This window comes from Nipponia nippon, unplaced genomic scaffold, assembly GCF_047370975.1.
Source record: "Nipponia nippon isolate SJK-2023a ecotype South Korea unplaced genomic scaffold, ASM4737097v1 scaffold_33, whole genome shotgun sequence".
NCBI classification, from domain to species: Eukaryota; Metazoa; Chordata; class Aves; order Pelecaniformes; family Threskiornithidae; genus Nipponia; species Nipponia nippon.
The window spans coordinates 2091279-2225081 of record NW_028262351.1 but is presented as its reverse complement, the minus strand read 5'-3'; the positions used below and the strand labels follow the sequence as shown (position 1 = coordinate 2225081).

Here is a 133803-nt window from a genome sequence, read left to right as displayed (position 1 = left end):
TCCTGCTCCATGATGCTATGCACCAAGTGCAGCTGGTCAGCAGCAAGACATGAGACACATGCACAGTTGTTGGGATGCATGGAAGAGGAGTCAGTTGCGTGAGTCTCACAGTAAGTGCATTAGCCTCAGCAGGCCTGGATGTGTGTGTCTGAGATGTCCGGGTGTGGGCAGTGCTGTATATGTAAATGTTTTTTCATTCTCCGTAACTAAACTCAGAAACATTACCTAAATTTCCTTTGTAATTTCCATCCCCCTCTTTGTAGTGTGTCCTTGAAACACTGAGACTTCATTAATTCAAAACAATTCAGACATTAGGCCTCCTAATGGACCATAAAACAATCATTAATAATTGTAATCATGAACTCGCTTTTAAGTTTAGAGAGTTTGGAAGTAGAGAAGAAAAATGAGTGGGATACCAGCTCCAAGCCCAGATCCTGCACACATGGCATGTAAAGTGAGAATTCTCACTGAAATCAATGGCATAGCAGTAGTTTTTGGCTCGATATGTGTTTGCATAAATGCTTGTCAATATCCTGGACCTGTAACCTGATTTCAGTGAGGCTTATAAAGATGATGGGCTCCTTCTGCCTGGAACAGCTTGCAAGACCAAGGCTTGTGTTAACAGTTCACTCCTGCACCGAGCTTTATGTTTTTCTAATAGCTTGTTCAGATGCAGTTCTGTGCCCTTGTGTCTGGATGTAGTGGTAGCTAGAAAACTAAAAGTCCTTTAGTGACAGGCCATGGTTTCAGACTGGATGAATGTGAGATTTCCATGGAGTGAGGCTAAAACTGCCCCTTTATCTTAGGCTTTACATTTTTGAAGTAACAGTTATAACTGGAACAAAGCCTGTAAATCCCTTGAAAAGCCTCGATTAATGTTTTGTGACAGAAAACTGCAGTTGGAAGTGAAAAATCTGCTCATTGTTGATAAGGAAAAAATGCTTCAACTTCAAGGATAAGTGCTTGGTGAGTTTTAGACTGTAGAAAGCTGCTGTTGAAAGTAAGTAAACAGCCTGTTCTGCTCTGCAAAATAGAGGCAAGCATTTGTGAAGTGGCAGAAATTACTAATGCACATCACTGATCCTCCCCACTCTCCCTAATCCTGCACCAGGTCCCTGCCACCCTTCCCCATCCCATCTCCAGGTTTCTTTCCACCTTCTCACAATCTGTTACCCCACACTACTTCCTATGAACCAGGATTGCCTCCACATTGTATTACTAATATCAAGAACATCCTTTCAGGGCCTGGCAAAATCTCAGTCACTTTGTGCTTTTTGAGTGTAAACCAGAAAAATCTGTCTCTGCCTCATATATTCAGGATTGAATGTTTCTGAACAATTGTGTTCTTTAACAGGCCTTTTAAAATAAAAGCATTTGTGGTGGTGTTAATCCTGCTAAGGTGGCCCTTGGAGCTGGAGGAGCCTGAAGCTATGGCCCAACTCTGGTTTGGGATTCCTGAAGAGAAGCAGCAGAGTTTTCTATACTTGTATAGTTCTGGGCCCTTTTCATTGTGAAGACCACCTTTAGCTGGTAGAAAAAAAGAGAAATCGTGTCCAGGGCTTAAAAATTTTGCTCAATTTTTTGCTAGAGAACACAGATAATAAATGCCTTCCACTGAAGACATGTAGGAATGGCAGAAAACATGGTTTTCTCAAGAGGATGCTTGATCCTGTCATGGTACTGGCAGGGATGTGAAAGAGAGGAAAGCATCTAGCTGCCACTGATGGCTGCTTCAAACTGCCTCCAGAGATCTGCAACTAAACCTGCTGCTTCTCTGTGAAGCTAGTTTAACTCCTAGATGTGTGAGAAGCCCAAGAGGCAGCATGGGGCCAACAAAAAGTTGTTCCTGCTCTTTCTGTGGCTCTTATCAATTCACTTAACCTTCAAGCCAAAGGCAGGAGACTGCTCTTCCTGGGGAAAGGAAGGAGAAAGACTAACAATCAAGTAGATGGTGTTAATAAAATGCTCTGTACGTGCTAAAGTTCACTAGGATGCATTGAAAAATTCTAGCCAATTTCAATAACTCCATCTTCCTTCCCTTGAAGTCCTTTATTTGGAAAATTTATTTTTACACAAGAACGTTTAAGTGCTGGTGGCACAAGAATTTACCTGGAGTGCTGTGTCCAGTTCTGAGCTCCCCAGTTCAAGGGAGAGATAGAGCTACTGGAGAGAGTCCAGCAAAGGGCCACTAAGATGATTAAGGGATTGGAACATCTCTCCTATGAGGAAAGAGCTGGGACTGCTCAGCCTAGAGAAGAGAAGGCTCAGGGGGGGATCTCATCAATATATATAAATACCTGAAGGGAGGGTGCAAAGATGTTGCCAAGCTCTTTTCAGTGGTGTCCAATGACAGGACAAGAGGCAACGAGCACAAACTGAAACGCAGGCAGTTTCATCTGAACATCAAGAAAACTTTTTTTACTGTGGGGGTGACTGAGCACTACCACAGTGTATTGGGTTTGCATGGCAAGGTTTTGGTAGCGGGGGAGCTACAGGGATGCCTTCTGTGAGAAGATGCCAGAAACTTCCCCTATGTCTAATAGAGCCAATGCCAGCCAGCTCCAAGACGGACCTGCTGCTGGCCAAGGCTGAGCCAATCAGTGATGGTGGTAGCACCTCTGTGATAACATATTTAAGAAGGGGAAAAAAAAAAAACAAACCTGCTGTGGAACAACAGCAGCCAGAAGAGAGGAGTGAGAATATGTGAGAGAAGCAACTCTGCAGACACCAAGGTCAGTGAAGAAGGAGAAAGAGGAGGTGCTCCAGGCGCCAGAGCAGAGATTCCCCTGCAGCCTGTGGTGAAGACCATGGTGAGGCAGGTTGTCCCCCTGCAGCCCATGAAGGTTAACGGTGGAGCAGATACCCACCTGCAGCTTGTGGAGGACCCCATGCCAGAGCAGGTGGATGTGCCCAAAGGAGACTGTGACCCCCATGGAAAGCCCGCGCTGGAACAAGCTCCTGGCAGGACCTGTGATCCCATGGAGAGAGGAGCCCATGCTGGAGCAGGTTTTCTGGCAGGACCTGTGACCCTGTGAGGGACCCACGCTGGAGCAGTCCATTCCTGAAGGACTGCCCCCCGTGGAAAGGACCCATGCTGGAGCATGGGAAGAGTGTGAGGAGGAAGGAGCTGCAGAGACAACATGTGATGATCTGACCGCAACCCCCATTCCCTGTCGTCCCCTGCACCGCTTGGGAGGAGGAGGTAGAGAATTTGGGAGTGAAACTGAGACCAGGAAGAAGGGAGGGGTGGGGGAAAGGTGTTTTTAGATTTAGTTTTTATTTCTCATTATCCTACTCTGATTTTGATTGATAATAAATTAAATTAATTTCCCCAAGTTGAGTCTGTTTTGCCTGTGAAGGTAAATGCTGTGATCTCCCTGTCCTTATCTTGACCCACAAGCCTTTCGTCGTATTTTCTCTCCCCTGTCCAGCTGAGGAGGGGGAATGATAGAGTAGCTTGGTGTGCACCTGGTGTCCAGCCAAGGTCAAACCCACCACACACAGGTTGCCTAGAGAGGTTGTGGAATTTCCATCCTTGGAGATATTCAAAAGCCATCTAGACATGATCCTGGGCAACCAGCTCTAGGTGGCCCTGCCTGAGCAGGGGGTTGGACAAGGTGACCTCCACAGATCCTTTCCAACCTCAACCATTCGGTGATTGTATGAATTTGCCTCAGAGTAAAGGTCAGTCTCTAAATGAGGTTTCATCACCAGTCAACTCACTGAGAGTGACTGCCTGCAGAGCCAGATGCAGCAGACCCCTGAGGAGCAGTGCATTTCTGGGAATGTCTTGGGAAGATGGATTGCACTCATTCACAGTGGTGGTTTTTTTTTCCTCTTTGTCTCAGGCTGGTGGAATGACAGGGTTCATAGTTCTAAAGGTGTTTTTTGAGTATAAGACAGAAAAAAATGTGTCACTGCCTCATAAATTCAGGATTTAATGAAATAAAGCATTTGCTCTGATTATGAACACTGATAAATTAGTTCAGAAAAATGGATTATTCAGTTATGGTATTAAGATGAAAAAGCTCTGTCATACCTAAACAGAGAGGATTATACAGCAGATGAATAAGTACAGAAAAGACCTGTAGATAGAAATATAAATTAGTTTCCATCCTAAATCAATATCCCTTTATGTTCCCAAGTGGCAGTATTTACTTACAAAGTGGCTAAGAAGTTATTCTCAATAACCAATTCAAATCTTCAGATAGCTAGCTCTGGGCATACTGATCTACTGATATCATAAAACTTGTCAAAAAACATTCAGAATCAGGGAGATGCAAAATATTCATGAAGGCTGTTCTGAAATTTGCAGTGACTAAATCTCTTCATTAGGCATTAAAAATAATGAGTCACTAGATGAGTCACTACCAAATTTAAACCACTGACTCAGATGAAGGAAATTACATTTTCTGATAAGTGATAAGCTATCAGCTTGAAGGAATAAAGTGCAAAAATGTATATACAAGCTTTAGCATTTTCTTCTGTTCTTTTTTTCTCATGAATGGCTTGATGTTAACATTTTGTTCCTCTGAGGTTAAGCCTGTATCTAAAACTCTATCAAAGGAACATTATTTCTTAGCTTTCATTAAAAGTTCCCATGGAAGCCAAGAGCCAATTATCATGAAAAATAGTTTTCAGCAGAACTTTCTGCAAAAGCTGATTACTGAAATAGCTGCTCTCCTGGCTCTCTCAGCTGCTGCTTTCCTTTTCAGATGCAGCTGTAAATACATCAAATATTATCTGTGGAAAGGCTACACACATAGAAAACTGTGTTTATTGGAAATTATATGCACCCCAAATGGTGTAGCATCGAACAGGACTCTGACCCATGTGCAGCACAGTGTGCAGACCCCATCTGTAGAAGAGAGGGAGAGAGTGTGTCCCCCCTTTCAGTCATTCAAGCTATTATGGATTCTCTAGCAAGAAAGCAACTCCATCATTTCTACTGTCAAAACAAAAAGACGTTCTCCTGAGAACTCCTTGCTTCACTGTTAGATAAAGGCAAGGCCATGCAGGTGGCTTTATCACCAGTACCAAGTGGGAGCTGCCTGCAGGCTCCTCTGGTACAATGAGCCGGCTGAGTTTATCCTGTAGCCAAAGGATTTGTGCAACACAACACAGGCCTGAAGGCCATGCTGTATGTGCAGCACAGCACAGCACAGGCCTGGGCCTACTCAGGTTAACTGTTATGTGGGCCGCTAACTCCTCAGTGTACAATGGTCTTCTGGTCAGGATCACTGCACTCACTAAAAATGTTTTCTTCCTGAATAAGTTCTGACTTCTGTTTTTTTATTGCCCCTGAAAGGGGTAAATAAACTGGAGGCCAATAAATGTTGTGAAAGAATCTTCTGTTCTGTTGGAACAGTCAGCTCTGAGCTGTGAAACACTGACATTCCTTATGTACTGTATTGATTGTGAGCTAGAGCAAAAGTACACAGTCCAATCAGGGCTATCGGGCAATTGGGGTAGGGTTCATCCCCTATAACTTAGGTATCTAAAACAGAGACATCCTAGTCCAGTCATCTTAGGCTCACTTATCATCAATACAGAAAAATGGACACCTTCAGAAGATGATTAATCTCATCCTAAAATAAGAACTCAAGATTATTCCGAGGAATTATCCACTGGTTTTAGAGACAGACTGTTGAAAGGGTTAAAGCTAAGATAGACAAAGCCACTGCATCAAAATGCCTCCTGAAAAGCCTAGGGGCAAGGAGTATATTTAAATATCTTAGTCACTTAACTAAACAAAAGAAAGGCCTTTGTCATTTAGAGAGTAGTTAGAATGGTTGTAAGATAAGGGGGCTCCAGGATAATCCCATCTCAGACAACTGGGCCTTGGGAGAACAAATGCGTGGAAGATAGGAAGTCACAATAGGATGACGACAGCCTTGAAGGACACAGTTTACGTGATGCTGGGACTGAGTTTGCGCAGAAGTAGAGGTCAATCAGCGAGCACAGTGAAGAAGACTACGAGCCTTCATCTGAAGACCCCCAAAGACCACCTGAAGACCACCACGGGAGACAACTGCGCATGCGGATCGGACATTTGCATATGTTAATGAGTTCCAGGAAACCTCATGTTTATGTAAATGAATTCTCGGAAATCCTGTGAATATGTAGGACTTTATAGTATATAATCTCTGAAAGTCCACCAAATCGGGGGAGCACTTATGGTGGAGAATCCCCAGTGCTGCCCAGCGCTGCAATAAAGAATACCTGCTTAATAGTAACTTCCTTGCTATTGAGTTTCATTTCAGGGACTCTCTGAATACTGTTTCTCCCTTGGGGGATTCGGACTGTGAGGAGAAGCATCCATGAATTTTTGTATCACTGTGTTGACTATAAACAAGGATGATAAGAATAGCAACAGAGGATTATCTTAACAAAGAAGGTTGGAGAAGGGAAAAGTTTAAGGGACTTTCCTGAGGTGAGAAGAATAGGGCAATGTATCATGTGAGCACTCAGCCAGATAATCAACTGGCACAATTTAGATCTATCCTTAAACTTGAAGTTATGGAGCAAAATGGAAGTTAAAGCCAGTTTTTCTCCTTTTCTCTTCAGCTACAGTCAAATGTAAATTGACTGAGGATATAACCGAAGACTTCTATTCAGCAACTGTGCTGAGTCTAATCCTGATTCGTGAGTCCAGATTATCCATTTTCCTATCTGCAAAGCATGATTTCTACACACAGGGCCCTGTATTAGTACTTCAGTACTGACAGAGGCACACAGACTCACAGGTTTCTAATGAATTGATACTGGGATTCTAGCAGAGAGGTCACTGCACGATGCTCCTGCCTGCCCATTTCTCCAGCTTGTCGAGGTCCCTCTGGATGGCAGCGCAACCCTCTGGTGTATCAGCCACTCAGCAAACTTGCTGAGGTTGCACTCTGTCCTATCATCCAGGTCATTAATGAAGAGGTTAAACAGTATTGGACCCAGTATCGACCCTTGGGGTACACCACTAGTGACTGGCCTCCAACTGGACTTTGTGCCACTGATCACAACCCTCTGGGCCCAGCTGTTCAGCCAGTTTTCAGACCACCTCACTATCGACTTCTCTAACCCATACTTTGTCAGCTTGCCTATGAGGATGTTGTGGGAAACAATGTCAAAAAGCTGTACTAAAGTTGAGGTAAACAACATCCGTTGCTCTCCCCTCATCCACCATTTAGTCACCTCATCATTGTAGAAGGCTATCAGGTTGGTCAAGCCTGATTTCCCCTTCATAAATCCATGATGACTACTCCTGATCACCTTCCTGTCCTTCAGGTTTCCAGGATTAGCTGCTCCATCACTTTACCAGGGATCGAGGAGTACAGGCTGACAGGCCTGTAGTTCCCTGGGTCTTCCTTCTTGCCCTTCTTGAAGAGAGGGGTGACATTTGCATTCCTCCAGTCCTCAGGCACCTCTCCCAATCGCCATGATTGATCAAAGATTATCAAGAGCGGCTTCACAATATCTGCCCACTCCCCCAGCGCTCACGCATGCATCCCAGCAGGGCCCGTGGACTTACGTACGTCCGGTTTGCTTAAGTACTCCCTGACCAGATCCTCTTCCACCAAGGGTACATCTTCCTTGCTCCAGACTTTCTCCAGGGTCTCTGGGGCCTGGGCTTTCTGAAGGCTTGTCTTACTACTAAAGACTGGGGTGAAGAATGCATTCAGTACATCAGCCTTTTTCATGTTCTGTGTCACCAGGTCCCCTGCCCCATTCAGCAGTGGGCCCACATTTTCCCTATTCCTCCTTACATGCTTATAGAAGCCCTTCTTGTTACCTTTGCCATCCCTTGCCTGATTCAACTCCAGGTCAGCCTTGGCTTTCCTAACCCTATCCCTGCAAGATCAGACAGCAACTCTATACTCCTGGGTCATCTGCCCCAGCTACATGCCTTTTTAGTATGGCCATGAGATTGAAAGAGTTGGGCACCAATTAGTTTAGTCTATGGCTCTCATTTGGCTGTGGTAGGAGTGAGGCATTGAGCTGTTTGTGCTGAAATAATTCATGACAGACTGGGATGCAGAATTTAAGGCTTTTGAGAACCTTCAGGTCACAGGGAAGCCTTCAGTGAATTCACCGTTGGGCTTTGACAGCTCATGAATCACATGCTGGTACTTGCGGCCTAACTCTTTTTCTAGATACAGATCTGCATCTTGTACTTACGGGTTACATTATTGTTGGCACCCACTGGCACACATCCTCTGAAAGAATGAGTAGTCCAGCATCCCAAGTCATGCACAGCCAGCGTCAAAGACCTCATATTCAGCACAGGATCTGCTATTCACTATCCCAAGCAGCTATACAAAAGAGTTGGATACTAAAGCTCTCTAGGGAATGGAGACTAAAGGGATCAATAGCTCCAGCCTCACATGCACTAATTGCAAAACTGGTTGGCCACAAAGGTTGACTACACCACTGAAAGAGACGAAGACAGCTAGCTACCTCTATGTACCTTGTGAAACACTGGTCTGAAAGCATATAACCCATGCTGTCTTGCCTGTGACAAGGGGTGGGATGGCACATCGTGGTTAGAGGGATAGGGTACTAGCGGGGGATTGGATGCTAGCAGGGGCTCTCAGGCTGTTGATCTGAGGCATGCTGGAGACACTGCAGCACAGTCAAAGTCTTACCGGGATGAGTGGGGCGCTTTTGAGGTAAGAGGAGCCAACAGGGAAATATCAGAGAAATTCCTCAAGGGAACCAAGGGGTGTTCCTCCAAGAAGGTGACACAGACGACAGCCCAGCTGAAGTGCCTCTACACCAATGCACGCAGCATGGGCAACAAACAGGAGGAGCTGGAAGCTACCGTGCTGCTAGAAAGTTATGACGTGAAAACTGAAACTGAAACATCTCTGAAACTTGGTGGGATGAATCCCTTGACTGGAGTGCAGCTATCGAAGGCTACAGGCTGTTCAGAAGGGACAGGCAAGGTAGGAGGGGCGGAGGCATTGCCCTCTACCTCAAGAAATGGATAGTGTGTGAAGAACTGTCCCTGAAGAATAGCCATGAGCAGGTTGAAAGCTTATGGGTAAGAATTAGAGACTGAGGCAACAAAGGGAACCTCGTGGCTGGGGTCTACTACAGGCCGCCTGATCAAGGGGAGCCTATTGATGAAGCCTTTTTTCTTCAGCTACAGGAAGCTTCACACTCACAGGCTCTTGTCCTGTTGGGGGATTTCAACCACCCCGACATCTGCTGGGAAAGTAACATGGCAGGCGGTAGGCAATCTAGGAGACTCCTGGAGTGCATGGAGGACAACTTCTTAAGCCAGGTAATAGATAGCCCTACCAGAGGGGATGCAGTACTGGACCTGGTGGTCACCAATGCAAGTGAGCTCATTGGTGATGTCAGGATTGGAGGCAGCCTCGGCTGCAGTGATCACACACTGGTAGAGTTCACAGTCCTGAGAGGTAAGGGTCAGGTGAAGAGTATAGTCAGGACCCTGAATTTTAGGAAAGCAAATTTCCAGCTCTTCAAGGAGTTAATCAACAGGACCCCCTGGGAAATGGCCCTCAGGGACAACGGAGCAGAACAGAGCTGGCAGGTCTTCAAGGACGCTTTCCATGGGGCACAAGAGCTCTCGATCCCCAGGTGTAGGAAATCGGGCAAGGAAGGGAAGAGGCCGGCATGGCTGAGCCATGACCTGTGGGTCAAACTAAAGGGTAAGAAGAGAATGCACAGGCATTGGAAGAAGGGACTGGTATCTTGGGAAGAGTACAGGGATGCTGCCCAGTTGTGTAAGGACGGGATCAGGAAGGCCAAGGCTCGGCTGGAGCTGAACCTGGCGAGGGATGTGAATAATAATAAGAAGGGCTTCTACAGGTACATTAACCAGAAAAGGAAGGTTAAGGAAAGCATACCCCCTCTGATGAGCAAAAGTGGCAAGCTGGTAACAACAGACGAGGAGAAGGCTGAGGTATTCAACAACTTTTTTGCCTCTGTCTTCACTGGCAATCTCTCTCCTCACACCTCCCGAGTCAATGGACCATTTGATGGGGATCGGGAGGGCAGAGGTCCTCCCACTGTAAGAGAAGATCAGGTTCGCGACCACCTGAGGAACCGGAACATAGATAAGTCTATGGGACCTGATGAGATGCATCCCAGAGTCCTGAGGGAATTGGCTGATGTAGTTGCCAAGCCACTCTCCATGATATTTGAAAAGTCATGGCAGTCAGGTGAAGTCCCTGGGGACTGGAAAAAGGGAAACATTGCACCCATTTTTAAAAAGGGTAGAAAGGAGGACCCTGGGAACTACCGACCTGGCAGCCTCAGCTCTGTGCTTGGGGAGATCATGGAACAGATCCTCCTAGAAGCTATGCTAAGGCACATGGAGGACAGGGAGGGGATTCGGGACAGCCAGCACGGCTTCACCAAGGGCAAGTCCTGCCTGACCAACCTAGTGGCCTTCTATGATGGAGTAACTACATCAGTGGATGAGGGAAGAGCTACAGTTGTCATCTACCTGGACTTCTGTAAGGCCTTTGACACGATTCCCCACAACATGTGGATGTGCACAAGTCCATGGGGCCAGATGGGATCCACCCGAGGATACTGAGGGAGCTGGCAGAGGAGCTGGCCAAGCCATTCTCCATCATTCATCAGCAGTCCTGGTCAACCAGGGAGATCCCGGATGACTGGAAGCTAGCAAATGTGACACCCCTCTACAAGAAGGGTCGGAAGGAGGATCCGGGGAACTACAGGCCTGTCAGCCTGACCTCGGTGCCAGGGACGGTCATGGAACAAATCATCTTGAGTGCCATTATGCAGCAAGTGCGGGACAACCGAGGGATCAGGCCCAGCCATCATGGGTTTATGAAAGGGAGATCCTGCTTGACCAACCTGATCTCCTTCTATGACAAGGTGACCCGCTTAGTGGATGAGAGGAAGGCTGTGGATGTTGTCTACTTGGACTTTAGTAAGGCCTTTGACACTCTCTCCCACAGCATTCTCCTGGAGAAGCTGGCTGCTCACGGCTTGGATAAATGCACTCTGCGCTGGGTTAAAAACTGGCTGGACGGCCGAGCCCAGAGAGTGGTGGTGAATGGAGTCAAATCCAGTTGGCGGCCGGTCACGAGTGGTATTCCCAAGGGCTCAGTACTGGGGCCGGTCCTGTTCACCATCTTCATTGATAATCTGGATGAGGGGATTGAGTGCACCCTCAGTAAGTTTGCAGATGACACCAAGTTAGGAGGGAGTGTTGATCTGCTGGAGGATAGGAAGGCTCTGCAGAGGGACCTGGACAGGCTGGATCGTTGGGCCGAGGCCAACTGCATGAGATTCTACAAGGCTAAGTGCCAGGTCCTGCACTTTGGTCACAACAGCCCCATGCAACGCTACAGGCTGGGGGAGGAGTGGCTGGAGAGCTGTCTGGCGGAAAAGGACCTGGGGGTGTTGGTTGACAGCCACCTGAACATGAGCCAGCAGTGTGCTCAGGTGGCCAAGAGGGCCAAAGGCATCCTGGCTTGTATCAAGAATAGTGTGGCCAGCAGGCCCAGGGAGGTGATAGTGCCCCTGTACTCAGCATTGGTGAGGCCGCACCTCGAGTACTGTGTTCAGTTTTGGGCCCCTCACTACAAGAAAGACATTGAGATGCTGGAGTGTGTCCAAAGAAGGGCAACAAAGCTGGTGAAGGGTCTAGAGAACAAGTCTTATGAGGAGCGGCTGAGGGAACTGGGGTTATTTAGTCTGGAGAAGAGGAGGCTGAGGGGAGACCTTATTGCTCTCCACAACTACCTGAAAGGAGGTTGTAGCAAGGTGGGGGTCGGTCTCTTCTCCCTAGTAACAAGTGATAGGATGAGAGGAAACGGCCTCAAGCTGCTCCAGGGGAAGTTTAGGTTAGATATTAGGAAAAATTTCTTCACCGAAAGGGTTGTCAAGCATTGGAACAGGCTACCCAGGGAAGTGGTTGAGTCTCCATCCCTAGAGGTATGTAAAGAACGGATAGATGTGGTGCTTAGGAACATGGTTTAGTGGTGGACTTGGCAGTGCTAGGTTAACAGTTGGACTTGATGATCTTAAGGGTCTTTTCCAACCTTAACGATTCTATGATTCTATGATTCTATGAACATCCTCCTCTCTAAATTGGAAGGATATGGATTTGATGGGTGGACTGTTCGGTGGATAAGGAATTTGCTGGATGGTTGCATCCAGAGGGTAGTGGTCAACGGCTCAATGTCCAGATGGAGAACAGTGACGAGTGGTGTCCCTCAGGGGTCCGTTCTGGGGCCAGTGCCGTTCAATATCTTCATCAATGACATAGACAGTGGGATCGAGTGCACCCTCAGCAAGTTTGCAGATGACACCAAGCTGAGCAGTGCAGTCGACAGGCCTAAGGGACAGGATGCCATCCAGAGGGACCTGGACAGGCTGAAGAGGTGGGCCTGTGTGAACTTCATGAGGTTCAACAAGGAAAAGTGCAGGGTCCTGCACCTGGGTCGGGGCAATCCCCAGTATCAATACAGGCTGGGGGAAGAAGGGATTGAGAGCAGCCCTACAGAGAAGGACTTGGGGGTACTGATAGATGAAAAGCTGGACATGAGCCAGCAATGTGCTCTCGCAGCCCAGAAAGCCAACCGTATCCTGGGCTGCATCAAAAGAAGCGTGGCCAGCAGGTCAAGGGAGGTGATTCTGCCCCTCTACTCTGCTCTGGTGAGACCCCACCTGGAGTACTGCGTCCAGCTCTGGGGTCCTCAGTACAAGAAGGACATAGACCTGTTGGAGCAGGTCCAGAGGAGGGCCACAAAAACGAGAGGGATGGAACACCTCTGCTGTGAGGAAAGGCTGAAAGAGCTGGGGTTGTTCAGCCTAGAGCAGAGAAGGCTGAGGGGTGACCTTATTGCAGCCTTTCAGTACTTAAAGGGGGCTGTCCTGGTTTCAGCTGGGATAGAGTTAATTTTCTTCTTGGTAGCGGGTATGGGGCTGTGTTTTGGGTTTAGGGTGAGAACAATGTCCACGATACACTGAGGTTTTGGTTCTTGCTAAGTAGTTGCTAAGTGGCGCTCACAGTGGTCAAGGACTTTTCAGCTGCCCATGCTCTGCCGGGTGCACAAGAAGCTGGGAGGGGGCACAGCCAGGACAGCTGACCCGGGCTGGCCAAGGGGCTATTCCATACCATGTGACGTCATGCTCAGTATATAAACTGGGGGAGTTAGCCGGGGGAGGGGCAACGATCGCTGCTTGGGGGACGGGCTGGGCATCGGTCGGCGGGTGGTGAGCCATTGTAGAGTGTATCGCTTGCTTTGTATTACTATTGTACTATTATTACTTCTTGTTGTTGTTGTTGTTGTTGTTGTTGTTATTACTACTGTTCTATTTTTATTTTACTTTAGTTATTAAACTGTTCTTATCTCACCCCACGAGCTTTCCCCTTTTGCTCTTCCGATCCTCTCCCCCGTCCCACCGGTGGGGGAGTGAGCGAGCGGCTGCGTGGTGCTTAGTTGCTGGCTGGGGTTAAACCACGACAGTCCTTTTTGGCGCCCAACGTGGGGCTCAAAGGGTTCGAGATAATAACAGATTAACTAGAGTGTATTAAGGAATTTCATTCTGTTAACGGTTATCAGTTGTAATATTGATTCATCCGTTCTCGGTACTAGTCTACCTGATCTGCACCATGCTCTTGTTTTTGCTGTGCTTTGCCATAATGAGTGATGTGTTGCCTGGAAGATTGGTTATTAAAACACTGGCCTTGAGCGCTATCTGGTATTTGGGTTCTGTAGTGAAGCCATTACTGTACTTCGGGTACCACCTCATGGAGACAATTAGCAATTATACCTCTTCCTCTGAGAGTTTTTTTATGGAGGAAATACAGGGTGGCACCTTTGTTACTTTCTTCTATGATGTTTTCTCCTTCATTGCAACAACTTTTCATTATCTTGAGCATCCTTGGGTAGTTAAGATATATCCATTGATAGTTCTTGGGAATTTTGTTTCAGTTTTATCTAAGGTTAATAAGCAGCTTAAGAATATCATCCAGAGACCTCCTCCAAGGCTGGATAGCTATGAGCGGCAGCGTGTGTGGGAGAGTATGGGCAAGTACCTAGGACAATGGGCACCTCCAGTGTTTTGGAACTTCACCCCCGAACAAGTGCAGAATCCTGAAAAACTAGTAAAGTACTTGGAAAATGTATGTTGTCACCCTGGCAACTCCAGAGAGACACAGATCAGTGCAACGTGCTGGGGCCTGGCCCATGCCTACCGAGCCCTATTCAACAGTATTCAGTACCCTCAAGGGAAAGAGAAGGTCTCTGGATCGGACAACAAAATGACGGCCCCCGTAGCTGCGCCGGCCCCTGCCACAGGCACTGTGGCTGCGCCAGCCCCTGCGCTGGCCCCCGTGGCTGCGCCAGCCCCCCCGATAGGCGCTGCGGCTGGACCAGAGAACCAATCCGTGCCAGTATCACTTGCCCCTATACAGAAGAAAAAATACACAAGGAAATCAGCTCATTTAGTAAGGGCTGATGATGAGCCAGAGCCATCAAGAGAACAGGAGGAGGAAGAGGCGGAACCCATAAATGAGATGGTAACCACCCGATCCCTATCCCTGAGTGAGCTGCGAGATATGCGAAAAGATTTCAGCTGTCGTCCAGGCGAACACATCATCACCTGGCTGCTCCGATGCTGGGATAATGGGGCCAGTAGCCTGGAATTAGAGGGTAGGGAAGCCAAGCAGTTGGGATCCCTTTCTAGGGAAGGGGGCATTGACAAAGCGATTGGAAAAGGGGCACAAGCCCTCAGCCTCTGGAGGCGACTCCTGTCAGGTGTGAAGGAAAGAAGGAAAGGTATCCCTTCAAGGAAGATGTTATATGTCATCCAGGCAAGTGGACCACCATGGAGAGAGGTATCCAGTACCTGAGGGAATTAGCTATGCTGGAAGTGATTTATAATGACCTGGACAATGAGCAGTTATCCAAAGATCCAGACGAAGTCCAATGCACACGACCCATGTGGCAGAAGTTTGTGCGGAGCGCACCATCATCGTATGCAAACTCATTGGCAATAATGACCTGGAAAGATGAAGAGGGACCAACAGTGGACAAAATGGCTGGCCAGCTCCGACAATACGAAGAAAGTCTCTCTTCCTCCCTACAGGCCTGCGTATCGGCTGTGGAGAAACTGTCCCAGAAGGTCCAGCAAATCGAAGAGGCTATATCCTACTCCTTACCTGTACGGACCAGTATCTTAGCCATTAGGAGTAAGCGTCCCTCTGTTCAAGAGAGAAGATATAGTGGATACACACCACGGGCCACCCTGTGGTTTTAACTGCGTGACCACGGAGAGGACATGAGGAAGTGGGATGGAAAATCTACCTCGACCCTAGAGGCACGGGTACGTGAGTTGCAAGGAAAAACAATTACAAAAGGTGGTTCTCCCAGGAGAGTTGCGGCTCCAGTTTCCAGCGAGCAGTTCCCCAGACAGGGTAGAAGGGCTGATTCTGTTTCCGATCCTAATAAAGGGATTTTTGACTCGCATTTACAAGAAGTGAGTAACGAGTGCTATGACCAAGACTAGAGGGGCCCTGCCTCCAGCCAGGTGGAGGAGAGGGACAATCGGGTGTACTGGACTGTGTGGATTCGATGGCCTGGCACATCAGCCCCACAGGAGTATAAGGCTTTAGTAGACACCGGTGCACAGTCTACCCTCATGCCATCAAGCTGTAAAGGGGCAGAACCCATCTGTATTTCTGGAGTGACAGGGGGATCCCAACAGCTGACTGTATTGGAGGCCGAAGTGAGCCTAACCGGGAATGAGTGGCAGAAGCACCCCATTGTGACTGGCCCAGAGGCCCCATGCATCCTTGGCATAGATTACCTCAGGAGAGGGTATTTCAAGGACCCAAAAGGGTACCGGCAGGCTTTTGGCATAGCTGCCTTGGAGACGGAGGAAATTAAACAGCTGTCTACGCTGCCCGGTCTTTCGGAGGACCCGTCTATTGTGGGGTTGCTGAGGGTCAAAGAACAACAGGTACCAATTGCTACCACAACAGTGCACCGGCGGCAATATCGCACCAGCAGAGACGCCCTGATTCCCATCCATAAGTTGATTCGTCAGCTGGAGAGCCAAGGTGTGATCAGCAAGACTCGCTCACCGTTTAACAGTCCCATATGGCCAGTGCGAAAGTCTAATGGAGAGTGGAGACTAACAGTAGACTATCGGGGCCTGAATGAAGTCACGCCACCACTGAGCGCTGCCATGCCAGACATGTTAGAACTTCAATATGAATTGGAGTCAAAGGCAGCCAAGTGGTATGCCACCATTGCCATCGCTAATGCATTTCTCTCAATCCCTTTGGCAGCAGAGTGCAGGCCACAGTTTGCTTTCACTTGGAGGGGGGTCCAGTACACCTGGAATCAACTGCCCCAGGGGTGGAAACACAGCCCCACCATTTGCCATGGACTGATCCAGACTGCACTGGAACAGGGTGGGGCTCCGGAACACCTGCAGTACATTGATGACATCATTGTGTGGGGCAACACAGCAGAAGAGGTTTTTGAGAAAGGGAAGAAAATAGTCCAAATCCTTCTGGAAGCTGGCTTTGCCATAAAACAAAGTAAGGTCAAGGGACCTGCACAGGAGATCCAGTTTTTAGGAATAAAATGGCAAGATGGATGTCGTCAGATCCCAATGGATGTAATCAACAAAATCACAGCCATGTCCCCACCAACCAGCAAAAAGGAAACACAGGCTTTCTTGGGCGTTGTGGCTTTTTGGAGAATGCATATTCCAAATTACAGTCTCATCGTAAGCCCTCTCTATCAAGTGACCCGCAAGAAGAATGATTTCAAATGGGGCCCTGAGCAACGACAGGCCTTTGAACAAATTAAACAGGAGATAGTTCATGCTGTAGCCCTTGGGCCAGTCCGGGCAGGACAAGATGTAAAAAATGTGCTCTACACTGCAGCTGGGGAGAATGGCCCTACCTGGAGCCTCTGGCAGAAAGCACCAGGGGAGACTCGAGGTCGACCCCTGGGGTTTTGGAGTCGGGGATTCAGAGGATCCAAGGCCTGCTATACTCCAACTGAAAAAGTGATATTGGCACCATATGAAGGGGTTCGAGCTGCTTGGGAAGTGGTTGGTACTGAAGCACAGCTCCTCCTGGCACCCCGACTGCCAGTGCTGGGCTGGATGTTCAAAGGCAGAGTCCCTTCTACCCATCATGCAACTGATGCTACGTGGAGTAAGTGGGTTGCATCCATTACACAACGGGCTCGAATAGGAAACCCCAGTCACCCAGGAATCTTGGAAGTGATCATGGATTGGCCAGAAGGCAAAGATTTTGGAATATCACCAGAGGAGGAAGTGACGCGTGCTGAGGAGGCCCCACTGTATAATAAACTACCAGAAAATGAAAAGCAATATGCCCTGTTCACTGATGGATCCTGTCGTCTTGTGAGGAAGCATCGGAGGTGGAAAGCTGCTGTATGGAGTCCTGTACAACAGGTGGCAGAAACTGCTGAAGGAGAAGGTGAATCAAGTCAGTTTGCAGAGGTGAAAGCCATCCAGCTGGCTTTAGATATTGCCGAACGAGAAAAGTGGCCAATGCTCTATCTCTGTACTGACTCATGGATGGTGGCAAATGCCCTGTGGGGATGGTTGCAGCAATGGAAGCAGAGCAACTGGCAGCGCAGAGGCAAACCCATCTGGGCTGCCGCATTGTGGCAAGATATTGCTGCCCAGATGGAGAACCTGGTTGTAAAAGTACATCGCGTAGATGCTCAGGTACCCAAGAGTCAGGCCACTGAAGAACATCAAAACAACCAGCAGGTGGATCAGGCTGCTAAGATTGAAGTGGCTCAGGTGGATCTGGACTGGCAACATAAGGGTGAATTATTTCTAGCTCAGTGGGCCCATGACACCTCAGGCCATCAAGGAAGAGATGCAAAATATAGCTGGGCTTGTGATCGAGGGGTGGACTTAACCATGGACACTATTGCACAGGTTATCCATGAATGCGAAACATGTGCTGCAATCAAGCGAGCCAAGTGGTTCAAGCCCCTCTGGTATGGAGGACGATGGCTGAAATACAAATACGGGGAGGCCTGGCAGATTGATTACATCACACTCCCACAAACCCACCAGGGCAAGTGCCATGTGCTTACAATGGTGGAAGCAACCACCGGATGGCTGGAAACATATCCTGTGCCCCATGCCACCGCCCGGAACACTATCCTGGGTCTTCAAAAGCAAGTCCTATGGCGACATGGCATCCCAGAAAGAATTGAGTCAGATAACGGAACTCATTTCTGAAACAGCCTCATAGACACCTGGGCCAAAGAGCATGGCATTGAGTGGGTATATCACATCGCCTATCATGCACCAGCCTCTGGGAAAATCGAACGATACAATGGACTGTTAAAGACTACACTGAGAGCAATGGGTGGTGGGACATTCAAACATTGGGATACACATTTAGCAAAGGCCACCTGGTTAGTCAACACCAGGGGATCTGCCAGTCGAGCTGGCCCTGCCCAATCAAAACTTTTATGTACTGTGGAAGGGGATAAAGTCCCTGTAGTGCACATAAAAAATATGATGGGGAAGACAGTCTGGGTTACTCCCACCTCGGGCAAAGGTAAACGCGTTCGTGGGTTTGCTTTTGCTCAAGGACCTGGGTGCACTTGGTGGGTGATGCAGGAGGATGGGGAAGTCTGATGTGTACCTCAGGGGGATTTGATTTTGGGTGAAAATAGCCAATGAACTGGATTATATAATGTTTGTTACTATGTAATACTCTATGTCATTACTTCTGCGATTGCTATATGACACATCAACAGTATACAGCAAGAATCACCCAAACTAATGAAGAATGAGCTCTGAGGAAACCAAGCAAAGTGCAGAGATGATCGAACTAGAACTGGCTTCAGCATGCTACAATCCAACACCACGCACTACCTCTCCTGCCCAGAAAAGACCGTTATGATAGATGAATCCCAAAGTCATAAACTAAATGAACTCAACAAATGTTCTAGAGAGATAGCATATAGACTAAGGGAATGATACTCGTGTATTGTATCAAAGGAAAGGAAGGGGGTGGCTGTTAATGAGGATGTGTTGGATAATGTGGGACCTGGGCATGACGTAAATGTTATGGAATAAGGGGTGGATACTGTCCTGGTTTCAGCTGGGATAGAGTTAATTTTCTTCTTGGTAGCCGGTATGGGGCTGTGTTTTGGGTTTAGGGTGAGAACAATGTCCACGATACACTGAGGTTTTGGTTCTTGCTAAGTAGTTGCTAAGTGGCGCTCACAGTGGTCAAGGACTTTTCAGCTGCCCATGCTCTGCCAGGTGCACAAGAAGCTGGGAGGGGGCACAGCCAGGACAGCTGACCCGGGCTGGCCAAGGAGCTATTCCATACCATGTGACGTCATGCTCAGTATATAAACTAGGGGAGTTAGCCGGGGGAGGGGCAACGATCGCTGCTTGGGGGACGGGCTGGGCATCGGTCGGCGGGTGGTGAGCCATTGTAGAGTGTATCGCTTGCTTTGTATTACTATTGTACTATTATTACTTCTTGTTGTTGTTGTTGTTGTTGTTGTTGTTATTACTACTGTTCTATTTTTATTTTACTTTAGTTATTAAACTGTTCTTATCTCACCCCACGAGCTTTCCCCTTTTGCTCTTCCGATCCTCTCCCCCGTCCCACCGGTGGGGGAGTGAGCGAGCGGCTGCGTGGTGCTTAGTTGCTGGCTGGGGTTAAACCATGACAGGGGCTTATAAGAAAGATGGGGACAGACTTTTTAGCAGGGCCAATAGTGATAGGACAAGGGGTAATGGTTTTAAACTAAAAGAGGGTAGATTCAGACTAGATATAAGGAAGAAATTTTTTACAATGAGGGTAGTGAAACACTGGAACAGGTTGCCCAGAGAGGTGGTAGATGTCTCATCCTTGGAAACATTCAAGGCCAGGCTGGATGGGCCTCTGAGCAACCTGATCTAGTTGTAGATGTCCCTGCCAATTGCAGGGGGGATGGACTAGATGACCTTTAAAGGTCCCTTCCATCCCAAAGCATTCTATGGTTCTGTGCTGCCTTGCTGCCTGCAGTATCAGGCCATTCTAGGAAGAAGCTTGCCCCTGGAATACTGACGCTCCATACCACATATTACAAGGTCTGTTTCTTCAGTAGTTATTTACTAGCCTTGTTGTCTGGTACTAGTTTCACCAGCAGAGTAGAATGCCACCTTACATTATGTTATCTTCACTGCAGCTTGAATCTCCAACATCCACTGTTGCACAGACACCAAATGGTTTCCTCCATCAAATCCAGCTGTGTGTGGTTTTTAAACTTAATCATGATCCTCTTGACCCAGAAGAGAACGGAGGGGATACCATTAACTGTGATGTTGATAGGACTGTAGTGGCTGTGGATGAACAGCCTTCCGGATTCTCTTTCCAGCTGTTCTTTCTTGCTCAAGTCATAGCTGACAATGTGATTGACCACATAAAAGATCATCATCAAAAGATGGGTATTTCAGGAGTTACTTTCCATCCTACCAGGATAAATGAGATCAGCACTTAGAGAGCACCTGTGGAGCCAGGTCTCAGCTGCAGTGATACTGAACTGAGGAAGCAGAGAAACCTTCCTACCCTGGGCATGGCAGGGCACCATAAAGACCTCTAACTCCAGCACAACTGGCCGGAGAGCTAATGTAAGTTTTATTTGTTCTACCAGTGTAGTATCACTGGGGCAAATCACATTCTTAACATGCTCCCATCTCACCCCAGCACACTTCAGAGCATCCCAGTATAAAAAGTTGAAGCAAAGCTAGAATACAAGATGCTCACCTCTGCAGGAGACTCCCTAGGACAGTTCTAAGTATGACTGCAACACACTAAAGAGGACTTAGCTTGGGCCAAGGACACAGCCTACCATGCTGAAAGCACATTAGACAGCTGTCCAGGTGAAAGAAACGTTCAAGTCTACATCTACCTGCAAGCAGTTTGGCCCTAGATGGCTTTAAAAATCAGGGCAATGCCTGCTGCACAACAGGATCACTCAAGTATCCTCACCTTTATAGAATCATTAATTTGTAAGTTTAAGGCCTGGAGACTGTGAAAGGCAAGATGCTAACTGCAATACGACTTGCTTAGAAGAATGAACAGACCTGAGACTAAGAGGTTTTACCTCAGGGTCAACGTGACATGAAGACCCAACTTAAACCAGCTCTCACCAGCTGAGAACCCCCCCATACCGATGATAAAACAATAGTAGATTTGCCTTTCAAAAAAACCAGAACAGCAATCGACCAGAATCCAGCATGAAACCACCCCACCTGCACAGGACATGGATTTAGAACAATAAAGATTAACACGCCACTGACTACACACCATGTCTACACCATCTGCATGGGACAAGCACGTACTGATCTTGCATGGGACAAGTACATACCGATTATGCAAGCAATAGTAACTGATTAGCCCACCCCTTGACATGAGTACTTTGATTGGTGTACGCAACTGTATTGTAACATATATAAACCCTACTTTCCTCTGTATCGGGGTCCTCAATGCATTAGGCTGGGGCACTGCTATGTGCATAGCTAATTTGAGAGAATAAATTCCCTTGGTAATTCTATGCTAAGTGTCCTTGTCTCCCTCCTTGGCTGGCAAAGAACTGACTTTTACTACTACAGGTCCCATTTCCTCTGTAGATATTAGAAAAATACTATCCCATCTTATCCAAATTTCATAACTAAACAAGGTTGATTTGACTGTGAGGCAATATAATTTGAGACAGTAAGTTAGGTCTCAGAAAGGACTTAAAAATTTAAGCCTCATTTTCTTATTTCATATTAAGATTCCCAGACACCACAGGCTCTTTTCCATTGTCATATATGCCATATCTGAATATGATAATGCATGTAATATCTGCATGGCTACCTTGCATGTAGTATGATTGAGCAAGTTCAAATCATGTACAAACAAGAGAGGTATCCTGAGTTTCAGTCATAAACAGCATTCTATGAGGGTCCAGAAGTGATGTGGTTAAGCCCCAAAGGTATGTCTTACCTTAGAGAGAGAGATTTTTTTAAATTTTTTTTTTTTTTTTGCTGTTAAGATTAGCAAATCAAGTCTCCCAGCTCACACCCTGAAAGACCCCTTTGATACATGACCTTACATATGGCACAAGACTGCTTTAGGAATTAAAATTAGTAAGTACTCACAGCAACAACCAGAAAGCAAGGTAAGACCATGGTTAGAGAACTTAATGAAACAGCCAATGAGAAACAGCACTGATTATGATTATCTTGGGAGAAATGATAAGGCTGTCTTCTCAGAAATATAGAAGGGAGAAATTTAATCAACAGATTATTTACATTAGATTGCATCATTTGCAAGGTTCTTCCATTCATTTGGCTTGATTTGCAGCCTTTTCCCCCTCATTTTTTCATAAGATCTACAGGCTGGACTTGGGAAAAGCTCCCACTGAATTTAACCAACCAATGGTTTCTCTTCAGCTATTCTTTTACTACCAAGCAATATAAACAAAATACTGGCCACTGCAGTCAAATGGAATTATACAGAATATGGGAATTAGTATTTGGTTCTTTCAATATGACCCTGTGCTCAAACCCATTGCCAGTCAGCACCAGTAATGGCAGTTGAAGTCTTACCTCACTGTTCAGAAAAACAGATGTATTGTACTGCAGGTTGTAAATCAGTACCACACCACAATGGTTTAGACAATTTTGTTGGATATTTCTTGTAAATAATACATTATTCATTTCAATAATACAAATTAAAAGATCTCAACATGTTATGAAAAAAATTACAGATCCAGTTCCTTCATACATTACCTGTGCAATTGCTACTTGATTTGCATTAAATTTTGGCTTCACACCACCATCATCATGTCAACTGCAGAAGAAAGTGTGTTATGAGCCTACAAAGAAAACATCTGATCATTCATCATCCTGCACATTTTGATGTAAACAATAAGTATCACTGCTCACAATGTGTATTTCAGAATACCTGATTGTTTTGAAAAATTGGCTTAGTGCAAATATTGCCTTCAATACATCCATTTTCCTAGTATATTTTACCTTACTTGTACAAAAAGGTTCTTCTACTTTTCATTGATTATCTTGCCATCTTGACTGGAAAGAACTCCAGTGGCCCAAAATTATGGGATTCAGTCTGTACATTTAATTATTCATCCCACACACATTTAATAGAGGCTTCATACATCAGACTCCATTTCCAAAAGGGAGTGTCTGGAATTACATGGCAAAAGCCTTCAAAGGAAGGAGTTATAGGGGGAAGACGGAGAGACTATACAGGATTTAAAAGCAGTGCCTTGTTCAGAATTTTCTCCAGAGCCAGAAGCAATAAAGCCAAGTGTTTCAGAAATTAGTATTGGAATAGCTGAAGCTGATACAAAAATTCACGGATGCTTCTCCTCACAGTCCGAATCCCCCAAGGGAGAAACAGAGTATTCAGAGAGTCCCTGAAATGAAACTCAATAGCAAGGAAGTTACTATTAAGCAGGTATTCTTTATTGCAGCGCTGGGCAGCACTGGGGATTCTCCACCATAAGTGCTCCCCCGATTTGGTGAACTTTCAGAGATTATATACTATAAAATCCTACATATTCACAGGATTTCCGAGAATTCATTTACATAAACATGAGGTTTCCTGGAACTCATTAACATATGCAAATGTCCGATCCGCATGCGCAGTTGTCTCCCGTGGTGGTCTTCAGGTGGTCTTTGGGGGTCTTCAGATGAAGGCTCGTAGTCGTCTTCACTGTGCTCGCTGATTGACCTCTACTTCTGCGCAAACTCAGTCCCAGCATCACGTAAACTGTGTCCTTCAAGGCTGTCGTCATCCTGTTGTGACTTCCTATCTTCCACGCATTTGTTCTCCCAAGGCCCAGTTGTCTGAGATGGGATTATTCCGGAGCCCCCTTATCTTACAACCATTCTAACTACTCTCTAAATGACAAAGGCCTTTCTTTTGTTTAGTTAAGTGACTAAGATATTTAAATATACTCCTTGCCCCTAGGCTTTTCAGGAGGCATTTTGATGCAGTGGCTTTGTCTATCTTGGCTTTAACCCTTTCAAAGCAACTGAAGATTCTCTAAGCAAAGTTCACAAGCTTGTGGAAGAAACAGTAGCTATCACTGCTGCTTCTTTAGCAATGCAAGCTGCTTTGGAAAGAGAAACTCCTGAAAGTCTAGAAAGTGGAAAAATCAATAGTGGAGGTAGAAGATGATCTTGTTGATTTGAAAGAGGAAAGTAGTATATCTTCACCTTCAGAAGAGCTAGCAGAAACAGACAAAGAACATAGCTCTCACGAAAGCCAAATGACTGTCCTGGTTTCAGCTGGGATAGAGTTAATTTTCTTCTTGGTAGCCGGTATGGGGCTGTGTTTTGGGTTTAGGGTGAGAACAATGTCGATGATACACTGATGTTTTGGTTCTTGCTAAGCAGTGCTAAGCTGTTGCTAAATAGGGGCTAAGTGGCGCTCACACCGGTCAAGGACTTTTCAGCTTCCCCTGCTCTGCCGGGTGCACAAGAAGCTGGGAGGGGGCACAGCCGGGAGGGGTGCTGAACCCAGACTGGCCAAGGGGCTATTCCATACCATGTGAAGTCATGCTCAGTATATAAGCTGGGGGAAGAAAAAGGAAGGGGGATGCCGCCGCTGCCGTCATCATCATTGGGTATGATAGCGGTTGTCTTCCCAAGTTACTGTTACGCATGATGGAGCCCTGCTTTCCTGGGGATGGCTGAACACCTGCCTGCCGATGGGAAGTAGTGAATTAATTCCTTGTTTTGCTTTGTTTGCGTGCACGGTTTTTGCTTTGCCTATTTAACTGTTCTATTTTATTTTATTTCAATTATTAAACTGTTCTTATCTCAACCCACGAGTTTTCTCCCTTTTAGCCTTCTGATTCTCTCCCCCATCCCACCGGTGGGGAGTGAGTGAGCGGCTGCGTGGTGCTTAGTTGCTGGCTGGGGTTAAACCACGACAATGACAAAGCAGGAAAAAGCAATAGAGAAGCAACCTGAATCTGTGCTTTTAAAATCCAAAGATACTGGAGGTGTGGATGGGAGAAACAAGAATTGGCTTCTTTATTGGAAACAGTGAGTTCTGTAATTCAAGTAGTGACTCAACTGTATTCAGAAGAGAACAAGAAGCTGGAGGAAGAAAAGATTCTTTTTAGTGAAACCAAAACAGCTGAAGAAGATGCAAGTGCACATGTACCAGAGACTGCTGGAGCCTCTGAGAAAAGAATCGCCAAGCTTGATGTTTCTAGCGTTGCAGCAGATACAGAAAGACTGGAAATGAAAGCCAACACATGTCTAGAAGCACCTCTGCCCCCCAGATCCATAAAGCCTGTATCTATGGGTGGGAATGTCTTTCCCTGCACTGGATACAGATGGGAACCTGTGACTTTTCACTATTAGAAAGTATCAAATATTCAAAGTTTTAAAGACCCTCATTATCTTTTTGCCCAAGGCAGACATCTGTTCTTCTATTACAGTTTCTCTAAAACTAACATAGCTCTTGGGGGTTAATCCAGCTTCCATTGAACTCAGTGGGACTTTTTAAATTGATTTCACTGGGAACAGAAATAGGCCTCTGGTATACATTATCGTGTGGTGGGTTGGCCTCTGCTCACAGCCAAGCACCCACCCAGGCAATCACTCACTCCCCCCCCCCCCTCCAATGGGATTGGGAGTAGAAAATAACAAGAACAAAAGAAAGAAAACTCATGGGTCAAGATAAAGACAGGGAGATCACTTACCAATTACTGTTGTGGGCAAAACATCTACTTGAGGAAATTAATTTATTGCCAATTATTATAAATATTTAGTTACTGATATGAGTTTGGGGGGAAAAAAGAAAAACAAAACAACAACAAAAAAGAAACATTAAAACACTTAGGGAAAACATCTTTCCTCTTTTCCCAGGCTCAACTTCACTCCTTCGCTCCAGACTCCTCTCCTCCCTCCCCTTGTTATCAACTGCAGGTTACACTCAGTCCCTTCATTGAGGAAATTAGCGGCACGGAGGGGGGTGGGGGTGGTGGGGTGCGATCAGAACATAGTAGTTTCTGCTACTCTTTCCTTCTCACTCTTCCTCTGTTCCAATGTGGGTCCTCCATGGGCTGCAGTCCCTTCAAGAATATCTGCTTTGGCATGGAGCACCTCCTGTTCCTCTGACCTTGGTGTTCCCTCTGTTGTTTCTCCCCCCCCCCCCGTGTTTACTTCCCTTTCTTAAGTATGTTTTCACAGAGGTGCCACAAACTTCACTGACTGACTCAGCTTTGGCCTGTAGTGGGGCTGTTGTGTCTGGCACAGGGCAGCCCCTGACCTCCTTCTACAGGGACTACCTCTGAACTCGCCCCCTCCCTCTCACTACCAAAACCTTGCCATATACACCCTGATACAAAAATTCACGGATGCTTCTCCTCACAGTCCGAATCTCCCCAAGGGAGAAATGGAGTATTCAGAGAGTCCCTGAAATGAAACTCAATAGCAACGAAGTTACTATTAAGCAGGTATTCTTTATTGCAGCGCTGGGCAGCACTGGGGATTCTCCACCATAAGTGCTCCCCCGATTTGGTGGACTTTCAGAGATTATATACTATAAAATCCTACATATTCACAGGATTTCCGAGAATTCATTTACATAAACATGAGATTTCCTGGAACTTATTAGTTGTCTCCCATGGTGGTCTTCAGGTGGTCTTTTGGGGGTCTTCAGATGAAGGCTCGTAGTCGTCTTCACTGTGTTCGCTGATTGACCTTTGCTTCTGCGCAAACTCAGTCCCAGCATCAAGTAAACTGTGTCCTTCAAGGCTGTTGTCATCCTATTGTGACTTCCTATCTTCCATGCATTTGTTCTCCCAAGGCCCAGTTGTCTGAGATGGGATTATTCCGGAGCCCCCTTATCTTACAACCATTCTAACTACTCCCTAAATCACAAAGGCCTTTCTTTTGTTTAGTTAAGTGACTAAGATATTTAAAATGTCCTCCTTGCCCCTAGGCTTTAATTCTTTCAGGAGGCATTTTGATGCAGTGGCTTTGTCTATCTTGGCTTTAACCCTTTCAACCCAATACACCTTGCTTTTTTTTTTTTTTTGTCAGATTATGTCATCACAAATGCATCCTGCATTTTTGCAGTGGCATGGGAGATAGTTTCACTTTCCAAGCATGGGAGATATGTAAAAAGTTTCACTTTCCAGGAAACCTCTCCATTTACTCCAGATCTAAAATGGCTCAGGGAAAAAAACCTGAAAGAACAAATCAAAATCTGTCCTCTGACTCAGATGAGTTAGTATATTATTTTTTGTTTAAACCCTGATAGGCATATACCCACATACTAAATCCATTTTGCCACTATAAATATCTTAAAAATAAAGTATCTTACAATGCCAAATTATAAACCTCAGGTAGTAGCTACAAAGAAGAGGTTTTTTATCAAAAATTTCCAGTCATTCCTGAGAGTGGTGGGAATCAGCTGGTGCAACAGTACAGGAAAAGCTCTGACAGCTATGTGGAACAGTTTTGAGCAACAGTGGTTGCCAGCAGCGCGTCTTTGCTGTTATTCCCACTTGTTTTCAACATTAGCGACCTGTTTTGCAGCAGAAGGTGCTGGTTTGTTATGATCCCAGTTAGAAAGACACTTAGACTCTGTAAGGTATCATTTAAAATGCTGTTTATTAGAGCTAACAGTATAAGAAGGGAATAGCATAGATAATTTTACGTCCCTTTAGATGCTGGGAGCCCCGAGCAATGTAGCATTGAACAGGACTCCAGCCCGGGTACAGCATGTCACGCAGACCCTGTTCATAGCAGAGATTCTCCCCTTTCCAGTCATTCAAGCTATTATAGGATCTTCTAGTGATGGATTTCCAGTGAAGTTACCCTAGCATTAGCAAAGTGTAGGTTAAAAGATACCTTTAAACAAAAGCTTAGAAGTTTAGTGGATTTTTAAATGTGATCCCACACTGGATGGGTAAATTCTAGAATGTTGTTCTCAGTCTTCTACACAACGATGCAAGTCTTTTGCTTTTTGTGTCCTACAGACTCTCTTCTACATAATAAAGCTTCCTAAATAAAGCCAATAACAACAGGTTGTGTGATATACTGATGTTATTCCCTTTTTTTGAATTCCTAGCTCCCTGAGTAGAGCAACAGAGTGTATTAACAACCAGGAAGTCTTAGGTGGTTCTGGTTTTGTCATGCAGGTAGTCTGCTTTTGATCTCAGTGAAACAAGTAGTGGTTAACCTGTTTCCAAATGTATCGTTGGACCAACAGGGCTAAAAATACAGAAACCAAAAGAAAAACCATCACATGGTGGACACAAAACACTAAAGTACATCCTGACTTCAAAATCATACATCCTTATATCCTCCAGGGCACAGTCCTATTTATATATCATTGCCATTTAAGGCTCAGCTGTGGATTGTTTGAGGAAAAGGCCCTTTACAGTTTCTATGAGATATTCAGCACAGAAATCCTTGGAATGTTATTCTAAATATATAAATGGATGGGACATTTTATATAGTTGTTACCTGCATTTTCACTATATTTTTTTTATATATGAACACTGTAATCAGTCTCCTTGTCAGGGATTTTTTAAATGGAAAAGGATTCATCAACATTTTGCATGAACTATTTTTGAAATGTTTGAAAAGTAACAGCTATATTATTCAGCAAGGGTTAGCCTGTCAAACTCCTGAACTTGTCTTGCTAGTGTATTTGCTTTGCTTATGAATAGGACCTATACTAGTGTGCTTTGTTTACAGAATGAACTGTTCTGGAATGCATAGCTGAAATCTACTCAGGTACAATAAAAGTCCTATTGCTTTTTAATAAGAGATGTTGCTGAAGTTGCTGTGAATTTCAGTGGGAGTTCCATATCTGGAGCAGCTCCAAGATCTGGCTCTTAATTCGGAAACTAAATCACATTTAGTATCCATTTAAAGCTTAGACTGTTTTTAAGTTTGTCCACCCAGTTTTATCATGTGGTGCATAACTTTTCTTTGCAATTACTGCAGATCCACTGAACTCTACTAAAATTCCAGGACGTGGATATGCCAATCAGCAGCATCTAAATGCCTCTATTTATGGAGGAAAATCAGGAGTGCATTCCTGTGATTTTTCACAGAAACTTACTTGTACGACTTAGTGTGGGTATGTGGGACTTTCACTCCCAATGAAAGCAGTTCAATGAAACCATATGAAACTGCACAGTCCACAGGGTAATCATAGGATCATAGAATCGTCAAGGTTGGAAAAGACCCTTAAGATCATCGAGTCCAACCGTCAACCTAACACTGCCAAGTTCATCTATACCATGTCTTCAAGCACCATATCTATCCGTCCTTTAAATGCCTCCAGGGATGGAGACTCAACCACTTCCCTGGGCAGCCTGTTCCAATGCTTGACCACCCTCTCGGTGAAGAAGTTTTTCCTAATATCTAACCTAAACCTCCCCTGGTGCAGATTGAGGCCGTTTCCTTTTGTTCTATCACTCGTTACTAGGGAGAAGAGACCGACCCCTACCTCGCTATAACCTCCTTTCAGGTAGTTGTAGAGAGCAATAAGGTCTCCCCTCAGCCTCCTCTTCTCCAGACTAAACAACCCCAGCTCCCTCAGCCGCTCCTCATAAGACTTGTGCTCTAGACCCTTCACCAACTTCGTTGCCCTCCTCTGGACACACTCCAGCACCTCGATGTCTTTCTTGTAGTGAGGGGCCCAAAAATGAACACAGTACTCGAGGTGCGGCCTCACCAGTGCCGAGTACAGGGGCACTATCACCTCCCTGGTCCTGCTGGCCACACTATTCTTGATACAGGCCAGGATGCCATTGGCCCTCTTGGCCACCTGGGCACACTGCCAGCTCATGTTCAGGCGGCTGTCAACCAACACCCCCAGGTCCTTTTCCACCAGGCAGCTCTCCAGCCACTCCTCCCCCAGCCTATAGCGTTGCATGGGGTTGTTGTGACCCAAGTGCAGGACCCGGCACTTAGCCTTGTTGAATCTCATGCAGTTGCTACTACCAAAAGGACATAGAGCATGGTTATAGCCATGACCCAAAAATCTGACTAGTACTGCTTTAACTCATCCTACTAAACCAAACAACCAGTTGTTATTGTGATCAGCAAAAAGTTAAAAAAATACATATTTTTTATAATTTAATAATGCTCTTTTACATCAAGCTATTAGACTGGAAATACCTTGGAATAGAAGTTTAACTGCGAATTTCCAGATCTGTGGACAAATTAAGGCATTGTTTAAGGTCTAGTGAAAAGTTAATTTGAGATATTTTAACCTCTCTTTTGTTATAGCAAGACTACATCAGCAAAACAGAATCTAAAGCAGTGGTTCCAGGTGGCTTTTGTAACATCAACCCACCAACCCAGGCTCTGCCACCGTCTCCTTAGCTATTGCTACCCAAAATCTTGCCATATATTGTTGATACGACACCTTGGGCTGTCATTACCACCCCTCTTCCACAGGTGCTCAGAAATTATTGGTGTTATGTACTTTACTGTTGCCCAGAAATTGGGAACTGGTGCATTAGGAAAAAAATTATATTTTTGTTCCTGTTACCAACAGGTTAACTTATGCCTAATTTGCTTCTAGGACTTTTTCCTCCCTCTACAAACAACAACATTTCTGTCACTAAACTTGACCTGCATTTTGTGACAATTTGTAATATTTACTCCCAACATCACTTACTTTTAGGCAAGTATGAGACACCTCTTAGAGAAAAATCTAAGAAAGGATCAACTTCTTAATGAGCCTCGGGTATTCTTTGTAGCATATTTGTCATAGCACTTCTGAAATTATCAGCACTTGTCTACTTTGGGCAAAATCCCCACCTAGGATAACTGTATCCCCCACTGACAGAATATTTCTAGTCGTAGCAATTCTATGGCATTAGTCTTAATTATCTCCTGTAGGAACTGTTCCTCAGCAATCATATGCCACATTTCCTCTGTAAAGATGGCAATTTAAGGTATGCTTTCTCATACATAAACAAATTCTGAGCCTAGATGTACTACACTTTTTCAAAAGCTTTAGTTCATGTGCCCTCATCTAGCAAGTCTCACCCAGGTTTGCATTCAACTTTAAAGTTTCCTTTTTCAACTTACTGACGTTTTGTTTTTAACTATTCTATTTGTCAGTGAATATAAGCAGTTTACAATCAACTTTAATTAAGCAACACGTAAACTTATGGCCTCCAGTTTCAGCCACATTGCTGTAAAAGGATGGCCTGAGGCTCATTAAGAAGTTTCTGAGAAATGTATTTTGTCTCGGTTGAGTTCTGTGCTTACTGAAGTCCTAAGCCAAACTTACCTATTTAGTAATAAATTACCTAGGAGTAATAAATCTAAGTATGCAGAAGTACATCAGTGAACATGGTTCACAGCTGAAAGATTTCATATTACCATAAGAAAGAAGCTAAGTCCATACATTTCAGTCAGCAAGAAGTTATAGAAATCTTTGCCTTCTGTTCATGAAGGTTTGTTTCACTTAGGGCGTGGTGAAATTCCACATCAAGCCACAAAATACCATTGAGTTGTCCACTTACTAACAAAAAATCTCACTTTCCCTTACCAATGTTTTAACACTCATTATTGTGATGGGTTAGCCTTGGCCATCAACCAGACACCCACCCAGCTGCTCACTCCCTCTCCTCAACAGGAAAGGGGGAGAAAATAGGATGAAAAAGCTCATGGGTTGAGATAAAGATGGGGAGGTTGCTTACCAATTACAGTCACAGGCAAAACAGACTCGACTTGGGGAAAAATAATATTCTTTTACATACCTATTGGCTACAACATAAGATCAACTGAACCAATACATACACAGCCACCAAAGTAAATGATCCCAACAATATATACCTCAGTACTGTCTTAAGCAGTTTTTCTTAACCATCCTCCCATGTCTGGGGCCATCCCCATGAGTCAAAAAGTTTTTTCTCCAGGTATTTCATGCAGTATCTGAAGTTTACCTCAAATTTTATGCATGCCTGTTTCTATTCTCTGGTCTTGGTCTGCATATGTACAGCAAGTGATGTTAACCAATACACATATAGATTCCTTGAGCAGCAAGCACATAATATAATGCCATTCTGTTTTGTAGGGCTACCCAAGATGCTTGTTTTACCTCTGATTGTAAGGCTGAAATAGCGTCAACCGTAGCATTACCCATCTCTTCTATTACAGCAGATATATTTACGATATCCCTTTCTAATTCTGCTACTCCTAGCCGGGGTAGGAATGCTCGTACAAACTGATGGAAGCCAGTTTGTCAGAGGACAAGTGGATTTTGAACAGGTTGTTTTGTACTTCTTTTAGTATGCTGAGGTAAGTTGTGCCCATCATTCCAGAAGAGTTCCAGATGAGATGCCAAGAAAAACCCCATCCTAATGTATAAGTGCCAGTCCAATTAATAGGCAATATCTTATAAGTATTAGGGCCACATACCCAGCATAATACTTTATTGACAAAGGTCTTACTGTATAATAATTCTTATAGATTAATATATGACCAGTAATATAAATCCAAATGCAAAAAACAATACAGTTGTCAAAGTCTATTTCCAGGGCCATATATTGTGTTGCAGAGCTATTCAATGTGTTGGTTATAATAATAAATCCACAGATCATCTGAGGTCTTGTCTCACTAGAAGGAGGCCTAATACAAATGTCACTACAGTAGAAGGGAAGCTTTGACCATCTCATCTTTGTTACATCAGTTCTAACCTATTGTGTTGCTCTTGCTGCTGGCTCCTGGGTAAAACTCTAAAGGCACAGCAGCGAGCTACTCCCATTGATGGTTCATATCTCTGAAACTCACTCCTTCTGGCACTCCTCAGAAAGTCTTATTTGACAATCATTTAGTTTGAAACTTTCCAATGAAGTCATATGTATGAACCATTTTTCACAGCAGGTGTTCCAAGGCTTTAAAGCCCCTTATTCTAAAACATTTACTTTTGTCTTTGGATATAGCATGATTGTATTTCATTCAGGTTAGATATCCCAATGCTGTGATGTGTTACATAGCAATGTTGTTACAGATAGCTCAACAATTACATCTGAGGAAAGTTTCCCATGTTTCCCATGGTTTCCTGAGGAAAGGAAATAAATGAAGATTGAATATAGAATGGTGAAGGGTTGAAAATGATTGATTAAATGCTCCTTTCTCAACTTTGCCCCATAGGGGAGAAAAGGCAGTCACTCAAGACTCAGAGGAAATAGACTTTCAGAGAATATTTGGATTTTCAGTGCAATTCACTAGTAGAACTTAATGCCACCATATATTGCTAAAGGCATAAAGCTGGAAAAAAATGTATTCTGCTGGCTATGGCAGCTATGATTTCCGTCATGTCAACTGGGTAATTGGATAGTCCCATTTTCAAGGCTATGATCTCATTCTCCCAAATACATAAATGTAAAAATCTGAAAGTTCTCTATGTTGTAGAAGTCACTTTCTAGCTCAAATAAGAATCCAAAGACCTGTTGAAGCTTTAGACTGCAAGCTGTGAACTTTCACCTAGATACGCTGACTGTATGCTGAACTCTTACTTAGCTACATGAAGGAAGGCCCTGAAACCGGTGCAAACCAGAAAGATAAGGTAGCCAAAACCATCAGCAGAAGCTGCAGCTAATCAAGATAAGAAAAAGAATGTCCTGCCTGGAGACTGGGAAAGGATCCAATAAGGAACAAGAAGACCCCAGACCCAAATATTACTATTGGACCGAACCATCGCATGAGGGGAGGGGAACGTAGACTGTAAGGGTATAATTGCCCAGGGATCTCTTTGTTCAGGGTCCCTCCCTGGAGGCACCCAGTTCGAGCTGCTCTTCACTGCTGTACCACTCAATAAATTTGCCTGTCGTACATCATGTCGGAGACTCTGCTTTGGGAAAACCTAGGGTCAAGCCTGAGGGGAAAGAAAGTGCATGACGGTGAGTGTGTGTGTGTGAGCGAGGAGTCGAAAAGGGGCACCCGTCAGCTCACTGGAGCTGCCTGCTGCGAAGGGACTCCGGTCCTAGCAGTTAAAGTCTTGGGTGGTGTGTGTGCGAGTCCCTGAGTGGTATGCGAATGCTCGGGCAGCTGCTGCTCCCTTAACATCTAAAGCTATTTTCTTGACGTTCTATTTGCTTTCCTTTTCAGTTTTGTGCTAAAGTTTCTCCTTCTTTTTCTGTCTAAGGAAATAAGATTTCTCTTACCATACTTAAACTTGTGCACGCTGTGTATGTCTGTGTGTGACAAAAAGGTAAATGACCCAGATTTGTAAGTTCCTACAAGTTTCATTAAAATAGGTGGCCCAAGAGATGAGAGAAACCCTGCTCAGAAGATGAAAAGCCACAAAATGTTATTTCCTATTGTTAGACTGCAGAGAAATCACACAGTAGACACATTGTCTCCACTGCAAGAAAAGCTTTGTTCATTTGACATTTTACTGGACACCAGGTAATCAACAGGACAGAAACCCTAAGAAACTAGAATTTGTTAGTTCCAGAATTAATGGAATTCCATATTATTCTTTTACATTTAGTGCATCTTATTCATATTTCAACTTATATGCCTAGTTTTGTCCTTTTGTTTTGTAGTTTTGGCACAGATTGAGATCTCACTTCTCTTCCCAAATCTGAGACTAGAAGTCTGAATGGATGATATCATCCATTTCCACTTCAGAAAAACATTCTTGTACCAAATATTATGGGCAACATCCATGTAGCTTGAAAACTAGATTTCATCATACATATAGCATTGCTTATCATACGTGGCTAGAACTTCAGTTATTCACTGAGATTGTTTCCATAAAGAGTTTGTTTTCATTCCCCCAACACCTGTGAATAGCTTTCTGGTGCTATAGAGTACATTCACTTGTACACTATTATCAATGTTATTTGCTACATTGCTTGTTCTGTTTAGACAGGTGTTTGGGCCTAACCCCATGCAGGCAACCATGCCCTATTGTTGCAAACTGTCTATGTCTGGCAGTGCAAATGGACATGCAAAACTGCACTTTCTCCAAGAATGAATCAGTGAGATTCATGGCCTGGTGCGAAAAAGCTGCATAACTCCACACAGGCATTTTCTGTGGGTTGGATGGTGTGGTGGGTTGACTCCAGCTAGCAACAAAGCACCCACCAGCCACTCACTCACTCCCCCTCCCCAGTGTGATGGGGGAGAGACTGGGAAGAGCAAAAGTGAGAAAAAATTGTGGATCAAGATAAAGACAGTATACTAAGTGATGGAAAGAGTGGAAAAAAAGCAAGTGATGCAAAGGCAATCACTCACTACAACCCACAAGCAGAACAATAACCAACAAGTCTTCAAGCAATGGGTACTTCGGAAAAACTACCACCCCCTCTAGTTTTTATTGCTGAGCATGACATTATATGGTATCAAAAATCCCTTCGGTAAGTTTGGGTCAGCTGTCCCAGCTCTGTATCCACCTAACCTCTTACCCACTCTTGGCCTACTCACTGAGGGGGCAGAGTGAGAACCAGAGAAGTCCTTGATGCTATGCAAGCACTGTTCAGCAATAGCTAAAACACTGGTGTGTTATCAAGACTATTTTGGTCACAAATATAAAACACAGCACCATACGGGCTGCTATGAAGAAAATTAACTCCTTCCCAGGTAGACACAGTACAGACGGCATTCAAGTTTAATTTTTGAGGCAACTCTATACCTCAATCCCCAATAGCAATACAGACTGGGGGATTATGTTGCCTGAAGATATAATGGGGGCTTGAACCTGGAGACAAGCTTGGCTTCTGTGGCCGTTTTGTAGTCCGTTACCATCTAGCCTGAAAAAAATTGCGTAGCTCTTTTTTTTTCCCCCTGCAGTGTGCCTGCTTGGTCTTTGTAGCTTTGCTTGGAAAATGTCAGTTGCAGGCGGACAGACAGTCATTTGAAGCGCAATGGTTGAATTGCTAGGAATTGGCGAACTGGTTTCTCTGGGTGGTTCTCTGCGCTCATGCCTTCCCTCCCTGCCCTCTCCCCTCTTTGCGTGTGGCTTTTGATTTTATTTATTTAGGGTTTTGTACTTCCTTCTCCAGCTTCTTGGGCGTTTAGTGATTGTTGGCAAGAAGCGTGCTGCTCACCTGGGCCCGACCGATGGATTCCGGACGGTTGTGGACGAAGGGCCCGAGGGCGGGCAGCCTGTCTGTCACGTACATCTGCGCATTCTGGGTGGCCGTCAGTTGGGCTGGCCGCCTGGCTAAGATTTTTGCACCGCAGGAGTTGCTGCACGTGTACAAATCGCCACTGAATGGATTTCGTCTGTTGCCCGTCAGTCTAGCCACTGTTGATGTCTAATTTTTTGTGAGGTGCGCCTGTGGAAGGTAATAAAAGCTTTGAGCAGCAGTTGCACAATAAAGATTTAGCATGGGGATATCACCTCTGTCTGGCGCATCTTACTGAGGGAAATAGTTCTGCAAGTTAAAATGGTGTCTCCCCGGAGTGTAAGTATGTGGAATGTTTCAGTCTGCTAACAGTGTTCTATAGATAGATAGCGATTTGCCCAGTCACTTGAAGCGTGACGCTGGAACCGCTTAGCAGTCTCCTGCGTCTTGTAGGAAGCAGGCTCTTAGCTTTTTGGAAGTGGTACGCAAATGTACATAAAGCCAGCGTAGGCTGCTGTAGCAAACACTACACATCAAGGTTATTCCCCCCAGATCTCCAGCCAACACGGGCTTTATACCCCCAGCAGTAGGTGTGTCATGTTATAAGGGGCGGAGACAAGGGAGGGTCGACCCTTAACTCTTTCCGTACAGCACGTGATCTTCCGGTCGCCAGCCCTTATCTTTACTACATTTCCCCCTCCCTTAGCTCCAGTAGTTCTGGATCTTGCTGGGGAAGCTGCGTGTAAAATAATCCATATATGGTAAGACTTATACAGACACGCATCCGTTACGTTCATAGATTTTGCCCAGTCCAGCCAGTAGTTCATTGCGGCTCCCTCATTACTCCCCCACACCATCAGGATGCATAGGGAAATGGTAACCTGTCAAGATAAGACTCAATAGATTGATTAATGTCTATACGGTCAAATATTTCGACTGGGTACCCATTCTAGCGTCCCTTTCTCGGTTTGCACACGCGCATACCCGCGTCCCAAGCAACGGAGGGAATAAGGCCCCCCCCCATTCACGGGTTTGCAGGTCCCGTACTTGAACCAAAGGGTAAGGCCCTTCGTTCTCATCGAGCCGGAAATGTGCCTGGGTTGCAGTCTGGGTTTTATAGGTGTTCCCTCGAATGGTATGATTTAAGGTAATTAGTGCCGTCGTCAACAGACGCTGTGCCCGAAATGAGGGAGGGTCAAGGGGAGGGGGAACCCCTGTTCCTGGGCTTATCTTTTCCCCCTCCCTAAGTCGGTCGAGTAACTCTTTTAATGTGCGGTGCGCGCGTTCTACAATGCTTTGGCCCGTACTGTTATAGGGAATGCCATGACTCAACTGAATATCCCAGCGCGCGCAAAAGTCCTTTGTCTTCTTGCTGACATATGCCGCTCCATTATCTGTTTTAATTTTTTGTGGGATGCCAAGTTGCGCCATACAGTCCTGCCAATGTAAAATAACTGCGAGAGCATTTTGTTTAGCATGCATAGTCGCTAAAATAACTCCACTGCAGGTATCAACTGTGACATGCAGATACTTACGTGGATTAAAGGGTTCATAAATCGTAACATCAGACTGCCATATTTGGTTGGGCTGCAACCCTCGAGGGTTTACCCCTGCCTCCCAGAGGGGACCTTTGGAACACACAGGACAAGCAGCAATCACAGAGCGAGCATCTTGCAACGTAATGCCAGCGAGCCTAGCTAAACCGCGAGCTCCACAGTGGAGCAGCTCATGCAGGCGGAAAGCTCGCCTTAGGTTAGAAGTTTCTTCAACCGCCAGTACGCTCTTTGCTAAGCTGTCCGCTACTTCGTTCCCAGCAGAAAGAAAACTCGGTATGGAACTATGACTATTAACACGGATAGGACAGACAGGAGCGGTTCTCATTTGCAGTGCGGTGAGCAACATTCCGGCAATCTCTGACGTTGCCCCAAGTGCCCATCGGCACTTCTTCAGTAACTTATATACATAGCAAGAGTCTGTGATTAGATCCAAGGCCTCTTCGGGCCATTGAGTGAGAGCCATCCATACCGCTTTGGCCTCAAGATACTGCACGGATTGCCCTTGATCTTGATAACTAATGTGGGTCCACTGACCATCCTCCTGCCATGTAACGACAGCTTTCCCAGTAATCGATGACGCGTCGGTAAAAACTGTGCGGCCTCCGGTGGGTTGTTCAACTATGGCACTAGCTGGCAAAAAATGGAGTACCTGGATTATCTCCCCACAGGGGTGTGGTCTTAGACCTTCAATACGACCCGTAAATTCAGCTATCGCCGCTTGCAGGAGCCCCACTTGTGGAAGTACCAACTCCCACTGTGCCAAAGAACAGGGCAATGCGATGACCTCCGGGTCCTTCCCTGTTAAGTGTTGAGTTTGCCTCCGACAGCGGAGAATAAGCTGGGATAATAATGTTGGCCAAGAAATTAAAGCCGTCTTTGGTTTGCCTTGATACAACCAAGCAAAAGGCCAGCCTTTTTCACCATTATTTTGAATTAGTAAACCATGGCCAGCGGTATCGGTCATGTAAATCAGGGCAGTGACCGGTTGTTCAGGTGTAAATCGAGCGAGACCCCAATGCTGGGCTCGCTCCATAATTGTCCTAAGAATCTCCTGATGGTTTCTTGAAAGAGTCCTTGGAGCTAAGGGGGAATCTCCTCCTTTCAGGAGTTGATATAAGGTAGTCATTTCTGCCTCAGATATTGGAATAAAGTTTCTAAGCCACAATAGTTGTCCAATTAATTTTTGTGCCTCATGGAGTGTTGTCACTGTAGTCCGAATTTCAAATGATTGTGCTGTCACGCTTCGTGGCATCAGTTGAGTACCTAAATACTTTACTGCACGCCCTACCTGTGTTTTCCGAGGCTCAATGTGTAACCCATGTCGCTCCAAACTGACTATCAGCTGCACGCGTGCCTTTTCCAGTAACTCCTCTTGGTTGGACGCCAATAACACGTCATCCATGTAATGGAAAATGATGACCGTAGGGAAATTTTCTCGAATAGGGCGTATCGCAGCAGCTACAGCAATTTGACACAAGACTGGTGAGTTTTTCATGCCCTGGGGTAACACCTTCCATTGATATCTGGCGCACGGGTGTTGATTATTAGGCTCAGGAACAGTAAAGGCAAAGCGTACTCTATCTTCTTCATGCAAGGGAACACTAAAAAAGCAATCTCTAATATCTATAACCACTATTTGATAGTCAGGTGGAATCATGGCCGGAGAAGGGAGGCCCGCTTGTAGCGGGCCCATGTCTTGTATACATGCATTAACTGCGCGTAGATCATGTAGCAGTCGCCACGCTCCCGATTTTTTCTTTATCACGAAAATGGGGGTGTTCCAGGGACTTGTAGAGGGTTCGATGTGTCCTGCGTCAAGTTCTCGTTGTACCAATTGTCGAACAGCCGCCCTCTTTTCCTCTGTCTATGGCCACTGCTCTACCCACACTGGCTTATCTGTCAACCAGGTGAGTTTTAATGGGCGGACACAGGCAGTGGCCATTATGATAAATTTGTACGCAGCACTATATTCATCTTCTGCAAGCAACATCGTCCCAAGATGACAATGGGTAACTCAGCAATGACGGGGTTACACCATGCTACCCTAGCTTGTCCGGATTCCGGATCCTTCAACATAATTTGCATTGGGTTCCTGCTTTGATGCGAGGTCTGCATGCCTCCCACGCCTTGCAGCGAACCTCTCGGTTCGAGTGGCCAATCATCTGGCCATAAATGTGATGGAATTACTGTAACATCCGCTCCTGTATCTAAAAGGGCTCTTAACACGAGGCGTGGTGTTCCCCCCAACTCTGGGAGCCATGGGGTAACTATAATATCTACTTCTGGTCGTGTGGTCATGTTTAGGGTGAGTGCCACATACGGCGAGGCTCTATCCCCAGCCTCCTCTATTGCGTGCTCCCATCTCCCCAAGGCAGCTGAGTTGGCTATTGCATCATTGGGACCGCAGGCGACTGTGCTGGTCCCGGGGAAGGAGAGACTCCCTGTGCCATACATTGCGCTGCTGTCGTCGGGCCTGTTGAGCTGATCACTGGGGCAGGTGGGGATGGCACGGCCCTCAGCCATCCCCTCTTCTCGTTTCCCCAGCCCGGTCTCCTTTGCTGACTCCCCGCTTTGCACTGTCGAGCTCTGTGGCCTAGTCGCCCACAGCGCCAGCATCGTAGGTCTCTCTCTCCTTCCCCTGTTCCGGGGGTGTTTATTTTTGAAGGGCATTGTCGCGCCATGTGTCCTTGCCCCCCACACTTATGGCACACAAGTCGTGTGCCGCGGCAGGCCGCGTGGACCACAGCCACTACCGGTTGCATACTTTGCGCCTGTTCCTGTTCCAGCACGTAACGAATCATCTGTGAAAGCGTGGTCCCTATGGGTAACTGTCTTAGCAACACTGCAGTTTGTGGGTTTGCTTGCGTACGTGCACAGTCAAGCAATATCGCCTCCTTAGCCTGCTCAGGAAGTCGAGCAACCTGGAGCGCCGCTTGCAGCCGGTCTAAAAACTTTGTGAAGGGCTCACTTAACGATTGCCGTATTTGGACCCATGGAGGCTCCCTTTCCAGACATTGTTGCAACTCGCCCCAGGGGTATTGAGGAAGTGGCAGATCCGCCGGTGCAGGAGGTGCCGAAGGTTCCGTGGGCGGCCGCTCTGAACTCCCCACTCGTATCGGGAACACCTTCCCCGACTCCTTTGTTCCCGCTGCACCATAGTCTCCCTGCACCTCCCCTTCCTCCGTTGGCTCAGCCCCCAGTAACAACGGTTCCGTCTGTGACCCACAGGCCACTCCTTCCCAGCCAGCCTGTGTCCCCTCCGAAACTAAACTTGTTGGCTTTTCGTTCCCAGGAGATTCATGCCCCATCAGCACACCACGTGCAGCAGGTCGGCGCCGCCTTGCCGCAAACCCCCTCTTGAGCACCCTTGTCGTTACCGACTTTAGTACCTTTATGAGTTCCGCGAGCTCCATCGCTGTTGCCTGATCACGTCGGGGTCACCACTGTGTAGCAAACACTACACATCAAGCTTATTCCCCCCAGATCTCCAGCCAACACGGGCTTTATACCCCCAGCAGTAGGTGTGTCATGTTATAAGGGGCGGAGACAAGGGAGGGTCGACCCTTAACTCTTTCCGTACAGCACGTGATCTTCCGGTCGCCAGCCCTTATCTTTACTACAGGCTGCTGCTGAAACTTTAGAAAATACTGTATGTGACGCTACAGGCGTGCCATGCAAGGGTGGTTTCGGCACAGCGCAATGTGTTGGGAGCATCCAGCTCCTGTTGGAGCGCTTTCTCAATGGCCGTGCGATAAGGCCGCGTCGATATCCCTTTTCTGGTGAGGAGGGAGGCGGTAGGAGAAAACAATCGGTCTGAGTGGCAGCTGTGGTGCTTCCATAGCACAGTGGAATATGTCTCTCTGTCACTTTGGGTCAGCTGTCCTGGCTCTGTCCCCTCCCAACCTCTTGCCCACCCCCAGCTTACTGGACTTTGGGGGTGGGGTGGTTGGAGAGACAGCCTCCGTGCTGTGGGAGCGCTGCTGAAACACGGGTGTGTTATCAACGCCCTTCTAGCTACAACTCCAAAGCGCGGCACTCTGAGGGCCGATGTTTCCCTGCTGCCTGTGGATCTGGCAGGTGGATATTTCCTGAAGGAACTTTTTCCTCCTATTTTCTCCCCCTGTCCTGTTGAAGAGGGGCAGCTGGGTGGACCCCTGGCAGCCGGCCAAGAACCATAGAACCGTTTAGGTTGGAAAAGACCTTTAAGATCATCAAGTCCAACCGTTAACCTAACGCTGCCAAGTCCGCCACTCAACCACGTCCCTGAGCACCACGTCTACATGTCTTTTAAATACCTCCAGGGATGGTAACTCAACCGCTTCCCTCTGCGGCCTGTCCCAATGCTCGACAACCCTTTCGGTGAAGAAATTTTTCCTAATGCCCAATCTAAACCTCCCCTGGCGCAACTTGAGGCCGTTTCCTCTCGTCCTATCGCTTGTTACTTGGGAAAAGAGACCGACCCCCGCCTCGCTACGACCTCCTTTCAGGTAGTTGTAGAGGGCGATGAGGTCTCCCTGTACTGTTTAATACCGTTTAACGTCTTCATCAATGACATAGCTAGTGGGATTGAGCGCGCCCTCTGCAAGGTTGCGGATGACGCCAAGCTGAGTGGTGCAGCTGATACTCTAGAGGGAAGGGATGCCATCCAGAGGGGCCTTGACGGGCTGGAGAAGTGGGCCCGTGCGATCCTCGTGAAGTTCCGCAAGGCCAAGGGCAAGGTCCTGCGCCTGGGTCGGGGCAGTCCCCGATATCAGTACAGACTGGGTGATGAATGGATTGAGAGCAGTCCTGCAGAGAAGGACTCGGGGGTACCGGTGGACGAAAGATTGGACGCGAGCTGGCAGTGTGCGCTTGCAGGCCGGAAAGCCAATCGAATCCTGGGCCGCGTAAACAGAAGCGTGGCCAGCAGGTCGAGGGAGGTGAGAGCCCACCTGGAGTACTGCGTCCAGCTCTGGGGTCCCCAGTACAAGACAGACGTGGACCTGTTAGAGCGGGTCCAGAGGAGGGCCGCGAAAATGGTCGGAGGGCTGGAACACCTCTCCTATGACGAAAGGCTGAGGAGAAGAGAAGGCTCCGGGGAGACCTTATTGCGGCCTTTCAATACTTGAAGGGGGCTTGTAAGAAAGATGGAGAGAGACTTTTTTACCAGGGCCTGTAGTGACAGGACAAGGGGTAACAGTTTTAAACAACTGAAAGAGGGTAGGTTTCGGTTGGAAAAAAGGAAGAATTTTTTTTTACGACGAGGGTGGTGAGACACTGGAAAACAGGTTGCCCAGAGAAGCTGTGGATGCCCCATCATTGGAAGTGTTCAAGGTCAGGTTGGACGGGGCTTTGAGCAACCCGGTCGAGTGAAAGATGTCCCCGCCCGTTGCGGAGGGGTTGGGCTAGATGATCTTTCAAAGGTCCCTTCCTACCCAAACCATTCTCTGCTCCTATGACCGAATGCCGCCTTTGCCTCAGTCTTTACTAGCAAGACCAGCCTTCAGGAATCCCAGGCCCCAGAGACCAGGGGGAAAGTCTGGAGCAAGGAAGACGTACCGTTGGTGGAAGAGGATCTGCTCAGGGAGTACTTAAGCAAACCGGGCGTACGTAAGTCCACCCACGGGCCCTGCTGGGATGCACGCGTGAGCGCTGGGGGAGCGGGCAGAATGTCATTGTGAAGCCGCTCTTGATAATCTTTGATCGATCATGGCGATTGGGAGAGGTGCCTGAGGACTGGAGGAATGCAAATGTCACCCCTCTCTCCAAGAAGGGCAAGAAAGAGGACCCTACAGGCTGGTCAGCCTCACCTCGATCCCTGCGAAGGTGATGGAGCAGCTAATCCTGGAAACCACTTCCAGGCACGTGAAGGACAAGACGGTCATCAGGAGTAGTCACCGTGGATTCACCAAGGGGGAGTCATGCTTGACCGACCTGATAACCTTCTATGATGAAATGACCGGCTTGGTAGACGAGGGGAGAGCAGCGGACAGTGTCTACCTAGCCTTCAGGAAGGCTTTTGACACCGTCTCCCGTAAGATCCTCGTAGAGAAGCTGATGAAGTATGGGCTGGATGAGCAGACAGTGGGGTGGGTTGAAAACTGGCTGAACAGCTGGGCCCAGAGGGTGGTGATCAGCGGCATGAAGTCTAGTTGGAGGCCAGGAACTAGCGGTGGACCCCGGGGGTCAGTGCTGGGCCCGATCCTGTTCAACATCCTAATTAACGATCCGGATGATGGGTAGGCAGACAGACAGGCCCCTCAGCGAGTTTGCTGATGATACAAAACTGGGAGGAGCGGCTGATACACCAGGGGGTTGCGCTGCCGTCCAGAGGGCCCTCGACAGGCTGGAGAAATGGGCAGGCAGGAGCCTCGTGGGGTTCAACAAGGGGAAGCGCAAGGTCCTGCACCTGGGGAGGAACAACCCCATGCACCAGTATATGCTGGAGGCCGACCGGCTGGAAAGCAGCTTTGCAGAAAAGGACGTGGGGGCTCCCGGTGGACACCAAGTTGAACGTGAGCCGACAACGTGCCCTTGCCGCAAAGGCGGCTAAGGATATCCTTGGCCCGATATAGAGGAAAGCAGGGTTTATATATGTTACAACACAGTTGTGTAGCCCAATCGAATTGCTCACTGTCCCCGGGGGTGCAGGGCACCACAGACCACCCTTGGGCAGCTTTGGGGGCACCGCCTGTTTTTCTAAAAGCCTCCTACCCAGCTTAGCGCAAATCCTAGCTTGATCTGCCCTCCAGCCCTCGAGCCACCAGTGCCGAGCACACGCTTTGTATTTTATTTTCTCCCAGGAGGCGTGCAGCTTAGAAACGTCTGCAATTGAAGTGGGGCTTTCAGGGAACAATTTCGAGCAACTTGTGTTGGTTCTGCGAAACGTTCTGAAAAGTTAAGGCCTGCCCTGCCCTGCCCTGCCCTGCCCTGCCCTGCCCTGGCAAAAGCAGTCGTTTGACTGGAGGGAGCAGCACCAAAAAGCCACAAGCACGTTTGGGGCGGACTCGATGCGGTAATAAATAACAATAAATAGTCCTTCTAGGTACAACAGCCTCTTCTGAGACCTCGTTGCCCGCCCACGGGGTCGCAGCACTACACGGCACAGATCCCTCCGCGGACTCGCCCAACGTCTTCTCCCTCCACCCCCAGGCCGGATCCCTCCGCGCCCCGAGGGCACGCAAACTCCCCGAGCCCCGGTAAGCACCAGGTCGGCGAGGGCGGACCCGCCGAGGGGGCGAGGACAAGCGAAAACGACAGACGAGACAGCCAGTCGAGACGCGGGATCGGCCGGCGGCGATCTGGCGGCCCAATGGGCGCCGCGGAGGGCCTGGCCGAGTGGAGGAAGCGCGGGGGCGACAAGGGGCGTTGTCGTGGCTGACGAGATTCTTGGGGCGCGGGCCGCCCGGCCCGGTGGCGCCGCTTCTGTCTTCGGAAAGATCATCGGCGAGGCGCTTCCCCGCCAACGTCATCGACGAGGACGAGGAGGTAGCCGCGGCTTTGCTCTGTGCGCGGTTCCTCTTCCCTTCCGTTCCCTTCCCCCCCTCCCCCCGCGCTCGCAGGCACCCTGAGCCGAGGACCCGTTGCGCGGTGCCCGGGAGCGCGGCAGGGCGGGTGGCGGCGTTGCTGCGGGTGGCTGGAGGGAGGGAGGGAGGGAGGGACGGACGGACGGGGGACGGACGGGGCCTTTCTGGGTTGTGGCGCTCTCTACTGCACCATCCCTAAAACGTCGCGCTTCTTCGGTGCCCCCCCACCCCTTCCCCGGCTGCCGCGGCGCGTACTGGGTTGCTGGTGCTGTCCGGCTCGCCTCGGTTCCCAGCCCCACCGTGTCGCGTGTGCGCGCGCGCAGAGGAGGGCCTCTGACGGTAACGCACTTGGCGGCAGCCGCAGACGTTTGCCGCGTGATATCCCTTTGGCACCGCAAGTCGTGCAAAGTTTGCTGCTGCTGCTGCCGAGGGATGGGGGTGGTCCTGCCTCGTGTAGGATGATAGTCTTGAAACCTTAGATCAAGCACACGCAGTCAGTCTCCTCGGGGCTTCCCGGTGTGCGTACGCACGCACGTCTGTATGTAAACAGCGAACGTCTGAGCAGTGACCGTAATGAGCGAGTTCTGCATAGGAGAAATGCAGGTCTTGATGTGCCTCGTCATAGCATTATAGAGACTTCACAGCTCTGCTGTGCTAGGCTTTGGTTCTGAGCCCCCAAACTGGGTTATTAAAGCAAAGAGTTACAGCTTTTCTTATTTTTCTTAAAACAAACAACAACAACAAAAGAATCTCTAGGAAGCGGTCATCCTGCTGGCTGCAAAAGCTTCCCAGACCTTGTTTCTGTGGTGAAGTGGGACCGTGATAACAGCATGCTTGCAAGGTTCACGGATGCTGGCGCACCTCAACGTGCTAGGAACCGGAGCGAGCTGCTTAGACTGTGGGGTGAAAAATGCAGCCGTTACCTACACGATGTCAACTTTAAGTTAGTGTCCCGTATGATTTTTTTATTACAATGCTGACGATTAACCGTTAGGGATGTCTTCTGCTTTTGAAGGTAGGGTTTATGTGCAATATGGAAGGCAGAGTCGTACCATGCACTTGCAGGCTTCCTGTGATTATGCTTTTGTTCAATACTTGAGCTCCCTGTCCCGTGGAAAATGAATGGCGGCTGATCTTCCCCTTTGCTAAGTTCTTTGCTGATTCAGTTAAGCCATTTGTCTCCTGCCTCTGCGTGGACCGCACCGAATAGAAAAACTGCTTAGGAAATGATCAACCCAAATCAGAACGTACTGGAGGTGGCTAATCTGAAGTACTGGCCCGTCTCCTTGCCCCCATCACCTCGCATGCTGAATCCCGCTTCTGGAGGGGGCTCCGTAAATATGTTGTATGTTGCGTATAGAAAGTATTAACATCGCGTAAGAAAAATCAACGTTTCGGCTTGCGTTTGGGGTATCTGGTGATCTGCTTCTGTATGAGTTCAGTGGGGCATACTGATTTGCTGAAGCTATTACCTTTCTCTGAAGCCAATTGCGTTTTAACTGTTTTATACTCTTCCTCCAGCGCCTTGCGTTCCACGATCTTTCACCCCAAGCTCCGACGCTTGTCCTGGTCATGCCGAAGGAGCCAATTATCAGGTTATCTGAAGCAGAAGATTCTGGCGAACCTGTAAGTACCGTGGAAGCTTTCTGTACGCTAAACTGTACCTGTAATTAGTTCCGAATTTACTGGACTCTTTCCCATCCCCCCCTTTCCCTCCTGATAGGGCACAGTAGGCTATTTGGGGTTTTGTAGTCCGTTACCGTCTAGCCTGAAAAAAATTGCGTGGCTCTTCCCCCCCCCCCCCCCCAGTGTGCCTGCTTGGTCTTTGTAGCTTTGCTTGGAAAATGTCAGTTGCAGGCGGACAGACAGTCATTTGAAGCGCAATGGTTGAATTGCTAGGAATTGGCGAACTGGTTTCTCTGGGTGGTTCTCTGCTCTCATGCCTTCCCTCCCTGCCCTCTCCCCCCTTTGCGTGTGGCTTTTGATTTTATTTATTTAGGGTTTTGTACTTCCTTCTCCAGCTTCTTGGGCGTTTAGTGATTGTTGGCAAGAAGCGTGCTGCTCACCTGGGCCCGACCGATGGATTCCGGACGGTTGTGGACGAAGGGCCCGAGGGCGGGCAGCCTGTCTGTCACGTACATCTGCGTATTCTGGGTGGCCGTCAGTTGGGCTGGCCGCCTGGCTAAGATTTTTGCACCGCAGGAGTTGCTGCACGTGTACAAATCGCCACTGAATGGATTTCGTCTGTTGCCCGTCAGTCTAGCCACTGTTGATGTCTAATTTTTTGTGAGGTGCGCCTGTGGAAGGTAATAAAAGCTTTGAGCAGCAGTTGCACAATAAAGATTTAGCATGGGGATATCACCTCTGTCTGGCGCATCTTACTGAGGGAAATAGTTCTGCAAGTTAAAATGGTGTCTCCCCGGAGTGTAAGTATGTGGAATGTTTCAGTCTGCTAACAGTGTTCTATAGATAGATAGCGATTTGCCCAGTCACTTGAAGCGTGACGCTGGAACCGCTTAGCAGTCTCCTGCGTCTTGTAGGAAGCAGGCTCTTAGCTTTTTGGAAGTGGTACGCAAATGTACATAAAGCCAGCGTAGGCTGCTGTAGCAAACACTACACATCAAGGTTATTCCCCCCAGATCTCCAGCCAACACGGGCTTTATACCCCCAGCAGTAGGTGTGTCATGTTATAAGGGGCGGAGACAAGGGAGGGTCGACCCTTAACTCTTTCCGTACAGCACGTGATCTTCCGGTCGCCAGCCCTTATCTTTACTACATTTCCCCCTCCCTTAGCTCCAGTAGTTCTGGATCTTGCTGGGGAAGCTGCGTGTAAAATAATCCATATATGGTAAGACTTATACAGACACGCATCCGTTACGTTCATAGATTTTGCCCAGTCCAGCCAGTAGTTCGTCGCGGCTCCCTCATTACTCCCCCACACCATCAGGATGCATAGGGAAATGGTAACCTGTCAAGATAAGACTCAATAGATTGATTAATGTCTATACGGTCAAATATTTCGACTGGGTACCCATTCTAGCGTCCCTTTCTCGGTTTGCACACGCGCATACCCGCGTCCCAAGCAACGGAGGGAATAAGGCCCCCCCCATTCACGGGTTTGCAGGTCCCGTACTTGAACCAAAGGGTAAGGCCCTTCGTTCTCATCGAGCCGGAAATGTGCCTGGGTTGCAGTCTGGGTTTTATAGGTGTTCCCTCGAATGGTATGATTTAAGGTAATTAGTGCCGTCGTCAACAGACGCTGTGCCCGAAATGAGGGAGGGTCAAGGGGAGGGGGAACCCCTGTTCCTGGGCTTATCTTTTCCCCCTCCCTAAGTCGGTCGAGTAACTCTTTTAATGTGCGGTGCGCGCGTTCTACAATGCTTTGGCCCGTACTGTTATAGGGAATGCCATGACTCAACTGAATATCCCAGCGCGCGCAAAAGTCCTTTGTCTTCTTGCTGACATATGCCGCTCCATTATCTGTTTTAATTTTTTGTGGGATGCCAAGTTGCGCCATACAGTCCTGCCAATGTAAAATAACTGCGAGAGCATTTTGTTTAGCATGCATAGTCGCTAAAATAACTCCACTGCAGGTATCAACTGTGACATGCAGATACTTACGTGGATTAAAGGGTTCATAAATCGTAACATCAGACTGCCATATTTGGTTGGGCTGCAACCCTCGAGGGTTTACCCCTGCCTCCCAGAGGGGACCTTTGGAACACACAGGACAAGCAGCAATCACAGAGCGAGCATCTTGCAACGTAATGCCAGCGAGCCTAGCTAAACCGCGAGCTCCACAGTGGAGCAGCTCATGCAGGCGGAAAGCTCGCCTTAGGTTAGAAGTTTCTTCAACCGCCAGTACGCTCTTTGCTAAGCTGTCCGCTACTTCGTTCCCAGCAGAAAGAAAACTCGGTATGGAACTATGACTATTAACACGGATAGGACAGACAGGAGCGGTTCTCATTTGCAGTGCGGTGAGCAACATTCCGGCAATCTCTGACGTTGCCCCAAGTGCCCATCGGCACTTCTTCAGTAACTTATATACATAGCAAGAGTCTGTGATTAGATCCAAGGCCTCTTCGGGCCATTGAGTGAGAGCCATCCATACCGCTTTGGCCTCAAGATACTGCACGGATTGCCCTTGATCTTGATAACTAATGTGGGTCCACTGACCATCCTCCTGCCATGTAACGACAGCTTTCCCAGTAATCGATGACGCGTCGGTAAAAACTGTGCGGCCTCCGGTGGGTTGTTCAACTATGGCACTAGCTGGCAAAAAATGGAGTACCTGGATTATCTCCCCACAGGGGTGTGGTCTTAGACCTTCAATACGACCCGTAAATTCAGCTATCGCCGCTTGCAGGAGCCCCACTTGTGGAAGTACCAACTCCCACTGTGCCAAAGAACAGGGCAATGCGATGACCTCCGGGTCCTTCCCTGTTAAGTGTTGAGTTTGCCTCCGACAGCGGAGAATAAGCTGGGATAATAATGTTGGCCAAGAAATTAAAGCCGTCTTTGGTTTGCCTTGATACAACCAAGCAAAAGGCCAGCCTTTTTCACCATTATTTTGAATTAGTAAACCATGGCCAGCGGTATCGGTCATGTAAATCAGGGCAGTGACCGGTTGTTCAGGTGTAAATCGAGCGAGACCCCAATGCTGGGCTCGCTCCATAATTGTCCTAAGAATCTCCTGATGGTTTCTTGAAAGAGTCCTTGGAGCTAAGGGGGAATCTCCTCCTTTCAGGAGTTGATATAAGGTAGTCATTTCTGCCTCAGATATTGGAATAAAGTTTCTAAGCCACAATAGTTGTCCAATTAATTTTTGTGCCTCATGGAGTGTTGTCACTGTAGTCCGAATTTCAAATGATTGTGCTGTCACGCTTCGTGGCATCAGTTGAGTACCTAAATACTTTACTGCACGCCCTACCTGTGTTTTCCGAGGCTCAATGTGTAACCCATGTCGCTCCAAACTGACTATCAGCTGCACGCGTGCCTTTTCCAGTAACTCCTCTTGGTTGGACGCCAATAACACGTCATCCATGTAATGGAAAATGATGACCGTAGGGAAATTTTCTCGAATAGGGCGTATCGCAGCAGCTACAGCAATTTGACACAAGACTGGTGAGTTTTTCATGCCCTGGGGTAACACCTTCCATTGATATCTGGCGCACGGGTGTTGATTATTAGGCTCAGGAACAGTAAAGGCAAAGCGTACTCTATCTTCTTCATGCAAGGGAACACTAAAAAAGCAATCTCTAATATCTATAACCACTATTTGATAGTCAGGTGGAATCATGGCCGGAGAAGGGAGGCCCGCTTGTAGCGGGCCCATGTCTTGTATACATGCATTAACTGCGCGTAGATCATGTAGCAGTCGCCACGCTCCCGATTTTTTCTTTATCACGAAAATGGGGGTGTTCCAGGGACTTGTAGAGGGTTCGATGTGTCCTGCGTCAAGTTCTCGTTGTACCAATTGTCAAACAGCCGCCCTCTTTTCCTCTGTCTATGGCCACTGCTCTACCCACACTGGCTTATCTGTCAACCAGGTGAGTTTTAATGGGCGGACACAGGCAGTGGCCATTATGATAAATTTGTACGCAGCACTATATTCATCTTCTGCAAGCAACATCGTCCCAAGATGACAATGGGTAACTCAGCAATGACGGGGTTACACCATGCTACCCTAGCTTGTCCGGATTCCGGATCCTTCAACATAATTTGCATTGGGTTCCTGCTTTGATGCGAGGTCTGCATGCCTCCCACGCCTTGCAGCGAACCTCTCGGTTCGAGTGGCCAATCATCTGGCCATAAATGTGATGGAATTACTGTAACATCCGCTCCTGTATCTAAAAGGGCTCTTAACACGAGGCGTGGTGTTCCCCCCAACTCTGGGAGCCATGGGGTAACTATAATATCTACTTCTGGTCGTGTGGTCATGTTTAGGGTGAGTGCCACATACGGCGAGGCTCTATCCCCAGCCTCCTCTATTGCGTGCTCCCATCTCCCCAAGGCAGCTGAGTTGGCTATTGCATCATTGGGACCGCAGGCGACTGTGCTGGTCCCGGGGAAGGAGAGACTCCCTGTGCCATACATTGCGCTGCTGTTGTCGGGCCTGTTGAGCTGATCACTGGGGCAGGTGGGGATGGCACGGCCCTCAGCCATCCCCTCTTCTCGTTTCCCCAGCCCGGTCTCCTTTGCTGACTCCCCGCTTTGCACTGTCGAGCTCTGTGGCCTAGTCGCCCACAGCGCCAGCATCGTAGGTCTCTCTCTCCTTCCCCTGTTCCGGGGGTGTTTATTTTTGAAGGGCATTGTCGCGCCATGTGTCCTTGCCCCCCACACTTATGGCACACAAGTCGTGTGCCGCGGCAGGCCGCGTGGACCACAGCCACTACCGGTTGCATACTTTGCGCCTGTTCCTGTTCCAGCACGTAACGAATCATCTGTGAAAGCGTGGTCCCTATGGGTAACTGTCTTAGCAACACTGCAGTTTGTGGGTTTGCTTGCGTACGTGCACAGTCAAGCAATATCGCCTCCTTAGCCTGCTCAGGAAGTCGAGCAACCTGGAGCGCCGCTTGCAGCCGGTCTAAAAACTTTGTGAAGGGCTCACTTAACGATTGCCGTATTTGGACCCATGGAGGCTCCCTTTCCAGACATTGTTGCAACTCGCCCCAGGGGTATTGAGGAAGTGGCAGATCCGCCGGTGCAGGAGGTGCCGAAGGTTCCGTGGGCGGCCGCTCTGAACTCCCCACTCGTATCGGGAACACCTTCCCCGACTCCTTTGTTCCCGCTGCACCATAGTCTCCCTGCACCTCCCCTTCCTCCGTTGGCTCAGCCCCCAGTAACAACGGTTCCGTCTGTGACCCACAGGCCACTCCTTCCCAGCCAGCCTGTGTCCCCTCCGAAACTAAACTTGTTGGCTTTTCGTTCCCAGGAGATTCATGCCCCATCAGCACACCACGTGCAGCAGGTCGGCGCCGCCTTGCCGCAAACCCCCTCTTGAGCACCCTTGTCGTTACCGACTTTAGTACCTTTATGAGTTCCGCGAGCTCCATCGCTGTTGCCTGATCACGTCGGGGTCACCACTGTGTAGCAAACACTACACATCAAGCTTATTCCCCCCAGATCTCCAGCCAACACGGGCTTTATACCCCCAGCAGTAGGTGTGTCATGTTATAAGGGGCGGAGACAAGGGAGGGTCGACCCTTAACTCTTTCCGTACAGCACGTGATCTTCCGGTCGCCAGCCCTTATCTTTACTACAGGCTGCTGCTGAAACTTTAGAAAATACTGTATGTGACGCTACAGGCGTGCCATGCAAGGGTGGTTTCGGCACAGCGCAATGTGTTGGGAGCATCCAGCTCCTGTTGGAGCGCTTTCTCAATGGCCGTGCGATAAGGCCGCGTCGATATCCCTTTTCTGGTGAGGAGGGAGGCGGTAGGAGAAAACAATCGGTCTGAGTGGCAGCTGTGGTGCTTCCATAGCACAGTGGAATATGTGTCTCTGTCACTTTGGGTCAGCTGTCCTGGCTCTGTCCCCTCCCAACCTCTTGCCCACCCCCAGCTTACTGGACTTTGGGGGTGGGGTGGTTGGAGAGACAGCCTCCGTGCTGTGGGAGCGCTGCTGAAACACGGGTGTGTTATCAACGCCCTTCTAGCTACAACTCCAAAGCGCGGCACTCTGAGGGCCGATGTTTCCCTGCTGCCTGTGGATCTGGCAGGTGGATATTTCCTGAAGGAACTTTTTCCTCCTATTTTCTCCCCCTGTCCTGTTGAAGAGGGGCAGCTGGGTGGACCCCTGGCAGCCGGCCAAGAACCATAGAACCGTTTAGGTTGGAAAAGACCTTTAAGATCATCAAGTCCAACCGTTAACCTAACGCTGCCAAGTCCGCCACTCAACCACGTCCCTGAGCACCACGTCTACACGTCTTTTAAATACCTCCAGGGATGGTAACTCAACCGCTTCCCTCTGCGGCCTGTCCCAATGCTCGACAACCCTTTCGGTGAAGAAATTTTTCCTAATGCCCAATCTAAACCTCCCCTGGCGCAACTTGAGGCCGTTTCCTCTCGTCCTATCGCTTGTTACTTGGGAAAAGAGACCGACCCCCGCCTCGCTACGACCTCCTTTCAGGTAGTTGTAGAGGGCGATGAGGTCTCCCTGTACTGTTTAATACCGTTTAACGTCTTCATCAATGACATAGCTAGTGGGATTGAGCGCGCCCTCTGCAAGGTTGCGGATGACGCCAAGCTGAGTGGTGCAGCTGATACTCTAGAGGGAAGGGATGCCATCCAGAGGGGCCTTGACGGGCTGGAGAAGTGGGCCCGTGCGATCCTCGTCAAGTTCCACAAGGCCAAGGGCAAGGTCCTGCGCCTGGGTCGGGGCAGTCCCCGATATCAGTACAGACTGGGTGATGAATGGATTGAGAGCAGTCCTGCAGAGAAGGACTCGGGGGCACCGGTGGACGAAAGATTGGACGCGAGCTGGCAGCGTGCGCTTGCAGGCCGGAAAGCCAATCGAATCCTGGGCCGCGTAAACAGAAGCGTGGCCAGCAGGTCGAGGGAGGTGAGAGCCCACCTGGAGTACTGCGTCCAGCTCTGGGGTCCCCAGTACAAGACAGACGTGGACCTGTTAGAGCGGGTCCAGAGGAGGGCCGCGAAAATGGTCGGAGGGCTGGAACACCTCTCCTATGACGAAAGGCTGAGGAGAAGAGAAGGCTCCGGGGAGACCTTATTGCGGCCTTTCAATACTTGAAGGGGGCTTGTAAGAAAGATGGAGAGAGACTTTTTTACCAGGGCCTGTAGTGACAGGACAAGGGGTAACAGTTTTAAACAACTGAAAGAGGGTAGGTTTCGGTTGGAAAAAAGGAAGAATTTTTTTTTACGACGAGGGTGGTGAGACACTGGAAAACAGGTTGCCCAGAGAAGCTGTGGATGCCCCATCATTGGAAGTGTTCAAGGTCAGGTTGGACGGGGCTTTGAGCAACCCGGTCGAGTGAAAGATGTCCCCGCCCGTTGCGGAGGGGTTGGGCTAGATGATCTTTCAAAGGTCCCTTCCTACCCAAACCATTCTCTGCTCCTATGACCGAATGCCGCCTTTGCCTCAGTCTTTACTAGCAAGACCAGCCTTCAGGAATCCCAGGCCCCAGAGACCAGGGGGAAAGTCTGGAGCAAGGAAGACGTACCGTTGGTGGAAGAGGATCTGCTCAGGGAGTACTTAAGCAAACCGGGCGTACGTAAGTCCACCCACGGGCCCTGCTGGGATGCACGCGTGAGCGCTGGGGGAGCGGGCAGAATGTCATTGTGAAGCCGCTCTTGATAATCTTTGATCGATCATGGCGATTGGGAGAGGTGCCTGAGGACTGGAGGAATGCAAATGTCACCCCTCTCTCCAAGAAGGGCAAGAAAGAGGACCCTACAGGCTGGTCAGCCTCACCTCGATCCCTGCGAAGGTGATGGAGCAGCTAATCCTGGAAACCACTTCCAGGCACGTGAAGGACAAGACGGTCATCAGGAGTAGTCACCGTGGATTCACCAAGGGGGAGTCATGCTTGACCGACCTGATAACCTTCTATGATGAAATGACCGGCTTGGTAGACGAGGGGAGAGCAGCGGACAGTGTCTACCTAGCCTTCAGGAAGGCTTTTGACACCGTCTCCCGTAAGATCCTCGTAGAGAAGCTGATGAAGTATGGGCTGGATGAGCAGACAGTGGGGTGGGTTGAAAACTGGCTGAACAGCTGGGCCCAGAGGGTGGTGATCAGCGGCATGAAGTCTAGTTGGAGGCCAGGAACTAGCGGTGGACCCCGGGGGTCAGTGCTGGGCCCGATCCTGTTCAACATCCTAATTAACGATCCGGATGATGGGTAGGCAGACAGACAGGCCCCTCAGCGAGTTTGCTGATGATACAAAACTGGGAGGAGCGGCTGATACACCAGGGGGTTGCGCTGCCGTCCAGAGGGCCCTCGACAGGCTGGAGAAATGGGCAGGCAGGAGCCTCGTGGGGTTCAACAAGGGGAAGCGCAAGGTCCTGCACCTGGGGAGGAACAACCCCATGCACCAGTATATGCTGGAGGCCGACCGGCTGGAAAGCAGCTTTGCAGAAAAGGACGTGGGGGCTCCCGGTGGACACCAAGTTGAACGTGAGCCGACAACGTGCCCTTGCCGCAAAGGCGGCTAAGGATATCCTTGGCCCGATATAGAGGAAAGCAGGGTTTATATATGTTACAACACAGTTGTGTAGCCCAATCGAATTGCTCACTGTCCCCGGGGGTGCAGGGCACCACAGACCACCCTTGGGCAGCTTTGGGGGCACCGCCTGTTTTTCTAAAAGCCTCCTACCCAGCTTAGCGCAAATCCTAGCTTGATCTGCCCTCCAGCCCTCGAGCCACCAGTGCCGAGCACACGCTTTGTATTTTATTTTCTCCCAGGAGGCGTGCAGCTTAGAAACGTCTGCAATTGAAGTGGGGCTTTCAGGGAACAATTTCGAGCAACTTGTGTTGGTTCTGCGAAACGTTCTGAAAAGTTAAGGCCTGCCCTGCCCTGCCCTGCCCTGCCCTGCCCTGCCCTGCCCTGGCAAAAGCAGTCGTTTGACTGGAGGGAGCAGCACCAAAAAGCCACAAGCACGTTTGGGGCGGACTCGATGCGGTAATAAATAACAATAAATAGTCCTTCTAGGTACAACAGCCTCTTCTGAGACCTCGTTGCCCGCCCACGGGGTCGCAGCACTACACGGCACAGATCCCTCCGCGGACTCGCCCAACGTCTTCTCCCTCCACCCCCAGGCCGGATCCCTCCGCGCCCCGAGGGCACGCAAACTCCCCGAGCCCCGGTAAGCACCAGGTCGGCGAGGGCGGACCCGCCGAGGGGGCGAGGACAAGCGAAAACGACAGACGAGACAGCCAGTCGAGACGCGGGATCGGCCGGCGGCGATCTGGCGGCCCAATGGGCGCCGCGGAGGGCCTGGCCGAGTGGAGGAAGCGCGGGGGCGACAAGGGGCGTTGTCGTGGCTGACGAGATTCTTGGGGCGCGGGCCGCCCGGCCCGGTGGCGCCGCTTCTGTCTTCGGAAAGATCATCGGCGAGGCGCTTCCCCGCCAACGTCATCGACGAGGACGAGCAGGTAGCCGCGGCTTTGCTCTGTGCGCGGTTCCTCTTCCCTTCCGTTCCCTTCCCCCCCTCCCCCCGCGCTCGCAGGCACCCTGAGCCGAGGACCCGTTGCGCGGTGCCCGGGAGCGCGGCAGGGCGGGTGGCGGCGTTGCTGCGGGTGGCTGGAGGGAGGGAAGGAGGGAGGGAGGGAGGGACGGGGGACGGACGGGGCCTTTCTGGGTTGTGGCGCTCTCTACTGCACCATCCCTAAAACGTCGCGCTTCTTCGGTGCCCCCCCACCCCTTCCCCGGCTGCCGCGGCGCGTACTGGGTTGCTGGTGCTGTCCGGCTCGCCTCGGTTCCCAGCCCCACCGTGTCGCGTGTGCGCGCGCGCAGAGGAGGGCCTCTGACGGTAACGCACTTGGCGGCAGCCGCAGACGTTTGCCGCGTGATATCCCTTTGGCACCGCAAGTCGTGCAAAGTTTGCTGCTGCTGCTGCCGAGGGATGGGGGTGGTCCTGCCTCGTGTAGGATGATAGTCTTGAAACCTTAGATCAAGCACACGCAGTCAGTCTCCTCGGGGCTTCCCGGTGTGCGTACGCACGCACGTCTGTATGTAAACAGCGAACGTCTGAGCAGTGACCGTAATGAGCGAGTTCTGCATAGGAGAAATGCAGGTCTTGATGTGCCTCGTCATAGCATTATAGAGACTTCACAGCTCTGCTGTGCTAGGCTTTGGTTCTGAGCCCCCAAACTGGGTTATTAAAGCAAAGAGTTACAGCTTTTCTTATTTTTCTTAAAACAAACAACAACAACAAAAGAATCTCTAGGAAGCGGTCATCCTGCTGGCTGCAAAAGCTTCCCAGACCTTGTTTCTGTGGTGAAGTGGGACCGTGATAACAGCATGCTTGCAAGGTTCACGGATGCTGGCGCACCTCAACGTGCTAGGAACCGGAGCGAGCTGCTTAGACTGTGGGGGGAAAAATGCAGCCGTTACCTACACGATGTCAACTTTAAGTTAGTATCCCGTATGATTTTTTTATTACAATGCTGACGATTAACCGTTAGGGATGTCTTCTGCTTTTGAAGGTAGGGTTTATGTGCAATATGGAAGGCAGAGTCGTACCATGCACTTGCAGGCTTCCTGTGATTATGCTTTTGTTCAATACTTGAGCTCCCTGTCCCGTGGAAAATGAATGGCGGCTGATCTTCCCCTTTGCTAAGTTCTTTGCTGATTCAGTTAAGCCATTTGTCTCCTGCCTCTGCGTGGACCGCACCGAATAGAAAAACTGCTTAGGAAATGATCAACCCAAATCAGAACGTACTGGAGGTGGCTAATCTGAAGTACTGGCCCGTCTCCTTGCCCCCATCACCTCGCATGCTGAATCCCGCTTCTGGAGGGGGCTCCGTAAATATGTTGTATGTTGCGTATAGAAAGTATTAACATCGCGTAAGAAAAATCAACGTTTCGGCTTGCGTTTGGGGTATCTGGTGATCTGCTTCTGTATGAGTTCAGTGGGGCATACTGATTTGCTGAAGCTATTACCTTTCTCTGAAGCCAATTGCGTTTTAACTGTTTTATACTCTTCCTCCAGCGCCTTGCGTTCCACGATCTTTCACCCCAAGCTCCGACGCTTGTCCTGGTCATGCCGAAGGAGCCAATTATCAGGTTATCTGAAGCAGAAGATTCTGGCGAACCTGTAAGTACCGTGGAAGCTTTCTGTACGCTAAACTGTACCTGTAATTAGTTCCGAATTTACTGGACTCTTTCCCATCCCCCCCTTTCCCTCCTGATAGGGCACAGTAGGCTATTTGGGGTTTTGTAGTCCGTTACCGTCTAGCCTGAAAAAAATTGCGTGGCTCTTCCCCCCCCCCCCCCAGTGTGCCTGCTTGGTCTTTGTAGCTTTGCTTGGAAAATGTCAGTTGCAGGCGGACAGACAGTCATTTGAAGCGCAATGGTTGAATTGCTAGGAATTGGCGAACTGGTTTCTCTGGGTGGTTCTCTGCTCTCATGCCTTCCCTCCCTGCCCTCTCCCCCCTTTGCGTGTGGCTTTTGATTTTATTTATTTAGGGTTTTGTACTTCCTTCTCCAGCTTCTTGGGCGTTTAGTGATTGTTGGCAAGAAGCGTGCTGCTCACCTGGGCCCGACCGATGGATTCCGGACGGTTGTGGACGAAGGGCCCGAGGGCGGGCAGCCTGTCTGTCACGTACATCTGCGTATTCTGGGTGGCCGTCAGTTGGGCTGGCCGCCTGGCTAAGATTTTTGCACCGCAGGAGTTGCTGCACGTGTACAAATCGCCACTGAATGGATTTCGTCTGTTGCCCGTCAGTCTAGCCACTGTTGATGTCTAATTTTTTGTGAGGTGCGCCTGTGGAAGGTAATAAAAGCTTTGAGCAGCAGTTGCACAATAAAGATTTAGCATGGGGATATCACCTCTGTCTGGCGCGTCTTACTGAGGGAAATAGTTCTGCAAGTTAAAATGGTGTCTCCCCGGAGTGTAAGTATGTGGAATGTTTCAGTCTGCTAACAGTGTTCTATAGATAGATAGCGATTTGCCCAGTCACTTGAAGCGTGACGCTGGAACCGCTTAGCAGTCTCCTGCGTCTTGTAGGAAGCAGGCTCTTAGCTTTTTGGAAGTGGTACGCAAATGTACATAAAGCCAGCGTAGGCTGCTGTAGCAAACACTACACATCAAGGTTATTCCCCCCAGATCTCCAGCCAACACGGGCTTTATACCCCCAGCAGTAGGTGTGTCATGTTATAAGGGGCGGAGACAAGGGAGGGTCGACCCTTAACTCTTTCCGTACAGCACGTGATCTTCCGGTCGCCAGCCCTTATCTTTACTACATTTCCCCCTCCCTTAGCTCCAGTAGTTCTGGATCTTGCTGGGGAAGCTGCGTGTAAAATAATCGATATATGGTAAGACTTATACAGACACGCATCCGTTACGTTCATAGATTTTGCCCAGTCCAGCCAGTAGTTCGTCGCGGCTCCCTCATTACTCCCCCACACCATCAGGATGCATAGGGAAATGGTAACCTGTCAAGATAAGACTCAATAGATTGATTAATGTCTATACGGTCAAATATTTCGACTGGGTACCCATTCTAGCGTCCCTTTCTCGGTTTGCACACACGCATACCCGCGTCCCAAGCAACGGAGGGAATAAGGCCCCCCCCCCATTCACGGGTTTGCAGGTCCCGTACTTGAACCAAAGGGTAAGGCCCTTCGTTCTCATCAAGCCGGAAATGTGCCTGGGTTGCAGTCTGGGTTTTATAGGTGTTCCCTCGAATGGTATGATTTAAGGTAATTAGTGCCGTCGTCAACAGACGCTGTGCCCGAAATGAGGGAGGGTCAAGGGGAGGGGGAACCCCTGTTCCTGGGCTTATCTTTTCCCCCTCCCTAAGTCGGTCGAGTAACTCTTTTAATGTGCGGTGCGCGCGTTCTACAATGCTTTGGCCCGTACTGTTATAGGGAATGCCATGACTCAACTGAATATCCCAGCGCGCGCAAAAGTCCTTTGTCTTCTTGCTGACATATGCCGCTCCATTATCTGTTTTAATTTTTTGTGGGATGCCAAGTTGCGCCATACAGTCCTGCCAATGTAAAATAACTGCGAGAGCATTTTGTTTAGCATGCATAGTCGCTAAAATAACTCCACTGCAGGTATCAACTGTGACATGCAGATACTTACGTGGATTAAAGGGTTCATAAATCGTAACATCAGACTGCCATATTTGGTTGGGCTGCAACCCTCGAGGGTTTACCCCTGCCTCCCAGAGGGGACCTTTGGAACACACAGGACAAGCAGCAATCACAGAGCGAGCATCTTGCAACGTAATGCCAGCGAGCCTAGCTAAACCGTGAGCTCCACAGTGGAGCAGCTCATGCAGGCGGAAAGCTCGCCTTAGGTTAGAAGTTTCTTCAACCGCCAGTACGCTCTTTGCTAAGCTGTCCGCTACTTCGTTCCCAGCAGAAAGAAAACTCGGTATGGAACTATGACTATTAACACGGATAGGACAGACAGGAGCGGTTCTCATTTGCAGTGCGGTGAGCAACATTCCGGCAATCTCTGACGTTGCCCCAAGTGCCCATCGGCACTTCTTCAGTAACTTATATACATAGCAAGAGTCTGTGATTAGATCCAAGGCCTCTTCGGGCCATTGAGTGAGAGCCATCCATACCGCTTTGGCCTCAAGATACTGCACGGATTGCCCTTGATCTTGATAACTAATGTGGGTCCACTGACCATCCTCCTGCCATGTAACGACAGCTTTCCCAGTAATCGATGACGCGTCGGTAAAAACTGTGCGGCCTCCGGTGGGTTGTTCAACTATGGCACTAGCTGGCAAAAAATGGAGTACCTGGATTATCTCCCCACAGGGGTGTGGTCTTAGACCTTCAATACGACCCGTAAATTCAGCTATCGCCGCTTGCAGGAGCCCCACTTGTGGAAGTACCAACTCCCACTGTGCCAAAGAACAGGGCAATGCGATGACCTCCGGGTCCTTCCCTGTTAAGTGTTGAGTTTGCCTCCGACAGCGGAGAATAAGCTGGGATAATAATGTTGGCCAAGAAATTAAAGCCGTCTTTGGTTTGCCTTGATACAACCAAGCAAAAGGCCAGCCTTTTTCACCATTATTTTGAATTAGTAAACCATGGCCAGCGGTATCGGTCATGTAAATCAGGGCAGTGACCGGTTGTTCAGGTGTAAATCGAGCGAGACCCCAATGCTGGGCTCGCTCCATAATTGTCCTAAGAATCTCCTGATGGTTTCTTGAAAGAGTCCTTGGAGCTAAGGGGGAATCTCCTCCTTTCAGGAGTTGATATAAGGTAGTCATTTCTGCCTCAGATATTGGAATAAAGTTTCTAAGCCACAATAGTTGTCCAATTAATTTTGTGCCTCATGGAGTGTTGTCACTGTAGTCCGAATTTCAAATGATTGTGCTGTCACGCTTCGTGGCATCAGTTGAGTACCTAAATACTTTACTGCACGCCCTACCTGTGTTTTCCGAGGCTCAATGTGTAACCCATGTCGCTCCAAACTGACTATCAGCTGCACGCGTGCCTTTTCCAGTAACTCCTCTTGGTTGGACGCCAATAACACGTCATCCATGTAATGGAAAATGATGACCGTAGGGAAATTTTCTCGAATAGGGCGTATCGCAGCAGCTACAGCAATTTGACACAAGACTGGTGAGTTTTTCATGCCCTGGGGTAACACCTTCCATTGATATCTGGCGCACGGGTGTTGATTATTAGGCTCAGGAACAGTAAAGGCAAAGCGTACTCTATCTTCTTCATGCAAGGGAACACTAAAAAAGCAATCTCTAATATCTATAACCACTATTTGATAGTCAGGTGGAATCATGGCCGGAGAAGGGAGGCCCGCTTGTAGCGGGCCCATGTCTTGTATACATGCATTAACTGCGCGTAGATCATGTAGCAGTCGCCACGCTCCCGATTTTTTTCTTTATCACGAAAATGGGGGTGTTCCAGGGACTTGTAGAGGGTTCGATGTGTCCTGCGTCAAGTTCTCGTTGTACCAATTGTCAAACAGCCGCCCTCTTTTCCTCTGTCTATGGCCACTGCTCTACCCACACTGGCTTATCTGTCAACCAGGTGAGTTTTAATGGGCGGACACAGGCAGTGGCCATTATGATAAATTTGTACGCAGCACTATATTCATCTTCTGCAAGCAACATCGTCCCAAGATGACAATGGGTAACTCAGCAATGACGGGGTTACACCATGCTACCCTAGCTTGTCCGGATTCCGGATCCTTCAACATAATTTGCATTGGGTTCCTGCTTTGATGCGAGGTCTGCATGCCTCCCACGCCTTGCAGCGAACCTCTCGGTTCGAGTGGCCAATCATCTGGCCATAAATGTGATGGAATTACTGTAACATCCGCTCCTGTATCTAAAAGGGCTCTTAACACGAGGCGTGGTGTTCCCCCCAACTCTGGGAGCCATGGGGTAACTATAATATCTACTTCTGGTCGTGTGGTCATGTTTAGGGTGAGTGCCACATACGGCGAGGCTCTATCCCCAGCCTCCTCTATTGCATGCTCCCATCTCCCCAAGGCAGCTGAGTTGGCTATTGCATCATTGGGACCGCAGGCGACTGTGCTGGTCCCGGGGAAGGAGAGACTCCCTGTGCCATACATTGCGCTGCTGTCGTCGGGCCTGTTGAGCTGATCACTGGGGCAGGTGGGGATGGCACGGCCCTCAGCCATCCCCTCTTCTCGTTTCCCCAGCCCGGTCTCCTTTGCTGACTCCCCGCTTTGCACTGTCGAGCTCTGTGGCCTAGTCGCCCACAGCGCCAGCATCGTAGGTCTCTCTCTCCTTCCCCTGTTCCGGGGGTGTTTATTTTTGAAGGGCATTGTCGCGCCATGTGTCCTTGCCCCCCACACTTATGGCACACAAGTCGTGTGCCGCGGCAGGCCGCGTGGACCACAGCCACTACCGGTTGCATACTTTGCGCCTGTTCCTGTTCCAGCACGTAACGAATCATCTGTGAAAGCGTGGTCCCTATGGGTAACTGTCTTAGCAACACTGCAGTTTGTGGGTTTGCTTGCGTACGTGCACAGTCAAGCAATATCGCCTCCTTAGCCTGCTCAGGAAGTCGAGCAACCTGGAGCGCCGCTTGCAGCCGGTCTAAAAACTTTGTGAAGGGCTCACTTAACGATTGCCGTATTTGGACCCATGGAGGCTCCCTTTCCAGACATTGTTGCAACTCGCCCCAGGGGTATTGAGGAAGTGGCAGATCCGCCGGTGCAGGAGGTGCCGAAGGTTCCGTGGGCGGCCGCTCTGAACTCCCCACTCGTATCGGGAACACCTTCCCCGACTCCTTTGTTCCCGCTGCACCATAGTCTCCCTGCACCTCCCCTTCCTCCGTTGGCTCAGCCCCCAGTAACAACGGTTCCGTCTGTGACCCACAGGCCACTCCTTCCCAGCCAGCCTGTGTCCCCTCCGAAACTAAACTTGTTGGCTTTTCGTTCCCAGGAGATTCATGCCCCATCAGCACACCACGTGCAGCAGGTCGGCGCCGCCTTGCCGCAAACCCCCTCTTGAGCACCCTTGTCGTTACCGACTTTAGTACCTTTATGAGTTCCGCGAGCTCCATCGCTGTTGCCTGATCACGTCGGGGTCACCACTGTGTAGCAAACACTACACATCAAGCTTATTCCCCCCAGATCTCCAGCCAACACGGGCTTTATACCCCCAGCAGTAGGTGTGTCATGTTATAAGGGGCGGAGACAAGGGAGGGTCGACCCTTAACTCTTTCCGTACAGCACGTGATCTTCCGGTCGCCAGCCCTTATCTTTACTACAGGCTGCTGCTGAAACTTTAGAAAATACTGTATGTGACGCTACAGGCGTGCCATGCGAGGGTGGTTTCGGCACAGCGCAATGTGTTGGGAGCATCCAACTCCTGTTGGAGCGCTTTCTCAATGGCCGTGCGATAAGGCCGCGTCGATATCCCTTTTCTGGTGAGGAGGGAGGCGGTAGGAGAAAACAATCGGTCTGAGTGGCAGCTGTGGTGCTTCCATAGCACAGTGGAATATGTCTCTCTGTCACTTTGGGTCAGCTGTCCTGGCTCTGTCCCCTCCCAACCTCTTGCCCACCCCCAGCTTACTGGACTTTGGGGGTGGGGTGGTTGGAGAGACAGCCTCCGTGCTGTGGGAGCGCTGCTGAAACACGGGTGTGTTATCAACGCCCTTCTAGCTACAACTCCAAAGCGCGGCACTCTGAGGGCCGATGTTTCCCTGCTGCCTGTGGATCTGGCAGGTGGATATTTCCTGAAGGAACTTTTTCCTCCTATTTTCTCCCCCTGTCCTGTTGAAGAGGGGCAGCTGGGTGGACCCCTGGCAGCCGGCCAAGAACCATAGAACCGTTTAGGTTGGAAAAGACCTTTAAGATCATCAAGTCCAACCGTTAACCTAACGCTGCCAAGTCCGCCACTCAACCACGTCCCTGAGCACCACGTCTACACGTCTTTTAAATACCTCCAGGGATGGTAACTCAACCGCTTCCCTCTGCGGCCTGTCCCAATGCTCGACAACCCTTTCGGTGAAGAAATTTTTCCTAATGCCCAATCTAAACCTCCCCTGGCGCAACTTGAGGCCGTTTCCTCTCGTCCTATCGCTTGTTACTTGGGAAAAGAGACCGACCCCCGCCTCGCTACGACCTCCTTTCAGGTAGTTGTAGAGGGCGATGAGGTCTCCCTGTACTGTTTAATACCGTTTAACGTCTTCATCAATGACATAGCTAGTGGGATTGAGCGCGCCCTCTGCAAGGTTGCGGATGACGCCAAGCTGAGTGGTGCAGCTGATACTCTAGAGGGAAGGGATGCCATCCAGAGGGGCCTTGACGGGCTGGAGAAGTGGGCCCGTGCGATCCTCGTCAAGTTCCACAAGGCCAAGGGCAAGGTCCTGCGCCTGGGTCGGGGCAGTCCCCGATATCAGTACAGACTGGGTGATGAATGGATTGAGAGCAGTCCTGCAGAGAAGGACTCGGGGGTACCGGTGGACGAAAGATTGGACGCGAGCTGGCAGCGTGCGCTTGCAGGCCGGAAAGCCAATCGAATCCTGGGCCGCGTAAACAGAAGCGTGGCCAGCAGGTCGAGGGAGGTGAGAGCCCACCTGGAGTACTGCGTCCAGCTCTGGGGTCCCCAGTACAAGACAGACGTGGACCTGTTAGAGCGGGTCCAGAGGAGGGCCGCGAAAATGGTCGGAGGGCTGGAACACCTCTCCTATGACGAAAGGCTGAGGAGAAGAGAAGGCTCCGGGGAGACCTTATTGCGGCCTTTCAATACTTGAAGGGGGCTTGTAAGAAAGATGGAGAGAGACTTTTTTACCAGGGCCTGTAGTGACAGGACAAGGGGTAACAGTTTTAAACAACTGAAAGAGGGTAGGTTTCGGTTGGAAAAAAGGAAGAATTTTTTTTTACGACGAGGGTGGTGAGACACTGGAAAACAGGTTGCCCAGAGAAGCTGTGGATGCCCCATCATTGGAAGTGTTCAAGGTCAGGTTGGACGGGGCTTTGAGCAACCCGGTCGAGTGAAAGATGTCCCCGCCCGTTGCGGAGGGGTTGGGCTAGATGATCTTTCAAAGGTCCCTTCCTACCCAAACCATTCTCTGCTCCTATGACCGAATGCCGCCTTTGCCTCAGTCTTTACTAGCAAGACCAGCCTTCAGGAATCCCAGGCCCCAGAGACCAGGGGGAAAGTCTGGAGCAAGGAAGACGTACCGTTGGTGGAAGAGGATCTGCTCAGGGAGTACTTAAGCAAACCGGGCGTACGTAAGTCCACCCACGGGCCCTGCTGGGATGCACGCGTGAGCGCTGGGGGAGCGGGCAGAATGTCATTGTGAAGCCGCTCTTGATAATCTTTGATCGATCATGGCGATTGGGAGAGGTGCCTGAGGACTGGAGGAATGCAAATGTCACCCCTCTCTCCAAGAAGGGCAAGAAAGAGGACCCTACAGGCTGGTCAGCCTCACCTCGATCCCTGCGAAGGTGATGGAGCAGCTAATCCTGGAAACCACTTCCAGGCACGTGAAGGACAAGACGGTCATCAGGAGTAGTCACCGTGGATTCACCAAGGGGGAGTCATGCTTGACCGACCTGATAACCTTCTATGATGAAATGACCGGCTTGGTAGACGAGGGGAGAGCAGCGGACAGTGTCTACCTAGCCTTCAGGAAGGCTTTTGACACCGTCTCCCGTAAGATCCTCGTAGAGAAGCTGATGAAGTATGGGCTGGATGAGCAGACAGTGGGGTGGGTTGAAAACTGGCTGAACAGCTGGGCCCAGAGGGTGGTGATCAGCGGCATGAAGTCTAGTTGGAGGCCAGGAACTAGCGGTGGACCCCGGGGGTCAGTGCTGGGCCCGATCCTGTTCAACATCCTAATTAACGATCCGGATGATGGGTAGGCAGACAGACAGGCCCCTCAGCGAGTTTGCTGATGATACAAAACTGGGAGGAGCGGCTGATACACCAGGGGGTTGCGCTGCCGTCCAGAGGGCCCTCGACAGGCTGGAGAAATGGGCAGGCAGGAGCCTCGTGGGGTTCAACAAGGGGAAGCGCAAGGTCCTGCACCTGGGGAGGAACAACCCCATGCACCAGTATATGCTGGAGGCCGACCGGCTGGAAAGCAGCTTTGCAGAAAAGGACGTGGGGGGCTCCCGGTGGACACCAAGTTGAACGTGAGCCGACAACGTGCCCTTGCCGCAAAGGCGGCTAAGGATATCCTTGGCCCGATATAGAGGAAAGCAGGGTTTATATATGTTACAACACAGTTGTGTAGCCCAATCGAATTGCTCACTGTCCCCGGGGGTGCAGGGCACCACAGACCACCCTTGGGCAGCTTTGGGGGCACCGCCTGTTTTTCTAAAAGCCTCCTACCCAGCTTAGCGCAAATCCTAGCTTGATCTGCCCTCCAGCCCTCGAGCCACCAGTGCCGAGCACACGCTTTGTATTTTATTTTCTCCCAGGAGGCGTGCAGCTTAGAAACGTCTGCAATTGAAGTGGGGCTTTCAGGGAACAATTTCGAGCAACTTGTGTTGGTTCTGCGAAACGTTCTGAAAAGTTAAGGCCTGCCCTGCCCTGCCCTGCCCTGCCCTGCCCTGGCAAAAGCAGTCGTTTGACTGGAGGGAGCAGCACCAAAAAGCCACAAGCACGTTTGGGGCGGACTCGATGCGGTAATAAATAACAATAAATAGTCCTTCTAGGTACAACAGCCTCTTCTGAGACCTCGTTGCCCGCCCACGGGGTCGCAGCACTACACGGCACAGATCCCTCCGCGGACTCGCCCAACGTCTTCTCCCTCCACCCCCAGGCCGGATCCCTCCGCGCCCCGAGGGCACGCAAACTCCCCGAGCCCCGGTAAGCACCAGGTCGGCGAGGGCGGACCCGCCGAGGGGGCGAGGACAAGCGAAAACGACAGACGAGACAGCCAGTCGAGACGCGGGATCGGCCGGCGGCGATCTGGCGGCCCAATGGGCGCCGCGGAGGGCCTGGCCGAGTGGAGGAAGCGCGGGGGCGACAAGGGGCGTTGTCGTGGCTGACGAGATTCTTGGGGCGCGGGCCGCCCGGCCCGGTGGCGCCGCTTCTGTCTTCGGAAAGATCATCGGCGAGGCGCTTCCCCGCCAACGTCATCGACGAGGACGAGCAGGTAGCCGCGGCTTTGCTCTGTGCGCGGTTCCTCTTCCCTTCCGTTCCCTTCCCCTCCCCCCGCGCTCGCAGGCACCCTGAGCCGAGGACCCGTTGCGCGGTGCCCGGGAGCGCGGCAGGGCGGGTGGCGGCGTTGCTGCGGGTGGCTGGAGGGAGGGAAGGAGGGAGGGAGGGAGGGACGGGGGACGGACGGGGCCTTTCTGGGTTGTGGCGCTCTCTACTGCACCATCCCTAAAACGTCGCGCTTCTTCGGTGCCCCCCACCCCTTCCCCGGCTGCCGCGGCGCGTACTGGGTTGCTGGTGCTGTCCGGCTCGCCTCGGTTCCCAGCCCCACCGTGTCGCGTGTGCGCGCGCGCAGAGGAGGGCCTCTGACGGTAACGCACTTGGCGGCAGCCGCAGACGTTTGCCGCGTGATATCCCTTTGGCACCGCAAGTCGTGCAAAGTTTGCTGCTGCTGCTGCCGAGGGATGGGGGTGGTCCTGCCTCGTGTAGGATGATAGTCTTGAAACCTTAGATCAAGCACACGCAGTCAGTCTCCTCGGGGCTTCCCGGTGTGCGTACGCACGCACGTCTGTATGTAAACAGCGAACGTCTGAGCAGTGACCGTAATGAGCGAGTTCTGCATAGGAGAAATGCAGGTCTTGATGTGCCTCGTCATAGCATTATAGAGACTTCACAGCTCTGCTGTGCTAGGCTTTGGTTCTGAGCCCCCAAACTGGGTTATTAAAGCAAAGAGTTACAGCTTTTCTTATTTTTCTTAAAACAAACAACAACAACAAAAGAATCTCTAGGAAGCGGTCATCCTGCTGGCTGCAAAAGCTTCCCAGACCTTGTTTCTGTGGTGAAGTGGGACCGTGATAACAGCATGCTTGCAAGGTTCACGGATGCTGGCGCACCACAACGTGCTAGGAACCGGAGCGAGCTGCTTAGACTGTGGGGGGAAAAATGCAGCCGTTACCTACACGATGTCAACTTTAAGTTAGTGTCCCGTATGATTTTTTTATTACAATGCTGACGATTAACCGTTAGGGATGTCTTCTGCTTTTGAAGGTAGGGTTTATGTGCAATATGGAAGGCAGAGTCGTACCATGCACTTGCAGGCTTCCTGTGATTATGCTTTTGTTCAATACTTGAGCTCCCTGTCCCGTGGAAAATGAATGGCGGCTGATCTTCCCCTTTGCTAAGTTCTTTGCTGATTCAGTTAAGCCATTTGTCTCCTGCCTCTGCGTGGACCGCACCGAATAGAAAAACTGCTTAGGAAATGATCAACCCAAATCAGAACGTACTGGAGGTGGCTAATCTGAAGTACTGGCCCGTCTCCTTGCCCCCATCATCTCGCATGCTGAATCCCGCTTCTGGAGGGGGCTCCGTAAATATGTTGTATGTTGCGTATAGAAAGTATTAACATCGCGTAAGAAAAATCAACGTTTCGGCTTGCGTTTGGGGTATCTGGTGATCTGCTTCTGTACGAGTTCAGTGGGGCATACTGATTTGCTGAAGCTATTACCTTTCTCTGAAGCCAATTGCGTTTTAACTGTTTTATACTCTTCCTCCAGCGCCTTGCGTTCCACGATCTTTCACCCCAAGCTCCGACGCTTGTCCTGGTCATGCCGAAGGAGCCAATTATCAGGTTATCTGAAGCAGAAGATTCTGGCGAACCTGTAAGTACCGTGGAAGCTTTCTGTACGCTAAACTGTACCTGTAATTAGTTCCGAATTTACTGGACTCTTTCCCATCCCCCCCTTTCCCTCCTGATAGGGCACAGTAGGCTATTTGGGGTTTTGTAGTCCGTTACCGTCTAGCCTGAAAAAAATTGCGTGGCTCTTCCCCCCCCCCCCCCCCCCAGTGTGCCTGCTTGGTCTTTGTAGCTTTGCTTGGAAAATGTCAGTTGCAGGCGGACAGACAGTCATTTGAAGCGCAATGGTTGAATTGCTAGGAATTGGCGAACTGGTTTCTCTGGGTGGTTCTCTGCTCTCATGCCTTCCCTCCCTGCCCTCTCCCCTCTTTGCGTGTGGCTTTTGATTTTATTTATTTAGGGTTTTGTACTTCCTTCTCCAGCTTCTTGGGCGTTTAGTGATTGTTGGCAAGAAGCGTGCTGCTCACCTGGGCCCGACCGATGGATTCCGGACGGTTGTGGACGAAGGGCCCGAGGGCGGGCAGCCTGTCTGTCACGTACATCTGCGCATTCTGGGTGGCCGTCAGTTGGGCTGGCCGCCTGGCTAAGATTTTTGCACCGCAGGAGTTGCTGCACGTGTACAAATCGCCACTGAATGGATTTCGTCTGTTGCCCGTCAGTCTAGCCACTGTTGATGTCTAATTTTTTGTGAGGTGCGCCTGTGGAAGGTAATAAAAGCTTTGAGCAGCAGTTGCACAATAAAGATTTAGCATGGGGATATCACCTCTGTCTGGCGCGTCTTACTGAGGGAAATAGTTCTGCAAGTTAAAATGGTGTCTCCCCGGAGTGTAAGTATGTGGAATGTTTCAGTCTGCTAACAGTGTTCTATAGATAGATAGCGATTTGCCCAGTCACTTGAAGCGTGACGCTGGAACCGCTTAGCAGTCTCCTGCGTCTTGTAGGAAGCAGGCTCTTAGCTTTTTGGAAGTGGTACGCAAATGTACATAAAGCCAGCGTAGGCTGCTGCTGAAACTTTAGAAAATACTGTATGTGACGCTACAGGCGTGCCATGCGAGGGTGGTTTCGGCACAGCGCAATGTGTTGGGAGCATCCAACTCCTGTTGGAGCGCTTTCTCAATGGCCGTGCGATAAGGCCGCGTCGATATCCCTTTTCTGGTGAGGAGGGAGGCGGTAGGAGAAAACAATCGGTCTGAGTGGCAGCTGTGGTGCTTCCATAGCACAGTGGAATATGTCTCTCTGTCACTTTGGGTCAGCTGTCCTGGCTCTGTCCCCTCCCAACCTCTTGCCCACCCCCAGCTTACTGGACTTTGGGGGTGGGGTGGTTGGAGAGACAGCCTCCGTGCTGTGGGAGCGCTGCTGAAACACGGGTGTGTTATCAACGCCCTTCTAGCTACAACTCCAAAGCGCGGCACTCTGAGGGCCGATGTTTCCCTGCTGCCTGTGGATCTGGCAGGTGGATATTTCCTGAAGGAACTTTTTCCTCCTATTTTCGTCCCCTGTCCTGTTGAAGAGGGGCAGCTGGGTGGACCCCTGGCAGCCGGCCAAGAACCATAGAACCGTTTAGGTTGGAAAAGACCTTTAAGATCATCAAGTCCAACCGTTAACCTAACGCTGCCAAGTCCGCCACTCAACCACGTCCCTGAGCACCACGTCTACACGTCTTTTAAATACCTCCAGGGATGGTAACTCAACCGCTTCCCTCTGCGGCCTGTCCCAATGCTCGACAACCCTTTCGGTGAAGAAATTTTTCCTAATGCCCAATCTAAACCTCCCCTGGCGCAACTTGAGGCCGTTTCCTCTCGTCCTATCGCTTGTTACTTGGGAAAAGAGACCGACCCCCGCCTCGCTACGACCTCCTTTCAGGTAGTTGTAGAGGGCGATGAGGTCTCCCTGTACTGTTTAATACCGTTTAACGTCTTCATCAATGACATAGCTAGTGGGATTGAGCGCGCCCTCTGCAAGGTTGCGGATGACGCCAAGCTGAGTGGTGCAGCTGATACTCTAGAGGGAAGGGATGCCATCCAGAGGGGCCTTGACGGGCTGGAGAAGTGGGCCCGTGCGATCCTCGTCAAGTTCCACAAGGCCAAGGGCAAGGTCCTGCGCCTGGGTCGGGGCAGTCCCCGATATCAGTACAGACTGGGTGATGAATGGATTGAGAGCAGTCCTGCAGAGAAGGACTCGGGGGTACCGGTGGACGAAAGATTGGACGCGAGCTGGCAGTGTGCGCTTGCAGGCCGGAAAGCCAATCGAATCCTGGGCCGCGTAAACAGAAGCGTGGCCAGCAGGTCGAGGGAGGTGAGAGCCCACCTGGAGTACTGCGTCCAGCTCTGGGGTCCCCAGTACAAGACAGACGTGGACCTGTTAGAGCGGGTCCAGAGGAGGGCCGCGAAAATGGTCGGAGGGCTGGAACACCTCTCCTATGACGAAAGGCTGAGGAGAAGAGAAGGCTCCGGGGAGACCTTATTGCGGCCTTTCAATACTTGAAGGGGGCTTGTAAGAAAGATGGAGAGAGACTTTTTTACCAGGGCCTGTAGTGACAGGACAAGGGGTAACAGTTTTAAACAACTGAAAGAGGGTAGGTTTCGGTTGGAAAAAAGGAAGAATTTTTTTTTTACGACGAGGGTGGTGAGACACTGGAAAACAGGTTGCCCAGAGAAGCTGTGGATGCCCCATCATTGGAAGTGTTCAAGGTCAGGTTGGACGGGGCTTTGAGCAACCCGGTCGAGTGAAAGATGTCCCCGCCCGTTGCGGAGGGGTTGGGCTAGATGATCTTTCAAAGGTCCCTTCCTACCCAAACCATTCTCTGCTCCTATGACCGAATGCCGCCTTTGCCTCAGTCTTTACTAGCAAGACCAGCCTTCAGGAATCCCAGGCCCCAGAGACCAGGGGGAAAGTCTGGAGCAAGGAAGACGTACCGTTGGTGGAAGAGGATCTGCTCAGGGAGTACTTAAGCAAACCGGGCGTACGTAAGTCCACCCACGGGCCCTGCTGGGATGCACGCGTGAGCGCTGGGGGAGCGGGCAGAATGTCATTGTGAAGCCGCTCTTGATAATCTTTGATCGATCATGGCGATTGGGAGAGGTGCCTGAGGACTGGAGGAATGCAAATGTCACCCCTCTCTCCAAGAAGGGCAAGAAAGAGGACCCTACAGGCTGGTCAGCCTCACCTCGATCCCTGCGAAGGTGATGGAGCAGCTAATCCTGGAAACCACTTCCAGGCACGTGAAGGACAAGACGGTCATCAGGAGTAGTCACCGTGGATTCACCAAGGGGGAGTCATGCTTGACCGACCTGATAACCTTCTATGATGAAATGACCGGCTTGGTAGACGAGGGGAGAGCAGCGGACAGTGTCTACCTAGCCTTCAGGAAGGCTTTTGACACCGTCTCCCGTAAGATCCTCGTAGAGAAGCTGATGAAGTATGGGCTGGATGAGCAGACAGTGGGGTGGGTTGAAAACTGGCTGAACAGCTGGGCCCAGAGGGTGGTGATCAGCGGCATGAAGTCTAGTTGGAGGCCAGGAACTAGCGGTGGACCCCGGGGGTCAGTGCTGGGCCCGATCCTGTTCAACATCCTAATTAACGATCCGGATGATGGGTAGGCAGACAGACAGGCCCCTCAGCGAGTTTGCTGATGATACAAAACTGGGAGGAGCGGCTGATACACCAGGGGGTTGCGCTGCCGTCCAGAGGGCCCTCGACAGGCTGGAGAAATGGGCAGGCAGGAGCCTCGTGGGGTTCAACAAGGGGAAGCGCAAGGTCCTGCACCTGGGGAGGAACAACCCCATGCACCAGTATATGCTGGAGGCCGACCGGCTGGAAAGCAGCTTTGCAGAAAAGGACGTGGGGGGCTCCCGGTGGACACCAAGTTGAACGTGAGCCGACAACGTGCCCTTGCCGCAAAGGCGGCTAAGGATATCCTTGGCCCGATATAGAGGAAAGCAGGGTTTATATATGTTACAACACAGTTGTGTAGCCCAATCGAATTGCTCACTGTCCCCGGGGGTGCAGGGCACCACAGACCACCCTTGGGCAGCTTTGGGGGCACCGCCTGTTTTTCTAAAAGCCTCCTACCCAGCTTAGCGCAAATCCTAGCTTGATCTGCCCTCCAGCCCTCGAGCCACCAGTGCCGAGCACACGCTTTGTATTTTATTTTCTCCCAGGAGGCGTGCAGCTTAGAAACGTCTGCAATTGAAGTGGGGCTTTCAGGGAACAATTTCGAGCAACTTGTGTTGGTTCTGCGAAACGTTCTGAAAAGTTAAGGCCTGCCCTGCCCTGCCCTGCCCTGGCAAAAGCAGTCGTTTGACTGGAGGGAGCAGCACCAAAAAGCCACAAGCACGTTTGGGGCGGACTCGATGCGGTAATAAATAACAATAAATAGTCCTTCTAGGTACAACAGCCTCTTCTGAGACCTCGTTGCCCGCCCACGGGGTCGCAGCACTACACGGCACAGATCCCTCCGCGGACTCGCCCAACGTCTTCTCCCTCCACCCCCAGGCCGGATCCCTCCGCGCCCCGAGGGCACGCAAACTCCCCGAGCCCCGGTAAGCACCAGGTCGGCGAGGGCGGACCCGCCGAGGGGGCGAGGACAAGCGAAAACGACAGACGAGACAGCCAGTCGAGACGCGGGATCGGCCGGCGGCGATCTGGCGGCCCAATGGGCGCCGCGGAGGGCCTGGCCGAGTGGAGGAAGCGCGGGGGCGACAAGGGGCGTTGTCGTGGCTGACGAGATTCTTGGGGCGCGGGCCGCCCGGCCCGGTGGCGCCGCTTCTGTCTTCGGAAAGATCATCGGCGAGGCGCTTCCCCGCCAACGTCATCGACGAGGACGAGCAGGTAGCCGCGGCTTTGCTCTGTGCGCGGTTCCTCTTCCCTTCCGTTCCCTTCCCCCCCTCCCCCCGCGCTCGCAGGCACCCTGAGCCGAGGACCCGTTGCGCGGTGCCCGGGAGCGCGGCAGGGCGGGTGGCGGCGTTGCTGCGGGTGGCTGGAGGGAGGGAAGGAGGGAGGGAGGGAGGGACGGGGGACGGACGGGGCCTTTCTGGGTTGTGGCGCTCTCTACTGCACCATCCCTAAAACGTCGCGCTTCTTCGGTGCCCCCCCCCCTTCCCCGGCTGCCGCGGCGCGTACTGGGTTGCTGGTGCTGTCCGGCTCGCCTCGGTTCCCAGCCCCACCGTGTCGCGTGTGCGCGCGCGCAGAGGAGGGCCTCTGACGGTAACGCACTTGGCGGCAGCCGCAGACGTTTGCCGCGTGATATCCCTTTGGCACCGCAAGTCGTGCAAAGTTTGCTGCTGCTGCTGCCGAGGGATGGGGGTGGTCCTGCCTCGTGTAGGATGATAGTCTTGAAACCTTAGATCAAGCACACGCAGTCAGTCTCCTCGGGGCTTCCCGGTGTGCGTACGCACGCACGTCTGTATGTAAACAGCGAACGTCTGAGCAGTGACCGTAATGAGCGAGTTCTGCATAGGAGAAATGCAGGTCTTGATGTGCCTCGTCATAGCATTATAGAGACTTCACAGCTCTGCTGTGCTAGGCTTTGGTTCTGAGCCCCCAAACTGGGTTATTAAAGCAAAGAGTTACAGCTTTTCTTATTTTTCTTAAAACAAACAACAACAACAAAAGAATCTCTAGGAAGCGGTCATCCTGCTGGCTGCAAAAGCTTCCCAGACCTTGTTTCTGTGGTGAAGTGGGACCGTGATAACAGCATGCTTGCAAGGTTCACGGATGCTGGCGCACCACAACGTGCTAGGAACCGGAGCGAGCTGCTTAGACTGTGGGGGGAAAAATGCAGCCGTTACCTACACGATGTCAACTTTAAGTTAGTGTCCCGTATGATTTTTTTATTACAATGCTGACGATTAACCGTTAGGGATGTCTTCTGCTTTTGAAGGTAGGGTTTATGTGCAATATGGAAGGCAGAGTCGTACCATGCACTTGCAGGCTTCCTGTGATTATGCTTTTGTTCAATACTTGAGCTCCCTGTCCCGTGGAAAATGAATGGCGGCTGATCTTCCCCTTTGCTAAGTTCTTTGCTGATTCAGTTAAGCCATTTGTCTCCTGCCTCTGCGTGGACCGCACCGAATAGAAAAACTGCTTAGGAAATGATCAACCCAAATCAGAACGTACTGGAGGTGGCTAATCTGAAGTACTGGCCCGTCTCCTTGCCCCCATCACCTCGCATGCTGAATCCCGCTTCTGGAGGGGGCTCCGTAAATATGTTGTATGTTGCGTATAGAAAGTATTAACATCGCGTAAGAAAAATCAACGTTTCGGCTTGCGTTTGGGGTATCTGGTGATCTGCTTCTGTACGAGTTCAGTGGGGCATACTGATTTGCTGAAGCTATTACCTTTCTCTGAAGCCAATTGCGTTTTAACTGTTTTATACTCTTCCTCCAGCGCCTTGCGTTCCACGATCTTTCACCCCAAGCTCCGACGCTTGTCCTGGTCATGCCGAAGGAGCCAATTATCAGGTTATCTGAAGCAGAAGATTCTGGCGAACCTGTAAGTACCGTGGAAGCTTTCTGTACGCTAAACTGTACCTGTAATTAGTTCCGAATTTACTGGACTCTTTCCCATCCCCCCCTTTCCCTCCTGATAGGGCACAGTAGGCTATTTGGGGTTTTGTAGTCCGTTACCGTCTAGCCTGAAAAAAATTGCGTGGCTCTTCCCCCCCCCCCCCCCCCCCAGTGTGCCTGCTTGGTCTTTGTAGCTTTGCTTGGAAAATGTCAGTTGCAGGCGGACAGACAGTCATTTGAAGCGCAATGGTTGAATTGCTAGGAATTGGCGAACTGGTTTCTCTGGGTGGTTCTCTGCTCTCATGCCTTCCCTCCCTGCCCTCTCCCCTCTTTGCGTGTGGCTTTTGATTTTATTTATTTAGGGTTTTGTACTTCCTTCTCCAGCTTCTTGGGCGTTTAGTGATTGTTGGCAAGAAGCGTGCTGCTCACCTGGGCCCGACCGATGGATTCCGGACGGTTGTGGACGAAGGGCCCGAGGGCGGGCAGCCTGTCTGTCACGTACATCTGCGCATTCTGGGTGGCCGTCAGTTGGGCTGGCCGCCTGGCTAAGATTTTTGCACCGCAGGAGTTGCTGCACGTGTACAAATCGCCACTGAATGGATTTCGTCTGTTGCCCGTCAGTCTAGCCACTGTTGATGTCTAATTTTTTGTGAGGTGCGCCTGTGGAAGGTAATAAAAGCTTTGAGCAGCAGTTGCACAATAAAGATTTAGCATGGGGATATCACCTCTGTCTGGCGCGTCTTACTGAGGGAAATAGTTCTGCAAGTTAAAATGGTGTCTCCCCGGAGTGTAAGTATGTGGAATGTTTCAGTCTGCTAACAGTGTTCTATAGATAGATAGCGATTTGCCCAGTCACTTGAAGCGTGACGCTGGAACCGCTTAGCAGTCTCCTGCGTCTTGTAGGAAGCAGGCTCTTAGCTTTTTGGAAGTGGTACGCAAATGTACATAAAGCCAGCGTAGGCTGCTGCTGAAACTTTAGAAAATACTGTATGTGACGCTACAGGCGTGCCATGCGAGGGTGGTTTCGGCACAGCGCAATGTGTTGGGAGCATCCAACTCCTGTTGGAGCGCTTTCTCAATGGCCGTGCGATAAGGCCGCGTCGATATCCCTTTTCTGGTGAGGAGGGAGGCGGTAGGAGAAAACAATCGGTCTGAGTGGCAGCTGTGGTGCTTCCATAGCACAGTGGAATATGTCTCTCTGTCACTTTGGGTCAGCTGTCCTGGCTCTGTCCCCTCCCAACCTCTTGCCCACCCCCAGCTTACTGGACTTTGGGGGTGGGGTGGTTGGAGAGACAGCCTCCGTGCTGTGGGAGCGCTGCTGAAACACGGGTGTGTTATCAACGCCCTTCTAGCTACAACTCCAAAGCGCGGCACTCTGAGGGCCGATGTTTCCCTGCTGCCTGTGGATCTGGCAGGTGGATATTTCCTGAAGGAACTTTTTCCTCCTATTTTCTCCCCCTGTCCTGTTGAAGAGGGGCAGCTGGGTGGACCCCTGGCAGCCGGCCAAGAACCATAGAACCGTTTAGGTTGGAAAAGACCTTTAAGATCATCAAGTCCAACCGTTAACCTAACGCTGCCAAGTCCGCCACTCAACCACGTCCCTGAGCACCACGTCTACACGTCTTTTAAATACCTCCAGGGATGGTAACTCAACCGCTTCCCTCTGCGGCCTGTCCCAATGCTCGACAACCCTTTCGGTGAAGAAATTTTTCCTAATGCCCAATCTAAACCTCCCCTGGCGCAACTTGAGGCCGTTTCCTCTCGTCCTATCGCTTGTTACTTGGGAAAAGAGACCGACCCCCGCCTCGCTACGACCTCCTTTCAGGTAGTTGTAGAGGGCGATGAGGTCTCCCTGTACTGTTTAATACCGTTTAACGTCTTCATCAATGACATAGCTAGTGGGATTGAGCGCGCCCTCTGCAAGGTTGCGGATGACGCCAAGCTGAGTGGTGCAGCTGATACTCTAGAGGGAAGGGATGCCATCCAGAGGGGCCTTGACGGGCTGGAGAAGTGGGCCCGTGCGATCCTCGTCAAGTTCCACAAGGCCAAGGGCAAGGTCCTGCGCCTGGGTCGGGGCAGTCCCCGATATCAGTACAGACTGGGTGATGAATGGATTGAGAGCAGTCCTGCAGAGAAGGACTCGGGGGTACCGGTGGACGAAAGATTGGACGCGAGCTGGCAGTGTGCGCTTGCAGGCCGGAAAGCCAATCGAATCCTGGGCCGCGTAAACAGAAGCGTGGCCAGCAGGTCGAGGGAGGTGAGAGCCCACCTGGAGTACTGCGTCCAGCTCTGGGGTCCCCAGTACAAGACAGACGTGGACCTGTTAGAGCGGGTCCAGAGGAGGGCCGCGAAAATGGTCGGAGGGCTGGAACACCTCTCCTATGACGAAAGGCTGAGGAGAAGAGAAGGCTCCGGGGAGACCTTATTGCGGCCTTTCAATACTTGAAGGGGGCTTGTAAGAAAGATGGAGAGAGACTTTTTTACCAGGGCCTGTAGTGACAGGACAAGGGGTAACAGTTTTAAACAACTGAAAGAGGGTAGGTTTCGGTTGGAAAAAAGGAAGAATTTTTTTTTACGACGAGGGTGGTGAGACACTGGAAAACAGGTTGCCCAGAGAAGCTGTGGATGCCCCATCATTGGAAGTGTTCAAGGTCAGGTTGGACGGGGCTTTGAGCAACCCGGTCGAGTGAAAGATGTCCCCGCCCGTTGCGGAGGGGTTGGGCTAGATGATCTTTCAAAGGTCCCTTCCTACCCAAACCATTCTCTGCTCCTATGACCGAATGCCGCCTTTGCCTCAGTCTTTACTAGCAAGACCAGCCTTCAGGAATCCCAGGCCCCAGAGACCAGGGGGAAAGTCTGGAGCAAGGAAGACGTACCGTTGGTGGAAGAGGATCTGCTCAGGGAGTACTTAAGCAAACCGGGCGTACGTAAGTCCACCCACGGGCCCTGCTGGGATGCACGCGTGAGCGCTGGGGGAGCGGGCAGAATGTCATTGTGAAGCCGCTCTTGATAATCTTTGATCGATCATGGCGATTGGGAGAGGTGCCTGAGGACTGGAGGAATGCAAATGTCACCCCTCTCTCCAAGAAGGGCAAGAAAGAGGACCCTACAGGCTGGTCAGCCTCACCTCGATCCCTGCGAAGGTGATGGAGCAGCTAATCCTGGAAACCACTTCCAGGCACGTGAAGGACAAGACGGTCATCAGGAGTAGTCACCGTGGATTCACCAAGGGGGAGTCATGCTTGACCGACCTGATAACCTTCTATGATGAAATGACCGGCTTGGTAGACGAGGGGAGAGCAGCGGACAGTGTCTACCTAGCCTTCAGGAAGGCTTTTGACACCGTCTCCCGTAAGATCCTCGTAGAGAAGCTGATGAAGTATGGGCTGGATGAGCAGACAGTGGGGTGGGTTGAAAACTGGCTGAACAGCTGGGCCCAGAGGGTGGTGATCAGCGGCATGAAGTCTAGTTGGAGGCCAGGAACTAGCGGTGGACCCCGGGGGTCAGTGCTGGGCCCGATCCTGTTCAACATCCTAATTAACGATCCGGATGATGGGTAGGCAGACAGACAGGCCCCTCAGCGAGTTTGCTGATGATACAAAACTGGGAGGAGCGGCTGATACACCAGGGGGTTGCGCTGCCGTCCAGAGGGCCCTCGACAGGCTGGAGAAATGGGCAGGCAGGAGCCTCGTGGGGTTCAACAAGGGGAAGCGCAAGGTCCTGCACCTGGGGAGGAACAACCCCATGCACCAGTATATGCTGGAGGCCGACCGGCTGGAAAGCAGCTTTGCAGAAAAGGACGTGGGGGGCTCCCGGTGGACACCAAGTTGAACGTGAGCCGACAACGTGCCCTTGCCGCAAAGGCGGCTAAGGATATCCTTGGCCCGATATAGAGGAAAGCAGGGTTTATATATGTTACAACACAGTTGTGTAGCCCAATCGAATTGCTCACTGTCCCCGGGGGTGCAGGGCACCACAGACCACCCTTGGGCAGCTTTGGGGGCACCGCCTGTTTTTCTAAAAGCCTCCTACCCAGCTTAGCGCAAATCCTAGCTTGATCTGCCCTCCAGCCCTCGAGCCACCAGTGCCGAGCACACGCTTTGTATTTTATTTTCTCCCAGGAGGCGTGCAGCTTAGAAACGTCTGCAATTGAAGTGGGGCTTTCAGGGAACAATTTCGAGCAACTTGTGTTGGTTCTGCGAAACGTTCTGAAAAGTTAAGGCCTGCCCTGCCCTGCCCTGCCCTGCCCTGCCCTGGCAAAAGCAGTCGTTTGACTGGAGGGAGCAGCACCAAAAAGCCACAAGCACGTTTGGGGCGGACTCGATGCGGTAATAAATAACAATAAATAGTCCTTCTAGGTACAACAGCCTCTTCTGAGACCTCGTTGCCCGCCCACGGGGTCGCAGCACTACACGGCACAGATCCCTCCGCGGACTCGCCCAACGTCTTCTCCCTCCACCCCCAGGCCGGATCCCTCCGCGCCCCGAGGGCACGCAAACTCCCCGAGCCCCGGTAAGCACCAGGTCGGCGAGGGCGGACCCGCCGAGGGGGCGAGGACAAGCGAAAACGACAGACGAGACAGCCAGTCGAGACGCGGGATCGGCCGGCGGCGATCTGGCGGCCCAATGGGCGCCGCGGAGGGCCTGGCCGAGTGGAGGAAGCGCGGGGGCGACAAGGGGCGTTGTCGTGGCTGACGAGATTCTTGGGGCGCGGGCCGCCCGGCCCGGTGGCGCCGCTTCTGTCTTCGGAAAGATCATCGGCGAGGCGCTTCCCCGCCAACGTCATCGACGAGGACGAGCAGGTAGCCGCGGCTTTGCTCTGTGCGCGGTTCCTCTTCCCTTCCGTTCCCTTCCCCCCCTCCCCCCGCGCTCGCAGGCACCCTGAGCCGAGGACCCGTTGCGCGGTGCCCGGGAGCGCGGCAGGGCGGGTGGCGGCGTTGCTGCGGGTGGCTGGAGGGAGGGAAGGAGGGAGGGAGGGAGGGACGGGGGACGGACGGGGCCTTTCTGGGTTGTGGCGCTCTCTACTGCACCATCCCTAAAACGTCGCGCTTCTTCGGTGCCCCCCCCGCCCCCCTTCCCCGGCTGCCGCGGCGCGTACTGGGTTGCTGGTGCTGTCCGGCTCGCCTCGGTTCCCAGCCCCACCGTGTCGCGTGTGCGCGCGCGCAGAGGAGGGCCTCTGACGGTAACGCACTTGGCGGCAGCCGCAGACGTTTGCCGCGTGATATCCCTTTGGCACCGCAAGTCGTGCAAAGTTTGCTGCTGCTGCTGCCGAGGGATGGGGGTGGTCCTGCCTCGTGTAGGATGATAGTCTTGAAACCTTAGATCAAGCACACGCAGTCAGTCTCCTCGGGGCTTCCCGGTGTGCGTACGCACGCACGTCTGTATGTAAACAGCGAACGTCTGAGCAGTGACCGTAATGAGCGAGTTCTGCATAGGAGAAATGCAGGTCTTGATGTGCCTCGTCATAGCATTATAGAGACTTCACAGCTCTGCTGTGCTAGGCTTTGGTTCTGAGCCCCCAAACTGGGTTATTAAAGCAAAGAGTTACAGCTTTTCTTATTTTTCTTAAAACAAACAACAACAACAAAAGAATCTCTAGGAAGCGGTCATCCTGCTGGCTGCAAAAGCTTCCCAGACCTTGTTTCTGTGGTGAAGTGGGACCGTGATAACAGCATGCTTGCAAGGTTCACGGATGCTGGCGCACCACAACGTGCTAGGAACCGGAGCGAGCTGCTTAGACTGTGGGGGAAAAATGCAGCCGTTACCTACACGATGTCAACTTTAAGTTAGTGTCCCGTATGATTTTTTTATTACAATGCTGACGATTAACCGTTAGGGATGTCTTCTGCTTTTGAAGGTAGGGTTTATGTGCAATATGGAAGGCAGAGTCGTACCATGCACTTGCAGGCTTCCTGTGATTATGCTTTTGTTCAATACTTGAGCTCCCTGTCCCGTGGAAAATGAATGGCGGCTGATCTTCCCCTTTGCTAAGTTCTTTGCTGATTCAGTTAAGCCATTTGTCTCCTGCCTCTGCGTGGACCGCACCGAATAGAAAAACTGCTTAGGAAATGATCAACCCAAATCAGAACGTACTGGAGGTGGCTAATCTGAAGTACTGGCCCGTCTCCTTGCCCCCATCACCTCGCATGCTGAATCCCGCTTCTGGAGGGGGCTCCGTAAATATGTTGTATGTTGCGTATAGAAAGTATTAACATCGCGTAAGAAAAATCAACGTTTCGGCTTGCGTTTGGGGTATCTGGTGATCTGCTTCTGTACGAGTTCAGTGGGGCATACTGATTTGCTGAAGCTATTACCTTTCTCTGAAGCCAATTGCGTTTTAACTGTTTTATACTCTTCCTCCAGCGCCTTGCGTTCCACGATCTTTCACCCCAAGCTCCGACGCTTGTCCTGGTCATGCCGAAGGAGCCAATTATCAGGTTATCTGAAGCAGAAGATTCTGGCGAACCTGTAAGTACCGTGGAAGCTTTCTGTACGCTAAACTGTACCTGTAATTAGTTCCGAATTTACTGGACTCTTTCCCATCCCCCCCTTTCCCTCCTGATAGGGCACAGTAGGCTATTTGGGGTTTTGTAGTCCGTTACCGTCTAGCCTGAAAAAAATTGCGTGGCTCTTCCCCCCCCCCCCAGTGTGCCTGCTTGGTCTTTGTAGCTTTGCTTGGAAAATGTCAGTTGCAGGCGGACAGACAGTCATTTGAAGCGCAATGGTTGAATTGCTAGGAATTGGCGAACTGGTTTCTCTGGGTGGTTCTCTGCTCTCATGCCTTCCCTCCCTGCCCTCTCCCCTCTTTGCGTGTGGCTTTTGATTTTATTTATTTAGGGTTTTGTACTTCCTTCTCCAGCTTCTTGGGCGTTTAGTGATTGTTGGCAAGAAGCGTGCTGCTCACCTGGGCCCGACCGATGGATTCCGGACGGTTGTGGACGAAGGGCCCGAGGGCGGGCAGCCTGTCTGTCACGTACATCTGCGCATTCTGGGTGGCCGTCAGTTGGGCTGGCCGCCTGGCTAAGATTTTTGCACCGCAGGAGTTGCTGCACGTGTACAAATCGCCACTGAATGGATTTCGTCTGTTGCCCGTCAGTCTAGCCACTGTTGATGTCTAATTTTTTGTGAGGTGCGCCTGTGGAAGGTAATAAAAGCTTTGAGCAGCAGTTGCACAATAAAGATTTAGCATGGGGATATCACCTCTGTCTGGCGCGTCTTACTGAGGGAAATAGTTCTGCAAGTTAAAATGGTGTCTCCCCGGAGTGTAAGTATGTGGAATGTTTCAGTCTGCTAACAGTGTTCTATAGATAGATAGCGATTTGCCCAGTCACTTGAAGCGTGACGCTGGAACCGCTTAGCAGTCTCCTGCGTCTTGTAGGAAGCAGGCTCTTAGCTTTTTGGAAGTGGTACGCAAATGTACATAAAGCCAGCGTAGGCTGCTGCTGAAACTTTAGAAAATACTGTATGTGACGCTACAGGCGTGCCATGCGAGGGTGGTTTCGGCACAGCGCAATGTGTTGGGAGCATCCAACTCCTGTTGGAGCGCTTTCTCAATGGCCGTGCGATAAGGCCGCGTCGATATCCCTTTTCTGGTGAGGAGGGAGGCGGTAGGAGAAAACAATCGGTCTGAGTGGCAGCTGTGGTGCTTCCATAGCACAGTGGAATATGTCTCTCTGTCACTTTGGGTCAGCTGTCCTGGCTCTGTCCCCTCCCAACCTCTTGCCCACCCCCAGCTTACTGGACTTTGGGGGTGGGGTGGTTGGAGAGACAGCCTCCGTGCTGTGGGAGCGCTGCTGAAACACGGGTGTGTTATCAACGCCCTTCTAGCTACAACTCCAAAGCGCGGCACTCTGAGGGCCGATGTTTCCCTGCTGCCTGTGGATCTGGCAGGTGGATATTTCCTGAAGGAACTTTTTCCTCCTATTTTCTCCCCCTGTCCTGTTGAAGAGGGGCAGCTGGGTGGACCCCTGGCAGCCGGCCAAGAACCATAGAACCGTTTAGGTTGGAAAAGACCTTTAAGATCATCAAGTCCAACCGTTAACCTAACGCTGCCAAGTCCGCCACTCAACCACGTCCCTGAGCACCACGTCTACACGTCTTTTAAATACCTCCAGGGATGGTAACTCAACCGCTTCCCTCTGCGGCCTGTCCCAATGCTCGACAACCCTTTCGGTGAAGAAATTTTTCCTAATGCCCAATCTAAACCTCCCCTGGCGCAACTTGAGGCCGTTTCCTCTCGTCCTATCGCTTGTTACTTGGGAAAAGAGACCGACCCCCGCCTCGCTACGACCTCCTTTCAGGTAGTTGTAGAGGGCGATGAGGTCTCCCTGTACTGTTTAATACCGTTTAACGTCTTCATCAATGACATAGCTAGTGGGATTGAGCGCGCCCTCTGCAAGGTTGCGGATGACGCCAAGCTGAGTGGTGCAGCTGATACTCTAGAGGGAAGGGATGCCATCCAGAGGGGCCTTGACGGGCTGGAGAAGTGGGCCCGTGCGATCCTCGTCAAGTTCCACAAGGCCAAGGGCAAGGTCCTGCGCCTGGGTCGGGGCAGTCCCCGATATCAGTACAGACTGGGTGATGAATGGATTGAGAGCAGTCCTGCAGAGAAGGACTCGGGGGTACCGGTGGACGAAAGATTGGACGCGAGCTGGCAGTGTGCGCTTGCAGGCCGGAAAGCCAATCGAATCCTGGGCCGCGTAAACAGAAGCGTGGCCAGCAGGTCGAGGGAGGTGAGAGCCCACCTGGAGTACTGCGTCCAGCTCTGGGGTCCCCAGTACAAGACAGACGTGGACCTGTTAGAGCGGGTCCAGAGGAGGGCCGCGAAAATGGTCGGAGGGCTGGAACACCTCTCCTATGACGAAAGGCTGAGGAGAAGAGAAGGCTCCGGGGAGACCTTATTGCGGCCTTTCAATACTTGAAGGGGGCTTGTAAGAAAGATGGAGAGAGACTTTTTTACCAGGGCCTGTAGTGACAGGACAAGGGGTAACAGTTTTAAACAACTGAAAGAGGGTAGGTTTCGGTTGGAAAAAAGGAAGAATTTTTTTTTTACGACGAGGGTGGTGAGACACTGGAAAACAGGTTGCCCAGAGAAGCTGTGGATGCCCCATCATTGGAAGTGTTCAAGGTCAGGTTGGACGGGGCTTTGAGCAACCCGGTCGAGTGAAAGATGTCCCCGCCCGTTGCGGAGGGGTTGGGCTAGATGATCTTTCAAAGGTCCCTTCCTACCCAAACCATTCTCTGCTCCTATGACCGAATGCCGCCTTTGCCTCAGTCTTTACTAGCAAGACCAGCCTTCAGGAATCCCAGGCCCCAGAGACCAGGGGGAAAGTCTGGAGCAAGGAAGACGTACCGTTGGTGGAAGAGGATCTGCTCAGGGAGTACTTAAGCAAACCGGGCGTACGTAAGTCCACCCACGGGCCCTGCTGGGATGCACGCGTGAGCGCTGGGGGAGCGGGCAGAATGTCATTGTGAAGCCGCTCTTGATAATCTTTGATCGATCATGGCGATTGGGAGAGGTGCCTGAGGACTGGAGGAATGCAAATGTCACCCCTCTCTCCAAGAAGGGCAAGAAAGAGGACCCTACAGGCTGGTCAGCCTCACCTCGATCCCTGCGAAGGTGATGGAGCAGCTAATCCTGGAAACCACTTCCAGGCACGTGAAGGACAAGACGGTCATCAGGAGTAGTCACCGTGGATTCACCAAGGGGGAGTCATGCTTGACCGACCTGATAACCTTCTATGATGAAATGACCGGCTTGGTAGACGAGGGGAGAGCAGCGGACAGTGTCTACCTAGCCTTCAGGAAGGCTTTTGACACCGTCTCCCGTAAGATCCTCGTAGAGAAGCTGATGAAGTATGGGCTGGATGAGCAGACAGTGGGGTGGGTTGAAAACTGGCTGAACAGCTGGGCCCAGAGGGTGGTGATCAGCGGCATGAAGTCTAGTTGGAGGCCAGGAACTAGCGGTGGACCCCGGGGGTCAGTGCTGGGCCCGATCCTGTTCAACATCCTAATTAACGATCCGGATGATGGGTAGGCAGACAGACAGGCCCCTCAGCGAGTTTGCTGATGATACAAAACTGGGAGGAGCGGCTGATACACCAGGGGGTTGCGCTGCCGTCCAGAGGGCCCTCGACAGGCTGGAGAAATGGGCAGGCAGGAGCCTCGTGGGGTTCAACAAGGGGAAGCGCAAGGTCCTGCACCTGGGGAGGAACAACCCCATGCACCAGTATATGCTGGAGGCCGACCGGCTGGAAAGCAGCTTTGCAGAAAAGGACGTGGGGGGCTCCCGGTGGACACCAAGTTGAACGTGAGCCGACAACGTGCCCTTGCCGCAAAGGCGGCTAAGGATATCCTTGGCCCGATATAGAGGAAAGCAGGGTTTATATATGTTACAACACAGTTGTGTAGCCCAATCGAATTGCTCACTGTCCCCGGGGGTGCAGGGCACCACAGACCACCCTTGGGCAGCTTTGGGGGCACCGCCTGTTTTTCTAAAAGCCTCCTACCCAGCTTAGCGCAAATCCTAGCTTGATCTGCCCTCCAGCCCTCGAGCCACCAGTGCCGAGCACACGCTTTGTATTTTATTTTCTCCCAGGAGGCGTGCAGCTTAGAAACGTCTGCAATTGAAGTGGGGCTTTCAGGGAACAATTTCGAGCAACTTGTGTTGGTTCTGCGAAACGTTCTGAAAAGTTAAGGCCTGCCCTGCCCTGCCCTGCCCTGCCCTGCCCTGCCCTGGCAAAAGCAGTCGTTTGACTGGAGGGAGCAGCACCAAAAAGCCACAAGCACGTTTGGGGCGGACTCGATGCGGTAATAAATAACAATAAATAGTCCTTCTAGGTACAACAGCCTCTTCTGAGACCTCGTTGCCCGCCCACGGGGTCGCAGCACTACACGGCACAGATCCCTCCGCGGACTCGCCCAACGTCTTCTCCCTCCACCCCCAGGCCGGATCCCTCCGCGCCCCGAGGGCACGCAAACTCCCCGAGCCCCGGTAAGCACCAGGTCGGCGAGGGCGGACCCGCCGAGGGGGCGAGGACAAGCGAAAACGACAGACGAGACAGCCAGTCGAGACGCGGGATCGGCCGGCGGCGATCTGGCGGCCCAATGGGCGCCGCGGAGGGCCTGGCCGAGTGGAGGAAGCGCGGGGGCGACAAGGGGCGTTGTCGTGGCTGACGAGATTCTTGGGGCGCGGGCCGCCCGGCCCGGTGGCGCCGCTTCTGTCTTCGGAAAGATCATCGGCGAGGCGCTTCCCCGCCAACGTCATCGACGAGGACGAGCAGGTAGCCGCGGCTTTGCTCTGTGCGCGGTTCCTCTTCCCTTCCGTTCCCTTCCCCCCCTCCCCCCGCGCTCGCAGGCACCCTGAGCCGAGGACCCGTTGCGCGGTGCCCGGGAGCGCGGCAGGGCGGGTGGCGGCGTTGCTGCGGGTGGCTGGAGGGAGGGAAGGAGGGAGGGAGGGAGGGAGGGACGGGGGACGGACGGGGCCTTTCTGGGTTGTGGCGCTCTCTACTGCACCATCCCTAAAACGTCGCGCTTCTTCGGTGCCCCCCCACCCCTTCCCCGGCTGCCGCGGCGCGTACTGGGTTGCTGGTGCTGTCCGGCTCGCCTCGGTTCCCAGCCCCACCGTGTCGCGTGTGCGCGCGCGCAGAGGAGGGCCTCTGACGGTAACGCACTTGGCGGCAGCCGCAGACGTTTGCCGCGTGATATCCCTTTGGCACCGCAAGTCGTGCAAAGTTTGCTGCTGCTGCTGCCGAGGGATGGGGGTGGTCCTGCCTCGTGTAGGATGATAGTCTTGAAACCTTAGATCAAGCACACGCAGTCAGTCTCCTCGGGGCTTCCCGGTGTGCGTACGCACGCACGTCTGTATGTAAACAGCGAACGTCTGAGCAGTGACCGTAATGAGCGAGTTCTGCATAGGAGAAATGCAGGTCTTGATGTGCCTCGTCATAGCATTATAGAGACTTCACAGCTCTGCTGTGCTAGGCTTTGGTTCTGAGCCCCCAAACTGGGTTATTAAAGCAAAGAGTTACAGCTTTTCTTATTTTTCTTAAAACAAACAACAACAACAAAAGAATCTCTAGGAAGCGGTCATCCTGCTGGCTGCAAAAGCTTCCCAGACCTTGTTTCTGTGGTGAAGTGGGACCGTGATAACAGCATGCTTGCAAGGTTCACGGATGCTGGCGCACCACAACGTGCTAGGAACCGGAGCGAGCTGCTTAGACTGTGGGGGGAAAATGCAGCCGTTACCTACACGATGTCAACTTTAAGTTAGTGTCCCGTATGATTTTTTTATTACAATGCTGACGATTAACCGTTAGGGATGTCTTCTGCTTTTGAAGGTAGGGTTTATGTGCAATATGGAAGGCAGAGTCGTACCATGCACTTGCAGGCTTCCTGTGATTATGCTTTTGTTCAATACTTGAGCTCCCTGTCCCGTGGAAAATGAATGGCGGCTGATCTTCCCCTTTGCTAAGTTCTTTGCTGATTCAGTTAAGCCATTTGTCTCCTGCCTCTGCGTGGACCGCACCGAATAGAAAAACTGCTTAGGAAATGATCAACCCAAATCAGAACGTACTGGAGGTGGCTAATCTGAAGTACTGGCCCGTCTCCTTGCCCCCATCACCTCGCATGCTGAATCCCGCTTCTGGAGGGGGCTCCGTAAATATGTTGTATGTTGCGTATAGAAAGTATTAACATCGCGTAAGAAAAATCAACGTTTCGGCTTGCGTTTGGGGTATCTGGTGATCTGCTTCTGTACGAGTTCAGTGGGGCATACTGATTTGCTGAAGCTATTACCTTTCTCTGAAGCCAATTGCGTTTTAACTGTTTTATACTCTTCCTCCAGCGCCTTGCGTTCCACGATCTTTCACCCCAAGCTCCGACGCTTGTCCTGGTCATGCCGAAGGAGCCAATTATCAGGTTATCTGAAGCAGAAGATTCTGGCGAACCTGTAAGTACCGTGGAAGCTTTCTGTACGCTAAACTGTACCTGTAATTAGTTCCGAATTTACTGGACTCTTTCCCATCCCCCCCTTTCCCTCCTGATAGGGCACAGTAGGCTATTTGGGGTTTTGTAGTCCGTTACCGTCTAGCCTGAAAAAAATTGCGTGGCTCTTCCCCCCCCCCCCCCCCCCCCCAGTGTGCCTGCTTGGTCTTTGTAGCTTTGCTTGGAAAATGTCAGTTGCAGGCGGACAGACAGTCATTTGAAGCGCAATGGTTGAATTGCTAGGAATTGGCGAACTGGTTTCTCTGGGTGGTTCTCTGCTCTCATGCCTTCCCTCCCTGCCCTCTCCCCTCTTTGCGTGTGGCTTTTGATTTTATTTATTTAGGGTTTTGTACTTCCTTCTCCAGCTTCTTGGGCGTTTAGTGATTGTTGGCAAGAAGCGTGCTGCTCACCTGGGCCCGACCGATGGATTCCGGACGGTTGTGGACGAAGGGCCCGAGGGCGGGCAGCCTGTCTGTCACGTACATCTGCGCATTCTGGGTGGCCGTCAGTTGGGCTGGCCGCCTGGCTAAGATTTTTGCACCGCAGGAGTTGCTGCACGTGTACAAATCGCCACTGAATGGATTTCGTCTGTTGCCCGTCAGTCTAGCCACTGTTGATGTCTAATTTTTTGTGAGGTGCGCCTGTGGAAGGTAATAAAAGCTTTGAGCAGCAGTTGCACAATAAAGATTTAGCATGGGGATATCACCTCTGTCTGGCGCGTCTTACTGAGGGAAATAGTTCTGCAAGTTAAAATGGTGTCTCCCCGGAGTGTAAGTATGTGGAATGTTTCAGTCTGCTAACAGTGTTCTATAGATAGATAGCGATTTGCCCAGTCACTTGAAGCGTGACGCTGGAACCGCTTAGCAGTCTCCTGCGTCTTGTAGGAAGCAGGCTCTTAGCTTTTTGGAAGTGGTACGCAAATGTACATAAAGCCAGCGTAGGCTGCTGCTGAAACTTTAGAAAATACTGTATGTGACGCTACAGGCGTGCCATGCGAGGGTGGTTTCGGCACAGCGCAATGTGTTGGGAGCATCCAACTCCTGTTGGAGCGCTTTCTCAATGGCCGTGCGATAAGGCCGCGTCGATATCCCTTTTCTGGTGAGGAGGGAGGCGGTAGGAGAAAACAATCGGTCTGAGTGGCAGCTGTGGTGCTTCCATAGCACAGTGGAATATGTCTCTCTGTCACTTTGGGTCAGCTGTCCTGGCTCTGTCCCCTCCCAACCTCTTGCCCACCCCCAGCTTACTGGACTTTGGGGGTGGGGTGGTTGGAGAGACAGCCTCCGTGCTGTGGGAGCGCTGCTGAAACACGGGTGTGTTATCAACGCCCTTCTAGCTACAACTCCAAAGCGCGGCACTCTGAGGGCCGATGTTTCCCTGCTGCCTGTGGATCTGGCAGGTGGATATTTCCTGAAGGAACTTTTTCCTCCTATTTTCTCCCCCTGTCCTGTTGAAGAGGGGCAGCTGGGTGGACCCCTGGCAGCCGGCCAAGAACCATAGAACCGTTTAGGTTGGAAAAGACCTTTAAGATCATCAAGTCCAACCGTTAACCTAACGCTGCCAAGTCCGCCACTCAACCACGTCCCTGAGCACCACGTCTACACGTCTTTTAAATACCTCCAGGGATGGTAACTCAACCGCTTCCCTCTGCGGCCTGTCCCAATGCTCGACAACCCTTTCGGTGAAGAAATTTTTCCTAATGCCCAATCTAAACCTCCCCTGGCGCAACTTGAGGCCGTTTCCTCTCGTCCTATCGCTTGTTACTTGGGAAAAGAGACCGACCCCCGCCTCGCTACGACCTCCTTTCAGGTAGTTGTAGAGGGCGATGAGGTCTCCCTGTACTGTTTAATACCGTTTAACGTCTTCATCAATGACATAGCTAGTGGGATTGAGCGCGCCCTCTGCAAGGTTGCGGATGACGCCAAGCTGAGTGGTGCAGCTGATACTCTAGAGGGAAGGGATGCCATCCAGAGGGGCCTTGACGGGCTGGAGAAGTGGGCCCGTGCGATCCTCGTCAAGTTCCACAAGGCCAAGGGCAAGGTCCTGCGCCTGGGTCGGGGCAGTCCCCGATATCAGTACAGACTGGGTGATGAATGGATTGAGAGCAGTCCTGCAGAGAAGGACTCGGGGGTACCGGTGGACGAAAGATTGGACGCGAGCTGGCAGTGTGCGCTTGCAGGCCGGAAAGCCAATCGAATCCTGGGCCGCGTAAACAGAAGCGTGGCCAGCAGGTCGAGGGAGGTGAGAGCCCACCTGGAGTACTGCGTCCAGCTCTGGGGTCCCCAGTACAAGACAGACGTGGACCTGTTAGAGCGGGTCCAGAGGAGGGCCGCGAAAATGGTCGGAGGGCTGGAACACCTCTCCTATGACGAAAGGCTGAGGAGAAGAGAAGGCTCCGGGGAGACCTTATTGCGGCCTTTCAATACTTGAAGGGGGCTTGTAAGAAAGATGGAGAGAGACTTTTTTACCAGGGCCTGTAGTGACAGGACAAGGGGTAACAGTTTTAAACAACTGAAAGAGGGTAGGTTTCGGTTGGAAAAAAGGAAGAATTTTTTTTTTACGACGAGGGTGGTGAGACACTGGAAAACAGGTTGCCCAGAGAAGCTGTGGATGCCCCATCATTGGAAGTGTTCAAGGTCAGGTTGGACGGGGCTTTGAGCAACCCGGTCGAGTGAAAGATGTCCCCGCCCGTTGCGGAGGGGTTGGGCTAGATGATCTTTCAAAGGTCCCTTCCTACCCAAACCATTCTCTGCTCCTATGACCGAATGCCGCCTTTGCCTCAGTCTTTACTAGCAAGACCAGCCTTCAGGAATCCCAGGCCCCAGAGACCAGGGGGAAAGTCTGGAGCAAGGAAGACGTACCGTTGGTGGAAGAGGATCTGCTCAGGGAGTACTTAAGCAAACCGGGCGTACGTAAGTCCACCCACGGGCCCTGCTGGGATGCACGCGTGAGCGCTGGGGGAGCGGGCAGAATGTCATTGTGAAGCCGCTCTTGATAATCTTTGATCGATCATGGCGATTGGGAGAGGTGCCTGAGGACTGGAGGAATGCAAATGTCACCCCTCTCTCCAAGAAGGGCAAGAAAGAGGACCCTACAGGCTGGTCAGCCTCACCTCGATCCCTGCGAAGGTGATGGAGCAGCTAATCCTGGAAACCACTTCCAGGCACGTGAAGGACAAGACGGTCATCAGGAGTAGTCACCGTGGATTCACCAAGGGGGAGTCATGCTTGACCGACCTGATAACCTTCTATGATGAAATGACCGGCTTGGTAGACGAGGGGAGAGCAGCGGACAGTGTCTACCTAGCCTTCAGGAAGGCTTTTGACACCGTCTCCCGTAAGATCCTCGTAGAGAAGCTGATGAAGTATGGGCTGGATGAGCAGACAGTGGGGTGGGTTGAAAACTGGCTGAACAGCTGGGCCCAGAGGGTGGTGATCAGCGGCATGAAGTCTAGTTGGAGGCCAGGAACTAGCGGTGGACCCCGGGGGTCAGTGCTGGGCCCGATCCTGTTCAACATCCTAATTAACGATCCGGATGATGGGTAGGCAGACAGACAGGCCCCTCAGCGAGTTTGCTGATGATACAAAACTGGGAGGAGCGGCTGATACACCAGGGGGTTGCGCTGCCGTCCAGAGGGCCCTCGACAGGCTGGAGAAATGGGCAGGCAGGAGCCTCGTGGGGTTCAACAAGGGGAAGCGCAAGGTCCTGCACCTGGGGAGGAACAACCCCATGCACCAGTATATGCTGGAGGCCGACCGGCTGGAAAGCAGCTTTGCAGAAAAGGACGTGGGGGGCTCCCGGTGGACACCAAGTTGAACGTGAGCCGACAACGTGCCCTTGCCGCAAAGGCGGCTAAGGATATCCTTGGCCCGATATAGAGGAAAGCAGGGTTTATATATGTTACAACACAGTTGTGTAGCCCAATCGAATTGCTCACTGTCCCCGGGGGTGCAGGGCACCACAGACCACCCTTGGGCAGCTTTGGGGGCACCGCCTGTTTTTCTAAAAGCCTCCTACCCAGCTTAGCGCAAATCCTAGCTTGATCTGCCCTCCAGCCCTCGAGCCACCAGTGCCGAGCACACGCTTTGTATTTTATTTTCTCCCAGGAGGCGTGCAGCTTAGAAACGTCTGCAATTGAAGTGGGGCTTTCAGGGAACAATTTCGAGCAACTTGTGTTGGTTCTGCGAAACGTTCTGAAAAGTTAAGGCCTGCCCTGCCCTGCCCTGCCCTGCCCTGCCCTGGCAAAAGCAGTCGTTTGACTGGAGGGAGCAGCACCAAAAAGCCACAAGCACGTTTGGGGCGGACTCGATGCGGTAATAAATAACAATAAATAGTCCTTCTAGGTACAACAGCCTCTTCTGAGACCTCGTTGCCCGCCCACGGGGTCGCAGCACTACACGGCACAGATCCCTCCGCGGACTCGCCCAACGTCTTCTCCCTCCACCCCCAGGCCGGATCCCTCCGCGCCCCGAGGGCACGCAAACTCCCCGAGCCCCGGTAAGCACCAGGTCGGCGAGGGCGGACCCGCCGAGGGGGCGAGGACAAGCGAAAACGACAGACGAGACAGCCAGTCGAGACGCGGGATCGGCCGGCGGCGATCTGGCGGCCCAATGGGCGCCGCGGAGGGCCTGGCCGAGTGGAGGAAGCGCGGGGGCGACAAGGGGCGTTGTCGTGGCTGACGAGATTCTTGGGGCGCGGGCCGCCCGGCCCGGTGGCGCCGCTTCTGTCTTCGGAAAGATCATCGGCGAGGCGCTTCCCCGCCAACGTCATCGACGAGGACGAGCAGGTAGCCGCGGCTTTGCTCTGTGCGCGGTTCCTCTTCCCTTCCGTTCCCTTCCCCCCCTCCCCCCGCGCTCGCAGGCACCCTGAGCCGAGGACCCGTTGCGCGGTGCCCGGGAGCGCGGCAGGGCGGGTGGCGGCGTTGCTGCGGGTGGCTGGAGGGAGGGAAGGAGGGAGGGAGGGAGGGACGGGGGACGGACGGGGCCTTTCTGGGTTGTGGCGCTCTCTACTGCACCATCCCTAAAACGTCGCGCTTCTTCGGTGCCCCCCACCCCTTCCCCGGCTGCCGCGGCGCGTACTGGGTTGCTGGTGCTGTCCGGCTCGCCTCGGTTCCCAGCCCCACCGTGTCGCGTGTGCGCGCGCGCAGAGGAGGGCCTCTGACGGTAACGCACTTGGCGGCAGCCGCAGACGTTTGCCGCGTGATATCCCTTTGGCACCGCAAGTCGTGCAAAGTTTGCTGCTGCTGCTGCCGAGGGATGGGGGTGGTCCTGCCTCGTGTAGGATGATAGTCTTGAAACCTTAGATCAAGCACACGCAGTCAGTCTCCTCGGGGCTTCCCGGTGTGCGTACGCACGCACGTCTGTATGTAAACAGCGAACGTCTGAGCAGTGACCGTAATGAGCGAGTTCTGCATAGGAGAAATGCAGGTCTTGATGTGCCTCGTCATAGCATTATAGAGACTTCACAGCTCTGCTGTGCTAGGCTTTGGTTCTGAGCCCCCAAACTGGGTTATTAAAGCAAAGAGTTACAGCTTTTCTTATTTTTCTTAAAACAAACAACAACAACAAAAGAATCTCTAGGAAGCGGTCATCCTGCTGGCTGCAAAAGCTTCCCAGACCTTGTTTCTGTGGTGAAGTGGGACCGTGATAACAGCATGCTTGCAAGGTTCACGGATGCTGGCGCACCACAACGTGCTAGGAACCGGAGCGAGCTGCTTAGACTGTGGGGGAAAAATGCAGCCGTTACCTACACGATGTCAACTTTAAGTTAGTGTCCCGTATGATTTTTTTATTACAATGCTGACGATTAACCGTTAGGGATGTCTTCTGCTTTTGAAGGTAGGGTTTATGTGCAATATGGAAGGCAGAGTCGTACCATGCACTTGCAGGCTTCCTGTGATTATGCTTTTGTTCAATACTTGAGCTCCCTGTCCCGTGGAAAATGAATGGCGGCTGATCTTCCCCTTTGCTAAGTTCTTTGCTGATTCAGTTAAGCCATTTGTCTCCTGCCTCTGCGTGGACCGCACCGAATAGAAAAACTGCTTAGGAAATGATCAACCCAAATCAGAACGTACTGGAGGTGGCTAATCTGAAGTACTGGCCCGTCTCCTTGCCCCCATCACCTCGCATGCTGAATCCCGCTTCTGGAGGGGGCTCCGTAAATATGTTGTATGTTGCGTATAGAAAGTATTAACATCGCGTAAGAAAAATCAACGTTTCGGCTTGCGTTTGGGGTATCTGGTGATCTGCTTCTGTACGAGTTCAGTGGGGCATACTGATTTGCTGAAGCTATTACCTTTCTCTGAAGCCAATTGCGTTTTAACTGTTTTATACTCTTCCTCCAGCGCCTTGCGTTCCACGATCTTTCACCCCAAGCTCCGACGCTTGTCCTGGTCATGCCGAAGGAGCCAATTATCAGGTTATCTGAAGCAGAAGATTCTGGCGAACCTGTAAGTACCGTGGAAGCTTTCTGTACGCTAAACTGTACCTGTAATTAGTTCCGAATTTACTGGACTCTTTCCCATCCCCCCCTTTCCCTCCTGATAGGGCACAGTAGGCTATTTGGGGTTTTGTAGTCCGTTACCGTCTAGCCTGAAAAAAATTGCGTGGCTCTTCCCCCCCCCCCCAGTGTGCCTGCTTGGTCTTTGTAGCTTTGCTTGGAAAATGTCAGTTGCAGGCGGACAGACAGTCATTTGAAGCGCAATGGTTGAATTGCTAGGAATTGGCGAACTGGTTTCTCTGGGTGGTTCTCTGCTCTCATGCCTTCCCTCCCTGCCCTCTCCCCTCTTTGCGTGTGGCTTTTGATTTTATTTATTTAGGGTTTTGTACTTCCTTCTCCAGCTTCTTGGGCGTTTAGTGATTGTTGGCAAGAAGCGTGCTGCTCACCTGGGCCCGACCGATGGATTCCGGACGGTTGTGGACGAAGGGCCCGAGGGCGGGCAGCCTGTCTGTCACGTACATCTGCGCATTCTGGGTGGCCGTCAGTTGGGCTGGCCGCCTGGCTAAGATTTTTGCACCGCAGGAGTTGCTGCACGTGTACAAATCGCCACTGAATGGATTTCGTCTGTTGCCCGTCAGTCTAGCCACTGTTGATGTCTAATTTTTTGTGAGGTGCGCCTGTGGAAGGTAATAAAAGCTTTGAGCAGCAGTTGCACAATAAAGATTTAGCATGGGGATATCACCTCTGTCTGGCGCGTCTTACTGAGGGAAATAGTTCTGCAAGTTAAAATGGTGTCTCCCCGGAGTGTAAGTATGTGGAATGTTTCAGTCTGCTAACAGTGTTCTATAGATAGATAGCGATTTGCCCAGTCACTTGAAGCGTGACGCTGGAACCGCTTAGCAGTCTCCTGCGTCTTGTAGGAAGCAGGCTCTTAGCTTTTTGGAAGTGGTACGCAAATGTACATAAAGCCAGCGTAGGCTGCTGCTGAAACTTTAGAAAATACTGTATGTGACGCTACAGGCGTGCCATGCGAGGGTGGTTTCGGCACAGCGCAATGTGTTGGGAGCATCCAACTCCTGTTGGAGCGCTTTCTCAATGGCCGTGCGATAAGGCCGCGTCGATATCCCTTTTCTGGTGAGGAGGGAGGCGGTAGGAGAAAACAATCGGTCTGAGTGGCAGCTGTGGTGCTTCCATAGCACAGTGGAATATGTCTCTCTGTCACTTTGGGTCAGCTGTCCTGGCTCTGTCCCCTCCCAACCTCTTGCCCACCCCCAGCTTACTGGACTTTGGGGGTGGGGTGGTTGGAGAGACAGCCTCCGTGCTGTGGGAGCGCTGCTGAAACACGGGTGTGTTATCAACGCCCTTCTAGCTACAACTCCAAAGCGCGGCACTCTGAGGGCCGATGTTTCCCTGCTGCCTGTGGATCTGGCAGGTGGATATTTCCTGAAGGAACTTTTTCCTCCTATTTTCTCCCCCTGTCCTGTTGAAGAGGGGCAGCTGGGTGGACCCCTGGCAGCCGGCCAAGAACCATAGAACCGTTTAGGTTGGAAAAGACCTTTAAGATCATCAAGTCCAACCGTTAACCTAACGCTGCCAAGTCCGCCACTCAACCACGTCCCTGAGCACCACGTCTACACGTCTTTTAAATACCTCCAGGGATGGTAACTCAACCGCTTCCCTCTGCGGCCTGTCCCAATGCTCGACAACCCTTTCGGTGAAGAAATTTTTCCTAATGCCCAATCTAAACCTCCCCTGGCGCAACTTGAGGCCGTTTCCTCTCGTCCTATCGCTTGTTACTTGGGAAAAGAGACCGACCCCCGCCTCGCTACGACCTCCTTTCAGGTAGTTGTAGAGGGCGATGAGGTCTCCCTGTACTGTTTAATACCGTTTAACGTCTTCATCAATGACATAGCTAGTGGGATTGAGCGCGCCCTCTGCAAGGTTGCGGATGACGCCAAGCTGAGTGGTGCAGCTGATACTCTAGAGGGAAGGGATGCCATCCAGAGGGGCCTTGACGGGCTGGAGAAGTGGGCCCGTGCGATCCTCGTGAAGTTCCACAAGGCCAAGGGCAAGGTCCTGCGCCTGGGTCGGGGCAGTCCCCGATATCAGTACAGACTGGGTGATGAATGGATTGAGAGCAGTCCTGCAGAGAAGGACTCGGGGGTACCGGTGGACGAAAGATTGGACGCGAGCTGGCAGTGTGCGCTTGCAGGCCGGAAAGCCAATCGAATCCTGGGCCGCGTAAACAGAAGCGTGGCCAGCAGGTCGAGGGAGGTGAGAGCCCACCTGGAGTACTGCGTCCAGCTCTGGGGTCCCCAGTACAAGACAGACGTGGACCTGTTAGAGCGGGTCCAGAGGAGGGCCGCGAAAATGGTCGGAGGGCTGGAACACCTCTCCTATGACGAAAGGCTGAGGAGAAGAGAAGGCTCCGGGGAGACCTTATTGCGGCCTTTCAATACTTGAAGGGGGCTTGTAAGAAAGATGGAGAGAGACTTTTTTACCAGGGCCTGTAGTGACAGGACAAGGGGTAACAGTTTTAAACAACTGAAAGAGGGTAGGTTTCGGTTGGAAAAAAGGAAGAATTTTTTTTACGACGAGGGTGGTGAGACACTGGAAAACAGGTTGCCCAGAGAAGCTGTGGATGCCCCATCATTGGAAGTGTTCAAGGTCAGGTTGGACGGGGCTTTGAGCAACCCGGTCGAGTGAAAGATGTCCCCGCCCGTTGCGGAGGGGTTGGGCTAGATGATCTTTCAAAGGTCCCTTCCTACCCAAACCATTCTCTGCTCCTATGACCGAATGCCGCCTTTGCCTCAGTCTTTACTAGCAAGACCAGCCTTCAGGAATCCCAGGCCCCAGAGACCAGGGGGAAAGTCTGGAGCAAGGAAGACGTACCGTTGGTGGAAGAGGATCTGCTCAGGGAGTACTTAAGCAAACCGGGCGTACGTAAGTCCACCCACGGGCCCTGCTGGGATGCACGCGTGAGCGCTGGGGGAGCGGGCAGAATGTCATTGTGAAGCCGCTCTTGATAATCTTTGATCGATCATGGCGATTGGGAGAGGTGCCTGAGGACTGGAGGAATGCAAATGTCACCCCTCTCTCCAAGAAGGGCAAGAAAGAGGACCCTACAGGCTGGTCAGCCTCACCTCGATCCCTGCGAAGGTGATGGAGCAGCTAATCCTGGAAACCACTTCCAGGCACGTGAAGGACAAGACGGTCATCAGGAGTAGTCACCGTGGATTCACCAAGGGGGAGTCATGCTTGACCGACCTGATAACCTTCTATGATGAAATGACCGGCTTGGTAGACGAGGGGAGAGCAGCGGACAGTGTCTACCTAGCCTTCAGGAAGGCTTTTGACACCGTCTCCCGTAAGATCCTCGTAGAGAAGCTGATGAAGTATGGGCTGGATGAGCAGACAGTGGGGTGGGTTGAAAACTGGCTGAACAGCTGGGCCCAGAGGGTGGTGATCAGCGGCATGAAGTCTAGTTGGAGGCCAGGAACTAGCGGTGGACCCCGGGGGTCAGTGCTGGGCCCGATCCTGTTCAACATCCTAATTAACGATCCGGATGATGGGTAGGCAGACAGACAGGCCCCTCAGCGAGTTTGCTGATGATACAAAACTGGGAGGAGCGGCTGATACACCAGGGGGTTGCGCTGCCGTCCAGAGGGCCCTCGACAGGCTGGAGAAATGGGCAGGCAGGAGCCTCGTGGGGTTCAACAAGGGGAAGCGCAAGGTCCTGCACCTGGGGAGGAACAACCCCATGCACCAGTATATGCTGGAGGCCGACCGGCTGGAAAGCAGCTTTGCAGAAAAGGACGTGGGGGGCTCCCGGTGGACACCAAGTTGAACGTGAGCCGACAACGTGCCCTTGCCGCAAAGGCGGCTAAGGATATCCTTGGCCCGATATAGAGGAAAGCAGGGTTTATATATGTTACAACACAGTTGTGTAGCCCAATCGAATTGCTCACTGTCCCCGGGGGTGCAGGGCACCACAGACCACCCTTGGGCAGCTTTGGGGGCACCGCCTGTTTTTCTAAAAGCCTCCTACCCAGCTTAGCGCAAATCCTAGCTTGATCTGCCCTCCAGCCCTCGAGCCACCAGTGCCGAGCACACGCTTTGTATTTTATTTTCTCCCAGGAGGCGTGCAGCTTAGAAACGTCTGCAATTGAAGTGGGGCTTTCAGGGAACAATTTCGAGCAACTTGTGTTGGTTCTGCGAAACGTTCTGAAAAGTTAAGGCCTGCCCTGCCCTGCCCTGCCCTGCCCTGCCCTGGGCAAAAGCAGTCGTTTGACTGGAGGGAGCAGCACCAAAAAGCCACAAGCACGTTTGGGGCGGACTCGATGCGGTAATAAATAACAATAAATAGTCCTTCTAGGTACAACAGCCTCTTCTGAGACCTCGTTGCCCGCCCACGGGGTCGCAGCACTACACGGCACAGATCCCTCCGCGGACTCGCCCAACGTCTTCTCCCTCCACCCCCAGGCCGGATCCCTCCGCGCCCCGAGGGCACGCAAACTCCCCGAGCCCCGGTAAGCACCAGGTCGGCGAGGGCGGACCCGCCGAGGGGGCGAGGACAAGCGAAAACGACAGACGAGACAGCCAGTCGAGACGCGGGATCGGCCGGCGGCGATCTGGCGGCCCAATGGGCGCCGCGGAGGGCCTGGCCGAGTGGAGGAAGCGCGGGGGCGACAAGGGGCGTTGTCGTGGCTGACGAGATTCTTGGGGCGCGGGCCGCCCGGCCCGGTGGCGCCGCTTCTGTCTTCGGAAAGATCATCGGCAAGGCGCTTCCCCGCCAACGTCATCGACGAGGACGAGCAGGTAGCCGCGGCTTTGCTCTGTGCGCGGTTCCTCTTCCCTTCCGTTCCCTTCCCCCCCTCCCCCCGCGCTCGCAGGCACCCTGAGCCGAGGACCCGTTGCGCGGTGCCCGGGAGCGCGGCAGGGCGGGTGGCGGCGTTGCTGCGGGTGGCTGGAGGGAGGGAGGGAGGGAGGGAGGGACGGGGGACGGACGGGGCCTTTCTGGGTTGTGGCGCTCTCTACTGCACCATCCCTAAAACGTCGCGCTTCTTCGGTGCCCCCCCCCCCTTCCCCGGCTGCCGCGGCGCGTACTGGGTTGCTGGTGCTGTCCGGCTCGCCTCGGTTCCCAGCCCCACCGTGTCGCGTGTGCGCGCGCGCAGAGGAGGGCCTCTGACGGTAACGCACTTGGCGGCAGCCGCAGACGTTTGCCGCGTGATATCCCTTTGGCACCGCAAGTCGTGCAAAGTTTGCTGCTGCTGCTGCCGAGGGATGGGGGTGGTCCTGCCTCGTGTAGGATGATAGTCTTGAAACCTTAGATCAAGCACACGCAGTCAGTCTCCTCGGGGCTTCCCGGTGTGCGTACGCACGCACGTCTGTATGTAAACAGCGAACGTCTGAGCAGTGACCGTAATGAGCGAGTTCTGCATAGGAGAAATGCAGGTCTTGATGTGCCTCGTCATAGCATTATAGAGACTTCACAGCTCTGCTGTGCTAGGCTTTGGTTCTGAGCCCCCAAACTGGGTTATTAAAGCAAAGAGTTACAGCTTTTCTTATTTTTCTTAAAACAAACAACAACAACAAAAGAATCTCTAGGAAGCGGTCATCCTGCTGGCTGCAAAAGCTTCCCAGACCTTGTTTCTGTGGTGAAGTGGGACCGTGATAACAGCATGCTTGCAAGGTTCACGGATGCTGGCGCACCACAACGTGCTAGGAACCGGAGCGAGCTGCTTAGACTGTGGGGGGAAAAATGCAGCCGTTACCTACACGATGTCAACTTTAAGTTAGTGTCCCGTATGATTTTTTTATTACAATGCTGACGATTAACCGTTAGGGATGTCTTCTGCTTTTGAAGGTAGGGTTTATGTGCAATATGGAAGGCAGAGTCGTACCATGCACTTGCAGGCTTCCTGTGATTATGCTTTTGTTCAATACTTGAGCTCCCTGTCCCGTGGAAAATGAATGGCGGCTGATCTTCCCCTTTGCTAAGTTCTTTGCTGATTCAGTTAAGCCATTTGTCTCCTGCCTCTGCGTGGACCGCACCGAATAGAAAAACTGCTTAGGAAATGATCAACCCAAATCAGAACGTACTGGAGGTGGCTAATCTGAAGTACTGGCCCGTCTCCTTGCCCCCATCACCTCGCATGCTGAATCCCGCTTCTGGAGGGGGCTCCGTAAATATGTTGTATGTTGCGTATAGAAAGTATTAACATCGCGTAAGAAAAATCAACGTTTCGGCTTGCGTTTGGGGTATCTGGTGATCTGCTTCTGTACGAGTTCAGTGGGGCATACTGATTTGCTGAAGCTATTACCTTTCTCTGAAGCCAATTGCGTTTTAACTGTTTTATACTCTTCCTCCAGCGCCTTGCGTTCCACGATCTTTCACCCCAAGCTCCGACGCTTGTCCTGGTCATGCCGAAGGAGCCAATTATCAGGTTATCTGAAGCAGAAGATTCTGGCGAACCTGTAAGTACCGTGGAAGCTTTCTGTACGCTAAACTGTACCTGTAATTAGTTCCGAATTTACTGGACTCTTTCCCATCCCCCCCTTTCCCTCCTGATAGGGCACAGTAGGCTATTTGGGGTTTTGTAGTCCGTTACCGTCTAGCCTGAAAAAAATTGCGTGGCTCTTCCCCCCCCCCCCAGTGTGCCTGCTTGGTCTTTGTAGCTTTGCTTGGAAAATGTCAGTTGCAGGCGGACAGACAGTCATTTGAAGCGCAATGGTTGAATTGCTAGGAATTGGCGAACTGGTTTCTCTGGGTGGTTCTCTGCTCTCATGCCTTCCCTCCCTGCCCTCTCCCCTCTTTGCGTGTGGCTTTTGATTTTATTTATTTAGGGTTTTGTACTTCCTTCTCCAGCTTCTTGGGCGTTTAGTGATTGTTGGCAAGAAGCGTGCTGCTCACCTGGGCCCGACCGATGGATTCCGGACGGTTGTGGACGAAGGGCCCGAGGGCGGGCAGCCTGTCTGTCACGTACATCTGCGCATTCTGGGTGGCCGTCAGTTGGGCTGGCCGCCTGGCTAAGATTTTTGCACCGCAGGAGTTGCTGCACGTGTACAAATCGCCACTGAATGGATTTCGTCTGTTGCCCGTCAGTCTAGCCACTGTTGATGTCTAATTTTTTGTGAGGTGCGCCTGTGGAAGGTAATAAAAGCTTTGAGCAGCAGTTGCACAATAAAGATTTAGCATGGGGATATCACCTCTGTCTGGCGCGTCTTACTGAGGGAAATAGTTCTGCAAGTTAAAATGGTGTCTCCCCGGAGTGTAAGTATGTGGAATGTTTCAGTCTGCTAACAGTGTTCTATAGATAGATAGCGATTTGCCCAGTCACTTGAAGCGTGACGCTGGAACCGCTTAGCAGTCTCCTGCGTCTTGTAGGAAGCAGGCTCTTAGCTTTTTGGAAGTGGTACGCAAATGTACATAAAGCCAGCGTAGGCTGCTGCTGAAACTTTAGAAAATACTGTATGTGACGCTACAGGCGTGCCATGCGAGGGTGGTTTCGGCACAGCGCAATGTGTTGGGAGCATCCAACTCCTGTTGGAGCGCTTTCTCAATGGCCGTGCGATAAGGCCGCGTCGATATCCCTTTTCTGGTGAGGAGGGAGGCGGTAGGAGAAAACAATCGGTCTGAGTGGCAGCTGTGGTGCTTCCATAGCACAGTGGAATATGTCTCTCTGTCACTTTGGGTCAGCTGTCCTGGCTCTGTCCCCTCCCAACCTCTTGCCCACCCCCAGCTTACTGGACTTTGGGGGTGGGGTGGTTGGAGAGACAGCCTCCGTGCTGTGGGAGCGCTGCTGAAACACGGGTGTGTTATCAACGCCCTTCTAGCTACAACTCCAAAGCGCGGCACTCTGAGGGCCGATGTTTCCCTGCTGCCTGTGGATCTGGCAGGTGGATATTTCCTGAAGGAACTTTTTCCTCCTATTTTCTCCCCTGTCCTGTTGAAGAGGGGCAGCTGGGTGGACCCCTGGCAGCCGGCCAAGAACCATAGAACCGTTTAGGTTGGAAAAGACCTTTAAGATCATCAAGTCCAACCGTTAACCTAACGCTGCCAAGTCCGCCACTCAACCACGTCCCTGAGCACCACGTCTACACGTCTTTTAAATACCTCCAGGGATGGTAACTCAACCGCTTCCCTCTGCGGCCTGTCCCAATGCTCGACAACCCTTTCGGTGAAGAAATTTTTCCTAATGCCCAATCTAAACCTCCCCTGGCGCAACTTGAGGCCGTTTCCTCTCGTCCTATCGCTTGTTACTTGGGAAAAGAGACCGACCCCCGCCTCGCTACGACCTCCTTTCAGGTAGTTGTAGAGGGCGATGAGGTCTCCCTGTACTGTTTAATACCGTTTAACGTCTTCATCAATGACATAGCTAGTGGGATTGAGCGCGCCCTCTGCAAGGTTGCGGATGACGCCAAGCTGAGTGGTGCAGCTGATACTCTAGAGGGAAGGGATGCCATCCAGAGGGGCCTTGACGGGCTGGAGAAGTGGGCCCGTGCGATCCTCGTCAAGTTCCACAAGGCCAAGGGCAAGGTCCTGCGCCTGGGTCGGGGCAGTCCCCGATATCAGTACAGACTGGGTGATGAATGGATTGAGAGCAGTCCTGCAGAGAAGGACTCGGGGGTACCGGTGGACGAAAGATTGGACGCGAGCTGGCAGTGTGCGCTTGCAGGCCGGAAAGCCAATCGAATCCTGGGCCGCGTAAACAGAAGCGTGGCCAGCAGGTCGAGGGAGGTGAGAGCCCACCTGGAGTACTGCGTCCAGCTCTGGGGTCCCCAGTACAAGACAGACGTGGACCTGTTAGAGCGGGTCCAGAGGAGGGCCGCGAAAATGGTCGGAGGGCTGGAACACCTCTCCTATGACGAAAGGCTGAGGAGAAGAGAAGGCTCCGGGGAGACCTTATTGCGGCCTTTCAATACTTGAAGGGGGCTTGTAAGAAAGATGGAGAGAGACTTTTTTACCAGGGCCTGTAGTGACAGGACAAGGGGTAACAGTTTTAAACAACTGAAAGAGGGTAGGTTTCGGTTGGAAAAAAGGAAGAATTTTTTTTTACGACGAGGGTGGTGAGACACTGGAAAACAGGTTGCCCAGAGAAGCTGTGGATGCCCCATCATTGGAAGTGTTCAAGGTCAGGTTGGACGGGGCTTTGAGCAACCCGGTCGAGTGAAAGATGTCCCCGCCCGTTGCGGAGGGGTTGGGCTAGATGATCTTTCAAAGGTCCCTTCCTACCCAAACCATTCTCTGCTCCTATGACCGAATGCCGCCTTTGCCTCAGTCTTTACTAGCAAGACCAGCCTTCAGGAATCCCAGGCCCCAGAGACCAGGGGGAAAGTCTGGAGCAAGGAAGACGTACCGTTGGTGGAAGAGGATCTGCTCAGGGAGTACTTAAGCAAACCGGGCGTACGTAAGTCCACCCACGGGCCCTGCTGGGATGCACGCGTGAGCGCTGGGGGAGCGGGCAGAATGTCATTGTGAAGCCGCTCTTGATAATCTTTGATCGATCATGGCGATTGGGAGAGGTGCCTGAGGACTGGAGGAATGCAAATGTCACCCCTCTCTCCAAGAAGGGCAAGAAAGAGGACCCTACAGGCTGGTCAGCCTCACCTCGATCCCTGCGAAGGTGATGGAGCAGCTAATCCTGGAAACCACTTCCAGGCACGTGAAGGACAAGACGGTCATCAGGAGTAGTCACCGTGGATTCACCAAGGGGGAGTCATGCTTGACCGACCTGATAACCTTCTATGATGAAATGACCGGCTTGGTAGACGAGGGGAGAGCAGCGGACAGTGTCTACCTAGCCTTCAGGAAGGCTTTTGACACCGTCTCCCGTAAGATCCTCGTAGAGAAGCTGATGAAGTATGGGCTGGATGAGCAGACAGTGGGGTGGGTTGAAAACTGGCTGAACAGCTGGGCCCAGAGGGTGGTGATCAGCGGCATGAAGTCTAGTTGGAGGCCAGGAACTAGCGGTGGACCCCGGGGGTCAGTGCTGGGCCCGATCCTGTTCAACATCCTAATTAACGATCCGGATGATGGGTAGGCAGACAGACAGGCCCCTCAGCGAGTTTGCTGATGATACAAAACTGGGAGGAGCGGCTGATACACCAGGGGGTTGCGCTGCCGTCCAGAGGGCCCTCGACAGGCTGGAGAAATGGGCAGGCAGGAGCCTCGTGGGGTTCAACAAGGGGAAGCGCAAGGTCCTGCACCTGGGGAGGAACAACCCCATGCACCAGTATATGCTGGAGGCCGACCGGCTGGAAAGCAGCTTTGCAGAAAAGGACGTGGGGGGCTCCCGGTGGACACCAAGTTGAACGTGAGCCGACAACGTGCCCTTGCCGCAAAGGCGGCTAAGGATATCCTTGGCCCGATATAGAGGAAAGCAGGGTTTATATATGTTACAACACAGTTGTGTAGCCCAATCGAATTGCTCACTGTCCCCGGGGGTGCAGGGCACCACAGACCACCCTTGGGCAGCTTTGGGGGCACCGCCTGTTTTTCTAAAAGCCTCCTACCCAGCTTAGCGCAAATCCTAGCTTGATCTGCCCTCCAGCCCTCGAGCCACCAGTGCCGAGCACACGCTTTGTATTTTATTTTCTCCCAGGAGGCGTGCAGCTTAGAAACGTCTGCAATTGAAGTGGGGCTTTCAGGGAACAATTTCGAGCAACTTGTGTTGGTTCTGCGAAACGTTCTGAAAAGTTAAGGCCTGCCCTGCCCTGCCCTGCCCTGGCAAAAGCAGTCGTTTGACTGGAGGGAGCAGCACCAAAAAGCCACAAGCACGTTTGGGGCGGACTCGATGCGGTAATAAATAACAATAAATAGTCCTTCTAGGTACAACAGCCTCTTCTGAGACCTCGTTGCCCGCCCACGGGGTCGCAGCACTACACGGCACAGATCCCTCCGCGGACTCGCCCAACGTCTTCTCCCTCCACCCCCAGGCCGGATCCCTCCGCGCCCCGAGGGCACGCAAACTCCCCGAGCCCCGGTAAGCACCAGGTCGGCGAGGGCGGACCCGCCGAGGGGGCGAGGACAAGCGAAAACGACAGACGAGACAGCCAGTCGAGACGCGGGATCGGCCGGCGGCGATCTGGCGGCCCAATGGGCGCCGCGGAGGGCCTGGCCGAGTGGAGGAAGCGCGGGGGCGACAAGGGGCGTTGTCGTGGCTGACGAGATTCTTGGGGCGCGGGCCGCCCGGCCCGGTGGCGCCGCTTCTGTCTTCGGAAAGATCATCGGCGAGGCGCTTCCCCGCCAACGTCATCGACGAGGACGAGCAGGTAGCCGCGGCTTTGCTCTGTGCGCGGTTCCTCTTCCCTTCCGTTCCCTTCCCCCCCTCCCCCCGCGCTCGCAGGCACCCTGAGCCGAGGACCCGTTGCGCGGTGCCCGGGAGCGCGGCAGGGCGGGTGGCGGCGTTGCTGCGGGTGGCTGGAGGGAGGGAGGGAGGGAGGGACGGGGGACGGGGGACGGACGGGGCCTTTCTGGGTTGTGGCGCTCTCTACTGCACCATCCCTAAAACGTCGCGCTTCTTCGGTGCCCCCGCCCCCCTTCCCCGGCTGCCGCGGCGCGTACTGGGTTGCTGGTGCTGTCCGGCTCGCCTCGGTTCCCAGCCCCACCGTGTCGCGTGTGCGCGCGCGCAGAGGAGGGCCTCTGACGGTAACGCACTTGGCGGCAGCCGCAGACGTTTGCCGCGTGATATCCCTTTGGCACCGCAAGTCGTGCAAAGTTTGCTGCTGCTGCTGCCGAGGGATGGGGGTGGTCCTGCCTCGTGTAGGATGATAGTCTTGAAACCTTAGATCAAGCACACGCAGTCAGTCTCCTCGGGGCTTCCCGGTGTGCGTACGCACGCACGTCTGTATGTAAACAGCGAACGTCTGAGCAGTGACCGTAATGAGCGAGTTCTGCATAGGAGAAATGCAGGTCTTGATGTGCCTCGTCATAGCATTATAGAGACTTCACAGCTCTGCTGTGCTAGGCTTTGGTTCTGAGCCCCCAAACTGGGTTATTAAAGCAAAGAGTTACAGCTTTTCTTATTTTTCTTAAAACAAACAACAACAACAAAAGAATCTCTAGGAAGCGGTCATCCTGCTGGCTGCAAAAGCTTCCCAGACCTTGTTTCTGTGGTGAAGTGGGACCGTGATAACAGCATGCTTGCAAGGTTCACGGATGCTGGCGCACCACAACGTGCTAGGAACCGGAGCGAGCTGCTTAGACTGTGGGGGGAAAAATGCAGCCGTTACCTACACGATGTCAACTTTAAGTTAGTGTCCCGTATGATTTTTTTATTACAATGCTGACGATTAACCGTTAGGGATGTCTTCTGCTTTTGAAGGTAGGGTTTATGTGCAATATGGAAGGCAGAGTCGTACCATGCACTTGCAGGCTTCCTGTGATTATGCTTTTGTTCAATACTTGAGCTCCCTGTCCCGTGGAAAATGAATGGCGGCTGATCTTCCCCTTTGCTAAGTTCTTTGCTGATTCAGTTAAGCCATTTGTCTCCTGCCTCTGCGTGGACCGCACCGAATAGAAAAACTGCTTAGGAAATGATCAACCCAAATCAGAACGTACTGGAGGTGGCTAATCTGAAGTACTGGCCCGTCTCCTTGCCCCCATCACCTCGCATGCTGAATCCCGCTTCTGGAGGGGGCTCCGTAAATATGTTGTATGTTGCGTATAGAAAGTATTAACATCGCGTAAGAAAAATCAACGTTTCGGCTTGCGTTTGGGGTATCTGGTGATCTGCTTCTGTACGAGTTCAGTGGGGCATACTGATTTGCTGAAGCTATTACCTTTCTCTGAAGCCAATTGCGTTTTAACTGTTTTATACTCTTCCTCCAGCGCCTTGCGTTCCACGATCTTTCACCCCAAGCTCCGACGCTTGTCCTGGTCATGCCGAAGGAGCCAATTATCAGGTTATCTGAAGCAGAAGATTCTGGCGAACCTGTAAGTACCGTGGAAGCTTTCTGTACGCTAAACTGTACCTGTAATTAGTTCCGAATTTACTGGACTCTTTCCCATCCCCCCCTTTCCCTCCTGATAGGGCACAGTAGGCTATTTGGGGTTTTGTAGTCCGTTACCGTCTAGCCTGAAAAAAATTGCGTGGCTCTTCCCCCCCCCCCAGTGTGCCTGCTTGGTCTTTGTAGCTTTGCTTGGAAAATGTCAGTTGCAGGCGGACAGACAGTCATTTGAAGCGCAATGGTTGAATTGCTAGGAATTGGCGAACTGGTTTCTCTGGGTGGTTCTCTGCTCTCATGCCTTCCCTCCCTGCCCTCTCCCCTCTTTGCGTGTGGCTTTTGATTTTATTTATTTAGGGTTTTGTACTTCCTTCTCCAGCTTCTTGGGCGTTTAGTGATTGTTGGCAAGAAGCGTGCTGCTCACCTGGGCCCGACCGATGGATTCCGGACGGTTGTGGACGAAGGGCCCGAGGGCGGGCAGCCTGTCTGTCACGTACATCTGCGCATTCTGGGTGGCCGTCAGTTGGGCTGGCCGCCTGGCTAAGATTTTTGCACCGCAGGAGTTGCTGCACGTGTACAAATCGCCACTGAATGGATTTCGTCTGTTGCCCGTCAGTCTAGCCACTGTTGATGTCTAATTTTTTGTGAGGTGCGCCTGTGGAAGGTAATAAAAGCTTTGAGCAGCAGTTGCACAATAAAGATTTAGCATGGGGATATCACCTCTGTCTGGCGCGTCTTACTGAGGGAAATAGTTCTGCAAGTTAAAATGGTGTCTCCCCGGAGTGTAAGTATGTGGAATGTTTCAGTCTGCTAACAGTGTTCTATAGATAGATAGCGATTTGCCCAGTCACTTGAAGCGTGACGCTGGAACCGCTTAGCAGTCTCCTGCGTCTTGTAGGAAGCAGGCTCTTAGCTTTTTGGAAGTGGTACGCAAATGTACATAAAGCCAGCGTAGGCTGCTGCTGAAACTTTAGAAAATACTGTATGTGACGCTACAGGCGTGCCATGCGAGGGTGGTTTCGGCACAGCGCAATGTGTTGGGAGCATCCAACTCCTGTTGGAGCGCTTTCTCAATGGCCGTGCGATAAGGCCGCGTCGATATCCCTTTTCTGGTGAGGAGGGAGGCGGTAGGAGAAAACAATCGGTCTGAGTGGCAGCTGTGGTGCTTCCATAGCACAGTGGAATATGTCTCTCTGTCACTTTGGGTCAGCTGTCCTGGCTCTGTCCCCTCCCAACCTCTTGCCCACCCCCAGCTTACTGGACTTTGGGGGTGGGGTGGTTGGAGAGACAGCCTCCGTGCTGTGGGAGCGCTGCTGAAACACGGGTGTGTTATCAACGCCCTTCTAGCTACAACTCCAAAGCGCGGCACTCTGAGGGCCGATGTTTCCCTGCTGCCTGTGGATCTGGCAGGTGGATATTTCCTGAAGGAACTTTTTCCTCCTATTTTCTCCCCCTGTCCTGTTGAAGAGGGGCAGCTGGGTGGACCCCTGGCAGCCGGCCAAGAACCATAGAACCGTTTAGGTTGGAAAAGACCTTTAAGATCATCAAGTCCAACCGTTAACCTAACGCTGCCAAGTCCGCCACTCAACCACGTCCCTGAGCACCACGTCTACACGTCTTTTAAATACCTCCAGGGATGGTAACTCAACCGCTTCCCTCTGCGGCCTGTCCCAATGCTCGACAACCCTTTCGGTGAAGAAATTTTTCCTAATGCCCAATCTAAACCTCCCCTGGCGCAACTTGAGGCCGTTTCCTCTCGTCCTATCGCTTGTTACTTGGGAAAAGAGACCGACCCCCGCCTCGCTACGACCTCCTTTCAGGTAGTTGTAGAGGGCGATGAGGTCTCCCTGTACTGTTTAATACCGTTTAACGTCTTCATCAATGACATAGCTAGTGGGATTGAGCGCGCCCTCTGCAAGGTTGCGGATGACGCCAAGCTGAGTGGTGCAGCTGATACTCTAGAGGGAAGGGATGCCATCCAGAGGGGCCTTGACGGGCTGGAGAAGTGGGCCCGTGCGATCCTCGTCAAGTTCCACAAGGCCAAGGGCAAGGTCCTGCGCCTGGGTCGGGGCAGTCCCCGATATCAGTACAGACTGGGTGATGAATGGATTGAGAGCAGTCCTGCAGAGAAGGACTCGGGGGTACCGGTGGACGAAAGATTGGACGCGAGCTGGCAGCGTGCGCTTGCAGGCCGGAAAGCCAATCGAATCCTGGGCCGCGTAAACAGAAGCGTGGCCAGCAGGTCGAGGGAGGTGAGAGCCCACCTGGAGTACTGCGTCCAGCTCTGGGGTCCCCAGTACAAGACAGACGTGGACCTGTTAGAGCGGGTCCAGAGGAGGGCCGCGAAAATGGTCGGAGGGCTGGAACACCTCTCCTATGACGAAAGGCTGAGGAGAAGAGAAGGCTCCGGGGAGACCTTATTGCGGCCTTTCAATACTTGAAGGGGGCTTGTAAGAAAGATGGAGAGAGACTTTTTTACCAGGGCCTGTAGTGACAGGACAAGGGGTAACAGTTTTAAACAACTGAAAGAGGGTAGGTTTCGGTTGGAAAAAAGGAAGAATTTTTTTTTTACGACGAGGGTGGTGAGACACTGGAAAACAGGTTGCCCAGAGAAGCTGTGGATGCCCCATCATTGGAAGTGTTCAAGGTCAGGTTGGACGGGGCTTTGAGCAACCCGGTCGAGTGAAAGATGTCCCCGCCCGTTGCGGAGGGGTTGGGCTAGATGATCTTTCAAAGGTCCCTTCCTACCCAAACCATTCTCTGCTCCTATGACCGAATGCCGCCTTTGCCTCAGTCTTTACTAGCAAGACCAGCCTTCAGGAATCCCAGGCCCCAGAGACCAGGGGGAAAGTCTGGAGCAAGGAAGACGTACCGTTGGTGGAAGAGGATCTGCTCAGGGAGTACTTAAGCAAACCGGGCGTACGTAAGTCCACCCACGGGCCCTGCTGGGATGCACGCGTGAGCGCTGGGGGAGCGGGCAGAATGTCATTGTGAAGCCGCTCTTGATAATCTTTGATCGATCATGGCGATTGGGAGAGGTGCCTGAGGACTGGAGGAATGCAAATGTCACCCCTCTCTCCAAGAAGGGCAAGAAAGAGGACCCTACAGGCTGGTCAGCCTCACCTCGATCCCTGCGAAGGTGATGGAGCAGCTAATCCTGGAAACCACTTCCAGGCACGTGAAGGACAAGACGGTCATCAGGAGTAGTCACCGTGGATTCACCAAGGGGGAGTCATGCTTGACCGACCTGATAACCTTCTATGATGAAATGACCGGCTTGGTAGACGAGGGGAGAGCAGCGGACAGTGTCTACCTAGCCTTCAGGAAGGCTTTTGACACCGTCTCCCGTAAGATCCTCGTAGAGAAGCTGATGAAGTATGGGCTGGATGAGCAGACAGTGGGGTGGGTTGAAAACTGGCTGAACAGCTGGGCCCAGAGGGTGGTGATCAGCGGCATGAAGTCTAGTTGGAGGCCAGGAACTAGCGGTGGACCCCGGGGGTCAGTGCTGGGCCCGATCCTGTTCAACATCCTAATTAACGATCCGGATGATGGGTAGGCAGACAGACAGGCCCCTCAGCGAGTTTGCTGATGATACAAAACTGGGAGGAGCGGCTGATACACCAGAGGGTTGCGCTGCCGTCCAGAGGGCCCTCGACAGGCTGGAGAAATGGGCAGGCAGGAGCCTCGTGGGGTTCAACAAGGGGAAGCGCAAGGTCCTGCACCTGGGGAGGAACAACCCCATGCACCAGTATATGCTGGAGGCCGACCGGCTGGAAAGCAGCTTTGCAGAAAAGGACGTGGGGGGCTCCCGGTGGACACCAAGTTGAACGTGAGCCGACAACGTGCCCTTGCCGCAAAGGCGGCTAAGGATATCCTTGGCCCGATATAGAGGAAAGCAGGGTTTATATATGTTACAACACAGTTGTGTAGCCCAATCGAATTGCTCACTGTCCCCGGGGGTGCAGGGCACCACAGACCACCCTTGGGCAGCTTTGGGGGCACCGCCTGTTTTTCTAAAAGCCTCCTACCCAGCTTAGCGCAAATCCTAGCTTGATCTGCCCTCCAGCCCTCGAGCCACCAGTGCCGAGCACACGCTTTGTATTTTATTTTCTCCCAGGAGGCGTGCAGCTTAGAAACGTCTGCAATTGAAGTGGGGCTTTCAGGGAACAATTTCGAGCAACTTGTGTTGGTTCTGCGAAACGTTCTGAAAAGTTAAGGCCTGCCCTGCCCTGCCCTGCCCTGGCAAAAGCAGTCGTTTGACTGGAGGGAGCAGCACCAAAAAGCCACAAGCACGTTTGGGGCGGACTCGATGCGGTAATAAATAACAATAAATAGTCCTTCTAGGTACAACAGCCTCTTCTGAGACCTCGTTGCCCGCCCACGGGGTCGCAGCACTACACGGCACAGATCCCTCCGCGGACTCGCCCAACGTCTTCTCCCTCCACCCCCAGGCCGGATCCCTCCGCGCCCCGAGGGCACGCAAACTCCCCGAGCCCCGGTAAGCACCAGGTCGGCGAGGGCGGACCCGCCGAGGGGGCGAGGACAAGCGAAAACGACAGACGAGACAGCCAGTCGAGACGCGGGATCGGCCGGCGGCGATCTGGCGGCCCAATGGGCGCCGCGGAGGGCCTGGCCGAGTGGAGGAAGCGCGGGGGCGACAAGGGGCGTTGTCGTGGCTGACGAGATTCTTGGGGCGCGGGCCGCCCGGCCCGGTGGCGCCGCTTCTGTCTTCGGAAAGATCATCGGCGAGGCGCTTCCCCGCCAACGTCATCGACGAGGACGAGCAGGTAGCCGCGGCTTTGCTCTGTGCGCGGTTCCTCTTCCCTTCCGTTCCCTTCCCCCCCTCCCCCCGCGCTCGCAGGCACCCTGAGCCGAGGACCCGTTGCGCGGTGCCCGGGAGCGCGGCAGGGCGGGTGGCGGCGTTGCTGCGGGTGGCTGGAGGGAGGGAGGGAGGGAGGGACGGGGGACGGACGGGGCCTTTCTGGGTTGTGGCGCTCTCTACTGCACCATCCCTAAAACGTCGCGCTTCTTCGGTGCCCCCCCCGCCCCCCTTCCCCGGCTGCCGCGGCGCGTACTGGGTTGCTGGTGCTGTCCGGCTCGCCTCGGTTCCCAGCCCCACCGTGTCGCGTGTGCGCGCGCGCAGAGGAGGGCCTCTGACGGTAACGCACTTGGCGGCAGCCGCAGACGTTTGCCGCGTGATATCCCTTTGGCACCGCAAGTCGTGCAAAGTTTGCTGCTGCTGCTGCCGAGGGATGGGGGTGGTCCTGCCTCGTGTAGGATGATAGTCTTGAAACCTTAGATCAAGCACACGCAGTCAGTCTCCTCGGGGCTTCCCGGTGTGCGTACGCACGCACGTCTGTATGTAAACAGCGAACGTCTGAGCAGTGACCGTAATGAGCGAGTTCTGCATAGGAGAAATGCAGGTCTTGATGTGCCTCGTCATAGCATTATAGAGACTTCACAGCTCTGCTGTGCTAGGCTTTGGTTCTGAGCCCCCAAACTGGGTTATTAAAGCAAAGAGTTACAGCTTTTCTTATTTTTCTTAAAACAAACAACAACAACAAAAGAATCTCTAGGAAGCGGTCATCCTGCTGGCTGCAAAAGCTTCCCAGACCTTGTTTCTGTGGTGAAGTGGGACCGTGATAACAGCATGCTTGCAAGGTTCACGGATGCTGGCGCACCACAACGTGCTAGGAACCGGAGCGAGCTGCTTAGACTGTGGGGGGAAAAATGCAGCCGTTACCTACACGATGTCAACTTTAAGTTAGTATCCCGTATGATTTTTTTATTACAATGCTGACGATTAACCGTTAGGGATGTCTTCTGCTTTTGAAGGTAGGGTTTATGTGCAATATGGAAGGCAGAGTCGTACCATGCACTTGCAGGCTTCCTGTGATTATGCTTTTGTTCAATACTTGAGCTCCCTGTCCCGTGGAAAATGAATGGCGGCTGATCTTCCCCTTTGCTAAGTTCTTTGCTGATTCAGTTAAGCCATTTGTCTCCTGCCTCTGCGTGGACCGCACCGAATAGAAAAACTGCTTAGGAAATGATCAACCCGAATCAGAACGTACTGGAGGTGGCTAATCTGAAGTACTGGCCCGTCTCCTTGCCCCCATCACCTCGCATGCTGAATCCCGCTTCTGGAGGGGGCTCCGTAAATACGTTGTATGTTGCGTATAGAAAGTATTAACATCGCGTAAGAAAAATCAACGTTTCGGCTTGCGTTTGGGGTATCTGGTGATCTGCTTCTGTACGAGTTCAGTGGGGCATACTGATTTGCTGAAGCTATTACCTTTCTCTGAAGCCAATTGCGTTTTAACTGTTTTATACTCTTCCTCCAGCGCCTTGCGTTCCACGATCTTTCACCCCAAGCTCCGACGCTTGTCCTGGTCATGCCGAAGGAGCCAATTATCAGGTTATCTGAAGCAGAAGATTCTGGCGAACCTGTAAGTACCGTGGAAGCTTTCTGTACGCTAAACTGTACCTGTAATTAGTTCCGAATTTACTGGACTCTTTCCCATCCCCCCCTTTCCCTCCTGATAGGGCACAGTAGGCTATTTGGGGTTTTGTAGTCCGTTACCGTCTAGCCTGAAAAAAATTGCGTGGCTCTTCCCCCCCCCCAGTGTGCCTGCTTGGTCTTTGTAGCTTTGCTTGGAAAATGTCAGTTGCAGGCGGACAGACAGTCATTTGAAGCGCAATGGTTGAATTGCTAGGAATTGGCGAACTGGTTTCTCTGGGTGGTTCTCTGCTCTCATGCCTTCCCTCCCTGCCCTCTCCCCTCTTTGCGTGTGGCTTTTGATTTTATTTATTTAGGGTTTTGTACTTCCTTCTCCAGCTTCTTGGGCGTTTAGTGATTGTTGGCAAGAAGCGTGCTGCTCACCTGGGCCCGACCGATGGATTCCGGACGGTTGTGGACGAAGGGCCCGAGGGCGGGCAGCCTGTCTGTCACGTACATCTGCGCATTCTGGGTGGCCGTCAGTTGGGCTGGCCGCCTGGCTAAGATTTTTGCACCGCAGGAGTTGCTGCACGTGTACAAATCGCCACTGAATGGATTTCGTCTGTTGCCCGTCAGTCTAGCCACTGTTGATGTCTAATTTTTTGTGAGGTGCGCCTGTGGAAGGTAATAAAAGCTTTGAGCAGCAGTTGCACAATAAAGATTTAGCATGGGGATATCACCTCTGTCTGGCGCGTCTTACTGAGGGAAATAGTTCTGCAAGTTAAAATGGTGTCTCCCCGGAGTGTAAGTATGTGGAATGTTTCAGTCTGCTAACAGTGTTCTATAGATAGATAGCGATTTGCCCAGTCACTTGAAGCGTGACGCTGGAACCGCTTAGCAGTCTCCTGCGTCTTGTAGGAAGCAGGCTCTTAGCTTTTTGGAAGTGGTACGCAAATGTACATAAAGCCAGCGTAGGCTGCTGCTGAAACTTTAGAAAATACTGTATGTGACGCTACAGGCGTGCCATGCGAGGGTGGTTTCGGCACAGCGCAATGTGTTGGGAGCATCCAACTCCTGTTGGAGCGCTTTCTCAATGGCCGTGCGATAAGGCCGCGTCGATATCCCTTTTCTGGTGAGGAGGGAGGCGGTAGGAGAAAACAATCGGTCTGAGTGGCAGCTGTGGTGCTTCCATAGCACAGTGGAATATGTCTCTCTGTCACTTTGGGTCAGCTGTCCTGGCTCTGTCCCCTCCCAACCTCTTGCCCACCCCCAGCTTACTGGACTTTGGGGGTGGGGTGGTTGGAGAGACAGCCTCCGTGCTGTGGGAGCGCTGCTGAAACACGGGTGTGTTATCAACGCCCTTCTAGCTACAACTCCAAAGCGCGGCACTCTGAGGGCCGATGTTTCCCTGCTGCTTGTGGATCTGGCAGGTGGATATTTCCTGAAGGAACTTTTTCCTCCTATTTTCTCCCCCTGTCCTGTTGAAGAGGGGCAGCTGGGTGGACCCCTGGCAGCCGGCCAAGAACCATAGAACCGTTTAGGTTGGAAAAGACCTTTAAGATCATCAAGTCCAACCGTTAACCTAACCCTGCCAAGTCCACCGCTCAACCACGTCCCTGAGCACCACGTCTACACGTCTTTTAAATACCTCCCGGGTTCTGGGAAATGTTCCGAAAAGTTTAGGCCTGCCTTGCTGTGGTGGTGCATTCCTCCACCTGTCTTTTTCTACTTGCAGAATCTGCTGAAGGAGAAGGTGAATCAAGTCAGTTTGCAGAGGTGAAAGCCATCCAGCTGGCTTTACATATTGTTGAACGAGAGAAGTGGCCAATGCTCTATCTCTGTACTGGCTGATGGGTGGTGGCAAATGCCCTGGTTGGTTACAGCAATGGAAGCAGAGCAACTCGCAGCGCAGAGGCAAACCCATCTGGGCTGCCGCATTGTGGCAAAACATTGCTGCCTGGTTAGAGAACCTGGTTGTAAAAGTACATCATGTAGATGCTCAGATACCCAAGAGTCAGGCCACTGAAGAACATCAAAACAACCAGCAGGTGGATCAGGCTGCTTAAGATTGAATTGGCTCAGTTGGATCTGGACTGGCAACATAAGGGTGAATTATTTCTAGCTCAGTGGGCCCATGACACCTCAGGCCATCAAGGAAGAGATGCAACATATAGATGGGCTCATAATCGAAGGGTGAACTTAACCATGGGCACTATTGCACAGGTTATCCATGAATGTGAAACATGCACTGCAATCAAGCGAGCCAAGTGGTTCAAGCCTCTCTGGTATGGATGATGATGGCCGAAATATCAATACAGGGAGGCCTGGCAGATTGATTATATCGCACTCCCACAAACCCACCAGGGCAAGTGCCATGTGCTTACAATGGTGGAAGCAACCACTGGATGGCTGGAGACGTATTCTCTGCCCCATGCCACCGCCCGGAACACTATCCTGGGCCTTGAAAAGCAAGCCCTATGGTGACACGGCACCCCAGAAAGAATTGAGTCAGATAATGGGACTCATTTCCGAAACAACCTCTTAGACACCTGGGCCAAAGAGCATGGTGTTGAGTGGGTATATCACATCCTTTGTCACGCACCAGCCTCCAGGAAAATTGAACGATACAATGGACTGTTAAAGACTACACTGAGAGCAATGGGTGCTGGGACGTTCAGACATTGGGATACACATTTAGCAAAGGCCACCTGGTTAGTCAACACTAGGGCATCTGCCAGTTGAGCTGGCCCTGCCCAGTCAAGACTTTTACGTACTGTAGAGGGGGATAAAGTCCCTGTAGTGCACATAAAAAAAATATGCTGGGGAAGACAGTCTGGGTTACTCCCACCTCAGCCAGAGGCAAACCCATTTGTGGGTTTGCTTTTGCTCTAGGACCTGGGTGCACTTGGTGGGTGATGCAGGAGGATGGGGAAGTCCGATGTGTACCTCAAGGGGATTTGATTTTGGGTGAAAACAGCCAATGAACCGAATTATATAATGTTTGTTGCTATATAATACTCTATGTCATCACTTCTGTGATTACTATATGCCATATCAACAGTATGCAGTAAGAATCACCCAAATTAATGAAGAATGAGCTCTGAGGAAACCGAACAAAGTGCAGTGGTGATGGAACCAGAACTGGCTTCAGCATGCAACAATCCAACACCACACACCACCTCTCCTGCCCTGAAAGACTGTTATGACAGATGAAGCCGAAAGTCATAAACTAAATGAACTCAACAAACATTCTAGAGGGATAGCCTATAGACTAAGGGAATGATACCCGTGTATTGTATCAAAGGAAGGGAAGGGGGTGGTGGTTAATGAGGATGTGTTGGATAATGTGGGACCTGGGCATGAGATAAATGTTATGGAATAAGGGGTGGATACTGTCCTGGTTTCAGCTGGGATAGAGTTAATTTTCTTCTTGGTAGCCGGTATGGGGCTGTGTTTTGGGTTTAGGATGAGAACAATGTTGATAACACTGATGTTTTGGTTCTTGCCAAGTAGTTGCTAAGTAGTGCTCACACCAGTCAAGGACTTTTCAGCTTCCCATGCTCTGCCAGGTGCACAAGAAGCTGGGAAGGGGCACAGCCAGGACAGCTGGCCCAGACTGGCCAAGGGGCTATTCATTACCACATGACGTCCTGCTCAGTATATAAGCTGGGGGAGTTGGCCAGGGGGCAGTGATCGCTGCTCGGGGACTGGCTGGGCATCGGTTGGCGGGTGGTGAGCCATTGTACAGTGTATCACTTGCTTTGTATTACTATTGTATTATTATTATTATTTGTTTTTATTATTGTTGTTATTACTATTACTACTATTCTATTTCATTTTACTTCAGTTATTAAACTGTTCTTATCTCAACCCACGAGTTTTCCCCTTTTACCCTTCCGATTCTTTCTCCCATTCCATTGGTGGGGGGGGAGTAAGCAAGCGGCTGTGTGGTGCTTAGTTGCTAGCTGGGGTTAAACCACGACAACCCTCCGTCATGACACAGGGAAGATACACTGTCTTGGAAAGAGTGAAGAAAGATGGAGAGCATCACTGGAGGGATACCTTATTTGGATGTTCCCCACAGCGACCGGGACACTGAAAAAGATGCTACACCCTACTGTGGTTTTGTTAACTCTTTTTATACTATGTTAGTGAACATTTTCCTATACGCTAGGGTGTGGGGAATAGTTAGACAAATAGCATTATTACAAAAACCTCCTCGTACATATAAAATTGCTTAGCTACACTTAACTAAATCCTAGTAATCAAGGAAACCAACCAAAAATTCCCTCAAAATTATAATTGAATATAACATTACTCTGTTTCTAGGCACAAAGGCAAGAGGCAACCACACCGCCACTCTGTGAGAGAGATGGATTGAATTTAGTCACGGGGTGAATTGTGGTGGTGCATTCCCCCCCCGCCTTTTCTTCTTGTGCACCTGACAGAGCATGGGAAGTGAAGCTGCTTTACAATCTCAGTAACTCCCGTCAAAACTTGGCCTTTGCGTAACAAGTTTGGCGGTTAAGCGTCCCTTGACTGTATCAAAACTCTTACATGGCTGAGGTGGGAGCAGCACTGTCTGTCCCAGGGAGGCAGCCCTGACAACCTTGGAACATATTTTTCGTCTGTACTAGTCGCCACCTGGCAGCCTTGGGGCCTATCTTATCTAGGCTGTAACTCAGGAGGATCTTGTCCCAGCATCACTGGAATTTTTGAGAACTTCAGTAATCTTCAACACGGGCTGTGAAAGGAGAAGGGAAATTTACTGATGCCTAAAGGCAATCATCTCATGACCCTGTAAACAGCGGTACCAAGTTGAGACCCTTTGAGCTCTCCTGGACTGCAGTGGGCTGCACCAGAATCTCCCTCTGAGTGGGACGCCTCTCAGAGCAGCGAACTCAAGCTGAACTCTGGCGCTCCTTGCTCCTCGAGATTCGACCCTCGCCCATTGAGACAGTCATTTAAAGTGAGTATTTCGCTAAACCTGGGGGAATTTTTATTGGTACCTTTAACTGCGCATATAATGAGTACTTAGGCTTACTGTGTGTGTGTGATATAAATATTGTAGTAAACCTCATTTAATCACTTTGTAGATGCTAGATTAATTAATGGTTAGCTATTATTAGATTTTTGTGATTCTCTCCTTGCTGCAAACAAACCTTAAACTACTGCTAAACATATAATCCTTAGACGTAAACCGTTGACCAAGTCTGAGACTAGGATTGGATCCAGCCACGCCTAGGCTCCTCTCTCAGAAGGAGTTTAGAAAGCAAGGGGGTCTGTTGTGAACCTCGTGACTCAACGGGAGCACCCCCTTTTCCTCTGTGTATTTTCTTCAGGCTTGATTTCCTCTTTCTTTCTCTTTTTATATATATGTATTCCATTCATTTAGTAAGTAATAGAGTGAACCTTGCCATTGAACCCTGTAAAATCACACCTTTATAGATTTCTATTAAAAAACACTAATTGCAAACATCTTTGATGGTGATATTTTAAGTGGCTTAACCACTCATCCGTGACACCTGCCCTGGCAAAAGCAGTCATTTGATTGGAGGGAGCAGCACCAAAAAGCCACAAGCATGTTTGGGGTGGACTCGATGCGGTAATAAATAACAATAAATAGTCCTTCTAGCTACAACAGCCTCTTCCAAGACCTTGTTGCCCACCCACAGGGTCATAGAATCATAGAATTATTAAGGTTGGAAAAGACTCTTAAGATCATCGAGTCCAACTGTTAACCTAGAACCGCCAAGTCCACCACTAAACCATGTCCCTGAGCACAACGTCTACCCGTCTTTTAAATATCTCCAGGGATGGGTATCAACCACTTCCCTGGGCAGCATGTTCCAGTGCCTGACTACCCTTTCGGTGAAGAAGTTTTTCCGAATATCCAACCTAAACTTCCCCTGGAGCAGCTTGAGGTTGTTTCCTCTCGTTCTATTCTTTGTTACTTGGGAGAAGAGACCGACCCCCACCTCGCTACAACCTCCTTTCAGGTAGTTGTAGAGAGCAATAAGGTAGTGAGGGGTCCAAAACTTAACACAGTACTCAAGGTGCAGCCTCACCAGTGCCGAGTACAGGGGGATGATCACCTCCCTGGTCCTGCTGGCCACAGTATTCCTGATCCAAGCCAGGATGCCATTGGCCCTCTTGGCCACCTGAGCACACTGCTGGCTCATGTTCAGCCAGCTCAACCACGTCCCTGAGCACCACGTCTACATGTCTTTTAAATACCTCCAGGGATGGTAACTCAACCGCTTCCCTCTGCGGCCTGTCCCAATGCTCGACAACCCTTTCGGTGAAGAAATTTTTCCTAATGCCCAATCTAAACCTCCCCTGGCGCAACTTGAGGCCGTTTCCTCTCGTCCTATCGCTTGTTACTTGGGAAAAGAGACCGACCCCCGCCTCGCTACGACCTCCTTTCAGGTAGTTGTAGAGGGCGATGAGGTCTCCCTGTACTGTTTAATACCGTTTAACGTCTTCATCAATGACATAGCTAGTGGGATTGAGCATGCCCTCTGCAAGGTTGCGGATGACGCCAAGCTGAGTGGTGCAGCTGATACTCTAGAGGGAAGGGATGCCATCCAGAGGGGCCTTGACGGGCTGGAGAAGTGGGCCCGTGCGATCCTCGTGAACTCGAGGCATTGATCAGCCGATTGAGAGGGGTGGTGGCAAATGCGGAAAGTCTTATGCCAGGGGGAATGCCGAAAGAGAGGGCAAACGGGACGGATTGGCGGATGATTGCAAAAAATTGTGTCTTGGAAGGAGTGCGATTCCAGGCCCCTCCGATTCAAGCATTTCCTATCCGAGCAGCCCCAGGTGGAGGATATGAGTGGCAACCGTTAGATGCAAAGTTGGTGAAAGAATTGGTCACAACGGTGAAAAGTCATGGATTAAATTCCCCAGAAACCCAAGTCCTACTAGACTGTGTTTTTGCAACGCCGCTTGCACCTTTTGATATCATTCAGTTGATGCGGGCCGTATTGACCCCCTCGATGATGGTATTGTTTAGGGAGGAGTGGAGGAATCGGTGCACCCAAGTTGTTATCGAGGCGCAACAGGCCAACCATCCCATGGCAGGAGTGACTTTAGAGCAGTTGATGGGTGAAGGGCAGTTCGCAACTCCTCAGGCACAGGCTCAGCGAATGCGGGGGCGCGATTTTGCTGCATCTTCGAAAGCTGCCCAGGAAGCGATACGCATCATCACGGCTCTTGATAAAAGGGAGCCTCCATGGGTCCAAATACGGCAATCGTTAAGTGAGCCCTTCACAAAGTTTTTAGACCGGCTGCAAGCGGCGCTCCAGGTTGCTCGACTTCCTGAGCAGGCTAAGGAGGCGATATTGCTTGACTGTGCACGTACACAAGCAAACCCACAAACTGCAGTGTTGCTAAGACAGTTACCCATAGGGACCACGCTTTCACAGATGATTCGTTACGTGCTGGAACAGGAACAGGCGCAAAGTATGCAACCGGTAGTGGCTGTGGTCCACGCGGCCTACCGCGGCACACGACTTGTGTGCCATAAGTGTGGGGGGCAAGGACACATGGCGCGTCAATGCCCTTCAAAAATAAACACCCCCGGAACAGGGGAAGGCGAGAGAGACCTACGATGCTGGCGCTGTGGGCGACTAGGCCACAGAGCTCGACAGTGCAAAGCGGGGAGTCAGCAAAGGAGACCGGGCTGGGGAAACGAGAAGAGGGGATGGCTGAGGGCCGTGCCATCCCCACCTGCCCCAGTGATCAGCTCAACAGGCCCGACGACAGCAGCGCAATGTATGGCACAGGGAGTCTCTCCTTCCCCGGGACCAGCACAGTCGCCTGCGGTCCCAATGATGCAATAGCCAACTCAGCTGCCTTGGGGAGATGGGAGCACGCAATAGAGGAGGCTGGGGATAGAGCCTCGCCGTATGTGGCACTCACCCTAAACATGACCACACGACCAGAAGTAGATATTATAGTTACCCCATGGCTCCCAGAGTTGGGGGGAACACCACGCCTCGTGTTAAGAGCCCTTTTAGATACAGGAGCGGATGTTACAGTAATTCCATCACATTTATGGCCAGATGATTGGCCACTCGAACCGAGAGGTTCGCTGCAAGGCGTGGGAGGCATGCAGACCTCGCATCAAAGCAGGAACCCAATGCAAATTATGTTGAAGGATCCGGAATCCGGACAAGCTAGGGTAGCATGGTGTAACCCCGTCATTGCTGAGTTACCCATTGTCATCTTGGGACGATGTTGCTTGCAGAAGATGAATATAGTGCTGCGTACAAATTTATCATAATGGCCACTGCCTGTGTCCGCCCATTAAAACTCACCTGGTTGACAGATAAGCCAGTGTGGGTAGAGCAGTGGCCATAGACAGAGGAAAAGAGGGCGGCTGTTTGACAATTGGTACAACGAGAACTTGACGCAGGACACATCGAACCCTCTACAAGTCCCTGGAACACCCCCATTTTCGTGATAAAGAAAAAATCGGGAGCGTGGCGACTGCTACATGATCTACGCGCAGTTAATGCATGTATACAAGACATGGGTCCGCTACAAGCGGGCCTCCCTTCTCCGGCCATGATTCCACCTGACTATCAAATAGTGGTTATAGATATTAGAGATTGCTTTTTTAGTGTTCCCTTGCATGAAGAAGATAGAGTACGCTTTGCCTTTACTGTTCCTGAGCCTAATAATCAACACCCGTGCGCCAGATATCAATGGAAGGTGTTACCCCAGGGCATGAAAAACTCACCAGTCTTGTGTCAAATTGCTGTAGCTGCTGCGATACGCCCTATTCGAGAAAATTTCCCTACGGTCATCATTTTCCATTACATGGATGATGTGTTATTGGCGTCCAACCAAGAGGAGTTACTGGAAAAGGCACGCGTGCAGCTGATAGTCAGTTTGGAGCGACATGGGTTACACATTGAGCCTCGGAAAACACAGGTAGGGCGTGCAGTAAAGTATTTAGGTACTCAACTGAGGCCACGAAGCGTGACAGCACAATCATTTGAAATTCGGACTACAGTGACAACACTCCATGAGGCACAAAAATTAATTGGACAACTATTGTGGCTTAGAAACTTTATTCCAATATCTGAGGCAGAAATGACTACCTTATATCAACTCCTGAAAGGAGAAGATTCCCCCCTAGCTCCAAGGACTCTTTCAAGAAACCATCAGGAGATTCTTAGGACAATTATGGAGCGGGCCCAGCATTGGGGTCTCGCTCGATTTACACCTGAACAACCGGTCACTGCCCTGATTTACATGACTGATACCGCTGGCCATGGTTTACTAATTCAAAATAATGGTGAAAAAGGCTGGCCTTTTGCTTGGTTGTATCAAGGCAAACCAAAGATGGCTTTAATTTCTTGGCCAACATTATTATCTCAGCTTATTCTCCGCTGTCGGAGGCAAACTCAACACTTAACAGGGAAGGACCCGGAGGTCATCGCATTGCCCTGTTCTTTGGCACAGTGGGAGTTGGTACTTCCACAAGTGGGGCTCCTGCAAGAGGCGATAGCTGAATTTACGGGTCGTATTGAAGGTCTAAGACCACACCCCTGTGGGGAGATAATCCAGGTACTCCATTTTTTGCCAGCTAGTGCCATAGTTGAACAACCCACCGGAGGCCGCACGGTTTTTACCGACGCGTCATCGATTACTGGGAAAGCTGTCGTTACATGGCAGGAGGATGGTCAGTGGACCCACATTAGTTATCAAGATCAAGGGCAATCCGTGCAGTATCTTGAGGCCAAGGCGGTATGGATGGCTCTCACTCAATGGCCCGAAGAGGCCTTGGATCTAATCACAGACTCTTGCTATGTATATAAGTTACTGAAGAAGTGCCGATGGGCACTTGGGGCAACGTCGGATATTGCCAGGATGTTGCTCACTGCACTGCAAATGAGAACCGCTCCTGTCTGTCCTATCCATGTTAATAGTCATTATTCCATACCGAGTTTTCTTTCTGCTGGGAATGAAGTAGCGGACAGCTTAGCAAAGAGCGTACTGGCGGTTGAAGAAACTTCTAACCTAAGGCGAGCTTTCCGCCTGCATGAGCTGCTCCACTGTGGAGCTCGCGGTTTAGCTAGGCTCGCTGGCATTACGTTGCAAGATGCTCGCTCTGTGATTGCTGCTTGTCCTGTGTGTTCCAAAGGTCCCCTCTGGGAGGCAGGGGTAAACCCTCGAGGGTTGCAGCCCAACCAAATATGGCAGTCTGATGTTACGATTTATGAACCCTTTAATCCACGTAAGTATCTGCATGTCACAGTTGATACCTGCAGTGGAGTTATTTTAGCGACTATGCATGCTAAACAAAATGCTCTCGCAGTTATTTTACATCGGCAGGACTGTATGGCGCAACTTGGCATCCCACAAAAAATTAAAACAGATAATGGAGCGGCATATGTCAGCAAGAAGACAAAGGACTTTTGCGCGCGCTGGGATATTCAGTTGAGTCATGGCATTCCCTATAACAGTACGGGCCAAAGCATTGTAGAACGCGCGCACCGCACATTAAAAGAGTTACTCGACCGACTTAGGGAGGGGGAAAAGATAAGCCCAGGAACAGGGGTTCCCCCTCCCCTTGACCCTCCCTCATTTCGGGCACAGCGTCTGTTGACGACGGCACTAATTACCTTAAATCATACCATTCGAGGGAACACCTATAAAACCCAGACTGCAACCCAGGCACATTTCCGGCTCGATGAGAACGAAGGGCCTTACCCTTTGGTTCAAGTACGGGACCTGCAAACCCGTGAATGGGGGGGGGGGCCTTATTCCCTCCGTTGCTTGGGACGCGGGTATGCGCGTGTGCAAACCGAGAAAGGGACGCTAGAATGGGTACCCAGTCGAAATATTCGACCGTATAGACATTAATCAATCTATTGAGTCTTATCTTGACAGGTTACCATTTCCCTATGCATCCTGATGGTGTGGGGGAGTAATGAGGGAGCCGCGATGAACTACTGGCTGGACTGGGCAAAATCTATGAACGTAACGGATGCGTGTCTGTATAAGTCTTACCATATATGGATTATTTTACACGCAGCTTCCCCAGCAAGATCCAGAACTACTGGAGCTAAGGGAGGGGGAAATGTAGTAAAGATAAGGGCTGGCGACCGGAAGATCACGTGCTGTAGGGAAAGAGTTAAGGGTCGACCCTCCCTTGTCTCCGCCCCTTATAACATGACACGCCTACTGCTGGGGGTATAAAGCCTGGGTCAGCTGGAGATCTGGTGGGATAACCTTGATGTGTAGTGTTTGCTACACCAGGCCTCCCCGTATTGATATTTTGGCCATCGTCCTCCATACCAGAGAGGCTTGAACCACTTGGCTTGCTTGATTGCAGCGCATGTTTCACATTCATGGATAACCTGTGCAATAGTGTCCATGGTTAAGTCCACCCCTCGATCATGAGCCCATCTATATGTTGCATCTCTTCCTTGATGGCCTGAGGTGTCATGGGCCCACTGAGCTAGAAATAATTCACCCTTATATTGCCAGTCCAGATCCACCTGAGCTAATTCAGTCTTAAGCAGCCTGATCCACCTGCTGGTTGTTTTGATGTTCTTCAGTGGCCCAACTCTTGGGTATCTGAGCATCTACATGACGTACTTTTACAACCAGGTTCTCTATCCAGGCAGCAATATCTTGCCACAATGCAGCAGCCCAGATGGGTTTGCCTCTGCGCTGCCAGTTGCTCTGCTTCCATTGCTGTAACCAACCCCAAAGGGCATTTGCCACCACCCATGAGCCAGTACAGAGACAGAGCATTGACTTGTACGTGTTATAGTATTTATTTAGTGTTGATAACACAGGGATGTTTTAGTTATTGCTGAACAGTGTTTATACAGCATCAAGGTCTTTTCTGCTTCTCACACTGCCCCACCAGTGAGTAGGCTGGGGGTGCACAAGAAGTTGGGAGGGGACACAGCCAGGACAGCTGACCCCAACTGAGCAAAGGGATATTCCATACCATATGATGTCATGCTCAGCAATAAAAGCTGGGGGAAGAAGGAGGAAGTGGGAGATGTTGAGAATTATGGCGTTTGTCTTTCCAAGTTACTGATAAGCGTGATGGAGCCCTGCTTTCCTGGAAATGGCTAAACATCTTCCTGCTGGTGGGAAGTAGTCAATGAATTCCTTATTTTGCTTTGCTTGCGCAAGTGGCTTTTGCTTTACCTATGAAAATGTCTTTATCTCAACCCACGAGTTTTTTTACTTTTACTCTTCCAATTCTCTCCCCCATCCCACGTGGCAGGAAAACTATGATGTGGTCGCCATCACGGAAACATGGTGAGATGAGTCACACAACTGGAGTGCTGCAATGGATGGCTACAAGGTCTTCAGAAGGGACAGGCAAGGAAGGAGAGGTGGTGGGGTAGCCTTGTACGTTAGAGAGTGTTTTGACTTTCTAGAACTCAGCGATGGTAATGATAAGGTTGAGTGCTTATGGGTAAAGATCAGGGGAAGGCTAACAAGGCAGATATCATGGTGGGAGTCTGTTATAGGCCACCCAACCAGGATGAGGAAACAGGCGAAGTATTCTATAAGCAGTTGGCTGAAGTCTCACAATCTCTAGCCGTTGTTCTCGTGGGAGACTTCAACTTACCAGATATCTGCTGGAAATACAACACAGCAGAGAGGAAACAGTCTAGGAGGTTCCTGGAGTGTGTGGGAGATAACTTCCTGACACAGCTAGTGAGGGAGCCAACCAGGGGAGGTGCCTCCCTGGACCTGCTGTTTACGAACAGAGAAGGCCTGGTGGGTGATGTGGTGGTCAGAGGCTGTCTTGGGCTCATTGACCATGAAATGATAGAGTTTTCAATTCTCAGAAGTAAGGAAAGAGGTCAGCAAAACCGCTACCCTGAACTTTAGAAAGGCAGACTTTGGCCTGTTCAAGAGCCTGGTTGACAGAGTCCCTTGGGAGGCAGCCCTGAAGGGCAAAGGAGTCCAGGAAGGCTGGACGTTCTTCAAGAAGGAGAAGATTAGAAAGGCAAAGGCCCAGCTAGAACTTAAACTGACCACCACCGTTAAAGATAACAAAAAAATGTTTTTACAAATATATCAGCGACAAAAGGAGGGTGGCTAAGGAGAATCTCCCTCCTTTATTGGATGCGGAGGGAAACTTTGCCATGAAGGATGAGGAGAAGGCTGAGGTACTTAATGCCTTCTTTGCCTCAGTCTTTAATAGTCAGACTGGTCATCCTCAGGGTTTTCAGGCCCCTGAGCTGGGAGATGGAGATAGGATGCAGAATGAAGTCCCAGTTGTCGAAGAGGTGGCAGTCAGTGACCTGCTCCTCCACCTGAATGCTCCCAAGTCTATGGGGACAGATGGGATCCACCCGAGGATACTGAGGGAGCTGGCAGAGGAGCTTGCCAAGCCACTGTCCATCATTTGTCAGCAGTCCTGGGCAACCGGGGAGGTCCCGGATGACTGGAAGCTAGCAAACATGACGCCCCTCTACAAGAAGGGTCAGAAGGAGGATCCAGGGAACTACACGCCTGTCAGCCTGACCTCGGTGCTGGGAAAGGTCATGGAGCAGAGCATCTTGAGTGCCATTACGTGGCATGTACAGGACAACCAGGGGATCAGGCCCAGCCAGCATGGGTTTATGAAAGGGAGGTCCTGCTTCACTAACCTGGTCTCCTATGACAAGGTGACCCGCTTAGTGGATGAGGGAAAGGCTGTGGATGTTGTCTACCTGGACTTTAGTAAGGCCTTTGACACAGTCTCCCACAGCATTCTCCTGGAGAAGCTGGCTGCTCATGGCTTGGATAAGTGCACTCTGCGCTGGGTTAAAGACTGGCTGGATGGCCGGGCCCAGAGAGTGGTGGTGAATGGAGTCAAATCCAGTTGGCGGCCGGTCACGAGTGGTGTTCCCCAGGGCTCAGTACTGGGGCTGGTCCTGTTCAATATCTTCATTGATGATCTGGATGAGGGGATTTTGAGTGCACCCTCAGTAAGTTTGCAGATGACACCACGTTGGCCGGGAATGTTGATCTCCTGGAGGGCAGGAAGGCCCTACAGAGGGATCTGGACAGGCTGGATTGTTGGGCTGGGGCCAACTGTATGAGGTTCAAAAAGGCTAAGTGCCAGGTCCTGCACTTGGGTCACAACAACCCCATGCAACGCTACAGGCTTGGGGAAGAGTGGCTGGAGAGCTGCCTGGTGGAAAAGGACCTGGGGGTGCTGGTTGATAGTTGGATGAATATGAGCCAGAAGTGTGCCCAGGTGGCCAAGAAGGCCAATAGCATTCTGGCTTTTATCAGAAATAGTGTGGCCTGCAGGACTAGGGAAGTGATCATGCCCCTGTACTCAGCACTGGTGAGGCCACACCTCGAATACCGTGTTCATTTTTGGTCCCCTCACTACAAGAAGGATTTTGAGGTGCTGGAGAGTGTCCAAAGAAGGGCAACAAAGCTGGTGAAGGGTCTGGAGAACAAGTCTTATGAGGAGTGGCTGAGGGAACTGGGGTTGTTTAGCCTGGAGAAGAGGAGGCTGAGGGGAGACCTTATTGCTTTCTACAACTACCTGAAAGGAGGTTGCAGTGAGGTGGGGGTCGGTCTCTTTTCCCAAGTAACAAGCAATAGGACGAGAGGAAACGGCCTCAAGTTGCGCCAGGAGAGGTTTAGATTGGGTATTAGGAAAAATTTCTTCACCGAAAGGGTTGTCGAGCATTGGGACAGGCCGCAGAGGGAAGCGGTTGAGTTACCATCCCTGGAGGTATTTAAAAGCCATGTAGATGTGGTGCTTAGGGACATGGTTTAGTGGTGGACTTGGCAGCGTTAGGTTAATGGTTGGACTTGATGATCTTAAGGGTCTTTTCCAACCTAAACGATTCTATAATTCTATAATAATCTGAGGGCCGTACCAGGCTAGGAAGTTTCCAGGTAATGTCTTTAACCCGAGCCCCAGGGAGGCAGCAAACTTTCTTAAAAGGCAGATCTGTTCGGCACATCAGGCCCTCTGTTCCCCTCAGAAGAGAGTCACCTACAACAATAACCCACCATTTTTTCTTCATGGAAGTGGTCATGATGTGGGGGATAGGCCAACTTGACTTTGGTGACTCCTCTAGCATAGGTGAATCATCCACCTCATCATGTCCCTGTCCTTCCAATTCCAGAGCCTCATATCTGTTTTGTAAGGGCACCTGGGAAGGCAAGGTAGACAAGGAGAAGCTTCTCCCACTGCCCCGAGGAGTGTTTTGTTTCCATACACCTCTGTCCCTCAAGTCACTGCCTTCTGCCTGGTGGAGAGAGAGTATGGGATCCCCCTTGTCATGTGTTATGCCGAGTTGACATTTCTGTTCCAGTGAGGGCAGAGTATGGTTCCGCCAGTCAGTCTCCTTCTCGGACTCCTGGGTGCTCCTCAGCCTCTCCAATTCCTCCCACTAAGCTGAGCAGTTCTTCTACCTGGGTGCACCTCTCACAGGCGTTCTCGCTACTGCCCTCAGACACCAGTAGAAACCTCAGGCACACCCTGCAGCCGGAGACCTGGATGGCTGCATGTTCCCTTGGGAGCTTTGTGGGGGGTAGCTGCATTGGTCCCAGTGGGTGCTACCACAGGGGACACAGAGGACATCATAGCTTTTTGTTGGGTGGTCACCATTTCTTGAGCTCCCTGCAGAGGGATTATGACTAGTGGTGGTGGCCTGGGAGCAGGCAGTCTGGCTGGCAAAGCCGCAATTCCCCAGCGTCTTGGTGTCCTCTAGCAGCTGGTCATCTTTGCTGCCACCTGGTCCCTCCACACACACATCCCAAGGTTGTCGGGGGCCCAGAAACTCCCTCAGACATCCCCCAGGTACCTCGCAAGCCTCGCACTCCTCTCAGCACATTGCAGCTACTGCTGCTGCTTCACCATCTCATGGTCACTGCAGCCAAGGCTGCCTTTGACCTTCGCATCCCCAATGAGCCCCTCCTTGTTGGTCAGTAGGAGGTCCAGCAGAGCACCTCTCCTTGTTGGCTCCTCTGTCACTTGGAGAAGGAAGTTATCGCTGATGCATTCCAGGAACCTCCTAGATTGCTTATGCCCTGCTATGTTGTCCCTCCAGCAGATATCAGGGTGGTTGAAGTCCCCCCATGAGGACCAGGGCCTTCGAACATGAGGCTTCTCCTATCTGTCTGTAGAGGGCCTCATCTGCTTGTTCTTCCTGGTCAGGCAGCCTTTAGCAGTGTCACCTTTATCTGTTCTCTCTTTAATCCTAACCCATAAACTCTCATTTGGGTCCTCATCCATCCCCAGGCAGAGCTCCATGTGCTCCATTGCTTTCTCACATAAAGGGGTACTCCTCATCTTCCCAGCCTGTCCTTCCTAAAGAGCCTGTAGCCCTCCATTGCAACACTCCAGTGATCCCAACAAGATCATAGCCCTGCAACTGCACATGCAGCTCTGACTCCTCGTGCTTATTCCCCATACTGCGTGCATTAGCGTACAGGCACTTCAGAGAGGCACCCCAGCATGTTGACTCCCTAGAAAGGGTTTTGGGGATTTCTGCATAATGGTGCCTTGTAGGCACTTCCTTGTTTGCATGCAAGTGCTGGAGTTGACCCTGCTTAAGCCCTGTTTTGTTGATTTTGTGATCCCTTCCTGTCACATCACCCCAATGCTGTTTGCTCATCGACCCTGTCCGTCATTCCCTCGCAGGGCCTCTGGTTACTCTCTCCCTCCCCCCTCATTCTTAGTTTAAAGCCCTCCTAATGAGGTCAGCTATCCTACTGGCAAAAATGCCTTTGCCCTGCTTAGTGAGGTGGATCCCCTCTCTCCCAAGCAGATGCTGATCCACAAACAGGGTCACATAGTGTACTGGTTTTGGCTGGGGTAGAGTTAATTTTCTTCATAGTAGCTTGTAGGCATCAGTCGGTTCGTGGTGAGCAATTGTTTTCATTTGCATTGCTTGTTTTTGTTGTGTTTTATTTTACTCTCACTTTGTTGAGTTTTTTTCCTTACAATTATTTTTTTAATTTTCTTTTTAACTATTGAACTGTTTTTATCTCAACCCACAAGTTTCTTTCTCACTTTTACCCTTCTGATTCTCCCCCACCATCCCACTGTGGGGGAGTGAGCGAGCAGCTGTGTGGTGCTTAGTTGCTGGCCGGGATTAAACCACGACACAGTACTGCTTATCATCTTACTCTGCTGTGCCTGGGAACATTTTGATAACAGCAATTGCCATGCACCTGGGCTGGCAGATGGCTAGGGCATTGCTACTTTTCCTGTGCTGCTGTACTGGACAGGCTGGAACTCCAGTATGAACTCGAGCCAGTCATTACATCATAGAAGGTTATCAAGTTGGTCAAGCATGACTTCCCCTTAGTGAATCCATGCTGGCTACTCCTGATGACTGCCCTGTCTTTCATGTGCCTGGAAGTGGTTTCCAGGATTAGCTGCTCCATCACCTTTGCAGGTGTGCTGGTTTCAGCTGGGATAGCATTAAATTTTCTTCATAGTAGCTAGTATGGGGCTAGTATGGATTTGTGCTGAAAACAGTGTTGATAACACAGGGATGTTTTCATTATTGCTGAACATTGCTTACACAGCATCAAGGCCTTTTCTGCTTCTCATACCACCCCACCAGCGAGTAGGCTGGGGGTGCACAAGAACTGACCAAAGGGATGTTCCATATCATATGACATCATTGCTCAGCAATAAAAGCTGGGGGAAGAAGAAGGAAGGGGAGGACATTCGGAGTGATGGCATTTGTCTTCCCAAGTTACCATTATGCATCATGGAGCCCTGCTTTCCTGGAGATGGCTGAACACCTGCCTGCTGGTGGGAAGTAGTCAATGAATTCCTTATTTTGCTTTGCTTGCGCGTGTGGCTTTTGCTTTACCTATGAAATTGTCTTTATCTCAACCCACAAGTTTTCTCCCTTTTACTCTTCCGATTCTCTCCCCCATCCCATTGTGGGGGAGTGAGTGAGCGGCTGTGTGGTAGTTAGTTGCTGGCTGGGGTTAAACCACAACGGTCCTTTTTTGGCGCCCAACGTGGGGTTCGAAGGTGTCAAGGACTGTTATGGAACCAGAATTGTCTTGACATTGCCGTTATACCGCCATCTTCTGGCTTCGACATCCAGCCCCTGACGAAACCGCCACAGGACGCCTGCGCAGAGACCAGGGTGCGAAAGGCGGAACCATGAACTGCACGTACGCCTGCGCAGAGACCAGGGCGCGAAAAGCAGAGACCAGGGTGCGAAAGGCGGAACCGTGAACTGCACGTACGCCTGCGCAGAGACCAGGGCACGAAAAGCAGAAGCACGAACTGCATGTACGCAGACACGTTCTGCGCATGTGCATGGCCCTATAAAAGGACCGCGTGCGCCTTTTGAGGGTCTCCTCTTCATCTTCTCCTCCTACCCTGTGCACTCCTGGGAAGCTGTTCCTGCGGACACAGAGGCTGGACCAGCTGGACATTTGACGGGATAACGCTGGACTTGGAGTGGTGGTAGCTAGTTCCCCCACATGGCCCTCCTCACCTGCCTGAGCACGCTCTTTCTTTCTCTCTTTTCTCTTGCCCGCTCTCTTGCTCTTTTTCCCTCCCTCTCTTTTCCCCCCGTCTCCCTACCCGGTCCTCACCCCTTTGTTCACCGAAATAAAGTCAAAGGGTTGTATGGCATCTGACCTCGTTTGCGTCTTAATCTCGTCCTTGGGATCGTATCGAAACCTCCCCCGACTTTGGATCGGGACATTTAATTAGCGTCACAGACAGGATCCCCTGAGACGAGAGTGCCGTACTACCTTGTTGTGGTGTGCTGTGTGATTGTGTGTGAACGAGATGTATGAGCAAGTACGAAGTGAGTGTGGAGTTCTGATCCGCGGTTCTGCTCTCCCACAAGGGAAGCAGCCGGAGACGAACGAAGCGTGAGGATGGAGTGAATGTTGGTTTTTCTTTGTTCATAGCTTACATATTAGTGTACGGTCTGGCCTCCTGAGAGCGTATAGGGGGAACATGGACTTTAAGGCGGGACCCTCTCAGGATGACACCCCCCCTTTGTAGGAATTTTTAGGTATTAGTTTACGTTTTGTCCTCCTGGGAGCGCATAGGGGAAACCTGGATACTGAAGTGTGACCCTCTCAGGACGAGATCCCCTTTGTAGGTGATGGCCGCCTGAAAGGCAGCCGATGTTTGTGACTATGTGCTTTCGCTGGATGAAGGGACAGAGAAATTGTATGACCTCTTGGAGGCGCACCAGTCTCGCCCCTCGCCCCAGGGACAAGATTGGGCAAGGGAACACTGTTTTCAGTTGCAGAGTGTGGTGGACAGAATAAGAATATTGCAGAAGGAGGCTAAGGTTAAGAGGGGGAAGGGAAAGGCCATAATCTGTGCAGTGTTAGGAGCGAGTCTGGCCACCGCGGCGGAGGAGAAAAATCAGAGGTCCTGTCGGATGGATACAGTGGTGAACTCCCTGCAGATGGTAATAAAAACCCT

The 133803-nt window shown here is 51.3% G+C and overlaps 19 protein-coding genes, 2 long non-coding RNA genes and 1 pseudogene across 31 annotated transcripts; 20 read left to right on the top strand and 2 right to left on the bottom strand.

Annotated features, from left to right (window-relative positions):
* Window positions 1–39524: 39524 nt before the first annotated feature.
* Window positions 39525–44790, top strand: LOC148054179 (uncharacterized). 2 transcript variants are annotated; one of them, XM_087770764.1, is made up of 2 exons: window positions 39525–43682; window positions 44452–44790. In XM_087770764.1, the coding sequence occupies exon 1, from the start codon at window positions 42010–42012 to the stop codon at window positions 42775–42777; it is 768 nt and encodes a 255-aa protein (XP_087626890.1). In that variant the 5' UTR covers window positions 39525–42009; the 3' UTR covers window positions 42778–43682; window positions 44452–44790. The 2 variants fall into 2 exon arrangements, with proteins under 2 accessions (XP_087626890.1, XP_087626891.1); XM_087770765.1 differs by lacking the exon at window positions 44452–44790 and having other exon boundaries at window positions 39525–43258; window positions 43422–44128.
* Window positions 44791–44851: 61 nt separating this feature from the next.
* Window positions 44852–47535, top strand: LOC148054178 (adenosine 5'-monophosphoramidase HINT1-like). The gene is made up of 3 exons (XM_087770770.1): window positions 44852–45136; window positions 46696–46800; window positions 47196–47535. Exons 2-3 carry the CDS (start codon window positions 46747–46749, stop codon window positions 47358–47360), a joined length of 219 nt encoding a protein of 72 aa, XP_087626896.1. The 5' UTR covers window positions 44852–45136; window positions 46696–46746; the 3' UTR covers window positions 47361–47535.
* LOC148054177 (uncharacterized) lies at window positions 47375–51379 on the bottom strand. Its single transcript, XR_015707615.1, has 2 exons — window positions 48796–51379; window positions 47375–48714 (listed from the first exon to the last, which is right to left on the bottom strand). It is a non-coding gene; the product is annotated as an uncharacterized LOC148054177 (long non-coding RNA).
* LOC148054176 (uncharacterized) lies at window positions 51376–55942 on the top strand. Of its 2 annotated transcripts, none has more exons than XM_087770762.1 (2): window positions 51376–54829; window positions 55599–55942. In XM_087770762.1, the coding sequence occupies exon 1, from the start codon at window positions 53157–53159 to the stop codon at window positions 53922–53924; it is 768 nt and encodes a 255-aa protein (XP_087626888.1). In that variant the 5' UTR covers window positions 51376–53156; the 3' UTR covers window positions 53925–54829; window positions 55599–55942. The 2 variants fall into 2 exon arrangements, with proteins under 2 accessions (XP_087626888.1, XP_087626889.1); XM_087770763.1 differs by lacking the exon at window positions 55599–55942 and having other exon boundaries at window positions 51376–54405; window positions 54569–55275.
* A 33-nt stretch (window positions 55943–55975) lies between these two features.
* Window positions 55976–58685, top strand: LOC148054175 (adenosine 5'-monophosphoramidase HINT1-like). The gene is made up of 3 exons (XM_087770769.1): window positions 55976–56288; window positions 57848–57952; window positions 58346–58685. Exons 2-3 carry the CDS (start codon window positions 57899–57901, stop codon window positions 58508–58510), a joined length of 219 nt encoding a protein of 72 aa, XP_087626895.1. The 5' UTR covers window positions 55976–56288; window positions 57848–57898; the 3' UTR covers window positions 58511–58685.
* LOC148054174 (uncharacterized) lies at window positions 58525–61144 on the bottom strand. The gene is made up of 2 exons (XR_015707616.1): window positions 59948–61144; window positions 58525–59866 (listed from the first exon to the last, which is right to left on the bottom strand). It is a non-coding gene; the product is annotated as an uncharacterized LOC148054174 (long non-coding RNA).
* Window positions 61145–63448: 2304 nt separating this feature from the next.
* LOC148054173 (uncharacterized) lies at window positions 63449–67147 on the top strand. Of its 2 annotated transcripts, none has more exons than XM_087770767.1 (2): window positions 63449–65557; window positions 65721–67147. In XM_087770767.1, the coding sequence occupies exon 1, from the start codon at window positions 64309–64311 to the stop codon at window positions 65074–65076; it is 768 nt and encodes a 255-aa protein (XP_087626893.1). In that variant the 5' UTR covers window positions 63449–64308; the 3' UTR covers window positions 65077–65557; window positions 65721–67147. The 2 variants fall into 2 exon arrangements, with proteins under 2 accessions (XP_087626893.1, XP_087626892.1); XM_087770766.1 differs by having other exon boundaries at window positions 63449–65981; window positions 66752–67147.
* Window positions 67148–67386: 239 nt separating this feature from the next.
* LOC148054172 (adenosine 5'-monophosphoramidase HINT1-like) lies at window positions 67387–69828 on the top strand. The gene is made up of 3 exons (XM_087770768.1): window positions 67387–67431; window positions 68987–69091; window positions 69489–69828. The coding sequence occupies exons 2-3, from the start codon at window positions 69038–69040 to the stop codon at window positions 69651–69653; spliced, it is 219 nt and encodes a 72-aa protein (XP_087626894.1). The 5' UTR covers window positions 67387–67431; window positions 68987–69037; the 3' UTR covers window positions 69654–69828.
* A 744-nt stretch (window positions 69829–70572) lies between these two features.
* LOC148054171 (uncharacterized) lies at window positions 70573–73612 on the top strand. 2 transcript variants are annotated; one of them, XM_087770841.1, is made up of 2 exons: window positions 70573–72032; window positions 72196–73612. In XM_087770841.1, exon 1 carries the CDS (start codon window positions 70783–70785, stop codon window positions 71548–71550), a length of 768 nt encoding a protein of 255 aa, XP_087626967.1. In that variant the 5' UTR covers window positions 70573–70782; the 3' UTR covers window positions 71551–72032; window positions 72196–73612. The 2 variants fall into 2 exon arrangements, with proteins under 2 accessions (XP_087626967.1, XP_087626966.1); XM_087770840.1 differs by having other exon boundaries at window positions 70573–72456; window positions 73227–73612.
* Window positions 73613–73849: 237 nt separating this feature from the next.
* Window positions 73850–76296, top strand: LOC148054170 (adenosine 5'-monophosphoramidase HINT1-like). The gene is made up of 3 exons (XM_087770851.1): window positions 73850–73896; window positions 75454–75558; window positions 75957–76296. The coding sequence occupies exons 2-3, from the start codon at window positions 75505–75507 to the stop codon at window positions 76119–76121; spliced, it is 219 nt and encodes a 72-aa protein (XP_087626977.1). The 5' UTR covers window positions 73850–73896; window positions 75454–75504; the 3' UTR covers window positions 76122–76296.
* A 142-nt stretch (window positions 76297–76438) lies between these two features.
* On the top strand, window positions 76439–80089 carry LOC148054169 (uncharacterized). 2 transcript variants are annotated; one of them, XM_087770849.1, is made up of 2 exons: window positions 76439–78499; window positions 78663–80089. In XM_087770849.1, the coding sequence occupies exon 1, from the start codon at window positions 77251–77253 to the stop codon at window positions 78016–78018; it is 768 nt and encodes a 255-aa protein (XP_087626975.1). In that variant the 5' UTR covers window positions 76439–77250; the 3' UTR covers window positions 78019–78499; window positions 78663–80089. The 2 variants fall into 2 exon arrangements, with proteins under 2 accessions (XP_087626975.1, XP_087626974.1); XM_087770848.1 differs by having other exon boundaries at window positions 76439–78923; window positions 79694–80089.
* Window positions 80090–80326: 237 nt separating this feature from the next.
* Window positions 80327–82770, top strand: LOC148054168 (adenosine 5'-monophosphoramidase HINT1-like). The gene is made up of 3 exons (XM_087770850.1): window positions 80327–80373; window positions 81935–82039; window positions 82431–82770. Exons 2-3 carry the CDS (start codon window positions 81986–81988, stop codon window positions 82593–82595), a joined length of 219 nt encoding a protein of 72 aa, XP_087626976.1. The 5' UTR covers window positions 80327–80373; window positions 81935–81985; the 3' UTR covers window positions 82596–82770.
* A 142-nt stretch (window positions 82771–82912) lies between these two features.
* Window positions 82913–86569, top strand: LOC148054167 (uncharacterized). Of its 2 annotated transcripts, none has more exons than XM_087770847.1 (2): window positions 82913–84974; window positions 85138–86569. In XM_087770847.1, the coding sequence occupies exon 1, from the start codon at window positions 83725–83727 to the stop codon at window positions 84490–84492; it is 768 nt and encodes a 255-aa protein (XP_087626973.1). In that variant the 5' UTR covers window positions 82913–83724; the 3' UTR covers window positions 84493–84974; window positions 85138–86569. The 2 variants fall into 2 exon arrangements, with proteins under 2 accessions (XP_087626973.1, XP_087626972.1); XM_087770846.1 differs by having other exon boundaries at window positions 82913–85398; window positions 86169–86569.
* Window positions 86570–86806: 237 nt separating this feature from the next.
* On the top strand, window positions 86807–89260 carry LOC104015996 (adenosine 5'-monophosphoramidase HINT1). Its single transcript, XM_087770852.1, has 3 exons — window positions 86807–86853; window positions 88416–88520; window positions 88921–89260. The coding sequence occupies exons 2-3, from the start codon at window positions 88467–88469 to the stop codon at window positions 89083–89085; spliced, it is 219 nt and encodes a 72-aa protein (XP_087626978.1). The 5' UTR covers window positions 86807–86853; window positions 88416–88466; the 3' UTR covers window positions 89086–89260.
* A 142-nt stretch (window positions 89261–89402) lies between these two features.
* LOC148054166 (uncharacterized) lies at window positions 89403–93054 on the top strand. Of its 2 annotated transcripts, none has more exons than XM_087770843.1 (2): window positions 89403–91464; window positions 91628–93054. In XM_087770843.1, the coding sequence occupies exon 1, from the start codon at window positions 90215–90217 to the stop codon at window positions 90980–90982; it is 768 nt and encodes a 255-aa protein (XP_087626969.1). In that variant the 5' UTR covers window positions 89403–90214; the 3' UTR covers window positions 90983–91464; window positions 91628–93054. The 2 variants fall into 2 exon arrangements, with proteins under 2 accessions (XP_087626969.1, XP_087626968.1); XM_087770842.1 differs by having other exon boundaries at window positions 89403–91888; window positions 92659–93054.
* A 237-nt stretch (window positions 93055–93291) lies between these two features.
* On the top strand, window positions 93292–95731 carry LOC148054165 (adenosine 5'-monophosphoramidase HINT1-like). Its single transcript, XM_087770853.1, has 3 exons — window positions 93292–93338; window positions 94896–95000; window positions 95392–95731. The coding sequence occupies exons 2-3, from the start codon at window positions 94947–94949 to the stop codon at window positions 95554–95556; spliced, it is 219 nt and encodes a 72-aa protein (XP_087626979.1). The 5' UTR covers window positions 93292–93338; window positions 94896–94946; the 3' UTR covers window positions 95557–95731.
* A 3718-nt stretch (window positions 95732–99449) lies between these two features.
* On the top strand, window positions 99450–102198 carry LOC148054164 (adenosine 5'-monophosphoramidase HINT1-like). The gene is made up of 3 exons (XM_087770811.1): window positions 99450–99808; window positions 101363–101467; window positions 101859–102198. Exons 2-3 carry the CDS (start codon window positions 101414–101416, stop codon window positions 102021–102023), a joined length of 219 nt encoding a protein of 72 aa, XP_087626937.1. The 5' UTR covers window positions 99450–99808; window positions 101363–101413; the 3' UTR covers window positions 102024–102198.
* A 743-nt stretch (window positions 102199–102941) lies between these two features.
* On the top strand, window positions 102942–110558 carry LOC148054162 (uncharacterized). Of its 3 annotated transcripts, none has more exons than XM_087770672.1 (2): window positions 102942–104129; window positions 110540–110558. In XM_087770672.1, the coding sequence occupies exon 1, from the start codon at window positions 103152–103154 to the stop codon at window positions 103917–103919; it is 768 nt and encodes a 255-aa protein (XP_087626798.1). In that variant the 5' UTR covers window positions 102942–103151; the 3' UTR covers window positions 103920–104129; window positions 110540–110558. The 3 variants fall into 3 exon arrangements, with proteins under 3 accessions (XP_087626798.1, XP_087626797.1, XP_087626796.1); XM_087770671.1 differs by lacking the exon at window positions 110540–110558 and adding an exon at window positions 104564–105980 and having other exon boundaries at window positions 102942–104400; XM_087770670.1 differs by lacking the exon at window positions 110540–110558 and adding an exon at window positions 105595–105980 and having other exon boundaries at window positions 102942–104824.
* On the top strand, window positions 106217–108657 carry LOC148054163 (adenosine 5'-monophosphoramidase HINT1-like). The gene is made up of 3 exons (XM_087770675.1): window positions 106217–106264; window positions 107823–107927; window positions 108318–108657. Exons 2-3 carry the CDS (start codon window positions 107874–107876, stop codon window positions 108480–108482), a joined length of 219 nt encoding a protein of 72 aa, XP_087626801.1. The 5' UTR covers window positions 106217–106264; window positions 107823–107873; the 3' UTR covers window positions 108483–108657.
* LOC148054161 (uncharacterized) lies at window positions 108800–112517 on the top strand. 2 transcript variants are annotated; one of them, XM_087770668.1, is made up of 3 exons: window positions 108800–111285; window positions 112056–112252; window positions 112390–112517. In XM_087770668.1, the coding sequence occupies exon 1, from the start codon at window positions 109612–109614 to the stop codon at window positions 110377–110379; it is 768 nt and encodes a 255-aa protein (XP_087626794.1). In that variant the 5' UTR covers window positions 108800–109611; the 3' UTR covers window positions 110380–111285; window positions 112056–112252; window positions 112390–112517. The 2 variants fall into 2 exon arrangements, with proteins under 2 accessions (XP_087626794.1, XP_087626795.1); XM_087770669.1 differs by lacking the exons at window positions 112056–112252; window positions 112390–112517 and having other exon boundaries at window positions 108800–110861; window positions 111025–111545.
* A 163-nt stretch (window positions 112518–112680) lies between these two features.
* LOC148054160 (adenosine 5'-monophosphoramidase HINT1-like) lies at window positions 112681–115113 on the top strand. The gene is made up of 3 exons (XM_087770673.1): window positions 112681–112725; window positions 114280–114384; window positions 114774–115113. Exons 2-3 carry the CDS (start codon window positions 114331–114333, stop codon window positions 114936–114938), a joined length of 219 nt encoding a protein of 72 aa, XP_087626799.1. The 5' UTR covers window positions 112681–112725; window positions 114280–114330; the 3' UTR covers window positions 114939–115113.
* Window positions 115114–132510: 17397 nt separating this feature from the next.
* The window catches only part of LOC148054159 (uncharacterized), a 2499-nt pseudogene continuing 1206 nt past the window's right edge, over window positions 132511–133803 (top strand).

Coding starts and splice junctions, on each gene's coding strand:
- LOC148054179 (XM_087770764.1), top strand. CDS start 42,010: ATGCTCGACAACCCTTTCGGTGAAGAAATTTTTCCTAATGCCCAATCT.
- LOC148054178 (XM_087770770.1), top strand. CDS start 46,747: ATGCCGAAGGAGCCAATTATCAGGTTATCTGAAGCAGAAGATTCTGGC. Junction 46,801..47,195: donor CAGAAGATTCTGGCGAACCT/GTAAGTACCGTG, acceptor TTCCTTCTCCAG/CTTCTTGGGCGTTTAGTGAT.
- LOC148054176 (XM_087770762.1), top strand. CDS start 53,157: ATGCTCGACAACCCTTTCGGTGAAGAAATTTTTCCTAATGCCCAATCT.
- LOC148054175 (XM_087770769.1), top strand. CDS start 57,899: ATGCCGAAGGAGCCAATTATCAGGTTATCTGAAGCAGAAGATTCTGGC. Junction 57,953..58,345: donor CAGAAGATTCTGGCGAACCT/GTAAGTACCGTG, acceptor TTCCTTCTCCAG/CTTCTTGGGCGTTTAGTGAT.
- LOC148054173 (XM_087770767.1), top strand. CDS start 64,309: ATGCTCGACAACCCTTTCGGTGAAGAAATTTTTCCTAATGCCCAATCT.
- LOC148054172 (XM_087770768.1), top strand. CDS start 69,038: ATGCCGAAGGAGCCAATTATCAGGTTATCTGAAGCAGAAGATTCTGGC. Junction 69,092..69,488: donor CAGAAGATTCTGGCGAACCT/GTAAGTACCGTG, acceptor TTCCTTCTCCAG/CTTCTTGGGCGTTTAGTGAT.
- LOC148054171 (XM_087770841.1), top strand. CDS start 70,783: ATGCTCGACAACCCTTTCGGTGAAGAAATTTTTCCTAATGCCCAATCT.
- LOC148054170 (XM_087770851.1), top strand. CDS start 75,505: ATGCCGAAGGAGCCAATTATCAGGTTATCTGAAGCAGAAGATTCTGGC. Junction 75,559..75,956: donor CAGAAGATTCTGGCGAACCT/GTAAGTACCGTG, acceptor TTCCTTCTCCAG/CTTCTTGGGCGTTTAGTGAT.
- LOC148054169 (XM_087770849.1), top strand. CDS start 77,251: ATGCTCGACAACCCTTTCGGTGAAGAAATTTTTCCTAATGCCCAATCT.
- LOC148054168 (XM_087770850.1), top strand. CDS start 81,986: ATGCCGAAGGAGCCAATTATCAGGTTATCTGAAGCAGAAGATTCTGGC. Junction 82,040..82,430: donor CAGAAGATTCTGGCGAACCT/GTAAGTACCGTG, acceptor TTCCTTCTCCAG/CTTCTTGGGCGTTTAGTGAT.
- LOC148054167 (XM_087770847.1), top strand. CDS start 83,725: ATGCTCGACAACCCTTTCGGTGAAGAAATTTTTCCTAATGCCCAATCT.
- LOC104015996 (XM_087770852.1), top strand. CDS start 88,467: ATGCCGAAGGAGCCAATTATCAGGTTATCTGAAGCAGAAGATTCTGGC. Junction 88,521..88,920: donor CAGAAGATTCTGGCGAACCT/GTAAGTACCGTG, acceptor TTCCTTCTCCAG/CTTCTTGGGCGTTTAGTGAT.
- LOC148054166 (XM_087770843.1), top strand. CDS start 90,215: ATGCTCGACAACCCTTTCGGTGAAGAAATTTTTCCTAATGCCCAATCT.
- LOC148054165 (XM_087770853.1), top strand. CDS start 94,947: ATGCCGAAGGAGCCAATTATCAGGTTATCTGAAGCAGAAGATTCTGGC. Junction 95,001..95,391: donor CAGAAGATTCTGGCGAACCT/GTAAGTACCGTG, acceptor TTCCTTCTCCAG/CTTCTTGGGCGTTTAGTGAT.
- LOC148054164 (XM_087770811.1), top strand. CDS start 101,414: ATGCCGAAGGAGCCAATTATCAGGTTATCTGAAGCAGAAGATTCTGGC. Junction 101,468..101,858: donor CAGAAGATTCTGGCGAACCT/GTAAGTACCGTG, acceptor TTCCTTCTCCAG/CTTCTTGGGCGTTTAGTGAT.
- LOC148054162 (XM_087770672.1), top strand. CDS start 103,152: ATGCTCGACAACCCTTTCGGTGAAGAAATTTTTCCTAATGCCCAATCT.
- LOC148054163 (XM_087770675.1), top strand. CDS start 107,874: ATGCCGAAGGAGCCAATTATCAGGTTATCTGAAGCAGAAGATTCTGGC. Junction 107,928..108,317: donor CAGAAGATTCTGGCGAACCT/GTAAGTACCGTG, acceptor TTCCTTCTCCAG/CTTCTTGGGCGTTTAGTGAT.
- LOC148054161 (XM_087770668.1), top strand. CDS start 109,612: ATGCTCGACAACCCTTTCGGTGAAGAAATTTTTCCTAATGCCCAATCT.
- LOC148054160 (XM_087770673.1), top strand. CDS start 114,331: ATGCCGAAGGAGCCAATTATCAGGTTATCTGAAGCAGAAGATTCTGGC. Junction 114,385..114,773: donor CAGAAGATTCTGGCGAACCT/GTAAGTACCGTG, acceptor TTCCTTCTCCAG/CTTCTTGGGCGTTTAGTGAT.